Source organism: Onychomys torridus, chromosome 17 (assembly GCF_903995425.1).
Source record: "Onychomys torridus chromosome 17, mOncTor1.1, whole genome shotgun sequence".
NCBI lineage: Eukaryota > Metazoa > Chordata > Mammalia > Rodentia > Cricetidae > Onychomys > Onychomys torridus.
This window is the reverse complement of record NC_050459.1, coordinates 52,704,566-52,833,147: the sequence shown is the minus strand read 5'-3', so window position 1 is coordinate 52,833,147 and position 128,582 is coordinate 52,704,566. Positions and strand designations below refer to the sequence as shown.

Below are 128,582 nucleotides of genomic sequence, written 5' to 3'. Positions count from 1 at the left end.
TTGATGTGTTTGCAAAGGGTTTAATAGATCTAAAAATGACAGCTGTAGTTCTTTGTTTTTTTTTTTTTTAATCTTTTCTGCAACTTGAATTAGCTCTTAGGACATTTAAAATGCATAAAATGATCTTAAAACTATTTCACAAATGGTTCCACTATAGGCACAGTTCAGGGATTCTTTTGTTTTCTTTTAAAAAAGATTTGTTTGTTTTAATTATTTATATGTATGTGTATCTGCTTGAAGGCTTATGCACCAGAAAATGCTGTCAAATACTCTAGAGCAGGGAGGAGTTAATTGCAGGGGGTTGGGAGCTGCCTGGTGCAGGTACTGGTGATCTCAGGTCCTCTGCAGGAGCAGTAAGACTCCTAACTCTAACTCCTGAGTCACCTCTCTAGTGCCCTTCTTTAGGATTTTTTTTTTTTTTTTTTTTTTTTTGGTGGCTGTTACCTTCAATGTTAATGAAAATACAATTTTATATAAAAGTAATATCTTTATTATAAAATGGAACTAGAAATTAAGTATTATTCGTTGATTTTTAGGTAATTTTAGGTGATACTAAAAAAAGAAACATCTTCCAATGAGGGTCTCAAGATAGCTATTTATAGAAAGGAAAACATCCAATGAAATATTTTTAAAAAATCATCTATGTTGGACAGTTTCTTACATGTGTCTGATGAAGGTTGGTTGTTTTCACTCCTTATCACTTTCTCTCTCCCATTGAGACCCTCCTCTTGACAAGTCTCCCTAGTACCTTCATGTTATTCTTATATGTGTCACTCACTGGGTTTAATAAAGGTTGCTGCCATGAGCACAGTTGGGGGCTTATTTCAAAGAGCATGGGCTACTAATCAGTGGCTACACCACTAAAGAAAGTTGTACTTCTGCTGGGAATGTCTTTCTGTATGCTGTGCATGTGTTGCTCTGATTTGGTTGATAAATAAAACACTGATTGGCCAGTAGCCAGGCAGGAAGTATAGGAGGGACAAGCACATGAGGAAGGCTGAGTCAGGAGTTGCCAGCCAGACACAGAAGAAGCAAGATGACAAGGCAGAACTGGGAAAAGGTAACAAGCTACGTGGCTAAACATAGATAAGAGTTATGGGTTAATTTAAGTGTAAGAGCTAGCCAGTGGTAAGCGTGAGCTAATGGCTGAGCAGTTTTAATTAATATAAGCCTCTCTATGTTTACTTGGGTCCAAGCGGCTGCAGGGCTGTGGAAACCAGGTAGGACCAGGAAAACATCAGCTACACACTTCCTCCCCCATCAGCTTTGCCTGTCAGTCCCTCAAGGAGAGAGAGTGGGCCTCACAAGGCCCCCTCCTTCCAAGAAGAAATGTTGATGGGTCCAATCCCAGGCAGGTCTTGTGCAAGTGTTATGAGTTTGTGAGTACAATGGCTTGTCACATCCAGAAGACGTTATAGCACATCTCTATTCTCCAGCTCTTAGATCCTTCTGTGCTCCTTCTTCTGCTATAAGCCAGTTCTTTTTTTTTTTTTTTTTTTGTAATTAGGGATATATTTTTAAAAATAAAATAAAACAAAAACACAACATACTGGAAGCTGGGATACAAGGAAAGTAGTTTTAAGAGGGAAATTTATAGTTATAAATTCCTAATTTAAAACAATCAGAAAGCTAGGCATGGTGGCAAACACCTTTTTCCTCATGTTTTTTTTTCCTATTAAGAAATTTTTTATTCATTTTACATACCAACAACAGATTCCCCTATATTCCCTCCTCCCATCCCCCCAGCCTTTACCACCAACCCATCCCCTTTCCCTCCTATGACTAGGGAAGGTATCCCCTAGGGAGTCAGCAGAGCCTGGCACATTCAGTTGGGGCAGGTCCAAACCCCTCTCCTGCATCCGGCTGTGCAAGGTGTCCCACCATAGGCACTGGGCTCCAAAAAGCCAGCTAATGCACCAGGGATCTAAGCCAATCTTTTCGACTCTGGTCTAAGCATGATACCTGGGCCCTTCTGCCTCCCACTGTGAATGATATCACTTCATGAAAATATTTTTCAGTAGTACAAAGAATTAACATCACTGTAGAGGTTCTAACCTAAAACAAAACAAAACAAAACAAAACAGTTCATTACTAGAAGCTCCCTAGGTTAAGAGCTCAAGAAATGGAAAACAGTCCTCAAGAGTTAGCTTTTGATAAGTCTGCTTCTTCTGATGGTATATAATGTACAAAAATAGAAAAAAAATACCTTGCAGTAAAGCAGCTATGATAGATGTGTAAAAATCTGACCTTCAGCTAGGGAGCTGGCTCAGCAAGCAAGAATACTTGCTGAACATGCATGAGGACCCAAGTTCAAATCCTGGGCATGTGAGTAAAAAGCCGAGTGTAGCCAGACACCCCTGCAACTCCAGAGCTGTGGGGAATGGAGATGCCAGCTTAGCATCTGGTCCAGGAAGCCACCACCCTGTATCAACAGAATTAACGCAGAGTGATACAGCAGACCACCAGAGATTCCTCTCTAGGCCTCTGGACCCACATATTTACATGTGTACACACAACACAGATAGAATAAATTAAAATTTACATAATAATAAACCAGGGCCTTAGGATCATATTCTTTTGGTGCTACTACAGCCAACATTTCATGGTTTTCTATGATATAGGATCGAGTCGATGTAGTGTAAGGCAGAGTGTGGGACATTTTACTTAGTCATTGCCTTTGTCTTAGTTAGGGTTTCTATTGCTGTGAAGAGACACCATGACCACAGCAACTCTTATAAAGGAAAACATTTAATTGGGGTGACTCACTTATAGTTCAGAGGGTCAGTCCGTTATCATGGTGGGAAGCATGGGGGTGTGCAGGCAGGCGTGGTGCTGGAGTAGCCGAGTTCTACATCTTGCAGGCCACAGGAAGTCACCTGACACACTGGGTGGTATCTGAGTATAGGAAACTTCAAAGCCCGCCCCACAGTGATACGCTTCCTCCAACAAGGCCACACCTCCTAATAGTGCCACTTCCTGGGAGATTATGGGGGCCAATTAGATTCAAGCTACCACAGCCTTTGAGAACAAATTCTACAGTCTTCCCTCAGGTAGCTATGTGGTAAAGCAATCTGAGAAACAATGGTACCCCAGCTTATATAGCCATGCAGGAAAAAGAAAATGGCCCTGGTTTCCAAGAGTGGCTGAAGGAATCTCAGTTGTTTGCTGATATACTTGACGTATATCAGTTCCTTTTTAAAGGCAGTCCCATGTCTACTCACGTCTGTATCCCCAGGTCCCAGTACATAATAGTGCTAGCTTTGTTCAATAGTTTCTCAGTTAACAGTGTTGGGAAGAGGAGTGATTTGTTTTTGTTTGTTTGTTTTTGTTGTTGTTTTCTTCTCTGAAATAAGATTTTTTATTAAAAATATTAAAATATAAAAATTAAAATATTTTTATATAAAATAATATAAAGATATTTAAAAAATCCCTGAGGTCTCAGAATGTTTTGCCTGGTGGGAGCAAGGAGTTACACCCATGAATACCTTGAAAGGTACCTGGCAATAAATAAAGGCAATACAAATTTAATGAAGGAATTAACCAGCATGCAATGTAATCAACATCTGAGCTAAGTTCCATGGAAGCGGTATGTATGATCATCTGGGACACATGGGATCAGAGAATTTGCAAAGACCAAGAAGAGCTTCCTGTGAGGAGCAATGTGCATGAGCTGAGGAAGAGAACTAAGACAAGTATTTGTTTTGAATAGATTTCCCCCTTAGATAGCCAGTAAGACACTGGACTAGATTCTGCTCCACCTGTACATATTTAGAATTCTCAAATGGTTAGCATCCAAAAGCATTCAGAAAGGAACAACAGAAAGAAGTAAGTGGAACTGAAGGTCACCTGTGATGTTATTTCTTCCTACTTGTCTAATAAGTGTTTAGGAGGGAGGGGAAATGGTTTTCACTCACGGGTGATAAACAAGCGTAATAAACATGTATCTCCTGTCAATACCTGCTCTTAAGATGACCCTTGTGAAAGTGATTGGGAGATGTTAGAGAATGTACATACCAAGAGGAGTTATTTGCTTTCAATCCAAAAACTAGATAATGAATAGCTTTCATAGGCCCTTTTACACAGGACCTTCTCCAAAGTATTGCTACTTATAGGCAATTACTAAATGATCAGTGGTCTGGTTTTGATAGAAAGAATTATCTTAGAGAATTATGAGATGTCTCAACTTACTCTAAGCTCCCTCTCTTGCATTTTTTGAATCCAAAGGAAGTTGCAGGGCCTTTGGCTGATGCCCAGGATCTTAACACAAAGTGAGGGGATGTTTATTTGCTTCTTAGTCTCAATAGGTTTGCTCTAGCCCCTGTGGTGGTTTGAATAAGAATGGCCTCTGTAGACTCATATGGTGAATGTTTGGCTTCTAGTTGTTGGACTGTTTAGGAAGAACTAGGAAGTGTGGCCTTGTAAGAGAAAGTGTGTTACTGGGGTTGGGCATTGAGGTTTCAACAGCCCACATCAGGCCCAGTTGCTCTCTCTGCCTGGTGGTTGTTGATTCAACATGTAAGCTCTCAGCTAGTGCTCAAGCACCATGCCTGCTTGCCTGCTGCCACACTTTCTGCCATGATGGACTTGCCCTCTGAAACTGTAAGCATGCACATCATAAATGCTCTCTTGTGTAAGTTGTTTTGTTCATGATGTCTCTTCATAGCAATAAAGGGATAACTAAGATAGTTCTATCTGATGTGACTCCACAAGGTCTTGTGGCTACCAGAGACTGGTCTTTACATCAGTGTCATGATATGAAAGAATCCTTTTGTACACTGTGAAGATGTGTCTTTGCCAAGGTGCCTTCTGATTGGTTTAATAAAGAGCTAAATGACCAATACCTAGGCAGGAGGTATAGGTGGGACTTCCTGGCACAGAGAGGACTCTGGGAAGAAGAGAGGCAGAGAAGCCAGCTGGATGAGGATGAGTCAGATACATAGAATGTGATAGAGATAAAAGGCACATGGTAGAATGAAGATAAAAAAAATGAGTTAATTTAAGTTATAAGAGATAGTTAGGAACAAGCCTAAGCTATAGACTGAGCTTTCATAATTAATAATAAGTCTCTATGTTGTTATTTGTGAGTGGGCGGCCCAAAGAAAATTTGACTACAGTGGCATCTCCATCAAACTCTTTGGGTACTCCTCAGGAGGTTATATCCCCCCTGATTGTAACAGCTCCCAGGTCACACCCTCCCCTCTCAATTGCATTGGCCTTCTCTATCCAAAGGCAGGAAAGACACTTCTCTGTCTTCATAGGAGCTGAAGGTATCTGGGCTAGATGACCCAGGCTCTGTCTGTCTAAATACGCAACATTTCCTCTTGCACTCAGCCACAGGGCCAGTGTTATCTGGAGCCAGGCTGCAGGAGAGCCCTCCCATCATAGTTCCCCTTCGACTTTTGCCTCTCTCTGCCTTTTTACGTGATATGATCCCTCTTCAGGACATTAGCCTGGAAAGGAGTCGTCATTCTAAATGTGTCTGACCCTTGTCTCCTGATGAGTTCAGAAAGCATTGCCCCCAAGAGTGGCACATTAAAAGCAGAAAAACCAGGAAAAGCAGAAGGGCCACTGTGTTTCCCCTGGACCTTCTTCTCGGAAGCAGGGCATAGAACCCAGGAAAGTTGACTCTGAGCTCCCTTCTCCCCTGAACATCTATGCATTAAGTGAGCAATCCCACCGCAATGCAAAGACCAACACAAATCTAAATGAACAGGTCTTGCTGCACACCTTACCTTGAAAGACCCCCGGAGAGATCTCCCTTCAGGAGAGACCCCCAGCTCAATGAGCACACAGCGACCACCGATCAGATGCAACAGCATGAGGTTTATTAAAACACAGGTACCTGGGGCAACCAAGTCTCTCGGAAGACCAGCGCGCCTCTGGGTTGGTAAGATGGGTTTTTATAGCAAGAAGTGCGGGAAAGCATTAGTCAAAGGGTTCTGATTGGATAATTTAAACAAGGCGCGAATGGTTACAAAGCTCTGATTAGACAATTCAAGTGAGGCGCGAATAGTCAAAGGGTTCTAATTGGACAAAGCTCTGTCAAAGTGAGGCGCGAATAGTCAAAGGGTTCTAATTGGACAAAGCTCTGATTGGACAATTCAAAGTGAGGTGCGAATAGTCAAAGGGTTCTAATTGGACAAAGCTCTGTCAAAGTGAGGCGCGAATAGTCAAAGGGTTCTAATTGGACAAAGCTCTGATTGGACAATTCAAAGTGAGGCGCGAATAGTCAAAGGGTTCTGATTGGATAGTTTAAACAAGGCGCGAATGGTTCTGATTGGACAATTCAAGTGAGGCGCGAATATATAAGCATAAATCAAATGGGGCGTAGATTCAGGCTCAGGGCGGTTTGTGGGTTTCCTTGGTAACCAGATATGTGTGTCGACTCAACCCCTATCTAGAATTCCAGCTGCTCTGGTTGCCTTCTAGCTGAATTCCTTTGTTCCCCTACGTGCCTCACAAGCTAGGGGGTTTGCACAACAGGGCAATGCTTATCAGCTATCTGGGCTGCGGTGGGGCCATTCTATTTCCTGGAACTGTCTTTTGTTCCCTTATAAGCTTTGCAAACATAGCATTCCTATAGGGGTGCCGGGGGGTCTTTCAACCTGTTTATCACCATTGAGAACCACTCTCCTGTCCTCCAGTCAAATGGCTGTGCTACTGTCCACAGATTTCCATGCCTCTTTGGATCTTAATTTTTAAAAGACCTTGTGTCACATAAAACTGCTATTAAACACGTGTATGCTTCCCTCTCCTTAATTTGGTTTTCATTCCAGAAGTTCTGCAATGAACTAGTGAATGGTGAATCAAGTGTATTTCCCCTCCTGTTCAGTCTCTACCTTTTGAACTGCACTGTGTGCAGATAGAAGGTGTGGGCCTGGTACTTTCATTGCCCTGGTGGTTACTTTTCCTACTCTATTTCTTTCTTCCAGCCTCCCTTCCTGAGTCCCAACAGTTCTGAAGCAAAGAGAGAAACCAGGGGAAGACGCAAATTTCCTCTTTGTGTACAATCGCCCTCAGCATCTGGGGAACATTGGTTCCAGACCCTCAGCACTCCCCAGGCGCTAAAATCCTTGGAGGTGCAAACGTTTTAGATAATGTGTCTCCCATGGGCTCATGTACTTGACCACATGGTCCTTGATTTGGGAAAGTTATACGACTTTTAGGGTGAGAAGCCTTGCTGGGAGGAGCACCTGACAGGGAGTGAGCCTTGAGAATTTGTAGCCTCATTTCACTTCTTATTCACTATCTTTGCTCCCTATGTGTGTTTTGTGGTTGGGACATGATTCCTCAGCTTTCTGTTCTGGCCACCTGCTGCCATGCCTCTGCTGCTGTTAAGGAGTCTCTCTCTGTCTGGAACCAGAGGGCAAAATGAACCCTTAATTCCCTAAGTTGCCTTTGGTTTACGGTATTTTATCACAGCCATAAAAAAAGTATCTAATATAATTTTCCGTGGTATTGGTTTAATCCTAAATTCAAAACCTAAAGATATTAGAAGCCAACTACACTGATATTTTAATATTTAAGAATTTTCAAGTTAATTTTTCTAAGGCAGTGGTTCTCAACTTGTGGGTCTCAACCCCCAAGGGGTTGCATATCAGATATTTACATTATCATTCCTATCAGTAAAATTACAGTTATGAAGTTGCAACATGGGGAACTGTATTAAAGGGCCGCCAAAATGGGAAGGTTGAGAGCCCCGGACTCTGAGGACATTTCTGCTTCTAATTCTAGCAAATAAGCACCCTTTAAGTTATTCAAGAAGAAATGAAGTCTTCCAGAGCAAGCCAGCTATATGGAGAAAGTGGGACAATTACCCTCTTGTGGAAAAACAATCCTGCTCTTCACGCCTCCTGGTTACTGTCTTTGATCCCTCTGCTTGACTTGAGGAGGAATAAATAGCTAAGAGCTCTGAACTTAGAATTGTAAATGAGGAGCTTTTCTCTTTGCCCAAGAGTGGGCAGGCAACTTGACCTTCACTCTGCACCCAAAGCCAAAACAAATCCCAGACACTTCAAGCGTTAAGCAAAAAAATAAATTAAACAACAAAACAAGAACCCCAGAAAAACTGTTCAGAGATAGTTATCAAATATCTTCATGGACAAAGACCAAGAAACAGTAGGAGTCATGAGCAAAGTCATGGGCGGCTGTGACTGAGTGAAATTAATTTTTAAATGAATTTGCTTTATTCTAATTAGATGTAGTGAGAGAAAAAAAAAGGTCTTAGGCAAATTGGCTTTTAAGTGAATTTGTATGGGAGGAATTGTCCAGCTCCTTCACGGGGGAATGGTGATGGGAACAGAGCCAAGAAGGGGGATCAGAGAATGAGATACCACTGTTGGGGTCAGACCCTGAATGCAGGTAGGAAGGAGGAGTTGAGACTAAGTGGCAAGTGGGGAGTGGGGGAGGGGACGATAGTGGAACTAACCAAACTGGGAGCCAAGAGGGAAGAGCAGCTGACCTTGGAGTTCCTGTCACTCACTGTTTCTCACATTACAGCTGGCAGGGGGATGGGCTGCAGGCTTTATTAATGCTCCCAGTGCTGGGCCTGGGGCCCAGAGTTGCTGAGCTAGTAAGTCTGGGTTAGGGCTGGAGAATTAGATTTCTAAAGGGTTCTGGGATGGTGCTGATGCTGCGAAAACAGTGGCCTCACTTTGAGAACTACCCTGTAGTTTGGGGATGGAGGGGAAGGGAAACACTCAGCAGAATAGTGTGACTACAAGCCCTGGAAAAAGTTCAGGACCAGATTAAAGGATAATAACTGATCTCTCCATGATGGGAGGACGTGCAGAGATGACGGGCCACACTAGTGGAAGCCCATGAACTGTGACTGGTGGCTGTGGAGCCCCCAAGGGACTGGACTAGGCCCTCTGGATACAGAAGATGGTTGTTTGGCTCGAACTGTTTGACACCCAGGCAGGGGATTTGGGATCTGTCTCTGGTCTATGGGCAGGCTTCTGGAATCTGGTGCCTGTGGTGTGACACCTTGCACAGCCTTGGTGCAGTGGGAAGGGGCTTGGACCTGCCTAGACTCAGTGTGCTGGGCTCTGCTGACTTCCCATGGGAGACCTTGACTTGGGGGATGTGGGGATGCAGGGTGGCTTGGAAAAGAGGGCTGGGGGATGGGAGGAGGGAGGAGGGGGTTCTGTGGATATAGTATGTGTAGTGAGTAGAAAATTTCTTAATAAAGAAAAATGAAAAAGAAGAAAAAATAACTAATCTTTCTCTTTCTCTCTCTCTCTGGTGTGTGTGTGTGTGTGTGTGTGTGTGTGTGTGTGTGTGTGTGTGTTACATAAAGCCTACCAAAGGTGTGCCAGTAAGGGATAATGGACTTAAATATTGGATGGTGACTTGTCAAAAGCCAAAGCAGCCGGAGCACTCAGGACAATTGTCTTTTGATGGGAATGGCCTCTTAGACTTATTTCAGAGGATATGTAAGCATTAGTATCAAATTTCATACATATGCAACTCCTCAAAAAGCAAAAATGTGGAAACCAAGTGTTTATTAGGTGTTGGGTCGGAGTGAGAGACACTTCTACGAAAAAGAGCGTATTGTTATCCAGATTTGTAGGGGGTGGAAATGGAGGTTTACAGAGGTCAACCCACTTTCTCAGTGTCACATGTCTGGAAACCTACAGATCAGGATTAGAATCCTTGTCTGGCCCACATCCAGTCCTTGAACTCATAAGCACGATGTCTACCTTTTAAAGGACTTTCCCATTATTGAAATAGAGGTGAGATTTAAAACCATGGCCCTGAAAGAGATTGCTTAGGAGCCAAATACCGAAGGAGCTGATTCCCAGGGCATGGTGCAGAAAGGAAGGAAGCAAGAGAGGACTTCACTGGTGTTGTGTGCCTTCGAGCTGTCGAGAAAGAAAAATACAAAGAGAAAATCAGACGAGGCTATAGAAAGAAGGTCAATGAGAAACTATCTCTGTGTCAAAAGACAAAATTAAAATCGATTTCGTTTGAGGTCCCTCACTGGCTTTTCCTTGTGGCTCTGAAATTTGGCAACAGCTCACCATTAGACAAAACCGCCATGTACTTGGTGAGGTGCTGTGGATATCGCTCTGTATAAATAACATGCTGATTGGCCAGTAGCCAGGCAGGAAGTATGGGAGGGACAAACAGAGAAGAGAATTCTGGGGACAGGAAGGCTGAGTCAGAGAGACGCTGCCAGCCGCCATCATGAGAAGGTGTTAAGATACCGGTAAGCCACAAGCCATGTGGAAACTTATAGATTAATAGAAATAGGTTGATTTAAGACATACGAACAGTTAGCAAGAAGCCTGCCATGGCCATACAGTTTATAAGAAATATAAGTCTCTGTGTGTTTACTTGGTTGGGTCTGAGCAGGTGTGGGACTGGCGGATGAGAGAGATTTGTCCTGACCGTGGGCCAGGCAGGACTGGAGAAAACTCCAGCTACAGTGAGGTGAACAGGTGTGGCTGGATTTAAAGACAGGAAGGGGCTGAGAACAGAGGCAGGTAGGCGACTGGACATTTCAAAGTTATTTTTCTTTTACAGGTCAAAGAAGGGGATTTCCTAAGGATGGCAGCTGAAACAGATTTATTTGGGAGATTTTACTGTTATCTCCCACTCTCCTGATGTCCCTGTAGATCAGATGAACAACTTAGCTTTGGTTGACTTGAAACTTTATTTAGCATGAGTAACTCCATTTTGGTTTGATTTGTTGGACCCAAAGCAGAAACTCAGTCAAAAAAATCAATGGCCTCCTATAAATTGATTATATATTCAATATCAGAAGAGGCTAGAGATGAAAATTGTTGTTGAGTGTTCTAGACTTCTGTGTAAAAAAATAACTCCAGACTTATCACCTTATAGAAACAGCATCTCTGGTCAGGGGAGACAGCTCAGTGGGTTAAATATTTGCTATGTACACGAGGACCCGAGTTCCACCCTCAGAAACCATGTGAAAGAGCTGGGTATGGTGGCACATGCTTTAATTAGAATACCAGGGAGGCAGAGGCAGGAGATGCTTGGGACTTGCTGGCTACCCAGCCTACTCTACCTAGTGAGCCCCAGGATAATGGCAGACTCTGTCTCAAAAACAAATAGAGAGTTGCTGAGAAGTGGCACTCCAGATTGATCTCTGACCTCCCCATGTACCCATACACTCACTCACATGCACCAGCACACACATGAGCACATTTGTGAACACACATACACATGGAATAATAGCATCATTTACTTTTCTCACACTCATGGATGTTTACTGAGTTCACATAGGCGATTCTTCAGCTCCCAGTGGTGTGGGCTAGGGCATAGGAAGGCTGTCTCTGTAGGTTTTATTGGGTAGAAACGGTGAGATGTGTGTGACACCTGATAGCAGTCAGTTACAGCCAACTGAGAACTGAACATGGGGAAGAGGACACTGGTTATCCTCATGCAGTTATAATGCATAGTGTTTGGTTCACAGCATGGTGCTTCCAAGGAGCTATGTTTCAAGTCTTCCTGGGGCTGTGTGACGATGGACTGTGGTATTGATGGATGGAGGCAAGGGGCCATGTTCCCATTTCTTCCTGGGGCCTTCCCAATATGATCACTTGCTTGCCCTCAGCCATTGGATGGGAAGAGTGTTCTACAAGACAAGCATGTGTATCTACATACAGAATCATATGCATCTTGTCACCTTTGTTTTATTCTAATTAATCAAAGTGACTCACGGGTCATTCGAGAGAAGGGAATACGCAAGATTGTTAGTCCTAGGAAAGAGTTTGTAGTGTCCTTCTTTGAATCAATCTGCTTCAAAAGACTTAAATTTGACCACAAACCAGAAAACAGTGGCCTCACTAGGAAGAAAATCTACCTTAGGAGATGGGTTAGTGACAATTGCTGGATAAGAGCCAAATGTAAGAGAATTCGATTTGGAAAAGAGATTTTTGTTTATTTGTTTTGTTTTACTTTTAACGCATAGAAACAGGGAATGAGTGGGAGAAGCTCTGAAGTGTGTAGGAGGAAAGTCTGCATGAAAGGATCACCCATCATCCTCCATCTCCCTGGTGAAGTAGGAGACGGATCTCTTTGCTGAGTTTGGCAGTGGAAGCAGGATTTGCGGGTTGAAGAAAATGGAAAACAGCGAAGTCACGGACTATGGGTGCCTTATATGGTAGATGTTAATTAGAAGTGAAAATAGGGAGATTGCTAGATATGTGCAGTGTGAATGGTGCCTAGAGAAGATGAACAGTCCTAAACAAAGAGCCCAAACTCGGCCTTTGGCTGCCAATCAGATCCTGGCTGCTCTGAGTTCGACCTAGCGACTTACGGTGCCCTATTTCAACAATCACAACCTAACTCCCATTGACCCCTGGCACTTCACTCCAGCTGGAAGGACAGATGACGCTGTGAATTTTACTACCTGACAAAACAGTGAACTGCCCATATCGAGGCCCCACACAGACAACTCACAAGGTGAGAGCAAGTAACTTCTCTTAATTGTTATTAAAGGACCCTATTCTTTCTCAGGCATACAATATTCTCTCTCTCTCTCTCTCCATCCACACATACCTCTTCCTCTCAATTAATCTGCAGTGTTCCTGTCCACAGTATGTATTCTCTATTAAAAACTTTAGTAGAAACTTTAGTCTAGCAAAAACTTTGACTTCTGTGCCTTGGGCTCATTGTTCCCAGCAAGACATGAAGGTTCCTCTTGGCATTTAGCAGGGCTGGCTCAGACTCCTGCTCAGCACACACATGGCAGAGCAAATGAACAGAATTCCCTGAACTGTCACCAAGAGCTCTGAGTAGAGACAAATCAATCTGCTAACACAGTGGAGAAAACTTGGTGTGTATATATATCCTTATGTCACTTACCGGGTGAGCATGCAACACCGATCTATGTATAGTGAGTGAAAGCTGGAAAGGAAAAGGAAAGCTAACCTTTCTTGGCTTACTCCAACTGCAGACACATAGTGCTTAACAATTAAAGAAAAGGTTTGTAAGCCTCTGCCAGTTAACGGGTGTGCATAACCCAGGGGAGAATCTGCTGAACCCCTTACAGTCTGGCCACCCGCTGGCTGCAGACGCCAGAGTTCAGCTCTTGGTCTTTTTCTGTGATGGCTCAACAAGAATTGTTTCAAGGAAATTTTATGCTCAGGCACGAGTTAAGTGGCAGGGAAGGAAGGAAAGCTCTAAGATGGTTTAAACTGAGATGACAAGGTGGGATGATACACAGGTCTTGGTGAGGTAGGGGTATCAGGAGGATTGCAGTGGGGTGTGTAGACCCTAACAGGTGTTTGGATGCAGATTTGCAATGTTTTCCATCAATTGTGTGTAGTTTTGAGCAATCTTAGAATTAGAATCACTGGACAAAACTGCCTGGTGATTGGTCTAGAGCAATGGCTCAGTGGTTAAGAGTATATCTGATATTGCAGAGGACCCAAGTTCAGGTCCACACACCCAGGACAAGTGGCTCACAATCACTTATAACTCCAGCTTCAGGGGATCCAATTACCTTCGGCTTCTATGAGCACACACCCCAGTCACCCACCCCCATAATTAAAAATAAAATAAAAATGTTCTGCTGTTTATAAATGATAATTATACTATAACTTAATATAACATATTCAATTATTTGATGCAACACCACAAATACTTTGTTCCACAGACATATCATGTATCTGGCCTGTGTCAGGCACCATGTTTGGAACTTCACATGTAAAGATGAAGAGCAGGGGCTGGAGAGATGGCTCAGTGGTTAAGAGCACTGGCTGTTCTTCCAGAGGACCCGTGTTCAATTCCCAGCATCCACATGGCAGCTCACAACTGTCTGTCATTCCAGTTCCAGAGGATCTGACACCCTTACACAGGCATGTAGGTAGGCAAAACACCAACATATATGAAATAAAAACAAATACGTTATTTTAAAAATTAAAAAGAAGAAAACTATTTAAAAAAAAAGAGAGAGAGAGAGAGAGAGAGAGCAGAGAGCTCCTTGGGGAGCTCATCCAGGAGGTGTGACCAGGAGACATTACTGTTCTGCAATGTGGATAAAGTCTATGATATCGGTAGTCACAGAGTATTTAGAATCACAGAAATTTGTTCTGGTTGCTTTCACTGTGTAATGGCTTAGTCCCAGTCTTACATATGTCTTGGCATAGAGCAAACATTTCATTATTCTCACAGATTTGTGGGTTAGGGATTCGGAGAGGGCACAGAGGAAAGAGAAAAGAGCCAACTTGACTGTTCGGCAAGGCCTAGGGCCCTGCAAGGGAGATGCGTCAGGATTGCCAAGGGGAGTGTGAACATACGGCTTTTGTGAGCAGCCAAGCTGTCCCTCAGCAAGACTGATTCAGGCTCCATGCAGGTGTGTTCCAGCCACTGCAGCCTGATAACCCAGTCACACTGGTGGCCAAGTATGACTGCCACCACTCCTTACTGGGTTAAGCAGCCTCAGATCTACTCTAGCGCTCAATGTGGGAAATGCCAAAGCAATCTGTGGACATTAAGAAACTGCTATGAAAAATATGGTCCTACATCTGTCTAGCATTTGGAAGAGGATAGGATGCCTAGGTGACATCCTGGAAAAGGGGAATATGTTTGCCAGGAGAAGGGGATAAGATTCTTCATACGGAACGATGCCTTGTAGGCTCACACTTGCTTAGAGGACACAGAACTACATTTGAACAGGTAACACACTGACTGCATATCAGTTCTAGACTGTATATAGGCATTCCCGTATGATGTTTCTGTCAATGATGGCCCATATCTGTGACGGGGACCATTCACAATGTAATGTAGTTCAAAGGTTTCCATCACTTGGTGATGTCATAGTTTTTGTGCCTTACTGCAGTGCATTAAACATGTGCTTAAAGCAGTACAAGCACACCGACTGTAGCACCAGCCAGTTAAAAGCAAAACAAATGCAGTTATGCGTGATGTGGTGAGCTTGATTGTAGGTGACAATGTCACTCGGTTCAGTATTGCGTTGTCTGGGCTACAACATTTGTTGTTTGCAATGCTGGAGACTGAGCCTAAAGCCTCACACTTTTACTCGGTATTTTAGAGTATTTTCTTTCCACTTAGACTCTTAAAGTAAACTGTAAAATAGCCTTTGGCAGGTCCTCTAAGAACTGTTCAGGAGAGGAGGATTCTGTCATACGTGCTGACAGCTCCAAGGGTGTTACAGCTCTTCTCTTGAGACATAAAGTATGCATGAATAAAACTGACTTGGGCAGGCTGAAGTGAGTGTCTTAGTTTTTATCAAAAAGTTTAAAAAGTCAAACTCAAAAATTTTAATAAAAAAGCCTAGAGAGTATTAGCATATAGAAATAATATATTCTGTACAACTGGACCAATATGGTTGTGTTGTGAGCTAAGTATTATCAAGTTTCGAAAACATTTTTAAAGATTTATTTACTGGTGTGTGTGCGTGTACATGTGCATGTGTGCAAATGTGCCCATGGAGGCCAGAAGAGTGTGTCGGATCCTTGGAAACTGAAATTATAGGTGGTTATGAGCCTGAACTTAGGATTTGGAATTGGGTCCTCTGGAAGAGCAGTAAGTGCTCTCAACCACTTAGCTGTCTTTCCAGCTCCCTAAAAAGTTCTTGAAAAAAAAAATCTAAAAGTTGGTAAAATGTAAAAGTTGCAGTAAGCTTAGTGTGATGGTTAAGATTACCCAAGATCGTCAGTTTGATGAGCATGAGACGTCCCTAGGAGCCTGCTGAAGCACAGTCTCCGTATGTCTGTGAGGGTGTCCCCAGAGATGCCTAGATCATGAAAGCTCTGACTTAATGACTACATGAAGTGGATTCATAATGTGGGCAGTTAAAAAAATCTCCAGTATGGGAGGTTGTGCCCATTTGGTGGAAATAGACCTTTGAGAACGTGTCCTAGGGGGTAGTTAACAACTTGTCTAGGCTCTTTATCTCTTCTGTCTACTATAAGGTGAGAACTCCTCAACTTTCCACTTTGACTGCCATGACGTTCTCTGCCCAAGTTCATGAGGCTAAGTGGCCACAGACTGAGCCCTTTGAAAATGTGAGTCAAAACGACTCTGTGGGAGCCTGTTTTCGGGTCCCTTGTGGCTTTACCCAGCAGGTCCACATAGAGGATGATTAGGGCTCCGGGCCTGAGTGCAGATGTCTGAGATGGTCTGCACTTGGCTGTGCTGGGAGAAGGTCTTTTACTCCACCCCTTGGTGTCTCTATAAATACCCTGGGGCAGAGACAGTCGGGGCCCATTGGAAAAGGTTCCAGGTCCTCTCGAGGCTATCTTTTATTTTCTATTTGTTTATCTCCACAATCTAAATCCTTCTACCTAATATTTCCTGCTGCTCACACTCAAGAAAACTATGGGGAACTGTGGGGTTGGTGGGTAAATGCCCCACAAACTCTTTCATACTTTAAGTTGTTTCCATCAGGTGTTTAGTTACAGCTATGAAAAATGAACTAATACACTGAATTTACTTTATTCACAAAGAAATGAGTACTTTTTTTGTAATTTTAATGTAGCCGATCTGAATGGTATTGTCAAATTTTCCACCAGTATTTAATACAGTAACACATTGTAATGGGTTGATTATAGCATAGCTGTGTGATAAGCTACATCACCTAGGTTTGGATATGCATATACCGTGTACCCCATGATGTTTGTGCAGTGATAAAGTTACCTAATGATGAATATCTCAGAAGGTGTTACTATCCACTTCAATATGTGGCTGTGTCTCCTTGGGAAAGCACTGTGAAGCTGCTCGGTGTGAAGTTAGGCTTTGAAGCACAGCAGGTCCTAGTATCTTTTGAAAATATGTAATACTCTTTGTCCATCACTAAGCACATGACAAATTCGAGTTACTCACCATCGTCCCTACAAGCTAGCTATTCTTATTGATCAATCAAAGATTAAGAAATTGAGTCCCAGAGAGATTGAGCAATGTTTCCAAGGTCACACAGCTGTCAGGTGGCAGATTCAAGCACTGATTATCTGACTTCAGTCTGAGCATTGAACCAATATAATAAGGCACCCAGATGATCGGAGCAGACCAGTGATTCAAGTTGAAGGTAACACCGGGAGCTTCAGTTTGCTTTGTGTGCCAAACTAGAGTCACTTAGTACATGATAAATGTCAGTGAGTGTGGTATACATGGAGTTCACATAGCTGTTGGCTGGGTGAGACATGAAAACCCATCTGTAGGTTCTTAACATTCTTTACTATTCCTAACTCTCTTGTGCCTATAGATAGAATTTCTGTTTTTTTGTCTTCTTTCTGGTCCTGTATCACTTCTGAATCACGTCCCTTCATTCCTCCCTCCTCCTCCTCCTCCTCCTCCTCCTCCTCCTCCTTCTTTCTCTCTCTCTCTGTTTGTGTACATATTTTTGTCTGTGAATACGTATGTGTGGGTGTGTGTGTCCACAGATGTCAGTGCCTGATGTTGGATATCTTGTTCAAGTGCTCTCCATTTTGGTTTGGGGGAAAGGGTTACTCACTAAACTTGATGCTTGTGATTCAGCCTGACTGGCTGGCTGGCAAGGATCCCCTGTCTCTGCTTCCCTAGTTCTGGGGTCACAGGTGTAGAGCACCTGGGCCAAGCTTTTCACGTAAGTCTTAGGGATCCAAACATAGGTCTTGTGCTTGCTTGGCCATATCTGAGCCATATCTTCAGGTCCTTGAATCTCTCATGAAGTAATAACTGAAGGACTGGCTTCTTGAAGAAGCAAACAATGGAGTAACTCGTGCCCTGTGTAGACTTGATCTGCAGGGTGTTTGAACTGACCTAAAGCTAGATTTTGAATCTCATCTAGAGCCATGAACTACATTCTTCTGCCCTTTGACTCTCAAAGATAAAATCCAGTGTCATCAGAGTTAATTTCTCCATCAGCTCAGCCTATTCTTTTACTGGCAGGAACTATAGCTGACTTAATATTTTGCTGCCCATTGGAGTGCCATTTTAACATGTGTAATAATGGCAAGCAGTCAAGAGGCCACAGTAGTGAAAGGAACATATGAGAATGAAAGCAGGATTACACTATCAAAATGCGCCATGGCTGTATCTGTGAACTGAGGTTTGGGTACAGAGGCTGAAGAAGAGAATGCTTCCCTTGCAATCAATGCTAGTCTCAGATCTCACACTCTCTGTATACTTATTGTAGAATCTAATATACACTGTGATTAAAACAAGTTGGGGGCCACTGCTGTGTCATGCAGGTCTGGGTCCTAGAGAGCTGACCAGGTCTACTGGGGAATGAGCAAACGGTAGAGTCTGAGGAATGACTGACAGACATTCAGAAAGGCTGGGATTGCGTTGGATGTGCACCCTCCGTGTCACTCAGAAACTCAGCCAGTGTATTATGTACAATAGTAGGAGGAGGGCTGGCTGGTATTGTGGGAGGTCTATGTAGGAACAGTTTCAGGCTGTACACATTATAGTGGATGCTTTCTGCACAAACTGCCAACATTTGCACATGGACCAGGAGAAGGCTTTACCATTGCTTTGAGTCCGACCTGGGGGAAGGCTTTGCTGTTTCCATGACACTGAGGTGTTGAGGTCCTGACATGGGTATGTTCATATCAACAACATACATTCACTCAAGACTTCATCTTCTCCTTACATCTTGACTCAGAGCTTCCTCCACTATTATAACAACTGTGTCAGAAAATGGAAGAAACCATTGGCAGCTTAATTTCAGGTATTTAGGAAGTTGCATGGGCTTTTGCTAACCATTTTACACACACACACACACACACACACACACACACACACACACACACACACACACCATCATCACCACCACCACCAATAACAACAACAAAAGACAAGAAAACAAAACCACATACCTTAAATGTGGTGCTTTGGAATGACTTCCCATTTTCACTAAGGTACATTAGAAACTGGTGGAAATGGTAGAAACGGTGTAAACCATTGAGTGAAACCCTTGTCCCAGAAATGTCTACTGAATACACTTGATCCACTTGTGTGAAAAGACCGGAGTGATCTAATTCACTTTTGAAATTGGAGGTGGTTTAATGGAGCCAAGCAACGCTTCCAGATTTGTATCAGCAGTAGTTAAAGCAATGATGCAGAGGTAACTGTTTGGCAAGAGGTGCGCAAACACCTGTGCTGGAACAAGCTTGTGTGTCCTTTATCTTACAGAACATCTCTAGTGAATTAAATTATACATGCAATCTATGCAAATATACGACTATGTCACACACGCATCCATATACAGTCCTATGCTAGAAGCAGCAGGTTAGGACACAGCACATGGGTGTGGAGTAAGCTATGCCTTCTAGACCCATGCCAGTCTACTCTTTGATGTGATTGATGAAATACCTTCTAGACCCATGCCAGTCTACTCTTTGATGTGATTGGTGAAATACCTTCTAGACCCATGCCAATGCCAGTCTACTCTTTGATGTGATTGATGATGAAATAAATCAGAGTGATGAATTCATCAGGGTGTGTTTCTATCACCAAGGAAGGTAAGCTCGCGCTCTCTCTCTCTCTGTGTGTGTGTGTGTGTGTGTGTGTGTGTGTATAAACTTTCTGAAAAGCCTAGGCTGGCAAGATAGGGCAGTGGTGACATGAGTAAAGGTGTTTTTTGACCAAACCAATGATCTGAGTTTGATTCCTGAGACCCAATGGTTGAAGGAATGAATGAACTGTTGTTCCTCCATATCCCTATGCATGCAATCACACACACACACACACACACACACCTATTACTACCACCTCTTCTTCTTCTTCTACTACTACTAAATAGAATAAAAAGAAATTAAAAAAATTAAGCTTCTTGTATGTATGGCTATTGGAATACATGTGTACTTTATACATAAACTTCTTTTTCTCCGGTGAAATTACCTGCTTGCCCCATTGACTTCCTATTCCCCATACCCAGCAGGAATGGAGATGAGAATGTCCAGCAGTGATTTGTGAATGAAGCAATGGACAGCACCAGGGTCGACTTTTTCCTTCTTGAGCCCAAAGTGCATCTGCATGTATGTCTGAAGTATAAAAGAGAGCTAAGAATTTCCATTTGTATGCCACCAGCATTCTTTACTGTCTGTTGTGATATTAAAAGAGATAGTTGCACATGCTGTATTCATTTTCTGGTTAAAGTAATGAGATTGTTCACTGATGAGCTGTCATTTCAGACACAATGGTGGGAGAAATTGATGTGTAAGTATTAAAGCATTTTTGGTTCTGTGGCATTAAGGGGATGTGAAAAGCTAACATTCCCCTCCAGACTAGAATTTATTCATTTATTTACTTATGGGAGTATATTATCAACACTCATTTCTCTCTAGAAAATCTTTCTGGTTGGCAAAGCTAGGTGTCACTAGCAGTGGAAAACAAACATCTCCTATCCACTTGGGTCCACAGAATATGTAATGGAATTCTGAGAACTTCCTCTTGATTTGTAAGTTGTGCGGGTAGCCAAGGGGTTGCCGAAGGGTGTGCCCCATGGTCTGGGATTTCAGATTATCATTGCCTTGCAGTGCATCCTCTCCATGTATTCCCGGTTGGCCTTTAGTAAGCCTGGGTTGCTGGTGTGGTCCTTCAACGCTAATACCATACATGGAGCGTTTGGAAAGACGTCTAGTAAACCGAGATTTGGGAAGGAGTTTGTTTTTCCTTGCAGAGTGAGTTGCCTACAAGGAAGGAAAAAAAGGGGGCTATTTTGGGATCCTTTTTTATATTCTGTTAATGTCAGCTCTGTTGACACTCCTTGGTTCTTCTACCCTGTTGCTTAGAAACATTTTATTAAATGTTGTCGGAGCCTCAATCTGATCTGATTTAAAAATGTTATTTCTGGCACTGTAAATTGAGTCCTTTGATTTGCCATTTCCCAGTCACCGTGTTCTAAGTTATTTATAGCTATTAATGATGTGTTATTGACAGGGCATGATGGATCGGGGAGCCAATGTCTCGTGCTTATCTATTTTAGGGGACATACATTTAAGGTTGGTCTGGCAGAAACTGTCACAGGCAAAACGGGAGTGACGGGATTTTTTTTAAAAAAAATCTTTGACCTTTGACCTGTAAAACTCAAACTTAGGCAGAATGGGAATGCTAAGAGTTCAGACTCTTTCCTGTAATTTCCTTCAGCTCTCCTCAGGGCGCAACTGCCTATCATTATCTACATGAAATTCTATCACCAATGATAAGACTTGGATCTTAATAAGTGGTTAGACTCCAGCTTCCTTAAAGATCTGTTGGATTCATTGACTAGCTGAATGAGCATGAGTCTCAGGAGAAGTCGGACACAAGACAGGAAGCTGGTGTAAACAAGACAGGAAGCTGGTGTAAAAAAAAAAACACATCAGGAATGAGGGGGGAATTGACGGAAATATGGGAAAGAGACAAAACCAAGATAACATATTGAACTTCCTCTCTTCTCCACCAATGCCTACAGGCCTGGTCCTCAGGCCATGGAGACTTGCTTCAGGAGAGGGAGAAAATCAAGACGGCCTTCTGCTTGCAAGAACACAGTTCTCTGTGGTTAAGTTCAGAAAGTAGAAATTAAAATAAGTAGATCTGTGTTTTCTTCACGTAGCCAAAGAATAAGTCCTTAATAATGCTCATGGCATCCTTGAGATTTGACTGACTGTGTCATTTTCACACACACACACACACACACACACACACATTCATATTTAACTAGTGATTCCTGTAGCTCATACTTCCTTTTGGATAGACGGCTTCTTCTGGCCATTTCTATGGACTTCAATGATCTGATTCTAGTACATCATATAACATGTAATTCTCACCATTTCTGAGTCCCTCATCCTGATGGGTAAGACATAAAGTGGTACAGTGGTTACGGCCAATACAATTTTTTTTTGTTTTTTGTTTTTTGAGACAGGGTTTCTCTGTGTAGCTTTGTGCCTTTCCTGGAACTCACTTTGTAGACTAGGCTGCCCTCGAACTCACAGAGATCCGCCTGGCTCTGCCTCCCAAGTGCTAGGATTAAAGGCATGTGCCACCACCGCCCGGCATATTACCATAACATCGTACATCAGCCCACTTAATGTGTAAACTGATTAGGCTCAAAATAAAATTTCATTTGTGAGTGGATTTCCAATGAGGAAGCCATGAAAACTGAAAGGGAATATTCAAATGAAACATAATTTAATTATGTCAATACCTTTTCTAAAAACAAACAGACTTTACATAATCCCAGTAGGAAAGTTAACAATATGGTGTGGAATTACTGTTTTGCCCATGCACATCTGAATACTTGCAGCAATCAGATTGTATGATTAGGCATAAGTCCAATCTATGACAAATGCTATGGCCTGAAATAGTTACATGGGAAAGCTCTGGAAATATATTTCAGCTTCTAAAAGATTTCAACCTGGTGAATCAGTGTATTCCTGTATTCCAATGTAGCCAATGTTTATGCTTCACGGACTCCCTTCCAGCCTTTTGGATTTGTTCTGTTTTGTGTCAGGCTTTTGCTACGTATCCTACATTGTTCTCTAATTTCTTATCCCCAGAGTGCTGGGATTATAGGTGTGTGCCATCATACTCTGGTTGTGATATCTTAAGAAAATGGTCCCTAGCTGGAGGAAGTGGGCCACTGGGGATCAGGCTTTCTGGATTATAACCTGGTTCCAGTGGGAGGTCTCTCACTGACCCCTTCCTGCTCAGTGATACCTTACAAGTAGCCACATGCTCTAGTTACAAAGCTGCCCACCCCTATGCTTTCTCATGAGGTACTGTGTCACTTCAAACCACAAGGCCAGATAAATTCTTCCTCTCTTAAGTTGTTTCTGAGGGTATATTTGAGGCAATGGTAACTAATATATAACCATATTCAGAGATGCATCTATCTCAATAAACACACAAAGAAGCAAAACCTAATGTGTGTTTCCAAGCATCACACCTTAATGGCCACAATCATGATTGAAATGTTTTATACCTCTGAGTTTTGGGGGAACTTAGATGGTTTAATGGTTGCATAGCTCATGGATCCCTAAGCCAGAAATTCTTAAGAAATCTGAAGTAGTGGCAGGAGGCAATTACTAGTCAAAGCACAGGCCATTTAAGTGGGAGAACTGTTCATAAATAATAAATCTGTGGATAGGTGAGTTTGAAAAACCCGAGCCTCTCTGTAAAATGTTTCTCTTTAGATGGATAGCCCTTGAGTTGTGGATTTCATGAATAGTTAAGATGTGTAGTTAAGATGAACTGTTGAGTTACATTATCTTTTTTTGTTATTTCAGCCCAGCATTGGTTTCTGTATCCCTTGACCTATTAGTCTGAAAAATAGTTGTCCTTGGACAATTCTAGTGAAGGGTCCTGTTTATGTAATCTGACCTATTGAAGAGAGATGGAGCTTTCAAATCTGGCTGGGGCTCTAAGAAATTCCTTTTCTCTTGCAGCAACAGAGGCTGAGAAAATGCTAGCTGAGAGAAGAGGGAACAGACATATAACCTTAATAGCCACAAAGGGAAAATACACATATAATTTAATAGACACAAAGCTCTAGAGCTACAGAATCAAGCTGATTTCAAGGATGATGAGAATAAAAATACTTTGGATTGAGCACCCCCCCTGCATATGTGTTTGTAAATGGAGGGCAGACGTAAACGTAAATACCAGGTGCCTTCCACCATTTCATCACATAAATGTTATTGTTTGAGACAGGATCTCTAATTGAACATGGAGCTCATCAGCTGGCTAGGCAGGCTGGCCAGTGAGCTTTGGGAATCTGCCTGTCTCCATCCTTCCCCACTGCTGAGGTTATAGACACTGCCAGGGTACCCAGCTTTAACATGGAGCTAGGGATCTAAACTTGGGTCTTCATGCTTTCAAAGCAAGTACTTTATCAGAGGAGCCATCTATCTGCCCCTCCAAATTGTTCCAAGAATATAATGGAGGTCAGTGAAATGTTCTGAATATGCCAAGCATGCTGCAGAGGTGCTCCTATGTAAGGAAGGTACCATTGTTTACAAAATCTGTCTCTTGCATTATTGATTAGGCTCTATCTCTCCACACATAAAAAACAAAAACAAAACTAAGTGCATTGGACTTTGGGGATTTCAGTGTGTTCTGTCTCTTTAATCATAAAGGAACCTGAGATAGCTGAGCATAAATTCAATCAGACACAGAATATACTGCCTGTTTATTTCACTTGCTTACCTAAAATTCATTTACCATGAGCTGATATGAACTCTGACCTGAAGATGTATCACCTGTGATCCTTCTCTCTCATCTTCATAGAATTCTAGTGATGAAGGGCAGATAGGCTCATGGATGGTTACATTATACCAGCTGTAGTTCAAAGGTGCTTACAGTGAGAAGGCCATCTCAGACTAGAGAAGAAGGAAAGGCTTCCATTCTCACCTTCGAGAGTGACAGGTGGGTTCTGGCTGATGGGTCGGGGTTTGTCAAACACAGGAAAAAGGCTTCATTTGTTATATTTGTGTGTTTGTGGGAATTGAACCCAGGACCCAACCAGCATGGGCTTCAAAGTTGATATCCAAGGGACACCTGAACGAAGGCAGAATCATCACCCAACATCGTTTTATTTTCATTTTGGGGCTTTATTACTTAAGAAACTTCCCCACTTACAGGTTTCCTAGATGAAGCCTCACAGATGACCAAAACCCTCCAAAGGAGCCCCATCTCAAATCAATGTAATAATTCTTATCATTGCTGACAAGTCCTTACAATATCTGCCTCACCCCCATCACTGCCTTATCACCAAGTGTTCTTTCAGCTGGCTCACACTGGATTCCACTCCAGCATGTTTATATGTATTTCTACTATTGGGGCCACAGATGAAACAGAAACTGGTCTCCCTACTTTCTTTCTCTCTTTATCCTGCATCATCATCTGCCTTAGCACTTACCACATCCCATGTAAATATTTATCTTCTTGTCTATTGTCTGTCTGTCTGTCTCCTAAAATGTTACCTACTTGAGGAAAGGAATTTGTTTTGTCAGGTACTAGATCTCTAGTGACTGGAACCATGCCTGCTCGGGACAGCTGGTGTTCAGCAAGCGCTTGCTGGATGCACTGAAGACTCATTAGATTTGATTCCTTTGTTTTGATGCAACTTGTTATCATTGTAAAATGAAGTCCCTGATCCAGAGGGGATTTCTGTGTGGATGCATGCTCATCTATACGTTTTTAGTTAAAAAAAAAAAAATCTGCACAAGTTTACATTCAGCAAGGTGTGTGTGTGTGTGTGTGTGTGTGTGTGTGTGTGTGTGTGTGTAGAAGAAATAAACATATATAATAGGTTGTCATTGCTATACTTACTACACCACTACACTGACTTAGTTTTTCACAGCACTTACCCACTTTGTGAAATTATATTATTTAAAAATTGACTGTGTGCTTACTGCCTGTGCTGACTAGATCATACACTCCAGAAAAGTAGGAGATTTGACTTAATAACTGCCACATTTCTAGTAGCCAGGAAAGTACTTACCATATGCATTTGCAAGCAACCAACAATGCGTATTGAATAAATTCAAATATTAATCATTATTATCATCTTTTGTTATGATAGCATATTTTTATTTTGGTAGACACACATCCACACATACTTCATACTGATTTGCCAGAACAGACATAGAAAATAATGGACAATAATACAAGCAATAAATAGGCTGTTTGTTTGTGGCCTAGTGAATTGAGACTCCAAAATGGAGTACCCTGTCAGCTTGCTAGGTAAAAGTAGGTGGATGGCCAATTTGGTTTCAGTATTTTAACATGATTTTGTCAAGATGCTTATGTGGCCTGGGGTAAATCCATCATATTGGCACATTAGAAATAGCATATGCTTTCACTTGAAGATATCAAGAGTTCAGCTGTATATGTATTAATTACAGAACTTAGACATGCATCACCATTCTTTGTATGGAAAGATAAGTCTTGGTGGTAAGACAAACGGAAAGTGAAAATTGGATCCACAGGTGTATTCAAGGCACAGTAAAGAAAGCTTTGAAATGGCCGTTCCACGGATAGTGGGGAGGTTTTTATTGTGGATAAGAGAAAAAACATCTAGAGGCATTTGGAGGAGTCCAGGGCAGAGAGAAAAAGAGCAGACTGGATGTGGCCAGGGTTATCTGTGAGAAAAAGGAGACTAGTGGGTAAGAATAGTGGAGATGGAGGAGAAGCCAGGCAGGGAAAACCTTGCAGGGGTGGAATCTGGAACAGCCTAGGGGTGAGCACAGTGCAGGAGGAGTTGGGAAAGGAAGAAGGTCCAAGAGGCTACTATGGAGGCTTCAAAATGCTTAACAGATACTCGTGAATAGGGACTTAGGGAGCCTGGAGGAAATGTGGCCTTGGATATGCAACCATAGGTACATGTCATTGTCTCTTCTGCTAGATGCAAGGTGAAGGACTCTTTTTGGTGGGTAGGAACTGGTTCACAAGTTCCCGAGGAATACTGGCTTACTTTCTTAGTGCCATAAATTCTTCTATAGTCCCGACTGTCATCTCAGAATTTACAATGCCCGGCAAAAGGAAAATCCTTCCTGAGTCAGATGGAAAGTTTTGAGCCAGGTGGAGACACTCACCCTAAGGACTGTTGGGAGACAGTGACTCACCTGGGGTCAAGCTTTTTCATTTGGCTTAGAGATGAACTATGAGGGAAGTCTGCTGACTGTACTTAAAGAAGCCCCTTCTTTAAAACAAGACAAGACACACAAGCAAGCAGAATGAGAAGAGAAGGCTCTTCTGTGTTTCTAAATGGCAGAGTGAAGTGATGATAGGGGCAGTTGCTTCTACCATCTGGAGGTCATGAGGAATACTGTTGAGGAACCAGGGTGCTCACAGAACCATTGAAGACTGCAGAAAACCTTGGCACTTAATTCTACTGGCAATTTAACCAGTCTGGGAACTTTTCTATCTCCAAGATTCTTACACGTGCTTAGAAACATTTAAGTCATATAGGGTCAGATTTTCTCCTCTTGACCTCCAAGGTTTTTTACAAGCCATTTCTTTCCTACTCGGTTGCTCCATGTGACTCTGGAATTGTAGTTGAAGTGTTTCCTGTGTCCTGACTGGCCCGTGGTTGGGACAAATCTCTCCACCCACAGTCCTGCAGCCTTTTATAAAAGAATCACTCAGAAGCTTATATTAAGTATAACTGCTTGGCCATTAGCTCAGGATTATTACTGACTAGCTCTTACACTTAAATTAACCCATAATTCTTATCTATGTTTAGCTACGTGGCTTGGTGCCTTTTCTCAGTTCTGCCTTGTTATCTTGCTTCTTCTGTGTCTGGCTGGTGAGTCCTGACTCAGCCTTCCTCTTCCCAGAATTCTCCTTGTCTGCCTATCCTGCCTATACTTCTTGCCTGGCTACTGGCCAATCAGCATTTTATTTATCAACCAATCAGAGCAATATATTCACAGCACAGAATTCCCCTCTCTTTATTGGCTAAGTGTGGGATGTTTACCCACCAACCCCACAGTCCCCCAGAGTTTTCCTGAGTGTGAGCAGCAGGAAATATTACATAGAAAGATTTCGATTGTGGAGATAAACATATAGAAAATACAGGATAGCCCCGAGAGGGCCTGGAATCTATTTCAATGGACCCTGACAATCTCTGCCCTAGGGTATTTATAGAAATGCCAAGGGGGTGGAACAAAAGACCTCCTCCCAGCACAACCAAGTGCAGACCATCTCAGACATCTGCACTCAGGCCGGTGGTCCAATCATCCTCTCCATGCAGACCTGCTGGGTAAAGCCACTAGGAACCTGAAAAATGGGTTCCCACAGCTAGGGATTTCTGAACAACCAGCCTTTCTGGTAATGATTATATCATGAGAAAAGACAAGTGTTTCCAACAGAAGACCAATTGTTGATTCTGTTTTGGTGTTTTAATTTTAATGTACAAAATGTTATTGAATGTTTTAATCTCCCAGTGGGCTCTTAATGTCCTGAGAGAAAATACTTCATAATTGCAAATGTGTCAAGAGGAAAAAAAGCATGTCTGTCACGTACACATTCGTGTGCACATAAATAGCAGTTGTAAGGATCGAGAATAGATTTCTCAGGACTGCATTAAGACCTTAAATTTATTCCAAATGTTCTGTCTTTGTGCTAATTTTGCTAATTATAACCAATATTCTACTAGTCACAGAGGATTAAAATTTCCACTTTCATGTTGATCCTTCCCCATGTTGCTCATCTGTTGTCAGGCCCCTGATGACACCATCTGAGAAATGTCTCCTCCATCCCTTCTCTATGATCTACCCTCAGGGACACTGATCTAGTTCAGCACCCCAGCAAGACCCCGCTCTTGCAGTCTGGTCTTTGAAAAAGCTTGCCCATGAGTGTTCTCTGGGCCTCTACTGTTTGTTCAGTTATTTGTCTCTAGCAGGTACCTATGTGTCTGCCCCCCTGTAAGGGAGGCCATGCTGCCCCAAGGTCAAGTTCTTCCCTGAGTTCCAGGTCTCCTGAGCTGGCTACAGAGGGTTTCTGGTCTGGCCTCTAACCTTATGTTACATTCTAGCCTTCCAATGACCATTGCCTTCTCTCCCTTTATTTAGATCTGTTCGACCCAAAAGCATGCCAAGTTTGTCCCAACCAAAGAGCGATTTTCCCCTGGAATTTCAGGAAGATTTTCTCCTTTTACCAAGGAAGGCATTTATTATTACCAACATTTTTATCAGCATCACCAGCTACCCTTCTTACAAACTCTGCAGGAAGGTAGAGACTCTGAAAACAGCAGCCATTTTTGATGGTTTCTCTGGTCTCTTTGGTGTCTGTTATATCCATGGCTGTAGCAGACACCAAGCAAATAAAGCTGAATTACTGAAGAGAAAAAAGCCTTTCTGCTAAATCTTCCATATATCCAAACCGTATCGCCATCTGATCATAATTAAATGTATTCAACTATTTCTTTTCTTTTCTTTTTAAAAATTTTCAAGACAAGGTTTCTCTGTGTAGCCCTGGCTGTCCTAGAACTCAATCTGCAGACTAGGCTGACCTTGAACTCAGAGATCTGCCTGCCTCTGCCTCCTGAGTACAGAGATTAAAAGCATATGCTACCATATATGGCTCAAATATTGCTTAACAGGAAAATCATTTATTAGGAGGTGATGGACTCATAATCAATCTTAACTGCATACCCAGGCCTTTTCTGTTCTAGGACATTTTTCAATATGAAAGAGTTTGAAAATCAAACAAATGCTTCAGGAATATTTTCTAAATTTATATACATATTTTTCTGAGCCTCCATTTAAACATTGTTACTTGATCTTTACCAAATAAATGCACACAGACCACCACTTCCTTTTGAACCAAGAGCTCGTCAGCATGAAGACAATAGATATTTATATGAATGAATTCTTGTTCCCCTCTGGCAGATATTACTTATCAAAGTTAGTGCCTGGCTGTTCATTGAAAGTGTTCTGGTGTGGATACCTAATTAACCTGGTACAATCAGGTCAAGGGGAACCCTATTTACTCTCAGGAATCCCAAATCAACTGAAAGCCAGTAGAAAAAAACACCCATGTGTGCAGGGATTCTGACAAATACCTACAAACATGCTCCACATTTTATATTTACATTTTAAAACTGTTTATATTAAAATTAATTTGGAGTATAAAACACAAGTAGATGCATAGGCTATTAGATCAGAAAAGCTACATAGTAAATACACTCATTCATTTTTTTCCTCATGGAACAAGAAGATCGACTGTGTAGCTCAGGAGGATTTGCTCTTATTCAATTAGTGCAAGGACAGATTACAAGATAAGCTCCTTTATAATTGGCAAAATTAAGTTCCTGAGTGTTTAGCAAAAACAAGTCAGGCTTTATTTGTCTAATCTTCTCATAAAAGTAAGAACACAACAGGGCTGACCTTCTGCCCACATGTTTATCAATAGTTTCTTTATCAAGTGGTGATCTCAGAAGCCATGAGGTGCTCAGAGATAAGACCAGTAAGGCAGGAAATATGGATGGATGAAGGGTTGAAAAGGATTTCTGTTGTGTTGTTAAACAACACCAAGAATCCAGCTGTTCACCATTCTGCAAATGCTGGAAACGAGGTTTTCACAGGGAGGTGTAGCAGGGTGTTATTCTAGAAGTATTCAAGCTGCTGAGTCCCTCCTCAGTTACCAGGCTGTGGAGAACTATGAGACGCAAGATCCTTCTCAGGTTAAGGACATAATGCTTGTCGAATTCAGACATTCAGCACAGTGGGACAGAGGCCCCAAACTTAAGCAAAAAGTTTAGAATCTGGCTTTCAATTCTAACCTTATCCTTATCACTGTCTGTGGAATGGTTTGGAGCTCTAGGATGGTAGCACAAAGAATAAACTGCTTCGAATGCACTAGTGTTTGTACAAAGTTCTGGACAATGTGGGAGGGATGAATAGGCTTCATTCTTGACATCACAAGACCTCTATGTGCCATATGCTGGGATGGTTCTGCTAACAGAAACTCGGCATTCTTGATTTTTCCACAGTTACTATTTTTTCAAGTGTATCAGGACATGTTTCTTCTCTCCTGTCTCCGGTTGTCAGTGGTGTGCTAGGCTGTGTATAATGTATGTAGGAAGTGTAGGATGTAGGCTGTGTAGATGTGTAAGCAGTTTGCCACATAGGGAGACAGTTCAGAGTCAAATAGCTTGAGGCTTCTCAATAGGATGAGTTTGATGATGGTGACAGTGGCAGGGTGCATGCCCATAGAGAGGAGCCTCAGGAGAAAATGAGATGTACTTGTGAGAGCTTAAGGGCATGGCAGTAAGGAGGTTGGTAGAGATAAATCACGCCCTGTCACTCTTAAGTTTGAAAAGTGTGGAGGAATTAAGGAGGTATCCAGCTCTAAAAAGTTTTGCCTGTGTACATATGTTTGGTATTTGTGTATATGTGTGTTCTTACATGTGTGGATGCACATGCATTTGGAGGCCCGAAGTTGAGGGCGGATGTGTTCCTCAATTCTTCTCCACTGTGTTTGAGTCAGGGTCTTCCTTTGAACCGGGAGCTTGCCAATTCTAGCTTGTCTAGCTGGCCAGCTTGCCATAGTGATCCCTTCTCAGCCTTTGTAGTGTTGGGAACACTGATGACTATCAAGCCTGCCTGCCTTTTACGTTGGTTAAACTCTGGTCTTCATATTTGCATGACAAGCCCTTTTGCCACTGAGCATTCTTCACAGCCCATGGAAGACCCAACCTCAACTTGCAGAGGCTCTTGTAAAATAAGGGGGAGGGAGATTTTAAAATAATACCTGGGCATTTTATGAATGTCAGTGGGTGTGCATGGTGACCAAGAATGTCAGGGGTTGACTAGGAGTATTTTTGAGGGCCATGGCCAATCTGAGATGTCAACTTGCCTTGATTAAGAGATGCCTAAAACATTTGTGACACACACTTCTAGGTATATCTGTGGGTGTGTCTCTAGAGACAGTTATTCAGTGGGGTAAACCCACCCTGAACGTTGGCATCACTGACCACCCTGCTGACCACAGATCTGAATAGAACAAAGAGTAAAAGCAGTGAAGAGCTCCTGGGCATGTGGGCTCCAGTTTTCTGGAGTGGATGTACTTTTTCTTTTCTTCTTTTTCTACTGCTATTGGCCACAGATGTCACACTTCAGATTCTTCAGCCTGGGAACTCAAACTTGCACCAGACTCCAGGAAGCTTCTGGATCTTCAGTCTCAACACTGTGCTTGTATCACTGGTGTCTGTTCTGCTGCATGCAGATTCCTGGCCTGAGCAGCTAGTGACTTTCCCTGGTTTTCTAGCTTGCAGACAGCTGTAGTGAGACTGTTCAGCCTCTGACTATGTAAGCCAGCACTAGAAACTCCCTCTAATAATTATATGCACGTTCTATTGGCAAAAGATGAGAATAAGGAAGGGCTAGTGTCCTCCCAGTTAAGAAGCTGTCTGTGTAAATTCAAATACTAGCCCACCTACAAGCACTGGGCTAACTTTCAGATGGGAAGAAGGCAGAAATGTTTATTTCCAGGAAGACGAATAACTGGCCCAGTATGTCCCATAATAGATCAAGAGGGAGGGGTACAGAAGGTCAAGGGGAGACCTGACTCCCCTAAGGAGAGGAAATGGTGAGTTCTTGGAAAAAGGAAGTGGAGGCAAGCTGTGGAAGCACTCCTCCCTCCATGGATGCTGGGTATGGTGGCCCTCCTCAATCATGGACTCTGCCTGGGCAAAACGTGAATGTGAGTGAGCAACACCAGAACACAGGCTCAGGACTTTGGACTCAGTGTGGCTTTCAATCAGCTCATTGTGTCTGTGTTTCTTCCCTCCTCAGTCTTGAACCAATCCTCAAGAGTTCTTTTTCTTCTCTTGCAGCAAAGACTGGCAGGGGCCGAGAAGCAAGCCAGAGCAGATAAAGCTGCTTCTTGATGAGGAAAGGAACATTTAAACCCCTCACTGCTGCCTAGTTACTTTTTGCAAGAGAGGAAGTCTATAGTGAAGATGATGGAGAAGGTAGAATGGGCTTCAGGGAGTGGAGTCTCAAATTTTGTTTCTCACTAGAATTTTGTTGCTATTATTTCCTTTGCTAGAAAAGAAACACAGGATTAAGCTAGGACTTTCTGAACAGTAAAGTGTTTTAATCTGCAGCTGGGCGCTCATACTGTCCCCCAAATAGCTACACTGTGGAAAGGAGGTGGTTTTAATTTGCCTAATCTTGGAGCAATTATAAAGTGTTGACCCAGGAGATGACACACAATGGCAGAAATAATTTCAACGTCCCAGTTTATCTGTATGGAATCCAGTACAGATTTCTAATTGTAAAAAATTTAATTTTATTCTGACAGAAATGAGTGGCATAAGCCTTTTTTAAAAATTAGGCTAAAGGGAAAACTAGGAAAAAGGGAAAATTTAAAAGTTGTCTTGTTTGCTTGCTTGAGATTTGATCCGCGGCTTTTCACACTCTAACCCAGGTCGACACAGAACTCAGTGTGTAGAGCTGGCTGACAGCAATCCTCCCATTATGCCTTCTCAGTGCCTGGGTCACAAGCATGAGCCAACACGGCTATTTTTCTTGCAAAGAGGAAGCACACTGAGAAAAAGCATTGTCTCAGTCTATTTGCTGCTGTAACAGCAATGCCATAGACTGGGTGGTATACAAACAACAGAAGGTCACCTCTCACAGTTGTGGAGCCTGGGGTAAGGGGACAGCAGAGGAGGGTTCGGTAAGGGCCAACTTTCTCAAGCGTGGCACCTCCTCCTTGGGACCCCTCTTGGTAGAAGGGGCAAAAGATTCCCCCTTAGGTCCCTTTTGTTGGGCCTTGATCCTGTTCTTGAGGGCTCCATCTTCATGAACTAATTACTTCGTGAAGGTCCCATCTTCTAATACTGTGACACTGCGGATTAGGTTTCGACCTACAAATGTTAGGTGTACAGAAACATCTGGGTTATGGAAGCTATCCTGGATATGGAGGTCTATATAAGTGAAGTTTAAGATGTAAAGAGATTCTTCAAAATGTACTTTTGGGGCTAGGCGCATACCTCAGTTGCAGAGGGCTTTTAGGAAGACTGGGGTATGAGCCTCTGGGTTTGATCCCAGCCCTGTCCTTCATTGGGGTTACCTGTTTAATACAATTCCAATAAATCCTAATTAATTGGAAGTGATGCTATTATCCTTTAATCATTTAATCAACATGTAGTAAAGCTAGTAGTCTCCAGGATTTCTTGGGGGATGGGGGAACATGTGCAGGTGTGGACATGGTCTGGTCTTTCCCCTTATACCAGTTGCTACAGAATCTGTATGGACTTGCTATTTGTAGCCTTGGGGAAATTTGTTTTATTTCTTTTGTGCACGTGTATGTGTGTGTGTGTGTGTGTGTGTGTGTGTGTGTGTGTGTGTGTATGTGTGTGTGTGTGTGTGTGTGTACATATGAGGGCCAGAGGTCAAGTTTGACTATTATTTCTCAGGATGGCCATTCATCTGGTTTTTTTGGGACAAGGCTTCCCATTGGGACCTGGGGTTCTGCAGGGATCTTCTGCTCTGCCTCCCATGCACCAACAAGCCTGGCCTTTTACATTGGTGCTGGAGCTCAAGCTTAGGTGCTCTGCCAGCACTTGGTGGGTGAGCAATCTCCCCAGCTCTAGTTACCTTCCTCTTGTAGACAGGGAGAAAGAAAGATGAATATATCACAGAGACAAACTAAAAAAAAGACTTACAGGTTTACCTCGCTGTAGCAAAATATTCTGATACCAAGAAAGGGACAGGACAGTCAAACCCTGCTATTGATAAATCGGCGTAAACAAATTTTTAAAAGGGGGAAATATATCATTTGCAGAAAAAAAAATCAGAGTACAATTTAGAACAAGTCTGAACCTCATAGTTGGAGCATGGTGTACAGAATTTCATTCATAACCCTGAGTTTTGATCACAAACCACTGAATAGCAGTATTACTGATGAGGCAATTACAGGGAACATTTTTGAGGCTGATGAACTAAAGCATTCTAATTAATTCTTCATACTCTGAATAAATGAGCATTTGAAAGATGCCTTAATATTGCTACTTGGACTGAAAATCTACCGACCTACCCACTGTTGTGGGGAATAATTTCTTGAAGAAGAGCTGACAATTTGATTTTTAATACAGTACACCAATTAACTTTGAACCAAATGCTTTAAGCACTGCAATTCAGTCTGTTGAAGAAATAACAATAGCTAACATTGAAGAAATTTCTTAGCTGAAAATTAGGTAGTGAATGTAATTTTCTTATGATTTTTACTGATTAATTTACACATGCAAATACGGATATGATATGCTGTATGTTACAAATTGATTAGTATCTAGGCATGGCTATCCATGGTTGACAGTATGAAGAAGATGCTTTTTGATATTCTCAGTCTTCTTAGGCAGCTCCTGTCTTCACTTTCCAAGAGGCCGAATTCAGGATGCTCGCCTGTGCTGAGCAACGCCATCTCTACCGACCCTTTCGAGGTCTCTGTGGAGTCAAAGTTGCTCTTGTTCATCTCATTCCTACCTCCTGAGATGCTCAGGTTTCAGTGGGTTAGGTGGATGAATAAAATCGCCCCTCCCTCCACACAACTGAGTACTTGTGAAATGGGGCAACTGAGTAAGACTGGTGTCATGGTTTGGGTGTGAAATATCTCTCACCATCTCATGTGTTTGAACACTCGGTCCCCAGGGAAAGAAGATAAATGGCGCTGGTTACTGTGTGGAAAGGCCATGGTCACGGTCACGACAAGACCCAGTATCAGTACACAACCCAGTATCAGTATTCAGAGCTTTATTTGGAGAAAGCGCGCGCGGGGGGGGGGGGGGGGGGGGGCTAGTGCGGGAGGGGAGGGAGAGAGAGCAGAGAGCAGAGCGAGCATAGGGTCTGCATCCACCTTTTAAGGGCCCCCGGTACGGAGCTACACCACGCATGTGCTGATTATGTGACCACACTATGCGCACATAGTCGCTAGCGCACACTAATGATGTAAGATGCAAGACCCTGAACTGTGCATGTGCAGCTGGAGTAAGGGCAGAATTCTAACACCCAGACGCTTCTTTGGGAGGTTTTGAAGCCTTTCAGACGTGGGGCCTTGTGGGCAGCCACGGAAACTGGCAGGGTTAAAGGGTTTTATAGGCTAACCATGCTTTCTGGCCCAACCCTTTGCTTTTTCACTGAGGAAATGACATAACCACCCTCTTCCTCTGCTCCTGCTGCCACAGCCATGGGCCACTCCACTGCCATGCCTTTCCTGCCATGATGGACTGTGCTTCCACACCATGAGCCAAGTCAACCCTTCCTGCCTTTGGTTATTTATGACCTTTGGCCCTGGCAATGAGAAAAGTAACAGACAGTGGAAGAAGTGTAAGGTCAATGTACCGGCAGTAATGCAATATAACAAGATCTCGCCATTAGAGAAACTGGGTAAAGAACTCACTAGACTCAAGAAAGAGTCAATGTGAACCTACATTTTGTTATACCAACATAAAACATTTTGATGAAATACATGCTCTGTGTCCCAGCTTTGGAGTATTCAGAAAGATAATCTTCACCCACATAACATATAAGCAAAACCCAGGCTCACAACAGTAGTCAAGATTTAGATGACCATGATGAGCACGTATACATTTTTGCTATTAAATTCACATTTTGGCAATAGAGGCAATGTGTCATAAAGACAGCTATCCTCTTGATTATTTTAAAAGATACTTCACTATTGCCACAGGAGTCCCCCAGTCAACAGGAAACAGTAGAAATGTTTGTCCTGTGATCAAACAGGACTTCTTGAGAAGTTGGGTTCTATGAGGCAGCTGGTCTTCACAGCTGTTCCTAGGACTAGAGTTGTGAGAAGTTGTCCATTCATTTCTCTCTACTTAAATGTTGAAAGGCAAGTACAGGCAAAAGGAACTTCTCTATTGAAGATCCTAATGCTCTCAAGTAACAATGCCTGTGGGGATCGTTTAAAGCCTTTATATTCTTCTGTGTCCTCAGACCCTTGTGTCTGTCTGATGTCTCTGCCTTCGTCAATGGTTCACCCTAATATTCAATAAGCGACTTCTGCTTCTAGTCATCAATATTGCTGCTACCTATGCTTCTGCTGTACATACTTAATCTATACACATCCCTAGACAACCTCATCTACATCTTCCATATTAATTGGCGGTTCTGGATTAGGTTACTATGCTGAGCTTTAGTCCCCATTTCAACTATGTGGATAACCATAATGTTCTGCTAAACAATATATCATTTTCATAACCACTCAGTCCTCACTCTGAGACCCTCTAAAAACAATCTCTTCCTGCCTCATGAATGGCACTATTGTCTAGTAACCAACTCAGGTCAAAACCAAGAGTAGTATTCCCCTCAAGTGTTGAGATTACAGGTGTGAACCACCAACATTATCTGGCTTGTATAATGATGTAAAGTGGAGTTATGTTGAACTGTTCAATGAAATAGAATTAAATAATCCGGGGTAGGCTTATGTTTGAATGTATTCTGCTCTCATAGAACAGCTAACTAGCTATTTTGCATGTTTAGGACCATCTTCTGCAGTCAGAAGGGAGTGGGAAAGCATTATATTTTACTGATTAGGCTTTGAAGAGCAGCATAAATCATAGGATTCTCTAAGCAGTAATGATCACAGGGCCAACTAGTAACTAGAGAAAAATGGCAAATGTATTTAATAACAGACAAGAGACACCCAGTGGCTACACCCCTTCCTTCTCATTGGTCTCCCCAACTCTCAGGTCCTCTCTACTGTTGTTAAGTTTGAATTGTTATAGCTAGTTTGGTCAAAAACTGACCTTAGGAAGCATGACTTAAAGATGTTGACTATAATTCCCAAAGAGGCACAAACTCAGGACATTTTTATTTATAAACAAACAAACAATAAACAAAACAAAAAGACTAGCAAAGAATTTAATTTAAAACAACAAAAACCTCCAAACAGTCACATAGCTGCCTAAGGAGATCTTGATCCACAGATCTCTTATCCATAGAAGGATGTTTGGGTGATGACTATGCATGGATTCTCTGTCTGTGACCTGGGGACTTACAGGGGATCTGTATCACCTGTCTCAGGACCTGCTTCAGTGGCACTCTGGACTCTCACTCCTATGCTTTTCTTGGAGGGGGTGTCCTAGTTTTCTTTCTACTACTGAGATAAAGACCATGACCCAAAGCACCTGGGGAGGAATGGGTTTATTTAGCTTCCATGTTCCAATCACAGTCTATCATCGAGGGACACTAAGGCAGGAACTCATGGAAGGCAGGAAGCTAGAGGCAGGAACTTCAGCAGAGAGAGCAGGGGAAACTGCTTATTGCTGCTTTTCATGGATTGTTCAGTTGCTTTCTTCTGAGAACCACCTGCCCAGGGATGGTACCTCCCACATCAGTCATTAACAAGATGAATGGGCTTGCCCATAGGCAACCTGATGGCTGCAATCCCTCAGTTGAGACTTTCTCTTCCCCAAATGACTCTGGCTTCTGCCAGCACAGTGAGGAAGGGCTTCTTTTGGGTGCTGGATTCTACCTCCAGCTCCTCTAGTAGCAGAGAGATGCGTTCTCCAGAGTGGAGAGGGGCCCCGAGGGTGGTGTTTTAGCTTGTCTGGCAGAGCTCAAACATTTATGATTGGGTGTAGGGTGAGTTCTCTTTCTCCTAAGAGTTGGTTTGGGTTATTGTAGGGGATTAGATAATCCAGACAAAGCAAAGGAAGCTGATTGGTTCCTGACACAGGAGTCTTGCTGGTGGGAGATTTAAAAGTCCAAGGGGTGGGGGCACCAAATTTTTATCGGGGGGGGGGCAGGAAGTTGGTTATTTTAAGCATTATTCTACCTAGGACTTCTTTTCCCTGTGCATCTGCCTGCTGTGATCTGCCTGACTCCTAGTCTTTTGAGTGGTCTAGAAGTCTTTTAAAAAATTAAGAAGGAACATCTAAATCCATACACAAGGACTCGGAGGAAATGTGGGACATTTCCTGGCCTGTGTTTTGTGTGTTATCTCACTGGTGAGGCTGTGTGATCCTTGTGTCTCTTGGTGCCTCCCCTGTTAGCTGCAGCTGCTCTGCTTTCCCGGTCATGCTGCAAATTCCTCATTGATCCAGCACGTCTGGTGTGGGCTGTCTGATTAGTGTAGTTTGGCTATTGAGAGCCTGCGTATGCTTGTCTGAAACGCAGCAATTAGCAATTTCAAAGGATTCCTAGAAGTAAATACTTAATTCCTTCAAATTCAGTAGGGAATGAGAGAAGGTATCATAAAATACTCAGCAGATTACAAAAATACACATACTTTTCATTTACATTCTTTTCAGGACCTGGCAGCATTCACAGACATCGCTAATGCATCCCAATTATTGTGAAGACAGAAATTAAGATGAGCTGATACATGGAAAGCTACACTTTTCACATTGTAAAAATCTGATGATCACTAAATTCCCCTTTCCATTTTCCTTACAAAAGAATGTAGAACATGAAATTACATTGTCTGAGGCCTCAACACTTTCAAATTTTTGCATCAGCTGACAATCTCTGTAACAATGCAATTCCAAACAAGGAGGGCAGTGTGTAGAGCTGTGACATACTTCTTCAGACAGACTTTCTGTTTCTGTGTGTAGTGGTTTGAAAGAAAGTGGCCCCCAAAGGGAGTGGCACTATTAGGAGTGTGGCCTTATTGGAGGAAGTGTGTCACTGTGGAAGCAGGCTTTGAGGTCTCATATATGCTCAAGCCCCGCCCAGTGAGACAGTTGACTTCCTGTTGCCTGCATGATGTAGGATTCTCAGCTCCAGCACTACGTCTGCCTGCGTGTTGTCATGCTACCTGCCATGATGATAATGGCCTGAACCTCTGAAACTATAAGCTGCCATCTGAATGAAATGTTTTCTTTATGAATTGTGGTGGTCATGTTGTCTCTTCACAGCAATAAAACTCTAAGACACTGTGTCATGTGAGAACACTGGTGGTTAGGATTCTGAAGCCTCTTGAAGCTTCAGGACTTTGTTCCTTCACTTGTCCAAGTTAGATGTCAGCAGCACCAACAGGCAGTCCAGCCAGGTTTAAATATAGAGACACTGATTACTTTAAATTTCTCCAGTGTGGAAGAGCTTTGTATCAATCATGAGCAGTTCTAAGATCATGCTGTGCAGGTGTTAAACCTGAGATTCGAGAGAGCAAAAGCAGTCCCACAATTTGAGCCAAATTTGAAGCAAGCTTTAATTAAATACTGACCAAGATGGACTCTGGTCAGGTCCACTTTGAGACCCCCAGGAGTGGTTCACATTTTGCAGAGACTTAAAAAGGTAAAACTTAGAATTCATTGCATTTCCCATCAGGTCCAAAAGGGGCAAGAATACATCCTGATATATTTCCTGCCTAAGTACCCCCTGCCTACATGCAATCAAGCACATCTGTTGTAGTTGGGTCCAACAACTTGTTTAGGGAAGTGAAAACGTGTGGGTAATAAATTTGTTATTTCCCAAGAACTATGACTCCTAGCATTCCAGGAAGTTACCTTGTTCTAGGAGAAGTAGGGCTTACAGGATGACTAACTTTTACACAGGATTTACAAGGAACAAGAAAAAGGCTCCCAATTTTTGCAAGAGGTGGTTTGCACAGGTGATTTGTTCGGTTCTCTGCGTTTCCTATTCCACTGTGAATTTTAAAACCCCAGTCAACCATAAGAAAAACCATTCTACTTAGTGAATGAAATGAGGACATGACCTCTCCTAGGTATGGTTGAGGAGGAGGTTTTTATTGTAGATATGAGGGAGAGAACAGCCAGAGGCATCTGGCAGGGTCCAGAGAGAACATGGTCAGCAGAATAGACCAGGCCTTGAGAGGAGAGAGAAGGGAAAAGGCAAGAGAGGATCCAAGGACCAGGAGAGCACGTGGCCAAAATGGCCGAGTTATACAGGAAAGAGGAGCAGGGTGAAGGGCCGTGAAGTGCTGGGGCTGGAGAGGTTTAGGGGAGGGGGTGGCTGTGGGTGAGAAGTACTGAGAGGAGCCAGGCCTCTGTAATAGACACTTGAGATGCTGGGAGAACCTGATGACCAGTGTCTGCCATCATATGTTAATAGGCGCCTCAGTTAGCCTCTGGTCCCAGGTTTTGTCCGGACCTAACATTTAGTTAGTTGCAGGTACTCACCAAAGTAACTCAGCTTTGCAGTAAATATTGGGCAAGAAGTAGAAAATACATGGATAATGATCAATTTAGTTAGATGTACTGTTTGGAGAAAGTCATATTACCATATTACACCTCATTTTAATTTTTATTGTATTTCATATTGTCATTATCTTAGGAACATTGTTTTAACTTTGGTGATTTACCTAACATTATAAAGGCAATTAGTGCTGGCCATTTAAGAAAGTATCTTGAGATAACATATAATACATACTTCTTTCAAGTCGATTCTAATAATTCCTTGAAAACATAGTGATCTACTTGGTAATAAATCTGTTGAACAGAATTTAAGGATAGACTCAAACAAAGTCTGAGAACAATTTTATTATTGAAAAACAAACAAACAACAAAAACCCCTCCTGTCAGGCAAGCTGTAAATCTTAGCAGCTGCCCAGAAATGATTAATGGAGGAGAGAAGGAAAAATGTCATGCCATTTAAGCCAGCATGGAGGGCAGACTTAAGACTGACAAGCAGCCACATGGCAGTGTTAGTGAGGCTTTAGGAGAAAATAAGGAAAAGCCCAAAGTATCAGGGAAAGTATACTTAAGTTCTAAAAGGATACTTAGGTTCTAAAAGGATACTTACGTTCTGGCCAACATCCAAAAAAAGAGATGGAAAAAGAGGAAAGGTTATGTTGTTATTCTGACTCAGACCCCAGAAAGGCAGGAAGAACCAGCTGAACCTCCTGGTGGCTTCTCTGGGGGGGGGGGGGGGGGGCAGGGGGAATTCCTGGGAAGGAAAAGCACAGTATCTCATTAAAGGAATCTATCTCTAGCCAGGCTTATGGCGAGTGCCCGTTCTGAGGGGTGGTCCCATGGCCAGGTGATTGACTTGACTTAACTAGAATGTTAGGTCTCCACCCTGGCTAGAGATCCCATTCCCTTGGCCAGTTGTTTTAATGCCACTCTGAGACTATGGTTTGACTGTAGCTGTGTCCCCTAGCATTTCAGTGAGGTGGTAATGGGACTTTAAGGAAGCAGAGTCCAGTGGGAGGTCCTTGGGTCACATTCTCAGAAGGGCTAGGCCTCCTTGTCTTTCTGTTCAGAGATACAATATTTTCATCTACAATCCTGCTGTTGCTTATCTGTGCTGCGGGGAACAGCCCAGTTGGGTCCTGCATAGGGTACTGTGCTCTCTTCAGCAGCTAAATTTGTGAGCTAACGAAACCTCTTCTTTGTAGTTAGCCTGTGCCATCATAGTACGAGAAATGCCAATGATGTCCCTTTTGACAAAAGCCCTTCCCTCACTCCACATGGCACAGCTAATACAATAGTGTCAGAAATGCCCAATCATTTGTTATAATCTTCCGTGATAGGTGCATTAAATTGGGTTTGTGTTGACAGTATAGAAGATACTTTATCATGGAAGGACCAAGTCATACTTCCCATTCAAAGGACCACCCGGAGACAAGCAGTTAAGACTTTTGACTCAGCGCCTAAAACCAATCCACAGCTGAATATTTTACTTCCTAGGGTAAAGAGATCTCCCCCTTGTAATTCCAAGAAGAGTGGAACTGCTTGACAGTGACGCCATAGGGAAGAACCTCACACTTGCTTTCCAAGTCTACAACTATATGATCCTCAGAAAGTCACTCCCACACACTGCATGTGACCTATCCGCTTGAAGACCACAGCATTCCAGAACCTGAAAAAAAATATTTTTGGTCCTGGTTTGGGTCTTTAAGATACAAATCAGCTTAAATTTACCAGGACAAACTTATTCTTTCCTGTTATGATGCAGCTGACAATCTGCCCCTTAACACCAATATAAATCTCTTTAATGTTTTTGTTGTTCAAGCAATAATTTTTTAGTCTCCTTTCTTACCCTACATTTCATCTAAAAGGATTTGAGTTTCTGCATGTTACTAGATCACTGAAGACACTCAGTGTGTCTCTGGAGACAGCCCGGGTCTCCAGTTGTCCAGGTGACTTGAAGAATTTCTACTATGATACATCCTTTCTGTGCAATGTGTGAGTTTCCTAGTCCAAAAGTAATTTCAGAAGGATCTGCTGCTTGATGTTATGGCTAAAACTGAAACAGTATAGATAAACTGCTTTATGAAGTTTGTCAAGGAAGCGCTAAGGGCTCTGAACTAGGATCAAAATGACTTTTCCACCTTTCCCAAGAAATGCTGCAGCTAAAAAAAAAAAAAGTGGGGAAATGATTTTGGGCACAGATGAATTGGGCACAGACTTTATATCACTTGCAAGGAGTCCTTCAAGCCACAATTACGTTCCCTTCAGATGGGACATGACACATGAGCCACATACCTGTGTAAACCCTTTATTGAAGCAACAATCAGACTACAAGATGGATCACACATCATGTTTTCTTTTTACTACAGTGATATCAACGTATGCCTTAGTCATTGTTTATAGCTTTAAATTACTTTGTATTTCTTCCTGACACATTTCCCACCTCATTTCCGGTCTCACGAAGGATGTTCAGAACTGGTGAAGCACAGAAAACCAAACATAGATGCAAACACATTCTCTGAAACAAACTCACTGTTTGTGGTTCTGCAATATCACAAAGACACATCTTGAGGCTTTTATAATTAGTTAAATAATAAAATTAATTTATTCCATAATGTTCTTAGAATAACTTCCTTTCTACTTTTATTCTATCTTTAATGATCGAAGCATTCTCAAAGTCAGCCCCTTTACATTAATATTTGAGAAAAAAAAGTCATTTAAAGAGCATCCTTCTCACATGAGATTTTTCTTGTATAATAGTCAAATACCTAGTCTTTTGGAAAAGACAAGTAATTCTGTTCTATTTGATGATTTTACCAATAAATGATTTGTTTCATCAAAACCTGTTAATCTCTGAAGAAATCATAAAGAGGTTATTAAGAAAATGAACTTTGTTAATAGTTTGAAGGCTTTATCGGTGAAATGTAAAATCAATATCTTAATGTTAACAGATGTTCAAAGCTATGTGTGTGAATATATAATGAAGTTTGGTTGATAGTTAAGAGTTTCAGTAAGTATTTAAGGAGTAACAATAGAAATGGGGATGACTTAATGGGAGGGTGGAGAGAGGATGCATGAAGACGTGAAGGATAGCAATCGAATGCGCTGAAAAAATAGTGTTTGAAATAGACTTAAATGCTCCATTTCTTACCAAATGAAAACACGGAAATCCCCAGTTAAGCTAACCATTGGGACTGCCATTTAAAGGCTCTCACACAGAATAAACATCCTCCTTCAAACCATGTAAGAAAAGATGATTGACTTGTTTTTCTAAAACATTTCTTCCAGTGCCAGATGGGTGTCCCCATTGTCCCCAAGAGCAGCCGCACTACGTATCCACTGTGCCTATTCAAAACATGCAAGCATTCTTCATGCTCTACACTTTGGTGCAACAGAGCTAAGGAGATGCTCTGTCACCAGTGAATGACAGCCCAGGCATAGGATTTAACGCATGTTCTCAGTCTGTTAATGTGGCTCATAACTAGATTCATTCATGTTCCTTTCTCATCATCTCCCATTTGCCCTTCAGAAGGACGTGTCCAGCTAAGAAAGAAACAAACAAGATAAAGAAGGAAAAGAGATTCCAAAATCCATTGAGTGGGCTATCAGGCCTTTTAGTCTTCCCTGTGAAAAAGTAATGTTCGTGAGCACCCCAGACGTTCTGGCCGTAATGGCACGACACAACAATGCTTGGCATGGGTGAGAACATTCAGGTATTTCCAGAGCAATTTATATACAGTATGTATCACATAGATCACATTTGGTTCCTAGAGATTTTAGTCAAGTATTAGCATTTCTTTTTGCCAACTGTGATATACAAAAAAGATGAGAACAACAGATGTGCCCTAAAGATATGAAAATATAAATATATAAAACAAAACATTATAAATTACATAGATTTTTTTACCATATAAAATTTTGGGTATTTTTCCCATTTAGAATAAATACCATCCAAGTATATAGACCATCTAAGAGAATTAAATATGCATATGTATGTGAATCATTTTCAGAATTTCAGGAAAAAAATTGCTAGAGGTATGACCAGGATGACTCAGAAACCAGAAACTGTTTGATTTTTTTTTTTTTAAGAATGACTATAGAAGACCCAAAGGACATACATAGGTTGGGATTGAGTGTTGAGCTTTTAAAAGTGCTCCAAATGAGTCCATTGTGCACAAGCATGTGTGCATCTGTGTTCAATGGAACTCCATGAATGATTCTAAGAACCTGCATGGTTCCCTGTTATGGGGAAACTATCAGCTAAGTGTTTTGAGGTCTTCCATATTTCATATTCTAGTACGAGGCTGTTCTCATTTGGGAAGGTCCTGTGGAGGGGCAGCAAGAGCATAGAATTTCTAGATGGACAAATTCCATAACAAGCCAAATTCCCTTTAATGTTGTATATTGTTATACTGAGAACATTTGATACCTTAAAGAAGGAGATTTGAAAATCATCCACTTATTCTCTATCCCACTTCAGTCTAAAGAATCCAATGAATCTGCATACATTCTTTGGTCATATATTTTAGCTCTTGCTAAATCTGCCTACTTTAGCTTATTATCCTTAATCAGTGTCTGTATGGCATGGATACCTTGCCCTCCACTTTCCTTGGGGAAGTCTGCACATGGGCTTGGATGGACTGAGAACTGACTAGGACAGAGTTCACATATCATCACAGAAGATTCACTAGTCAGTTCCTGTTGTTACTCTGGGTATCTATGTCAAAAGTAAGCATTTGTCAATTCCATGACAGTCATGGAATCTGTTTATTCCAAGAGCTGGGACTAAAATTTTTCTTCAATGTGACTGTATAAACCCCCATGCAGAGAGCTCCACAAGAAGTCTTGGCTCCTTATGGATGCAGGCTACAAATTTCTTCAGGTGACCCATAAGACTTTTCAACTAGGTGCCAATAAGGAATTCCTCTTAAAGGGGAATTGGTCAAATTCCAGATCCTGTCAGATGGCTTTGCACATGAATTGTCTATAACCCTGTCATGATCATTAGTATTGTCAATCCTGCTACCCTCAGTAGCAGATGCACCCACAGTAAAGTATGTACCACACAAGCTGTTCCTATTGACTTTAGGGTTATTACAATTTGAAAACTTTCCACAAAATTCCACTAAATGAGCTACGAGGGGTCATCTAGGCTACTGAACATTACTTGCATATTCTATTCACACTCAAATGAAATGATCAAAGCCTCAGTAAGAAAGGATGCCCAAGGTCATTTCCTCTGATTTGGGGGGGGGGGGTGATTACTAAACATCTGGGGTTGTTGTGACAACCCATGCAACCTCTGATGTAACAAGCCCATCACACTTATCACCCTTGAGATGGCCTCGACTCTGCTACATTCTTTTAGGTTTCAGTCTCCCTTGTTTGTGTCTGAAAATAAAATCACAGCACTCATCATTCTTACCATTAAATATAAATTGTAGAAGTGGGACACACAATTTATTTTTTTGGAGGGGAGAAGCTCCAGAATTTGTTGAAGATGCTACGATCTCTTTCATTTGAGTAAGTAACAGGGCATCAAAAGGGCATGGGAACCCAGAGATGAAAACAAAAATCTTAAAAACAATTGTGAAAAAAGTAAAAAAAAAAAAAAAAAAAGAATAAATAAAAAGTTTTACTATTGGGTTCTTTCTCTGAATGTGATGCCATGGAAAACGAGCAGCACTCAGAGCTCATGCCAGCTTGCCCTCTCTTACAGAGAGGAGTTTTAAAACCAAGGCCCAGATTTGCTAAAAGCCTGGCAGCTCGTTGGTTATTGGCACAATTGAGAATTAAATCTATGGATGGCTGGATTGTCTTTATTCTCTAATATCAAGCTGCCTTACACACTGCATTTTGGCCAAAGAATCCAATCATTTCAGGATAAAATCCTCTATGTCATTACCCTAATTTTGCAAGCTGCTTTTCGACAATCAACAAGTTAAGTGTGCAGTCTAAAGGGGACCTGGTTATACTCGTCACAGAGCTGCTGGTTGCTGCCCTAAATCTAGTGCTGAGCTGAGCAGCACACTAAGAGCCCTGCAAGGCCTTCTGGGAAGCAGACATGCTGTATCTACAGGAATTCACCAAATGCCTCTGTCTTTGGAAGCAATAAATCTTCCAGATAAAGAACCTGTCTTCATTTGGAGAGTGAGGGCACTTCCATGGAAACCATTTCCTTGAGTGCTGTGGGTATATCTAAGCATTTATAATCTTGCTCCTCACCTCAAGCTGTGCACCTAAATGCTCTCAGAACTGTACAGGTATTTGACTATTAAAGTGCTATTTGGGGGCAAAGTTTTTCTCAGTTTCACAATAGCAGCTTCATTGGAAACAAAAAGTGTATGAACATAGGTGTGAGGGTTTTTGTTTTTGTTTTTGTTTTTGTTTTTGTTTTTTTTTAAGAGAAAATTAGAAGAAAAGAAGTGTAGTAACTACTCTGGGGCATTACAAATGACATAGATATCAGCCATGCCAGTGACTGACACCCAAGACTCTGAGGTAAATACACTAAGAAAAAATGAGGACAAAGGTGATATGAAAGGCTCCATCAGAAAGAGCAATTCATATCAATAAAATAACAACCACTCTACTATAAAAGAACAGTGAAGATGATTAAAACTGAGAAGAAAGTGCAACAAACCCATGTATGAGCATTTGCTACTGTAGCAGACTTATAATTTTCCAAAGAAAAGCAATGCAGTGTGCATTAGACAGGGCTCCTGAACTCAGAATGTCTTACAAGAGTGTACTCTTGGCCAAAAGGGCATCAGCAATGAAGAGATTTGGCAGAGAACGGCCTCTACAATTCAGATCACATGGACAGACCTCTGCCCCATATTATCAGTTCTGTACCCCAGCACTTCTCACGTCTTTTCCTACTGGGGTGAGTCTCGTCACGTGAACTCCATGCAGGTGTCTTCCCTCTCACGGGGCATCACTCCTACCTAAGGGATGAGAGTCTCCTGGTAAGGCTTAGCGGCAAGTGCATACTACATTTGTATTACAAGGAGCAGCCCCTGATTTTTCTTGATATGCATAGCTTTTCGGAGTTAAGATTAGACATGGCTTTCATAAATAATGCAGGTGTTTTTGTCACATGTCACTGCTGCCTCTGTCATTTCCAGGTGTGCTGGTGGCAGGCCTCGCTCTGGTGCCTCTACAGGTGACGCCTCTTCAGATGTCAGCTCCGTGGTCGTGATGTCTGTCGAAGGCTCTCCAGTCTCTGGGGAGTGTTCCTCTGATGGTTCTGTCTCCTCTTCGTCTCTGACCTCAAACTGTCCACCCTCCTGGTCATCCACATGATCCTTTTTGGACTGCGGGTGAACTGAAACCTTGATGGCAATCTGCTGGGGCTGTTCATGCAAGGAAGAGGCGTCTGAGTCGGCGGTGGGGGAGTCACTTCGCTTCAGAGAGTTGGGGATTGTGTAGACCTCATCCCTATCTGTGGCTTCCTGGCCTTCTGGGGTATGCCTCACAAAATTCTGCCCCTGTTCCTCCAGGCCGACCACTTCCATGATCTCCTCCATGATCGTCCTGCAGTTCATGATGAGGGGAGGCAGGGGCACACTTCTGGCAAGCTCTTCGATGTACCGGGCAAATTCCATGGTTTTGAACTGGGTCACTTTGGCAAGCTCTAGAGTTTTGGCTGAGGTGATAATGGGGATGCGCTTAGCGATCTCAAATGCCTTCTGCAGCTTCTCGGCCCCTTCTGTCCTAAAGAAGTCATTGATGGCTTTCTCTGTCTTCTTCAGGTGGCTGCTCATCATACACAGGCGGGTAATGTTGAGGATCATGACAATGGTGAAGGCCACGAGGCAGACAACCATATAGTACACACCCATGTCTCCAGAGGTAAAAATGACTCGCAGGGTCACCGTGTTGTTTACAGTGCCATGGGTGTTTGACGCCACACATGTGTATTTACCTCTGTCTGAGAAAGACACCTTGGTGATGTTCAGGAGGCCACCATGCATTTGCCATTTTCCTGTCAGAAGGGAAGGAAGAGAATTCAACCGAGAGTATATGATTTCCATGGCCACACAATCTTATGCCTGCTTAAAAACATGCACAGCGACTAACGATGGCATGGAGCACATGACAGATGTACTTGTGTGCCTGTGACACACACCCACTCATCCCCTCTGCAACACTGTAAGGAAGCACTAATATTGGTCGTATATTACGGGCAAGAAAACTGAGGCCCACTTGAGCAATTTTACCAAGGTTACCTATTTAGAAGCAGTATATGTAACTAGTGCATGGGTTGGTACTTGAAAAGGTGTATTCTCTCCCCCCGCCTTCTTTTCATGGCGAGAGGGCTCAAACACATGCTAGACAAGGGCTCTCCCAGTGAGCTGCATTCCGAGGCTCTAGTGTCCCACTGCCTCATATCCCTCCCTGCCAACTTCATGCCCTCCTTCTCTAGGTTGTTATTAATAATCCCCTCCATCCAATCAGTGGGGTCTGTGCACTTATGGGTGTGGGGACATTCACTGGAGTTTGGGCAGCCTACCAGAGGGAAGGTCCCCAAAGGAGTGTGACTTCCTCAGTAGACAAGGTTATGTTGTTAACTACACACTATAGTGTGGAATTCCAATTCCTGGTGGAAGATAAGATAAATAATCTGGAAAATGCAGTGTTTTTAAGAAAGAGTTCCTTAAAGTACCTTGTGCTTTCCTAGCTTGCCTGTGAGCAGAACTCCACTGAACATACCTCATGGGGAGCAAGAGATCTTAGAATGGAAAGCATTTTGGGTTCATCATAAAACCTGGAGAAAATCAATTAAGTCATAATTGTTTGCTTGGGTGACCCATATTTAGGACTTGATATTATCCTTCTATGACTTCGGCTAATTAAACATAATTTATGTCATTAATTTTGAGAATTCACAGTGAAGTATCTATACTGTTTATAGTTATAAGCCGACAGTAAGGATTCAGAGGCCAAATATAAATTAATATCAACTAGCTTTAGCCTTGAAATGAATAAAACCCACCAGGATGATGATAAGCCTGGCAAGAGGAAGGCACTTTGAACAATACGACCTTACACTAGCGAACCTGGGAATGACATTCTAAATCCAGTGGGATGGGATGAATCCCAAGCAGATCTCTGTGAAGTGGGATGTCAGGTTTGGTTTACAAGTATTAGATCAGAGTCAAAAATGAAATCTTAATACCACCTCATGTTGTCTCCCAGAGAGCAATGAAGCTCCAAGCTAAGTCTCTCAGGAGTTTTAAGGAATGGGCAGATAGTTTTTCAGAAAAGGCATCTTGTCCTCTGAACCAACCAACCAGAGGAACCTCCTGAGAGGTCGGATGATTTAAGTGTCTGCCATCGCCATGTATCCAACTTGCCTCTCCCCACCACGGTAGTGACTTATTTGCAATTAAAAGTCTGGTGAGGCTGAGACCAGCGCACCTACTCCTGATGGCAGAGCCCTGGCCTCACATTCACAAGGCCTCAGTTCAAACCCTGGCACTGGTAAGTTCCAGAGCTCATAAACGGTCAGGGTCTCAAAGAACTGCTGTATGAGGTGTGAGAAGGCCTGGTGTCGTCTAAGCCAACGGACATGCCTACAGAGGCTATATTCGCCAATGTGGTCCTTTCCTGGGTTCCAGCACCTCCCTGTTGCAGTGACTGGGTGGGCAGGAGGCCTCCCCTTCGAGGCTGTCACATTTCTTTGCCTTCTGAAAGAAGACATGTGAAGAGTGATCCCTGGTGTCCTCAACTAACCCTCCTCTCTGACAACCCAGCCAGCATCCTTCCTCCTTCCTCTAAGAGTAGAAAGTTCTGGCTTAGAGTCTAGCGATGCCAGTTTCTAGTGACTGTGTGGGAACAGACAAACCCAGCGTGTGGCCTGTGGGAGTCTCCATTCCGAGGCAGTTCAGGCAAGCTTTCATTCCCTGGGCATGAATTTTAATCTTTCTGCCGCAGATGTAGCTGCCTAGACAGTGACTCGAGGCCAGGGAAGCTGCTTTATCAGTTGATTTCGTGCGGACTACAGCAGGCATGGGGTGGGGGTGGGGAATACCCCCATTGATGGACAGTTTATTCTACACGGAAGGTGCTGGGTTTCAGAACAGCCTTGAAAAGTGTTCTCATGTCTGCCTTCCTTCTGTTGGAAATAAGCTGGGATGGAGGAGAGCGAGAGACGACAAGGGTCAACTTAGTTCTCTCCACACCAGTTTCTCCACCCATTACCCCGAGAAATTATTATAATCACAAAGCTGGAGCAGGATGCACCTGGGACGGGAGAAAGCAGGAGAACAGTAAATACAAACAGAAGCTTTCTCTCCATGCTTGAACAGGAACCACTTTCATAGAAAAAGAAAATGCAAAAACACACAGCAGCTACAAAGAATGGGTGCTTTCCTCTAGTGAGCATTTTTTGATGTTCTGAATTTGACCTTTATATTTTTTCCAGACATGCTTTAAATTTTCTATTGACTCCCGTTTATCTGATTTGAGGCCAAGCAGTTAAATTCAGACATGCAGATACTTTGAAAGTGTCTTATTGTGTTGTTAAAAGGAGCATGGTATCAAACACAAGCCGGTTTGTTGGTAACTACGGTTCATTCTGGGAAGCTGATCGTCTAGCACGCAGCTGATTACTTACAAATATGGTCCACAGCTCAAAACTGATTCCTCGAGCTGACATCTCTTCAGTGCTTTCTCTAGCACAAAAGTCTGACTTTTTCTTACAAAAGCTTTTTATTCACGGGTAAGTGTGTAAACCTGCATACGTTTATATGCACAGTGTACGCTGCGGAGCCCAAGGAAGCCAGAAATGGGAGTCAGGACCATGGAACCGGAGTTATAGGTGGTTGCGAGCCATCCTGTGGGTACTCGGAACCAGACCTGGGTTGCAAGAGCAGTCAGTGCCCTTAACCACTGAGCAATCTCTCCAGGCCCTTTTTGCTTTTGAAGTTTGGAGCCCAAACACATATATGTAAAGTGAGTGCTGTGACTTAACAGTAAGGCAAAACAAATATAAATACATATGTTGTGATCCCCAAGCAGTTTTGTCGTAAACCATCCTTTTAGTTAAACAACAGACTACCACCCTCTACCCGCAATTTCCCAGTCCATCCCAGGAAGACACGACACACCGAGTTAGTCCTTGAAACCAACAACATGTTTGCTTTATGGATTCAGCTAATATCAGAGGCACTCAGGGTCCTGCCCATATGTCCTACAGTAAAGTGAACACGTGATCTAGGTTAACATTCCGCCACCAGATCACAAAGCAAGCCCAAATAGAGGAAGCCTGTAAACGCACCCTGCCCCCCAAGCACACCCACACTCCCCCACATATGTACAAACGTACAAACACATATACCAACACACACACACACACACACCAATACACACACACATACACATACCCACACTCAGACACACATACAATACACACACACATACACATACCCACACATATACACACACACACCAACACACACACACACATACAAACATACATACACTCACCCATACACACACACCAACACACATACACACACATACACACACATACACACACATACACACACATACACACACACACACATACACCCATACACCAACCCCCCCCCCCCACACACACCCCTTCCAATGCTTCTGTCAGATGAACTGAGGTTCTGATTATCTCAAAGAGTAGGTATATCTGTATCTGTTTCTTTCTCCTGGCTGCTAAAATTCTTTTCTGGACACTAAGACTCCAAATTCTACTTAACCTTAGCTTCCCCTCTGATTAGTGAAAAATATATGTCTACGTGATCATTGAACACATAGAGACCTGAAAACCATGAAGATGTCATGAATTATGTCTGGTGGTTTTCCTCCATCAGGTTGGACCAGGCTCAAGAAACATCTCCGCAGGGCAGCCCCCAGCTGGCAACATGGGGTGCATCCTTTCGGTGCTATACAGGCCTGTCCATCCACCCCCGCCTGGGAAGATACCCTTCCTATGCTGGAAGAGGCCCAACTTTGGCTGCCAGAATGTGAAAGGCATACGAACACCCACAGTGACTGTCACAGGAAATCTTCAGTGCCGTGAATACGAAGCAGGGCACACGCCATGCTGCTGCCGAGCGGTTTAAACGGTAGCCGGTGGGAATGTCAGAGCTATGCGCTGAATTTTCATGAAGCCGTACCACTTCAGTGCAAATAAAAACCTGAAGTGTCAGCAGCTGAAGCCAAGATGGCTCCTCAAGCAATGCTCTGGGAGGCAATAAAAAGGGCAGACTGTTAATGATTACTCTACCTTCCGAAAATAACACAAGACCAAATGGCGAGCCTTTTCCCAGCATTCATGTGCACTCTTACTCACTTCCTGTGTCTAGCTCAGGTTGTGGCCCCTACCCTCAAATTCCAAATTCTTTCTCTCCACCCTCATTCTTCCTGGGGGTGCTGCTTTGCAAAGTGACAGTCCCTCGGAGGAGGCTTCAGGGTAAAACACAGACACATTCGTTATTGTAGGTTAGTGGTCACCTAGCAATCTGTCACTGTCTTCCCCTAGGAACTCCAGACATGTGAGCATCCCTCACGTGTGAATGAGCATGCTGGGACAACCTCTCCTTTGCAGAGAGAAGAGCTCACAGATGTGGGTTTGGAGCTGTGCCCCAGGACGTGTGCTGTGCTTCACAACAAAGCTGACATTTTCAGAAGGGCAGCTGATCTCTTTTATCTTGCCCACTCATTCCAGTCAACAGATACCATTGAATAAATTGCCTGTGTACCAGGCTCCACACTAGACGGTGAGCATACAAAGATGAGAAAGCCACGATTCCTAACTACAGAAACCATACAGACCCCACGGGGAGAAGATGCCGACAGACAGCTAGCTTCAGGACTGTGTGCCAAACGCAATGGCATGTGGAACAGGGGCGGGCAGCAGGTGGGAAAGGCAATGAAGGAACAGAGAGGAGACTCTTAGGGCCAGTCGGGGGTGGGTGGAGGGAGCAAGAGAGAACACAGCGTGAGCTGCTGAGCTGACAAACTGCATCTAAAACTGAAGCAGGGCTCGGATGGAGACAGGCTTGAAAGGAATCCAGGCCAGTGTCCTGGGGGCCCTCATCACACATAGCAGAGCTGGAGCACTGGGGTCCCTCTACATCTGCAGCGTCTCACTTTAACGGACTGTTACAGACACAGTATGCACATTTCTTCTAATAGACAGGGCCCCAGGATCTTCCTGCCACTTCCTCTCTGCCGAGACCACTCATCTCCTCCCTCTGAGCCCCCGGCCTGACTTCACCCTCATAGCCCATCTCATGCTTTGAATGGGTCAGATTAGGTCAGAGAAGGAAATCTGAAAGTCCAGATTAGAAGCAACTAAAAGTTTTAAGAGTAAGAAGGCATGTCAAATCACCGGAGAAAGACCTTTGGGCTGACTGGACATTGGAAAGAAGGCATGTAAATCTCTGCTTTATGTAATAAATAAAAATCCATTCAAGCACTGTTAAGATATAAAATTAAAACCATGAAATTAATTGAAGGCATAAAACTTTTAGAAACCTGGGGCATAGCGGCCTTTTCTAGGATTTTAAAAGAGTTTCAGAAATGATAAAGGAAAACATTGATGAATCACATTTTCTACCAAATGAACATATTTTGAGTCATAAGAACTTACCACGGAAAAGTTAGAAGGAAGTTACAGACTGGGAGAAAATTCTAGAATATGTGACAGACAAATGCTTAATGACTTTGAAACATAAAACAACACAATAAAAACCCCAAATAGACAACAACAACAACAACAAACCTTATGAGTTAAGAAGAATCGGGAAATATATATAAACAGGCAATTTAAAAGAAACAAGGACCAGAAATAGTATTGGAGGTTTCTGGCCAGGACTGATGAAATCAACCATCATTAAACTTAAAGGGTTCAAAGCTCTGTTTTTAAAAGATTAACTTTCACTTTTCATGTTGCCAAAATAAAGAGGAGGGTAATGATTGCAAATTGCATTGCTTAGAAGGTGGGGAAGGACATTCCTCCCATGGCAGGTAGGTTAAACTGGCTGGATGAGCTTTTGGAAACATGATCGGAGGCCTCTATAACCTTCCTGTAGACCTCTTGCCATTTATCAAATCAGGTAAGCCCCTTGATTAATGGGCAAACACTAAGAAACACGACAAAAAAAAATCATGGTAATGAAAAAAAAATTCATTTTCAGACTAATAATAATGCATCTTGCTCAAATTATATCTCCTCCTAGAATTCCCCTCCTCTGGGGGTGGGTATAGTTCTAGAACATTCCTTCCCTTCCAGCTGTCTCTAGGAGAAGCTGCACCTTGGTTTCAAGGCAGGAAGGCGATGAGCCTGGGACTGTGATCCTGGCATGTAGGCCTGTGCGTGAATTTACATCACAATGTCACACCAATTGGACAGTAGACCTATGAGACCAACAGAACTACATGTTAGGATTCTGCCACTCCTTGAGCTGCATGACCACACATGCGCAGTTCAGTAGCTAAGTAAGGCATCTTATATATCTGTGCATTGTGTGATTATGTAATGTGCGCCGCGTGGTCACGCAATCTGTGCATGCGTGGCATAGTTCTGTAAGCCCACCTGTGCATGTGTAGGAGAATCCTTAAAAGCCAGACACAGACTCCTCTCCTTTCTTCTGCTCTCTGCCCTCTCTTATGCTCTCCCCCGACTCACGTGTCCCTTCCCAGGCCTGGCCACGCTCTCTTCTGTCTCTCCCTTCCTCCTAACAAAGCTCTGATACTGGGTTTTGTCATGCTTGGCTCGCCACCTCTCTCTAACAGTGACCAGTGCCACATACTTTTAAAACCAATACTACACAATTAGAGTTAAACCTGTAAGCAACAAGGAACCAAGGCAGGCACTATCGTGACTCAACATGAGACCAGCACATGACACCATCACAACTATCTGGCACCTCTGTGGACAACCTTTGCTCAGACCACCAATGTGTGGAAATGAACATCACCCACCAGTTAAGGAGCTCAAGAACCACAAGGAAAGTGAAGACATCAACCTACAAAGATCCGGTGGTCACAGCTAGCGTCTCCAAACACCAGTCCTGCAGCTTTCCTGGTTTTTTCCCAAGGCTGAGCATTAAAGAGAAACACTAGGCTCTCAGGCCGTCCACAGGTTATTTATTTGAAGGAAGAAGTTTCTCCCTTAGCAGCATGACTCGGAATGTATGCATGGGCCAGCTGATATGTGGTTTCTCTTCATCCCCTGGGAGTCGGGCAAACAGATTAAAACTCTGCTCTCAATCCGTGGGTACGAGGACTCTTCAGCTCCACACACCCCCGCCTTGCAAGGAGGAGGGTTCAATCTGACAAAATTAGTATGCTATTTTTGAAACTAATTTACATAAAAATGATCAGGTGGTGAGCACTCAAATGTACGTTTATGCAAATACAAAAAGACAGTCTCTTGAATGAGTATTCCATTACACTGACACTCTCCAAATAGGCATACAACACATGTGTTTGTGCCTATAAATGGGGTGCATATTTTCTGCTATGTGAACTCCAGACTGCTGAGGAGAAAGGATCTCATGCCTCTCTATAAAATATAATTGAAAACAAATTTAGAACTCCACGGCTGCACCTGTTCCCCCGGCTTCTACGACAGATGACAGACCCTTGAAGCCACCGTGTGAGTCGGGTTACAAACACTACAAGCCCTCTGGAGGTCTTATCCCCACCCCTCAATCCTTCCTAAGAGTCCTCTTCAGAGAGAGTGCTGGGGCCATTCTAATAAGCTTATCACCTGTGTCATATGAGCAAAAGTAGCTTGGGATAATAGCTCAGCTTTCAGAGCAGGAAGGCTGGGGTGGAAGGATTTTGCTGTTCAAATCAGCACTTCTGTCCTGCTTAGAGCAGTTAATATCTGAAAAGAGCCTGCGGCCTTTATATCCTGGCAAATGAAAAAGAACTGATCCTCTTACTAATTTGATATGATAATCTTAATTTTTAACAAAAGTACCAAGCATGTCGTTCTATGCATGCTAGCTATAAGCTTTTTCTGAGAGTAGCTCCACATGGTTTACCAATACAGGAGCATAATCCACTTGCTTCATAAAAGTGGCTTCCATTTGGGGGAATCTCAGCTGTCATTCGTATGTTAGATGGATCTGAAAGAGTCTTTTCATGGCTAAGACTAGTTGCCTGGGCTTACATTCCTGAATTGAGCACAATTCACTAAAGAAACACGCAAATGGTGGTGGTTAATGGTAACATGGACCAATGTTGAAAATGAACCCAAACACCATTAACTGACCCCCTTTTTGGGAAAATACACTAAGAGTTTAAAGACCTGACTCAAAGGTCTACTTCAGAAGGTTTCTTTAGTGAGTTGGGAGTGTCTCTTTGGGTAAGAGCAAGGCTTCTCAATAGTGGCACAGTGGCCCATGGAGCTGGGTAATTCTGTTTCGTCATAGGACCTGTTCTGTCCATTGAAGGGTTTTGAGCAGCATCCTTGAATATTGTCCCTTAGACAATGACAGTGGGCTCCCCTATAGATTCCCTTTATGAGAAGCAAACTTGTCTCAGAATTGGCCACATAGACTCTTGGGGGAAGTAGGAGCTGAATACCCATACACATGCAATCAAAGTGGAAAGTCTTCCCTGCACAGAATATACTTCGTAATTTCCATGTAGTTTGCTTGCAGGAGAAGGAGGGTATCAGCCATCATTGGTACTTTGTACGCAAAAGTGAATGACCGCTAAACTGTCAAAAGGTTATGTTGAAATAATTTAGAATTTCAAATAGCATTTAAGGGAATCTTCGTCTTTTGTACTTATTGAAAAAATACGGCTATTATTAGTGTGTGTGTTACAATACATGCGTGGAGGTCAGAGGGGACATCCTTGAGCTGGGTCTCACCTTCCACTGTAGGTTCCAGAGGCTCAAACTCAAGTTGTCAGGCTTGCAAGGTAAGTGCTTCTTATCGACTGCCTTGTCTTGCCAGCCAAAGATAAATTTTAAAGAAGTTCATTTATTTTGGCTTATGTATACGAGTGTTTTGCCTGCATGTATGTATGTGTATCTTGTGAATGCCTGGTGCATGCAGACGCCAGCAGAGGGCATTGGATCCTCTGGAAATGGAGCTATGTATGGATGGTTGTGAGCCACCATGTATGTGGGTGCTCAGAATCAAATCTAGTCTCTTGTCAGAGCAGCCAATGCACTTAACTGCTGAGCCATTTCTCCAGCCCCCCAAAAGCAATTTTTTTTGAGGTTGAAAAACAAGACAAAAAAAAGATAAATTGTCCAAACATTCTTTGTGTTACAAAAGACTCTATATTAGGAAATGGAGATTTTAGCACTTAAAATATATTATTGTGAGGACAGAAAAGAATAGTAACAGAAATAGCAGCTGTCATTTACTATGAGCTTGGTAAGTTCTAGGTACCATGCCAAGCGTTTAACAGACAAGTATTTACTCAAGACTTACACGTCTGGCTTGGTAGTAAAGGACCAGTTCTCTCTGGTTTACTGAAGAGAAAACTGGGGCTTAGAAATGCTCGCCACTGCAATTGCATAAACGTGGTTTGATGCCTTTGGGAGTGTTCATAAATTCTCAGGCATTTAATGTACTAAATGGAGACTTTGTGGAGGTTTGTATAGATTGAGTTCCTACTTTCCACTGAAGGTAAAGGACAATTTGTATTTGATGCTTTGAGAACTGGTCCCCTGTATGTTACATGCACATTGTACATTATATGTAGTATAGGTGTGCATGCAAGTGTGTGCATTTGTGCATGCATGTGTGTGCATACCTATGTGTTTGTGTGCACATGCACATGTGCATGCACATGTGTGTCTGATAAAGCAGAGAGGAGAGAAATGGCACTTTTGACCGCCACTGGCTGACTTCACTTTGCAGAACTGGCATTTCCAGTCTACTAGAAGAATCTGTGAAATAGCAGAACAATGCAAAGGCAGCTCTGGTGAGTTTTCTCCTGCATGCTTTAGGCAAGAAAATTCTTAATTGTGTTTGGAGACAGGGTAGTATGCAAAACACATCCACCCAAAAAGTAGATTTTAAGGAAGGGGATTTAAAGGGAGAATTTGTCATCTCTAACAGCTAGGCATATTTCCAGGGTCTTGTACAGGTCAACTTTCTTGACATGCTTATTACTTCTCTGGTGGAGGTGTTAACGTGAATTGAAATGCTTTAACATTGCAATAAGAAAGCACAGTGAAATAATTAGATAATTGGTGCATCTGTAATAACTGGGGACTTTTATAACACTTCCCAGATGAGTAGAAATGTCTACTCATCTCCAGCAAAAGGAGAAACTAAAAACCGTGCATTTCCGGCTGCTTGAGCTCATGCATGTTTGAATTCAGAGTGAGTTCTTATACACAGTTGGTGGACCATCCGCTATCCACCCTCTGAAACACCCTTTTAGTGAACTTCAAAAATCATATGGATTACACATGATGACTTCCTGATCCTCTGGAAATGAGGTGAGAAGAACCAGGAAAGCCGGACAAACCAGCTGCTGCAATACCAGGATGGGAAATTTGCTTTAGAGCAGGGGGCCACCATGCATGACAGCTAGCTCACTTTTTCAGCCTCAACAAGAGAGGAAGTTGTTTCTTTCCAGGCTAATCACGAAGTCAGTGGTAATCAGCTCCTGTGAGCAAACTGACTATGACTTTGAACACATTTTTTTGTGTGCACTTGCAGCCTAAGGCAGAAAGATCCTGACTCTAACTAGGATGAGTGGAAAGGTCTCTTCCATGCAGAAATTCTTCCCACATTCATTCTAGCTGTGTCAGATGCTCCACAGTATTTCTTATCGGTTGAGACCTCGAGGCTAAGCGGACCCTGGTCTGACACAGAGAAAGCAATACCAACTGCCTTTGCACTATACAACATTTATATAACGTCTTCTCCAGCCCTCTGACTTCCCATCCGCACCCATGAAGACTGACAGCACCTCACATGCTTACCGTGAGGATTGCAAGTTATACCTAGATCTTGGTGCCCAGGCTTATGTGCAATAGCTGTTAAGGAAGATTATCTGAATTCCATTCATTTGGCCTAAACCGTCCCCATGTATCTATGTGAAGTCCCAGTCATGGGATACTGGGATGATTCTCACCCTGTGTTCACTCACCTCTTTGCTCAGTTGCAAATGAAATACTGCTCAGTTTACACTTCTAGTGTTCTGGCTAGAAAACACAAGTCTACATCTGTGTTATAAAACGGGCATTTACACCAGCAGCAATGAGAAATTAGAGACTGTGCTCTCCCAGGCGCCCCAGGACACAGCAATGCTAATATTTGCTGAGGCATTCTCTCCTTTCTGAGGCTTCTGTGTTCTGCCTGCTTTGCTAGGTGTAATGCTTGCCCCATTTCCCCATGTGGCTTGTGCGCTGAAATGACTCTTATTACGCATTGTAATTACAAGAGCTGAGCCGGGACATCAAGTACTGGTATCATGAGTTCTTTTAAAAATTGAAAAGACATCTTCTTTGATGAGCTCTAAAATAGTTAACTGATTTATCAGCAAGTCTTCAGGGAAGATGTGAGCACTGCATTCTGATGCTGCAATTCTCAAGCTGCTGATAGAGTCGAGTCTACAGACATGGTATTCTAATGGGCCGTTTGAGCTTCCACAAGCAAAAATAAAATTAAAGCAAATATAACCACCATCTAGTATAGCTCAACCACCTTTACATACTGATGAAGAAGGCCAGCCAGCCTGTGTCTGCTTGCTGAGACTGACTCCATGGTCCCAAAGACCTTTGCAATGAAGGCATTGTGTATTTCTCCAAAGCAGTAGGGTACAACTTTGGAACAACATTCAAAATGATGTGACTGAAATTTAGGCTCCAGCATTACATTATGACCACAGTTTTCTTCCTCTTTAGGACTCAGCAGCTTAGTGCACAGACCCCTCTTCAAATACCCAGGAGCAACCTTTGCTTCAAGGTCCCTGTGGAAGGTAGATTGAGGTCTGGAGTTCTTGAATCCTCTCAAATCTATCATCCTGATGTCCCCAGGAGTCGCCCAGCCCTGCAGAGAGACCTGCTGAGATCTGCCTGTGTTACCATGTTTCTGGTCCCCCCCCCCCCCCCCCCCCCCCGCCATCGCTGGTGTGGTGTTATCCTTCTGACTCACGGTTGTGGAGGAAAGGGTGGTGTTTCTCATCTCTCCACTGTCATGACCATTTCATTGACAGCAGGACCTCAGGCAGATTCCAGGGAAGGAAATTCAGACTGTTATGTATGCAAAGCCCCCTCTACCTTAGAATTCCTATGACAGCACAATGTGAGTTGGTGGGGAATGGCTATCCTTTGCCTAGGTTAAACATCCATATGACTTATTGTATATAATATATTGATTGAAGGGAAGCAGCTATCCTGTACGATGTAGCCGTGATTGGCTAAGCAAAACAATGTCGGCAGTAGCATAACAGCCAGGAGGCACGTCCCAGGCAGTGAGACTTCTAGCAGCCTTCCCCACTGGGAACGTAACTGTGAAACAGAAGCGTGCAACCATAAGAACCTCCTAAGGAGAGGCAAAGCATTTGACTTCCTCCATTTGCAGAGCAATTAAGATAATATGAGAGGAAGAGATTAAATATGTAGGTTTTTTTTTTTTTTCTGGAGCAGAAACTCATTTGGGGATTGTTCATTGGTTAGAGGGTTAAGGAGTAGGGAGGGTAACACAAGGGAAGGAGGGGAAGAGGGGCTGCTGCTGAGCAACGGTCTTTGTATTCTCCCACCTCCAATGCCCTACTTCATCCCAGTAAAAAGCAGAACCAAGCAGATTAACTCCTTCTCATCAATCAGAACCTATTTTGGTTTTCACACAATCACCTCACGCGTCTTAAATAAGAAGAGGAGATTCCAGGTGCCTCCAAGCCTGCCTCTGGTGAAGGAAGTGCAGAGCTTGGGAAGAGGAGTCACACCTTTCAGTCAAAAACTCCTTCACTATCGGCCAAGTGTCTCATCTGCGGCCCCAGGTTTCCAGGCCCCTTCCCCTCGCTGACCTCAGCCAGGTCTCTAGGAGCATGGAATGGACTCAGCAGGTAGCTGAGAGTTTGCACAGACACTTCTTGAAGAAGTTGCTCATTAATCCACAGGAGACAGGTTAAACTGACATTTAATGATAAGCAGCTGTTCTGCTGCTTATTGGAACCAATCCCAGGACTGGAAACACGAGTCTTAGAAATGGAACATATACTCAGGGAGTACACTCTTATGCTCTATAATGTCTTGAGTGCATTATAGCATATCATCCAAAGAGGTCTTTCCAAAGACATCCATGTTTGCTCTTTGTCTTCTGAGTCAAAGAGCAGAAAAATGAACTGATTACAACTTGAACCCTTAAGAGGACATGGTCTCTCTCATGCCTTTGCACAACAAGAACTTTTAAGTGGCCTGTAGGACGACAACCAACATTAGGGTATGGGCTCTTAAGTCCCGCTTTAAGGGGACAACAGGCAGAACTTTGAAACCTACCTCCTCCTCTCTCCTTGTCCTCCTCTCCTTCTTTCAGCAGCTTGCCAACAGAATTATACCACTTAAATGCTAGGTCAGGGCCGCCATGAACACTGCAGTTAATCAAGGCACTGCTCCCCTCCTTGACGATGATATGGTCAGTTTTGGCAATGATGACAGGCACAGAACCAAAGACCACGTCCGTGCCATTTAAAGTGCCGTTGGCTACACTCTTAGCGGTTGCTAGAGTGGAGACTAGGATTAGAAAGAGCACAGAAGGTGGTAAGCACACAGTCAGATGGCTCCTCAGTAGGTCCATCTTCTTTGCTTGTTCCGTAAGGCAAGAGATGGTTTTGCCGATGGAATCTTCTCTCAGACTGTACGCTGTTCAGGGCAGGCCATGGGATGAACCTGGCCTGGATCCATGGAGTAAGTACTTGATCAAGAATCTGCTAAAAAAGAAAAACCATATACACACAGATATTAACATTGATACCTTAAATAAAATTTATAAAGTAATAGTAATCTGCTAAGGTATATGGTGTTAGCCTATATCATTCTTAAATAAAACCCATATTCTGATGCTCCAATATTAATTTATATGACAGAAATCTTAACAGTATACATTTATATTTCTGTATTAAAACAGTAAGAGCAAATATATTTCTTATGCTAGGTTAATATCATCTTAATTTTTTGTTTGTTTTTGTCTTTTGGTTGTTGTTGAGACAAAATCTCATATAGCCTAGTCTGGCTGCAAATTTGCTATGTAGCTGAAGATAGTCACGAACTCCCAATTCTCCTGCCTCTACTTCCTAAGTGCTGGGATCATAGACATGCACCACCATACCTGAGTATTACATTACTTCTTAATTTACATTACTTTTTAATTTTACATTACTTCTCGATTTACACTTTCTTTTTTACACTTAGTATTCTAAGATTCCTTCTACCCCACCTCCTATCTTCACGATAACCTAAGGGTTCCTTCTTCCTTTACAAAGCACAAAGGTCCTTTCCAGGGACCTTTCACTGGTCCCAGCTCAGACTCCACAAGCGTTAGGAAGGACTCCCCCAGAAGCCGCCTGGTGTTCTCACAACTCCTCATTATAGCTTCCATACCTCAGCCAACTCCCCCATCCCTATGCTCTGCACGTATTTCCCCCTCTTATCTGTGCTACTGTGAACATACTCACTAACGGCCACTCACGGAATTCCCTGGTTTGGATCTGCATTTGCCTTCTGGAGGCCGAGTAACACCGTCATCAGGATGCGCAGGGGGACATGATGGGTTCTTCTGCGTCTAAGATCTAAGTTTTCCTCATTCCTTTAGCCTCCATTTCATCTGCTACTCTTCCAGCTACACCCATCGTCCACACTCTAAATTCTGAAGTTCCAAGTAATTCTCAGGTTCTAAACAAACCACCTTTCACGGCAGTCTCCCATCCTTCAGGTTCCTTTCTGATTCTCACTGGGCTTTCTGGCCCTTGTTTTCTTTTCTTTTTTTTTTTTTCCTCAGTCTCTTCCCACACAGGACTTGCATGTTTTATTTATGTTTCATTCAGACCCAACCATAGAGACCCACAGTCTACAGTGTTTTCTCTCCTCGTCCTCATGACACATTTATTCAGCTCGTAGGTGACCTTGATCAAGCCAACTGTTTGGCATCTCTACTTCAGCACCCAGGGGGAAGACTGCTGGCAAGATCTGCTCAACCATATAATTACTATGATAATGAAGGAATGATCTCTAGCTCTTGCCAGGCACTGGTGGCATCTGGCAGTCTGTTTACCTGCATTCCCTCCGTTCAGTATTGTCTTTCCATAGTGCTTATGACATCATCAGCTTGAGAATCAAGTGTCTCAACCCAGTGGCATTCTAATCTTAAAACAGCAGAGACCAGGCTCCTTCTACCCCCCTAAATCCTCGCTACGCATTGCTCTGCCTTTTGGAAAGCATCTTTTAGCTTTTGCCCAGCTCCTTACATGCCCTATCCTCTCCATACCGTCCTTTTCTATATTTTATTTGCTCTTTCTTGAACTTCCTCTTGTTAAGACCACTGATCACCCCTTGTTGCCAAGTGGTTATCTCCCTCTACCCAAAATATTGTGGCAATTGGTATTATTAATTATCCTTTCTCAAGAGTTTCTTTCCATGATTTGCACATCTGACCCTCATCTAAAGGTTTTTTAAGATGGAGTCTCACTCTATAACCTGGAGTGGCTCTGGACTCTCGGTCTTCCTACTTCTGCACCCCCAGTGCTTGAACTACAGACCTGAACCACCGTCCACTACCATCATGCTCTGCTCACTTCTTACAATTCAGTGAATTCCTGGGGTTCAGCATCAGTTCATCATTACAGGTGAAAATACAAATGTCCACGTGTGACACGTGTGTAGACCAACGCACTGTGATGGACCTGGTCCTGAGTCAGGTAGTCGGGGAGGACTTCACAGAGAGAGTGACCCCTGAGCCGGGACCATCTATGCCAAGACCCAGGGAAGAGAACGCTGGTTAAAAAGGAACAGCAAAGGCACGATCCTGGTTGAGGAAGAGCGCCCCTGGAGTGGGTGCTGCAGGATGGGAGAGAGTAAGACAGGCTCTGACCACCACTGATGGACTTCACAGGTCGGGATAAGGAGCCTGCATCTTAGCCAACCACTGAGAACACTATGGAAGGGAACTGGAAAAAACTCAACTCACTGTAGTATAATTCACATACATTGATCCTTGCCCGTTTTAGGTCTCTACTTTAACCCATGCAGCTGTCACAATAAATAAGATTAAAAGGCTTTTCTCACCTCAAGGTCCCTGTTACCCCTTCCCAGTCTTAGCATTTTATGATCCAGTCTAACGTTTTTGAACATAGCTCCAATGGGCTAAGGGTCATCTCCCCATACGCTATCCAGTTGTCTTAGCTCCAATCTGTAGAAAAGGCTGTCTTTTCTCCAATGGATTACCTTGTCTTCCTGTCAAAGGCCATCATAATACAGGTGGGTCTATTTCCAAACTTCTTACTCTGTTCCACTGATGTTGAGATCTTATTCTTTTGCCTATACTGTACCGTACCGACAAGGCCATCTGCCTCACTCCCCTGCAATGTCTGCTATGCCTCTGACACACAGGATGCTAAGCACATTTGTCTGCTGAATGAATGGAGACCTCTCCAAGGGCAGGGATGATGGCATCAGTTTCAAACACAGTCGACCCAAAGAGGTAACTACTGACGATAATATCAGCAGACCACTCTTGTTTTTTTTTTTCCCCAGAAGAAGGAAAAGCATTTTCTCCATAGTTTCCTGGAGAGTCTAATGCCTTGCTTTTCTCAGCGTCAACAGCTTACAAACCTCACGGCGGAGGCAGATAGCTCAAGCTGTGAGGCATGATAGGCCCTGCCATGACTCTTCACTTGGCTGAACTTGTGGTTTCCTTTCATCAGGGTGGTTGTAAGTTGACATGGTCAGCCTAGAACAGCGGCTGGAAGCAGGGCTTCAGATAGCAGCAGGGCTTTAGACAGCCTAGGCCAGGGAGCTGGTTCTCTAAGTGCTGTGATTGGCTGTGTACTTTTCGGGGCAAGAACTCACTCAGCACAGGTGAACTCTAAGTACACAGAGCACTTACATATGTCCAGACTTGATAAGCAAGAATGACCGGCTCCATACAGAGCTCTCTTGACTGCAGCCAGGCTCCTTAAGTTTCCTTTTAAGTGATGCTATTTAGAGAATGTAACTTGGTAGCTTAATGCCATATTGATTGACAACCCTGTCACCAGAAGCCATCGCAGTAGGTTCCAGTCCTAGGTCCTTTGGAGGCACTCCAGTCTGAGATGCCGAAGGCTATGTCTTTGAGTGTCACACTCACTGGGGGGGAGCATGCTGAGGGCAAAGGATGGATTCTCTCATTTTTTCTTTTTACTTCCTGATGACTAGTCCAGAGCAAATGCCCTTAGACTAAGGGCAAGATGATACAGGAAAAGGACTTAAAAATATATATATATATATATAAGAAGTGAACAAACCCTGGTGTTTTCACATCTAGCAAACCTAATTTCACAATTAGGAAGAATACAACAAATATGCATTCAATAAATGACTGCGCAAGCCAAGAGCTGTTGTGCTAGGGCACCTCGGTGCTATTTTAATCATTTCAGTAGGTACCTGGGCTAAATCCATGGTGACTTCTGCACCTGGGTCCTCAGTCTCTGAGATGACCTGACACAGAGACTTGCATTTGAATATGGGAGTTTTAGTCAGCAAGCTGCCAGACTTCCCTTATTACACCCATCCTATCTCATTGTGAAGTAACTAAGAGGCATATAATATAATTCAAAGAACACATGAAAGATTTTTTCACTCAAAAAAAAAAATCATGAACATTTAGTTTGGCCAAAACAAACAAACAAAACCCCCCAAAACCCGAAAAACAAAACAAAACACCAGCTCGATGGACAGTAACTAATTGTAGTTATTTTAGTAACCCAGTCTATTGCATGCCACACTCTTTCCCTTACAGGTTTTTACACCGCATTTGTTAAGTGGTGAATATACTGCCAGGGACATAGGGGATGAACAGAACTATAAGCTAAATCAATCCTAGGCCATAGATGCTCACAGTCTAGCTGGAGAGCGAGAGCATGAGAGCGAGCTGCTGCTAGGTGACATGGGTTCATGATCGACTGGATAGAGGGGGCACTGGCTTGCTGGAGAGATACACATAGGTCATGCTTGTTGAACGCTACCCAGAGCTCTGCTATCTTTCATCTTGCCCTTGTGGCACGTCCCAGGGCTCTCAGCGTCTGCATGGCACCCAGTGTGTGCCTGGAATGTCAGGCACTCTTCCTGTCCTACCCTCTTGTTCTTTTTTTCTTCATGTTGAAGAAGGAAACATCACACACAGACCTACAGCAGTTCCTTATGGAAAGGCACCCAGGAAGCACATGCACACACTTGCTACACGTTAGTGGCATCCCGGTGGCAGTTGTTAATGAGTAAATTACAATGCACAGCCCAAAGCGCAGAAGCTATCACACGACTGGACGTAAAGGGAGTCATCTCTGAGTGAAGGTTTAGAACCAGGGCCTGTCAGACGGGGATCTGGCAGCAACATCAAAAGTTTAGTTAATAGCACTCTGACTTTGTAAAAGACAATTCGGGCAGCCAAGCGTAAACGTCACTACTCTAATCCCGTAGCCTAAAATGCAGTCCTTCAAAATGCAAGAACGGAGAACACACATTTCAAAGACAGGGTTTAGCACAAGCAACAGTGGGCCAGTTGTTAAGCTCCATGCGTTTGCTCGTGGCCTTTGGGAACACTTTCCTAGGACACTTTATTTTCTATAAGTAGGAAAGGGAGACAAATGTGCAGCAAACACCCAATGCTCTTTCTTTAGTTTGCCCTTTCCCTATTTCTCACCTTTGCATTTTACCTACAAATCTTTAATAAGTTGTTCTATTGAATCCTGTGTCTTCCTTCTCCACCTACAGCCTGCAGGACTATAGTTAATGTATTATGGAGTTAGCAGAAAAAGGGCCTCTTGTGAAGAGTGATTTTAACTAAATGAATATACATTATTGTTCTGTTTTGTTTCTTGGCTGTATTTTTGCTGGCACCTTTCCACCAATGGGGACAAGTCACTTGTTTAGTTACACAATGGGGTTTTGTCACAACATCTACTGTGTTCACTAGCACCCAGGTGATGCCCTGAGCAGAAGAGATGCCTTCTAGGGAAAGCCACATTCCTGACAAGCTTGCACGGGTCCACAAAGGAGGGGAATGGGAAGGCAGGCTTGTCCAGACGGTGAGGGCGTGAGGGCGTGAGGGCGGTGGTATGCAATGCTGAAGACAGAAGCACTCTCCTTGTTTACAAAGGTCACCCCTCCCCACCACCCCCATCAGTGATGGAGCAGTGGCTAGGAGAGAAGAAATAGTCAGAGCCTGAACAGAAAGCCACAGGGAAAGAAAGGAGTGCATGGTGATATTTCATTTGTGATCTAACTGATAAAACTTATCTGGGGATCAGAGGACAGAGCTAGCCACTAGATTAGACATAGAGGCCAGACAGTGGTGGGCACACACCTTTAATCCTATCACTTGGGAGGCAGAGATCCATCTGGATCTCTGTGAGTTCAAGGTCACCCTGGAAGCAGAGCCAGACAGTGGTGGCACACACCCTTAATCCCAGCACTTGAGATCTCATGTCTTTGCTTGGGAAGGATACACACCTTTAATCCCAGGAAGTGATGGCAGGAAGCAGAAAGGTATATAAGGCCTGAGGACCAAGAACTAGAGTCCTGAGACTCTCTTGAGCTGAGGATTTCCTAGCGGTAAGAACATGTGGCTTGGCTTGTTCCATTCCTCTGATCTCTCAGTTTTTAACCCAATATCTGGCTCTGTTTTTTTTTTTTTTTAAATTAAGACCATTTAAGATTCTTGTTACAGGAGCTGGCAAGTTGAAAAGGGCACAAGGATTAGAACGCACAGGATCTAAAGACTAACCCATACTAGGTTGAAGTAATATCTGAGCAGTGTTGTCTACAAGTAAACTCCCTTAAGAAATATCCCATTTGCCAAAAACCAGTGCTGTTGGTAGAACACACGTGTACACACATTACAGATTTCAACTAACACTCCCTTGGGCGTACTATCCACCATCTGTGAGAAATGGCTCAGGAGAGTCTGTGGTAGTTCTTGCCTGGTTCCCTCATTTCTCCTTTGGGCTCCGCTGGTCTCCTGTCTCGGACAGATGTTTTGAGGACAAACAATAGTGATGCCATCCAAAGAGACAAACTGTCATAAAGCAGGATGCACTCAGTGTATCTTCAGAAGGGCTGAGGAGGCTGTGCTTGGCCCTACAAAGAGAAAGACTAGGGGGGACTTGGGATACTGTGTGTACACCTCTGACTTAGTGCAGTGCTAGGACTATTTTTAGCTACTCACTGGACAGAACCAAATACATATCCTGACTTACTGGACTGCTGTAGACAACCACTGGACACAACTGAGAGCACATACTTCATAAATCCCCATCGCTACTCCATCCACCACACTGTAGGAAGTCCTCCAAAGAACTTTATGCTTTGTTAATTTTTTGACATAAAAAGTGTACATTTTTCAAAAATGATCCATTTCAAATCATGGCTTTTCCAACTTAAAAATGAACTATAGAACCCTATATGCCACATGTATACTGTAATTTTTGATGGTATATAATGCTAAGAAACTATTCACACTTTTTTTTAAAATCACATTTTCCCCACATAGTCTGGTGTTCTGATTACAAATAAGTATGTTATAGGGGCTGGAGATACAGCTCAAATGGTAGGGTGTTTGCTTGGCATGCCTGGAGTCCTTAGCATGCATGGTTTGATCCCAAGCACCAAATAAACTGAGCTCAGCGGTACATGCCTATAGTACCAGAACTCAGAAGGTAGAGGCAGGAGGATCAGAAGTTCAGCCATCATCCTCAACCTCATTGTGAGTTTGAGACCAGCCTGGGTTATATGACACTTTGTCTCAAGAGAGGATTGTGGCTTAAAAACATGTTTATATTGCCTTGCCTGGGGTCATGAAATCATTTAAAAAATCCAAAAGTTTAATGCACAGGTGAGATACTGTTGACAACCTGTTAATTATAAATGCTTGCTAATCTTGATCATTGGAAACAGTGTATTCTAGGGATTTGTTACTACAGTCTTTTAAAGAGGAAAAACAAAACAAAACAAAAACCCAAAAACTGTATAGAGGAAGACAATTACTATTAAAGGTTTTCCTTCCTCTTGAGATGTAACTATTAGACAAGTTGAAAACAGGTCTATCATATGTATTTGTTCACAGAACTTAAACATCAGTCCTGGAAAACCATAGACATTGTTCAGAAGGTTTTTCTTTACACAAGATAAGAAAGAGAATCCAAGAGAATGGGACACTTGCCCAGGATTAGTGGCTTAGAACCAACCAATCTAAAGAGCCTGTGGCTGCCCCTGCCTAGATGGGGCCTGTTAGGATCTCTTGTCACTAGAAAGGCAGTGTTAAAGTTGTTCCAGGGCAACGAAGACTGTGACAATTGGTGTGTCCTTCAGAACAGCTGACCATTGTTTTGTTTTGTTTTTTGGTTTTGCGAGACAAGGTTTCTCTGTGTAGCTTTGGAGCCTGTCCTGGAACTCACTCTATAACCCAGTCTGGCCTCGAACTCACAGAGATCCACCTGCCTCTGCCTCCAGAGTGCTGGGATTAAAGGCGTGCGCCACCACTGCCCAGCGAAGCTGACCATTGTTATAACACATATTTAACTTTCTCTAGTCCTCATTCTAAAGCAATGAGCCAATATAGTCCTGGTCTCAATGAATGTAAACCTTTAACTGCACACAGGGAAGCCTCCTCACATATATGATGGCAGAGAAAAAACCTGGGAACAGGATACAAAGGGGAACGAACGTCTGTAATGCTTTTGCACGCCCAGGCTGGCCATGGTCCCAAACAGGTTACACTGCAGGGTTTTTAAGTTCTCATGCAGATAGCTAGGTGTGGTTGCATACACTTGTAATACTACCACTCTGGAGGCTAGGCAGAAGATTGCTGTGACTCTGAGGATAGCCTGGGCTACATGGTCAGACACTCTGTCTCAAAAAAAGTAAAAACAAAAAAGGAAAGACAGATGGTTATGGTTGGCTAGGAGGCTTGTTTTGGCATTCTTCTCTCAGCTCTTGAGTCATCCCTGCAAGAATCCACATCCACCTAAGGTGGGGTCACAGCCACCCCTAGCCAATTTCTGCTTTTCGTGCTTCTCACACTAGAATATATTTCCCCAGCATTTTACCCTTAGTGAAGACGAAAACAAAACATCTTCCCTACTCATTTGAAGTATACATATCGGAAGATTCAAACTTCCTAGTCCCAGTACCTTTTCTATGTGTGTAGTGTATACCTATACGTACATACGCCTATGCAGGTGTGCACACCCCTCTTGCTCCTGTGGAGGCCCTATGTTGACACCGGGTATCTCTGCTTTAACTTTTGAGACAGTCTTTCGGTGAACCTGAGCCTCACCAGTTAGCTGGAGTGGCTGACTGACATCTTCCGGCCTCTGTCTTCCAGTGCTGAGATTACATCCAGGCTCACTCCAGTGTACCCAGCTTTCTACATCCATGCTGTGGCTCTAAATTCTGGTGTTCATGATTGCACAGTGAGCCCTTCAAGCCTGCACATCCCCCTAGCTCCTCCCAGTCATTTCTTATGTTAACTTGATAATCTCCGCCAATCTTTCTGCCAGCTTTCAACTCTTGCTTGTCACTTATCTCAAGCCCATTTCCCAACAAGTTCTTGGTACATATGATTTAGGGTCTTCTCCAGACAGAGTGAAGCCAGCAGGAACAGCCAGGATCTACAATCCTGGATGCATCAATGGGTCCAAATTCTTTCTGGGGCCTGGGAAAAATGCTCTGAGGATCCCATAGGACAGGGAGAGTTTGATTGGGAGTGTTAACTCCTAGCTAACCGTCTACAAGCTGAGTGACCAGCACTATGCTAGTGTGCCTGCGCATCCCACGAGGTCTCTAAACCAGGGAATGAGATGATATTCTTTAAAAAACAGGATTGAATTACTTTTACTTTATATACATGCACAAGTACCTGCGTGGATATAAATGTGCCGTGTGTATGCTGGTGTCCACCGAGGCCACAAGGGGCCTCAGATCTTCTGGAACTGGAGTTCCAGGCAGTTGTGTTCCATCTGATGTGGGTGCTGGAACCAAACCTGGTTTCCTCGGTCCCTCTGCAAGAGCAGAGGGTACTTTTAATTGTTGAACCATCTTGCCAGCTCCATCTTTTAAACAATTATTATTATTATTATTATTATTATTATTATTTGTGTGTGTGTGTGTGTGTGTGTGTGTGTGTGTGTGTGTGTGTGTGTACATGAGCACCATGGAATGCATATGGAGGTAAGAGATGTAGATGTCTGAATATAACCTTTGGGAGCTGGTTCTGTCTTTCTACTGTTGGGATCCAGAGATCCACACCAGGCTGGGGACTGAACTCAAGTCATTTAGTATGCTAGGGCAATGCTTTTACCTGTGAGCTGTCTCTCCAGCCCAGGGAATAATATTCTCAACACACTTTCTTAGCTATGAAACAGTTTTGAGTTCACATTTTCTTGCTGGTTCCGGATACTTTGTAAATGCTCAAGGCCTACACCGTGAATGAGGCTTTGTGCACACACAGCCTCCCAACTGGCCAAATGCAATTAACTCGCTGTTCTGGAGTTGAGGGAGCAGTTTCCCAGGCACTCTTACAAAGGGTGCCTGATTATTTTCCAAGGGCACAGCCTATAATAAAACTATCAAACTCATTATGAGCCTCAGGATATTAGTAGCTCCCAATAAAGGAAAGAATAACTTCCACCAGGGACATGTACTGTATTCCAGCCTACAGCCAGAATTAAGAACATGCTGAGGATCTTCCTGGAGCCAAGAAGCTGAGACTGGAGAAAGACAAAGGGCAGACAGGGTTTCTGGGAGGAGAAGCAGAGTGAAATCTGAAGGTGGAGGGCAGAAATCTCAAGGAGATGTGAAGAGAAAACCACTTTAGAATTTCAGGATTAAGGCCCTTGAGCTGGGATGGTGATATTGGCTCAGTTCTTTACTTGCATAATTCACTAGAGAACACGTGGAAGTCACCCAGCACCCTGCAGACCTAAGTCCTCCCCAAATCTACAATTCTCTAAGCACAGTAACCAGGGCCGGGGCAGGGAAGTACTGGTACAAGAGACAGAACAAGGGTTAGCGCATGGGTTAAGAAAAAATTCTATCCCCTGGTTAATCTTCAGTGTCAGCTTGATTTGATTTGGAATCACCATAGAAACACACATCCTGATGTTAACAGGGTATTTCTAGAAAGGTTTATTGGAGAAAGGAAGATCTATTGCAGATGTGGGTTGTGCCATCCCGTGGGCTGGGGACTGAATACAGACGAGAAAGGTAGCTGAGCACACCAGTGTTCATCTCTCTGCCGCCTGACTGCTTCCTCACACTCCTGCTACTACGCTTTTGCTGTCCCCTTAACCTATAGGCCCAAATAAACCCTTCTTCCTTCCTTAAAAGATCCCATCCCAGTATCAGCAGGTCAGACTGTGACCACAAGCCTTTCCAGACTTGAAGGGTGGCTCACAGGAACCACTGGTGTGCCCTAAGGCATGTGATCACCTTGCTCCTCTGGGAACAGAACTTCCTGTGTACACAGGAGACATGGACTCCAATTCTTAAGGCGTGAGGACCATCCACTCAGACCCTCTTTGTGAAGCAACCCTGATCCTGACAGGGACTAGCCACAAGTCGGCAGGGACCATCCTAGGTACAGCCAAGGCCGCCAATCTCTCTTCTGAAACAGTTAAGAGTAAGGACTGTACCTCACTGACTAAGGGAGCGCCTTTCTGTGCCTGAAGTTCATATTCTTAATTTGTATTCCCAATTATCCAAGCACCTTTCATTCCCTGTGCCTCTGAGTATTTGATTAAAGCCATTCAAATGCACAGCCAGGGACACGGACCAACTAAGGTTCTGCTTTTCATTGGAGTAAGAGTTTATCCATTTGAAAAACATGCATTTAATAACTGGAGATGGTAGTTAACTGGCTTTTCCTCCTTCCTGGCTTACCAGCCCATTATCACAAAGTGGTGTTGCATAACCAACATTCCACATGTGGAGTGGTCCAGCCACTCTTGCTAACAACTAGACCTCCATGACACAGAACAGAAGGGATTCTGTAACTCAAACTCCACGTGACTTAATTCTTATTAAGACCGTGACAATAACTTCCTTTATAATCACCTAACACTTACGGCTTCTAAGACATTCACCCTCAGATGTTATCCCTTCAGAATCCTGCTATGCTCTGGGGTGGGGGCAGGCCTGTGGGATTCTGCCCATGTGACCCTGGATGAAGCAATGTCAGGCTGCAAGCCTGAGCCCAGGAAGCTTCTCGCTGTACTCCCTCCCTTGGATTCCCAGTACATGGCTCTTGCAACTGGTACACAGGGATCAGTGAGGACACACCTCAGCTTAGGAAAGCTATCCAAATGCCAAACACATCTTAATTGAATTTTAATACATTTGCATACATTTCTAAGTAATCATTATCTCAAAGATTTGGGGCAAATGAATAATACTTTACGGAAGTTGGGCTAGATCTGAATTGTTTTCTAGCTCACTTTATTCTGTGAGAGTAAGATCATTTGCCCACCAAACCTACATGTCTTTCAGTGTTGACAATGCAGCAGATTGTTAGAAGCAAACAGAATCAATTCACAGTTGAGATGGCCCAGTGGTTTAGAGCACTGGCTGCTCTTCCAAAGGCCCCAGGTGTGATTTTCAGCACCCAAATGGTAGCTCACAATCATCTGTAACTTTACTTACAGAGGATATGATGCCCTCTTCTGGCTGCTGTGAACACCGGGCACACAGTAGACACATAGGCAAACATGTAGGTAAAACACCAATACACATAAAATAAAATCAATGTTTAAAAAAAAAAAACAACGAGCAGTTGGAAATAAGAATTCCCTGGTTTCCACAGAGTTTCCTCCTGCCATGATGAGCAAAGGACCCGGAGACCCCGACCATGTTTGCAGTGATTTCTCATCTGGAAAGTTGGGTCTATAGCGAAGAGATAAAAGCAGTGAAGAGCTGACCCTATCAACTCACTGAACAAAGTAGTTATAAAGCTGTTCATGTTGTTTTAACACCAGTTGCTCTGGGAGTAGAAATGGTTCAAGACCTGGTCTTTACCTAACAGGTGCTTAGCATATAAGGCAATACAAGGCACAGAAATACACAGGGATCAAACCGGAAAGATCACAGAATATTCTCTGGGCTTGGCCAAGACCTGGAGGGTGAATAAAGTTTTCTCAGCAGGAATAATGGCTTCACTGTAAAAAGTGAAGGCAGAACTCAATTGTCATGGCAATGAATATAAGCTTGTGTTATGGGATGTTTTCACAAAGCTCATCTACTGCATCTGTCTTGAGTGTCATCCTGAGAACACTGGGATGCTGGGGTATACTCCAGAAATTCAGTTTAATAAATAAAAGGGTAGCTGGAGCTTCTAGAGAGAAATAATAGTGAAGATTTTGGGATATATGGTCCATGACTGAGGAAGCAGAACCTGACATTCTTATAAAAGAGAGGTGACTGATCACAGCCTGGAAGGAAGAATGAGGTGCCCGTCGAAGGCAAGAGGAAACTAAAAGTCTAAAGCAGCTTAGTGTACAAACATCCATGGGGAAAGGATGAGCCACCATGAAGGCAAAAGATGGGCATAAGGTCCATGCTTTCTGGAAATGAGTCTCAAGATTCTGGGAAGTATACTGAAATAGAGAAAAACTGGTCCTTTCAGAGAAGTCTAGAGACAGTTCCACTCAGAGATGAGGTCATCTAGGGTTGTCCAAAGCTTGAAGTTAAAAATTAAAAAGAAAGAAAAATTAACACGGGGTGGGAGGAGGGAGGGCGGGAGAGACAGGGACAGAGACAAAGAGACACAGAGACAGAAATTGACAGAACAAAGAGGAGTAACAAGGCCTTCTTTCCAAACTGGGCAACTTGCGGAAGGGGCAGGAAGACAGACAGAATAAGGCCAAGAGCCACCCTGGCCTGGGGCAGGACTGCCCATTCCTGAGCTTGATTGTAATAACACAGAAATATACAACACGAGGTGAGTTGCCACAGGCAACAAGCAGGAACCTGGAAGGGTTTCTAGGAATGTAAACTGTCCACGGCCATCCTATGTGCATGCCACAGGTAAAGCCTGGAGCTAGCCACCTGCCTCTGCTAAGGACAAGAGAAGATGGGCTCTGTGTCTGTCCATGGTGACTGTGTCTCTCTCCATGGTGACTGTGTGTCTCTCTCTCCATAGTGACTGTGTGCCTCTCTCCATGGTGACTGTGTGTCTCTCTCCATGGTGACTGTGTGTGTCTCTCTCCATGGTGTCTGTGTGTGTCTCTCTCCATGGTGTCTCTGTGTGTCTCTCTCCATGGTGGCTGTTTGTGTCTCTCACATGGTGACTGTGTCTCTCTCCATGGTGACTGTGTGTGTCTCTCTCCATGGTGGCTGTTTGTGTCTCTCACATGGTGACTGTGTCTCTCTCCATGGTGACTGTGTGTGTCTCTCGCCCACGGTGACTGTGTGTGCCTTTCTCTCCTATGGTTACTGTGTCTCTCTCCCATGGTGACTGTGTCTCTCTCCATAGTGGTTGTGTGTGTCTCTCTCCATGGTGACTGTGTGTGTGTGTCTCTCTCTCTCTCATGGTGACTGTGTGTGCCTCTCTCCATGGTGACTGTGTGTGTGTGTGTGTCTCTCTCTCTCATGGTGACTGTGTGTGTCTCTCTCCATGGTGGCTGTGTGTGCCTCTCTCCATGGTGACTGTGTGTCTCTCTCCATGGTGACTGTGTGTGCCTCTCTCCATGGTGACTGTGTGTGCCTCTCTCCATGGTGACTGTGTGTGTCTCTCTCCATGGTGACTGTGTGTGCCTCTATCCATGGTGATTGTGTGTGTCTCTCTCCATGGTGGCTGTGTGTGTGTCTCTTTCCATGGTGACTGTGTGTGTGTCTCTCCATGGTGGCTGTGTGTCTACCTTCTTACAGAGGAACTGGATCTTTAGGGAAGAAGGCATCAGCTAGACTCCTTAGCACAGTACTTACAGCCACAAGTAATGTCCATGCTAGTTTCAAGCAAGTGCAGAAGGGACAGTTTTTTTTCTTTCGTGTGTGTGTGTGTGTGTGTGTGTGTGTGTGTGTGTGTGTGTGTGTGTGTGTGTTCTTGCACATCTTGGAGAGATACTCCTTTAATGAACCCAGGAGAACCATCTGAATTAGCCTAGACTCCACACTCTGACTCTGTGTGGACTGGGTGGGCCCCATCAATGGATAATTCTGGAGCTCACTGCTCCAACCCATTTATTTCTTCAAGAACCTTGCTTTTCCTTTCATCGTTAACAATCCTAGTCCTCAATGAAGGAAAGGGCTAGGGTTACACTCAAGTATGTGCTCAGGAAGGTGTTCCACTCTCCACTGATTACAGAGGCCATTGCAGTGGCCCATCCTCTAAAGATGCCCTCTCAATGCAAAATTAGGGAAGTCCACCCACGGCAAACTTCTCTCAGCCCCATCCACAGGCCCCGATCACTCCCATCTAGAGGTGGTGAAGTGCTAGGGAATGAACTCCTTTCGTCTATATCTTCCTTACAGAGTCTGTGCCCTGCGATGGTAGGTAAGGTTCATATACATGGTCCTGGGGGTAGGCATTACCTCCCCCTCCTGCTTTAAGTACACACAGTGGAAATGAAGTCTCTCTGGGGCTGCCAAGTCCTGCCCTGGAATAGAGCCTGGGAGAGTTGCACCAAGCAGGTGTGCCTCCATATATACGCAATGCCTGACACAGACAATCCAATTAATTGCATGGGAGTTGTTTTAAATGCCTCCCTTCATTTCCTGCCCAGATGTAAAGATCAATCACCGAGTCCTAGCAAGTCTTACTCCTAGGGAGCTGGCCACCATCCCGTTTCTGCCCTGGTGATCATCACCTCCAACAGGCACCACCCTGACAGACTCCTTCCTCCTTGGATTCCTTCTAGTCCCACGTGCCTTCAACTTGTGTGTCTTGCTGCTGTGATCAGCCGACTCTCCAAAATCTGATTGAAAATGTATTCCAGGGGTGGAGGATACAATTCAGTTCATAGAGTGTTTGCCTGGTGCATATTTGGGCCTGGGATCAAATCCCTAGTGTGGCAAGCAAGCAAAACACTAAACAAATAATATATCGTTTTGTACAGAGTGAATCTGAACTCTTGAAGAGAACAAACGTGGCTTTTCATGATGCTCCCACTTTACCATCAATTCAGAGTTTCTTCCCTCCCTCCCTCCCTCCCTCCCTCCCTCCCTCCCTCCCTCCCTCTGCTATCTCCCACATATGCCCTCGCTGACTTCTTATAGTTCTCACAGAACCTCTGTGACTCCCACAGCTGTCTTCCTCCCCCTGCCTAACTAGAAATACTTTCCTTATCTAAGAAATCTTGGCTAAAAGGCTCCAGACACTCCAGTCTCACCAACTTCACCCAAAATGTCATAATTTCACATGATTGCCTTTTGTGCACACCCATCCCTCCATTAGATGATGAAATTTCAGGCTTTCAACTTTTGTTGAATGAATCCATGAATTAATGCATGGATAGAAGATAAACTTGAGAGCGGTTGGTTTGAAGCACAGGTGTGGAAACAGTGGGGTATGGTGGCTGACTGAGGCGGTCACAGGAAAACCCGTGTACTCAGAAAGAATACAGCAGCTTACAAATCAGGAGTCCAAGGCTGAAATCCCATGAAAGTGTCAGACAAACCCTCTGAGAAAGAGCAAGATCAAAGTAGAGGTATAGAGACTGGAGGCTCAGTGGGTAATAGCACTTGCTATAGAGAACCTGGGTTTGGTTCCCAGCAACCACATGGCGGCTAACAACCATCTGTAATATCAGTTCCAGAAGATCTGACACCCTCTTCTGGTCTCCTTAGGCACAGTATGCATGTGAAACAGACATGCATGGAAGCAAAACCCTCATACGCATGAAATAAAAATAAATACATCCTAAAAGAAGAAAGGCATAACTAACAGCATGATGTACCGAAGGCTAATTATTTCAGAGAAGGTTCTGAAAGGAGCGCCTGGTCTGGGAAAGAAACATAAAATTCTTCAGAATCAAAATGGAGTTGCTTGATCACTCCTAATGAAATGAACACAGCCAGGAAGTCATAAAGGGCAGGTTCTTAACACATGGTTACCTGAGAACTGTCATCACACAAACTTCTAAAACTGTATACAAAGTACTTCTGTAAGGACATTTGCCCAGCAACTCTGTGGAACCTCAGACTGCAGCCACTCTTGTCAGCTCAAGGATGATGTCTCCAAATACCTGCTGTAATCCTCCTCATCCTGGTTTTAACTGCCCCCCACCCCCGCTTCTGGAGATGCTACAAAGATGCCTATCGTTTGCTTTGCCACAAATATTCCCAGTGAAATACTGTTAGTCCCCAATAAACACCATTTTTTTCTTTGTAGAATCTCTCCCTGATTGCTTTTTCTTTTGATTGACAAGTTTATTCTGAGCTAGTATACCACAGTGGAAAAGAAGAATCATGAAGAACCATTTGAGTAACAACAACAAACAACCATATGAAGTTATATAAATGGAACCTATACAATAAACATACATACATACATACATACATACATGCATATGTGCCATTCTTTTTATTAAGATAAATTTTAATAAAGCTCCACTGCTGTTTCTTATAATAACAGAGTTTGATAAGCCTACAGCATCCTTTCTACACTGTCTGAAAACAGTTTTTCTTGAAATTTTCCTGCAATATAGTTTATTTTCAGTTCTGAGTCATTCTTCTAACAATACAGTAGCTTTCCCCAGTTTATATTTTTCTAGGCACAGAGAGATACCAACTCAACCAGACTGTAGGTTTTTACAGGGCAAGAATTGAGGCCTTGTCCAGAAAAGAGACTAGATGCATTTGAAAAGAATACCTAGATTTCTTATATTTGAACACGAGGTTCTGTGATATTATTAGCAGTTGTCACCGATCTCCCCACAAATAGGAAGCCCATGGCAAACATGGCTGACTGACTATGATAGTCTTCTGGATGAGTCAGCACAAGCCCATGATATTGCCAGCAGCTACCAACCAGGCAGAGTCGGCCCATGCAAAATCTCATCATTTTCATCTAGTGATCCCAAATTTGTGTTTTCAAAACTCCCTGCTCAAATGTGCATGGTGTGGAGACAGCAGAATAATGGTTGCTGCTAAGAAGGCAATGAGCAGAAATAAAGTACAGATGGTCCTACTTTAACAATGAGGTTGTGTGCCCATAAGCCACTATAAAATCAGAATATACTAAGTTGGACCACCCTGAATCAGGAGTTGTGCTTTGAATGTAAGACACACACACACACACACACACACACACACACACACACACACACAGGTTTATGTGTTTAAATATTTTGTCCCCAGCTGATGATACTGGACAGTTGTGGGACCTTTAAGACATCTATCTGGAGGAAATGGGTCACTTGTGGGGAGAAAGGACAGGTATTGGGGGCTGTAGCCAGGCCCTGCTTCTGAGCCAACTCCTCTATTTCCTACTTGGCTGAGATGTGAGCATGCAGCCTCATGATGCTGTTGCCTATGCCTTAAGGACTATACCTTCCCTAACCATGAGCCAAAAGGAGGGTTGTTTTTGCCAGATGTTTGGTTTCAAGCCATGGGAAGTGTAATTAACACTGGAGCCATCTCAAGGCTATAATTAACATGGAACTTGGTCTATCTGCTTCCATTCCTATAGCTTGCTATAATGAATTGGGAAAAAAACATTTTCTTAAAACTACTGATTACACAAATACATAGGAATGACGTTATTTTCAGAGATCTCAACTGATCAGCCACCGAAGACTTCTGGGTAGATTGCCTTTACCAAACTGACCTGTGAAATTTGGTTTAGCTAGTGTGGTGGTTTTAACCATGGGCTCAGGTACGTGGACTCTTGGTTTCAAGCTGGATGTGCTGTGTGGGAAGGTAGATCCTTGCTGGAGGATATATACCAGTGGGAAAGTCTTTGAGAATCTGTAGTCCTGCCCTGTTTACGGTTCACTCTCTGTTTCCGGTGTGTGGATAGAGACGTAATGAGCAAGCTTCTTGCTCTAGCTGCCTGCTACCATGTGTCCTCTGTCATTATGGATTCTCGCTCTGGAACCTAAACTCTTTCTTTTGTAAGTCACATTTGGTCATGGTGTTTCCTCACAGCGAGGAAAGGTAACTAGTATACTGACATCTGGCTTTTTTTTTTTTTTTAAAGAAAATAAACCTGGCCGAAACATTTCTGTTTCAGTTTTATTTCTGTTGCCGTGACAGCTAGCCAGACAAAAAGTAGCACAGACTAAGGAAAGGGTTTTTGTGTGCTTACAATCTCAAGTTACAACCTATCATTTCAGGGAGGTCAAGGCAGAGACTCCAGCCGTTCATCACATCACTCCCAGAGTCAGAGCAAAGGGAGATTAACACTTGTTCTCAGCTAGCTCTCTCCTTCCTTATACTCTACCTAGGGAAGGGTGCCACTCACAGTGGGCGATGTCTTCCTACTAACAATCTAGACAATTCTTCACAGACACGTGCAGAACTAACATGATCTAGATGGTTCCTCATGAAGTCTCTCTTCCCAGGTTACTCCAGATTGTGTCAAACTGGCAGTTAAGACCAGCTAACAAACTGTTCATTTCATATTGTTATTTTAAAACCCCAAGCTCGTTTCCCACTGTTTACCTCTAATGGGATATAGTCCAACCTCCTTTGTGGGTAGTGGATTTCATCACTGTGAAGAGAATACTTGATGCCCCTTACCGTCTCTGCCTGCTATCTCATCACGCCAAATGTTCCTTTGGGTAGGGAGGCATGAGCTTTCTGTGGCTTCCACAACAGATTACCACGGTTTTAGAGACTTTACACAACACTCCTCTTATTGTTCTGTGGCTTGGAAATTCACCTCACGTTCTAGTCTCCTCTCTGTTGTAAAACATTCTGACCGAAAGCAACATGGGGAGGAAAGGGTTTATTTGGCTCTGACTTCCAGGTCACAGTCTGTCATGGAACAGGGCAGGAACTCAATTGGAAGCTTGGAGCAGGAACCATGGGGGAACATGCTTGCTGGCTTACACTCTGACTCATGCTAACTAGCTTTTCATAGAGCTCAGGCCCTCCTGGCTGAGGAACCTCCCACCATGGACTGAGCCTTCCTATTAATTAGTCATCAAGAAAATGTCCACATTAACCAGACCAAAGTTTATCCTTTCTGTACATTTAGAACTGGCATTTGGAAGAGAAGCTGTGAAGCTCCCCATTACGTTTTACACTTGAGTATAGAATATATTTTGTACTTATGGTTAATTTGGGTGTTTGACTTTTTTTATTTGCAAGGTTTTCTTAATAACAGAATTCATAAAATAAAAAAAAAAGGACAATGCCCCATAGATATGCCCACAGGCTAATCTGATCTGGGCAATTCTTTACATTGCTCTTCCCTCTTAGGTTGTGTAAGCTGACAATAAAAACTACCCAGCACCCGTGTATCTTAATGGGCTGGATTCAAGGCTCAGGTAGAGGAAGAATCCATGCCCTTGCTTTTGCAGCTGCGCACATTGTCTCTCATCTTCAAAGCCAGCAGCAGCCAGTGGAAGTTTTCTCAAGACACCACTACACTCTTCCTTAGCCTCAAAGAGCCCCGTGACGACACAGCCCACGTGGACAATACAGACTTATCGTCCCATCTCGAGACTCCTTCTTCATCACATCCAGAAAGTCACATTGCCATCATGCATGGGAGGCATTTTTTTCTGCCCATCCCAATAGGTTCCTTTTGTAGAGTGGACCCACTTCTCTGCTTTAAAGGCTCTGAGCCCGTTCTCCGTATTCCCGAGAGGCCATGCAAAGTCACCATTTCCTCCTCCAGACCCAAGGAGGTCAGTTTTCTCTGCCTCCTCGGGCCCACACACATACATGGACTGCAACACTTGTTTTGTACTCTAATTGATTCAGGCACATCACTCCAAGTAGACGGTGAGTCACGATGTCTTACTCATCTTTGAGCTTCAGAAGCCTAACCATAAAAGTTTGTGGGGAAGAAAATTTAATGTGATATTTTAAGGCATGAAGAGACCTCAGGTAGGGAGGCAGAGGCAAGACCAATAAATCTACAGAGCCTCTGTTTGGGGCATAACTGTTCAATGACTCTGACAGCCTTAATTAGTTATGATCACGTAACCAATCAACCCCTGTTCTTTTAACTATTCCAGGGAGGTATCATAGCAGACTTAAAACCAACCATTCCCACCTTAATGCTGATGTTGATTTTAACTGTAAATGTGATTGGCCATGGAAAATGCCAAAATTCTAAGTGTTCCCCTGGGTTTGGCTGGAAAAGACAACTTGTAGCCCAAGTGCTAGGATGGATTCTAAGTTAGGAAGTGCTACTATGTACATGTTTCCTGAGTTCCTACAAACACACTTGCCTAACAACACTAACTGGATTTGTTAGAGATTGAAAGCAGTTGGTTACAATAGCAGTCACTTGGCATTTAAGTGTTTGGAAGTTCTTGAGAAAAAAATTATTGAAAGTACAAATTAAGCAATGGCTGTATTGCTTAAATAGCCTTAAACATTTTAATTGTAAGCCGGGGGGGGGGGGGGGGGTGAATAAATGAAGGCCACATGAATGTGGGGAGATCTATTTTTAAAGTAAATGGTCTATTACATATATCTAGTGTCACTAGCAAAATAATTGGGCTTAGAAATACAAACACAGAAACACTCCTAAAACTTAAGTGCTCTGAAGCCAAGCTTTAAGGACCCAGTGGTTAAGCAGGAAGGAGAGATTATCATCTCTTTTGTCACTTGAATACACAGTCCCCTTTCTTGCTTTTCTTCATTAGTAATAATAAAACACTCTCCATCCTAACTCCTTTGGTTTTGTTAATGTAAGGTTGTGAGACAAGAGGAGTTTGTGATGTTCAGGGCACTGGGTAAACCAGCCTTTGGTTAGATTTCATTGTGTTTCCTAGCACTGAGAACACTAGGTAATTGTAGAACCAGATGGAGGCCCATTAATCTATATGCAACTCCAGAGTCATATAAGGTAAGCAGAGGCTCAGCCTCCAGCTATGGGCCAGGAAAGCATGGTGAAGGAAAGATTCTACCTATTTCTATCTAAACAGCCCGAGGTGTATGTAGCTCTGTAGATGTTAAACGTGATGCATTGTCCAGAACCAGGAAGTGTAACCACTCATATGCTGGGTTCCTCAAACTTGTCAGTATTTTAATGGATGTATATGGGTAGCTGTAGGGGAAAACAGTATTGTGTATTAGCCCAATGTCTGCAAACTACCTGGCTCTAATTTGGTCTCTCCTGAAAATAACTCTTTCTCCGTCTTGCATATTTCATCCTGAACATTTTACTATGTTGAGTATAGTAGCAACAACAAAAAAAAAAGTGTTTCATCTAGAAAAAAGTGAGAAAACTTAAAAATCCACTGCGTTTCTGCAGTGCTGTTCCCAAGTTTTTTAATATAAAGCCAAAGGAAAATAAAGCTGCAGTAACCAAACTTCTAACAAGTGTCGTTCAAAACAATCCCAACGGAACCATAATGTTTTCTACAATATCAGCACCTAAGAGCACCTGCAAACATTTTCCTTTCTTTTCTCTTCTTTCTCTCTTTCTCTTTTCTTTCTTTCTTTCTTTCTTTCTTTCTTTCTTTCTTTCTTTCTTTCTTTCTTTCTTTCTTTCTCTTTCTTTCTTTCTTCCTTCCTTCCTTCCTTCCTTCCTTCCTTCCTTCCTTCCTTCCTTCCTTCCTTCCTTTCTTTCTTTCTTTTTTTTTCTAGTTTGCTTTATAAACGTTGGGATTTGCAGTCTCAGGCCATTTTAGAGAGGAAGACCAGCAACAATTCAGGTTTTAAATGAATTGGCTCTACATTTGCTCTTTTAGCCTAAGAAGCACGTTTCCCCATTCCAGCCACGAGGCAATTCCGTGTCAACTTGCTCTGGTATCAACTGCGACAAACTCCAGGAGCTCCAGTGACAAGGAGGCGGCTCTAAGCACCCGCTGCTTCCCATACTCCTGCAGCATCAGGACGCGGCGCCCTCGGGGCTCCCCACGCCGCCTTCCGGGCAAAGGCCAGTACACCCCCTTCTCCGACTGGGGAAACTGAGGCACCATGACGCGAACGATCCACAGCCCGGCGAGGGGCCGGGTCTCTGCCTGGGAGGAGATCCTAAAGGCTCTGGGTCAGTGCGCTGTAGACAGCTCGCTCCTGGCCCTCAGAAGGTTGTGGCATGAGCCTGGAACTCGGCTGTCCCCAACCCAGCAGTCTCCGCCCTGCACGTATTTCCAGCATCCTACCACCGGCCACGAGCTAGGACCGAAGGGCACCTCCAGGCTCCTCGCCTCCGCCAGCCCAGGCGTCCGAAAGTTGCGCAGCTCGGGTGGTCGCTGACCACAAACCCGGCGCAGGGCTCGCTCCTACCGTACCCCACCTCCCAGGCTCGCCCGCCCGGTGCCCTCACTGACCTGACACCGCTGCGCCACTCCGGTGGTCGCCGTGCGCCGTTCGCCATGGCCACCGGGAGAGGTCTGCAGCACCCAACGCGTACCGACCTCCTCCGCCCGCGCTTCTTCTGGATGCGGGCTACCAGCCCTGCCTCCGGGAGCCGGAGCTTTCCACCTACGGGCGCCGGAGCCGGCAAGAGCCGAGCATGCCCAGTGCGGCTCCCGGCGGTGCCGAGGCCCGGTGCGCGCTGCAGAACCGGGTTTTCGCGGCAGCCGAGGGCGGAGGCGGGTCGCTGCGGGCGGCGGGCTCCACCCACCCGGGACGGGCCACGCTCCGCGAGCTCCGCCCCTGGGCGGGGCCGGGCGGCCACCGGGCGGTGCTCCTGCGCGCCGCGGTGACTTACCCCAGCTCTTGCACCAGACCTGGTGGTGCTGGGGCGGCGTGACTGGTAATAGTCTGGGGGGCAGGGCGCTGCAGGCGCTGTCACTGCAACTTTGCTTAGCATTGCGCCGCAGTGGCGTCCAAGGACACGCAGGAACAGGCGTCTTCGAGCGCCATCCTGGAGGCCACCGACCACCAGCCCACCCACCAATTAACCTCCCCAGTCTCTAAGGTTGTATCACACCACCTTGTGAGCCCAGGCATCTGGGGCCTTCCCGGAGGCTGCCCTATCACCACTAAAACACAGCTGACTCCTCCAAGCGACAGGGATAAGACACAGCAGGGTGTTTGCGGGTAGCAGGGTTCTGAGGGGCGGGTAGGGGATTTATAAAATGCCCCTTAAAATTATTTGCAGTTTCGACGTTCTCTCTAACGAGGAGTTCCGTTGTTTTCTTGGTGGGGAAAAAATGAGTACTCTAAAAATATTTTTAACACCTACATAAGTTTTCTATGCATAATCCTGCAGTCTTATTTTCTATGCACAATCCTGTAGTATTAGTGGGTCCTGCCCCCCCCCCCCCCGAGACACACACACACACACACACACACACACACACACACCATTTCTCTTAGAGAGCTTGTCAGTTTCTGGGGCAGTGACCAGACTCCCCCCCACCCCTCCCCTCTTCTTTACTGGCCCCCTCCGGCCACGCCCCACACCAGCTTTTTTTTTTTTTTTTTTTTTGTAACTCTAGTCGTCGCCCCCACCCCACCCCCAACGTTGGTCATAGGCTGCCGTGAAAACACGGAGAGGCGGATTGCACAAATTAACACGCCTAAGTGGCTCCAGCTGCCAGACCCGGTGTGTTTCACCCTGAGTCAGGGACAGCTGTCAATAAGACAGGCGGCTGTATAAGCGATCGCAGTCCACCGCCTTCTCTGTGACTGGCAAACCCAGAGGCGAAGCATTGCCCGAGACCCGCAAGCTCCGAGCTGGGACCCGCAGAAGTGGCTCCGGACCCCACTGAGCATGCTCCGGACAGTGCCAGACAGCCACACGTGGCTGCCTCTGGCATCTGGTTGCCCAAGGTTGAGGAGCATCACGACATCAGGGCTCAGGACACCCGAGGGAGATGGACTTACAGTCAGCAATAGTATGGACACGTGGGCAGAGGCGCCGGTGCTGAGGATCTTGTGGGCTGATGGACGCGTGCGTGGGCTCTGGTTTCTAAGCCTATCAAAACCCAGTCCTCGCCTAAAAGTCGGAGAATAGAAATCAGACTTTAACATTAGTTTCCGTAGCGCTTCGAATAACAGCACACCTTAGCTCAAAGAACCTTTCTGCCTCTTTCAAAAAGCCTAATCTTTTCAAGTTATTCAATAAGCATTCCCTGCGATCGCAGTTGAGAACTCCACTGTCTCTCTTTGTTCAGATAAATCCTAGCATGTTCTTGTAAAGTAGTTTTGTGTTCACTTCGGCTCTGATCTTTTCCTCCCCACTCCTTTTTAATAACACCGAACGTACAGGATACTCCCATTCTGTCTGGGAAACGCTTGCTGCAGTGTGCTTGTGTGTGTGAGGGGGGTTGCTGAAGTGGGGAAAGCATTCAGGGAAAGCGGTACAGATTTGAGATGAGTAAACTCAAGGAAAAGGAGAGAGAAGGAAGGGACAAGGAGGAAGACAGGGAGAGAGTGGGAGGGGCTGCCTCTCACTGAGTTTTGAAAGACAAGTCCTCTCTGTGTCCCTCAACACATCTGCTGCGCCTCCTTAGAGTTTTTCTTTTTCAGCACATTTGCCTCTGATGTGAGTTTCCAGCCTGGGTTCTGTAACATCCAGGATCCTAGCCCATCCAAATCACCTGTTGTGCAAACCGACACTTCCACACGCTTGTCAGTTCTTTTGGTCTTCTGTCACCCTAACTTACCTGTCAAATATTGAGCGTTCAAGAGTGAGTTCAGACTGGGGACAGGCTGGCTTTCCTGCGGTGACCTACTCTTGGACACTTCGCTTGAGCCTTGTATCTTGTCTCCATTTTGATATGTTTTAGTTTGGGATTCTATCACTGCTTTTTTTTTTTCCTTCGAGACAGGGTTTCTCTGTGTAGCTTTGCGCCTTTCCTGGATCTCACTCTGTAGACCAGGCTGGCCTCGAACTCACAGAGATCCACTTGCCTCTGCCTCCTGAGGGCTGGGATTAAAGGCGTGCACCACCCCCGCCCGGCTTCTATCACTGCTCTTATGAAGGAAAGCATTTCACTGGGGCTGGCTTACAGGTTCAGAGGTTTAGCTCATTATCATCACAGCGGGAAGCATGGCAGCATGCAGGCAGATGTGGTGGTGGTGGAGAAGGAGCTGAGAGCTCCACATCTGGATCTGAGGGCAGCAGGAAGAGAGTGTGAGCCACTTGACCTAGCTCGAGTTTCTGAGACCTTGAAGCCCACCCCCAGTGACACACTTCCTCCAACAAGGCCAAATCCTCTAATAGTACCACTCCCTATGAGCCTGGGGGTGGGGGGACATTTTCTTTCAAACCACCACAACAACTGACCTTGAAGTGTTTTCGTTAATTGTCTTCACTGCACTGTAGGGAACTTGATTGCCAGGGCTGCATCTCAACCACCTTTGTTTCCAGTATCAGCAGAAGTTTGCCTGACAGCTAAAAAATAGGCATATGTATCAATATAAAATTGAACATTTATTCCTTAAGGAAGTTCTTGAAGTGTTCACTCAGACGGCAAATCTTATGAAGTCAGAACAAAGTCTCACCCATTGCAATCTGAGTGGTACAAGCGAGGCCTCAGGTCTGACCTCTTTGCAGCCAGTGTGCCTTCACCACCATCAGAAGTCAGGAATGTTTTGTGAGCCATCTGGTGTCCTGGTTTCATTGGCCATGCCCTAGCACAGCATTACTAATTAATCCACAAATTCCATTGTTTTCCATTACCTTGCTTTCTCCTGGCAGTGTAGTTACAACCTTCTAATTGTCTGAACGTCTTTATTCTACTCCTTAGAATAGATTCTTTTCTTCCTGTTTCAGCATGGTGCCCCCGAAAGGCACACTAACCATTTGGGGATTAATATGATTTTGATACCTTTCTCAATTCTCCTTGTCCACTGATACCTAGAACTAAACGCTGGGGTGGGGGCAGCCACCTGCTTCTGAATCACCTGGGAATGATGACTGTGTTTCTCACTTGATATGGACTAGAGTGACCTGGAAGAGGGACCCTTGACTGAAGAACAGCCACCATCAGATTGGCCTGTAGGTGTATCTGTGGGGTGTTTTCTTGATGTGGGAGGGCCTAGCCCACTATAGGCAGTGTTACCCCCTCAACCACGAAGGTGGTCCTGGGTTGTGCAAGAAAGCAAGCTCGAACCATGGAAAGCAAGCCAGGAAACGGTGTTCCTCTGTGGTCTCTGCTTCAGTAACTGCCTTCATATTTCTGCCTTGAGATCCCCTTGCCTCCACTTCCCTCAATGATATGCAGCAGCTCGTAAGCCAAACCAACCCTCTCCTCCGTCCGCTTGAAGGGACCTGTGTACTGCAGGATGCTCCCCTCTGGACCGCTGATTAGGCATAGACCACACCTGAATCCCAGTTTCCAAGCACAAACAAAATTGATCAGAAGTGGAGCAGGCAAAGGGTGGCTTGTCATGGTTTGCAAAATCAGAGCAGGACTGAATAGGGATGTTAACAGATGCAGACAGAAAGTATTGCCAATAACCTGGGCAGTTTTTGTGATTTGTGAGGATTTCCCTGACCTGGAACTGCCAGCCATACTGGCCTTGAAGTGGGTGAAGAAAAAGCAGGAGTGGGAAGAAGGGGAGTGAGATTTATCTTGTTCAAGGATAGGTGCCAGTAGAGAGTGGGTAATCTTGTTGAGAGATAGTGTTTCTCTGTGTAACCCTGGCTGTCCCGGAGCTCACCAGGCTGGCCTCAGACTCAGAGACCCACCTGCCTCTGCTTCCTGATTGCTGGGATTCAAGGTGTGTGTCCCCTCCCCCTCCCCCACCCAGACAGAACGGAGCAGGGACTGGAGGGTGTGGACGAAAATGTATAGCTGGGGCTAGAAGGAGAAAGAAAAGGACAAGATGAGATAGATGAACCCAGTGTGGAATCTGATGTAGTCGGATGTGAGTTCCATGGTATAGGGCCCTTGCCACTCGGGCTGGAGAGGCGGGGTTGGTTGCTTGGGAGGTGCTAGGAGAACATGATCTCCCAGCTGTATGGGACAAGTTGGAGGATTTATGAGGGCTTGGGAAGAAGCCATTAGGAATGTGTCCAGATGAGCGATCGGGTGGCCTGTAAAGAGTGTGTGTGTGTGTGTGTGTGTGTGTGTGTGTGTGTGTGTGTGTGTGTGTTGGGGGTGGAGGGGCAGGAGTTCATCAGGGATGAGGGGGAGGTGAGGGAGTAGTCCTGGTGATAGAAGGGATCTCCCACATATTAATTCAAAGGGAGGAAGATGGCTAGACCAGTGCAGAGATGTAGAACAGAGGCAGAGAAAAGCTAGAGAGAGGGATTTAATCCAGCTGAGGTTCCAGAGTGGATTGCGTTAGTATTTCCTTTAGGGTTCTATTGGTGCACTGTACCATGCCAGAGGACTGTGGTAGACAGGAATATAAACGTGCCAGGGTATTTAGAGCTTCAAATAAGCCCTGGGTGACCTGAGAGGTGAATTTCCCGCTGTTATGTAACTGGAGGGAAGTAGATAGTCCAAAGTGAGAGATTATGTCAGAGAGTGGAAAAGCAGTGAAGGCTGATGCATTTTGTTTGTGACTGGATAGGCCTCAGTCAGAGAATGTGTCAACAAAAGCTAAAGCTATTTAAAGCATTTTACAGTGGGCATATGGGTAAAGTCAGTCTGCCAGTTGTAGCCAGGAAGCAATCCTGTGGCCTGGTGAGTATAGTGGAGGTGGTGTTAGGTTTCTGACATGCATTGTGTTCGGTTCTGTAGAAATGTCTTATCTGCTGGAATGTGAATCAGGTGGGTTGAGAGAAAGGATAGAAACGATTCAGTGTTAGAAATATTTGATGTAAGCAGCAGATAATGCCATCCCTGTGTTGGAGGAGGCTTAGGTGTGTTGTTATCTGGATTATGTAGTAGGGTAGCCTGGAGGGAAGTCGGGTGAGTCACAAGGGATGAAAGGGCAGCTTGACTGGCCACCATGTTGGTGCAATGATTGCCTTTATGACAATGGAGGGTCAATGTGAGGCGATGAACCAAGCCAATCTGAGAGGGTAAACAAGAGGCCTTGAGGAGGTTATGGATGTATGAAGAGTTAGTAATTGGGTTGCCCTTTGTGTTTAAAAATCTTCATTCTTCCAGATGGCCAAGTGTGCTAGCAAAATATGGAAAGCCTATTTGGAGTCTTTATACACCGTTAATGAGGTGCTTTCAGCAATTTGTAAGGCTCTGGTGAGGGCTATTAATTCTGCCTGTTGATTGGGAATATGTGGGCCTAAAGAGGCCACCACCTCAACAATGGCATCATCTGAGGCCACTGCATATCCTGCAATATGGTGGCCATCTGACAGAAGGAGCTGCCACCTGTATAAAAAGTATATCTTGTATAATCTTGTATATGAGAGGGATGGTGAAGGGGGGTCTTTGAGAGTCTCTGGACAGGAGTGAAGAGGGTCAGGGGAATGTTGGGGCAAAGGGGTAACTGTGGAGATAGGCAAGAAATGTGAGTGATGAATTTTCTGTAAGAGAAGTTTGGAGGAATAGAATCCTAGGCGGTGTAAGAGATTGAAGTCCTTTGTAGGAAGAGGGGGAGGGGAATAGATTGTTAGGGAGGACCCTAGAGTTAATTTCTTAGATTCAGAGATGAGTGAGGCACTAGGCTCTTGTAGAGTAACTAGTATGTATTTAGTCAGGTCTATAGTAGAGACTGCACCTGGTCAGTTCTTGGCTTCCAGGTCCAGTAGGTCCAGGGGAGGTGCCAGGAGGCTGGATGACCCTGGGGAAACTGTGCCCTGGGAGCAGTCTGCTGCCCAGTGGCCCTCCTGGTGACATTTAGAGCATGGTCAGGTAGGTCTTCGAGGATTTAGGCAGGCACGGGCACAGTGACTTCCTTGCCACACTTGAAGCAATGGTCTAGTGGCTTCTTCTGACCTGACATCCCTTTCTTTGGGGGTGCCCAAGCACCATAAGTCTCTTGAAAGGACTTAGCCAAGGGCTGGCAACCTGTGTTTTGGTTGTGCGCATGATGATATGACAGACCCTGAATACCAGGGCAAACCTTAGCCTGGGCTGTAAGTGGGCCTTGATATAGACAATTGCATTTGATCCTTATGTCTGGGTAGGATTGTGTAAAAAAGTAGGTCATGAGGAGTTCTTGGCCATCTGGAGTTTCTGGGAGCAGGGTCCATGTAAGGAGTTGGAGGAACTGAGGGGGATTTTCAGATTGTCCTGAACTACTGCTAGGATTTTTTTTTGAAAGTTAATTGGTTTAAGGGCCATTCCCCTCAGCCACAGAGGAGACAAATGATAAGTGGTCTCTGGCCCAACAATCATGTCTGTCATTGTAGTTCCGGTCAAGAACTATGTTGGGGGCTGTTGCAGCTCTGTTGATAATGTTTGGTGTATCTGATCACACATGTTCACAGGTTTTCTTGCAGACACATCTGCGTTCCTCGGGAGGAGGTGCTAAGAAAGGATCATATAGAGATCATGGAAGGTGAGGTCATAGAACTAGGCTAGGGATTAGAATTGTTTGATGAAGGGGGTCGGGTCTGTGGTAAAGGAACCTAGACATTTTTTTTCAACCTGGGCAAATTCACTGAGAGAGAAGGGATGATAAACATGAGGAGGGGCCATTCACACCCGCTCCTTCCCTAAGGGGCAGGACAGCACAGGGGCTGAGGGCAATTTATCACGAGAGTGAGTGTGGGGAGGACCGAAAGGAGAGGGCTGGCATCAGATTCCGAGGGACAACCAGATTGTGGAGAGGTAGAAGAAGGGGAGAGGGGAGGGTTGGGGGATTCAGAGGCCAACCTTTCCGGTCCAGGTGAAGACCAGGCAGATGGAGGAGAGTAAAGAGAAGACAGCTGGTAAGAGAGAGGATGCTAAAGATGGAGATAGAGAGGAGGTTCATCAGTAGACTCAAAGGATGGGCTTTCGGCTTCAGGAACAGGAGAATCAGGAAGTGAGGCGGGAGACTTAAAGGCAAGGAGGACATGGGAAGGTGAACAAGAGGCACATAAAGAAGGCTTGGGGTGAAGAGCAGAGAAAGCAGAAACATAAGGGACCTCTTTCCCCTTTCCTGTATGTACAAAAAAGTTGTAAAGATCATGAACAATGCTAGGACCACGGGAGCCTTGGGTGGCCATTCTGACTGGTTATCTGGGGGTTACTGAGGCCAAACTTGAGTACTGCAGTGGATGAGCTGAGGTTTGGGGTCTGGAGTTAGTTGCAGCCTTCTGAGGCTTTGGAGAGTACATCCCAAAGGCGAATCAGATGGGATGGAGGGAGCACATCCCATCAAAACTGGTGTGGTGGGCCAGAACCAAGAGCCAGGGGCATCCCCGAGAGCCTTGAGTGACCCATAGAGAGGCTGCTGGGAGAGATCGAGTCATTACCCAAGCTCAGTCACCAGGAGGGAGAAGCAGTGATCCATGGAGAGATCTGGCACCCGTTGACAGGAGTTTCGAATGAACACCAAATTCCAGCAGAGTGGCCATCAAAAGTGAAAGGAAAGCCGCCAACCAAGCCAAACAGAATATGCCAATTGGCCATCTAAGGGAGTCAGTCCACTGTAACCAATGATCTCCCTGATCCCAGGGGACAGAGCAGGGATGCTAGACACTTAACAATTGTCACCTGTTGATGACTGCTGTTCTCAGTGATAGGTTCTCAATGATGGGGACTATTTAGGATAGCAAGGATGGGGACTCACTGATTAGCCACTGTTGGATGAGGAGATCAAGTATCAGGAGGACTGGGAAGGTGGAAAAAGGGTTTGGGGGCAGAGTTACTGGCCAATTGGAATCAGAATCCCAGAACCAAAATGAAGAGACCTGCCTACTATGGGGTATTCCCCTCTGATCTCCAGATTAGGCCCAAACTACAGCCAAACACCAATTTCCAAACACAGAGAGATCCTTTATTAAGCAAGGCAAAAAAGACAATGTGGCTGAATCTGAATCGTGTAGAAAGAGCAGCAAATAGCTTTGCAAGTGTCTATTTTAAGAGGGGAAAAGGGGAAGGTCTGTGTTAGAATGAGCTAGGGTGTGTTGGTAAATCCTGATTTGGTACTTTAAGTAGGTTAGTCAAAATAATGAACTTAGATTGTTGTACTTCATTGTATTGATAGTTGGACCTTTGTGATCTATCAGTCTGAGGAATGAGTCAGGCCAAATAAGGGACTAGACCTTGGAGGCTAGCTTTAGAAATACAATCTAATGGTTTAGCAAGAGAGAGAAGAGTAAAGGCCAAAACCTGTAGGCACCAATTTTGCCAAGCTCAAGCCTGATAGGGCCCTTCACCTCTAAATTAATATTGCAGCAGAGAAGCAAACTGCAACAGTGACCTTTCTGGAAAAGGTGTTTATAGAAGGAATGACTAACAATCATTCTAGAAAATCCTGCACTCTCTATTTGAGAATGTCAAGTTTCAAACCCGGGACAAAGGGCATATCAAGCTGGACCTGGCCACAAGGTTTTCCCAGCATCCCTCAGTTCCTACCCGTTTCAGGACATGACTGGCATACCTCACCCTCTACCCTGAACTGTCCAGCCCAGGGGTTGAGCTGCCTTTCTCCAGAGGCTCTTTCCTACATAATTCAGACATTTTGGTTACCTGTCTCTTTTTGGACCTTTGGCCTCCTGGCTGCTGTACCTGGTTCCCCTCTCCTCTCTCCCCTCTCCTCTCTCCCTTCTCCTCTCTTCCCTTTTCCCCTTCTTCCCTCCTCTCCCCTCACTTCTTTCTCCTCTCTCCTCTCTCCCCTCCCCCTCCATCCCACATGGCCCAACTCAACCTGGTCATGTCCACTCTAGACTTTCCCAAATATCCCTGCCTCTGGCTATGCTCTCTCACATATCCACAATAAACTTTCTCCTCCACCATACCTAGGAGCAGTCATGTCCTTTCCTTTCCTTTTTATTTCTTTTCTTTTCTTTTTTTCGTTCAGAGAAACAGTTCTCACACATGTGGACATGAGGAAAAAAGTAACAGGCATGTGGTTTTTCATGCTTTGCAGGATAGTAAATAAGCTTGTTTTCCTTAAACATAAAAATGTCCAAATAAAAACAGGAAAAAACAAAACAAGATAAAAAAAATTAAAAAGCTATTAGTATGAAACTTTAAGTGGCTTCTATTTGGGTTTTCTTTTGTATGCTTCTATGTATGAAAAGACTATAAGTTAATTTTTAAAAAGTGTTATGCCCATTTCTATTCATTCAACAGTACACTGTATCAGAGAGTTTGGAGAATGGAGGAGAGCAACCTTCATAAGGACTAACTTGTCTTAGTTGAGACATACAGGGATTTTTCTTGGTGACTGATGAAGGGCAGATGTTATTATGCTCCAACACCGCCTTTCTTAAATCCTGCCTCCTTCAGTGGAGAGTGATGTTTTGACTTTATGGTCTTCCTGGAAGAGAGCAATAAGAAGCTATAATTCTACATTAGGCTTTTCTTTGTTCCTGTGAGTTTGAAACAGCACACTTGGGACAATGGGGTGTGTGTGGAGGGAGTGGAAGGAAACAAAGGCTTCTCTCTCAGCAGTCTTGGTAGCTGAGGCTAACAAAGCCACCTGAAAAGTCTGTGTTAGTATTAGGAAAATATTCTCTTCCTCTTACAGGTTGAGCCTGTGCGTAGAGGTTGGTCCTTTGGAGGTGTTGGAGCATGTGTGTGGTCTAACCAGTTATCCAGCTGGAAAAAAATCCAGATATCAGATGGCACGTCTGAGACTCATAGGAGGCAGAGGGCCCAGCTGAAGCTACGCCCTTCCGGACCTCCTTCCATACTACACTAAAGGCTTTCCCTCCTGGAAAGTGTGCCAGCCTATGACACCAATGACCATCCCAACTGATCACTCCTCATCTATCTTAGCATGGCTTTGTTCACTTGTGGTAAAACTATTGGCAGAAAAAAGGATGCACTCAGGATTCTGCCTCCTCTCTAGGGCACGTTTTCAGAAAGCTGTGTGCATGTTTGCATGGGATCGTTAGAAGCCAGGAGAAAGATGGCTGAGCTCTCTGTGGAGCCCATTGGAAAAGATTTTTGACTTTGTAGGTGCTTCGTGCTTGAATTCTGGACAAGTCTTGCCTTGTATACAGTTAGGAGTTTTGCTGTAATTTCTTCTGGAAGGAGGGAAAGGCAAATACCCCTATACAGGGAAGTGGAAACTGAAGCCGGGTTACCCACATAATCAAACAAAATGATCCAAACAAGACGGTACATTGTCCAGGACTGTGGCCCACTAGGTGAATTCTTGGTCCTCAGACTGGACAGGGAGGCCGCATCATTCACATCGGAATACTGCTCAGAACAGAGGGGCTTTCATGCCCAGAGGTCTGGCCTCTTTATGGAGACCTCTGCAGGAGCAACTATGACTGTGCCTTCAAAAGAAGAAACCCAAAGGTAAACTTGGCAGGTCGCACCATTATTTTCTTTGGAGGGTAGGGATTTTCATGCCTTTTTGAGTTGTTTGTTAAAAGTAAGAGGAAAGAAAAGAGAACCCTATATTTTATCATTTGAGTAGATATGACATCAAATTTTTGGTGTGGACACAGAGCTCCCATGGGGCAAAAGCTAAGCAGCCCCTGAGCTACCACAAAGAGAGGAAAAGCAGGGTGGGGGTAAGGGCCTTTGGGAATCCCAGCGACTTGCAGAGGTAAAAATCAGGAGATGCCCACAGAGCTGGGGAGATCTAGCTCCCATTTGGTGGGATTTGAAGAACACAAGGTGAGTGAGTGGACATCTGGCTTCTTTTCTAGGGAGCTAGTCTCCTGCTAGGTGAGATATGAACAGAGCGAGAAGTCAGTTGGCCAACACCAAGATCCTACTTTGGGGCCACCATAGGAGAGTTCTAAGGCCCAGGGCATCCATTGGGTGTCAGAATGGGAAAGAGGGTTTGACACATAGATTTACTTCAGATAGTGTCACCATTCTAACCCAACACTAGAAATGAAGTTTCACAACAAACACAAACATCTGTTCTATCTCCCAGCAAAGGCCAGAGCCCAAATGTGGTAATCTTCAGTGGGGCCCAGTTTCTCTCCCACTTGTAGTTACAGGAGGAGTTGGCTTCACTGGTTGTCTGTCAAAGACATGTCTGCTTGTGAATAGCGGGGGTTTTTGTTTCTGTTTTCATCCAGGGATCACGTGGGGGTTGTGTTATCACTGCAATTGTTGGGCTGAGGCCCACACATGATTTTTCAGACAATATCAAGTGCAGTTTCTCTGTAGACCTCTTTTTTATTTCATCTCACACAGTTTCTGGCACAAAGGTAGATTCCAGTAAGTTACAATGAATTGGAAATCTGTTGGGGCTTATTAACTGAAGCTCCCAGGAAAAAGCTATACCTGTATTAACCATTCTGTAAGTCTGGTTAACTGGTCAGAAGGCCAATGATTGTGGGGATTAGAAAATGTTGCAGATCTAGAGGCAAATTATCTTGAGTTATCTTAGCCCCCTAGACAGTAATTTATTAACTACACTTGTGTGTGATGTAACACCCTTGTGACAATTAGGTAGAACCTTTTGGAATGTATGAAGAAACACCAACCCAAAAGCTAATACTGCTATCAGATAGCATCTGAAGCCTGTAGCAAAGGCTTCCCCCTTCCTTTTCTATAACTTCCCTGGATATGATGTTTCCACTTACATATTTGAAAAGTGTCTTGATTTATGACTTTCTTTGTCTTGTTACCATAAAAACTACTGTTACAATGTTAGAACATAGTATTTCAGATAAACCTAAATCTGAGTTCTTGGGCCATGGTCACTCTTATTTGGTCCCAGGATAAACTACCTCTTATATCCTTTGAGATGAGAGCTGTGTTTTTGTGTTGTTAAGCCACATTCTTGGAGTATCTTAGAGCAGAGAACCTCTGCTCACTTGGTGGGTCTGAGATGCCATCCAGACTTTAGTCTCACTGCCTCTGAGATCCTGATTCTGCTTTCTCTTTGTTGACAATGTCTCAGGTCTGTTATCCACATGATTCTCCTTGTCCTCGGTCAGCAGCCAAAAGATTAGGGTACTCATAAGCTGGGCTTGAGTGTATACACAGATACACAAATAATGGCTAATGCAGCCAAGGCATAGTCAGTGAGTTTTTCTTTCAGTATTATAATCCACAGGCTTCTTGTTGTAATAGGTTAGCATTTCTGTTATTTTTTTTGTTATTATTACAGTGCTAGGGATTGAACCCAGGACCTGATGCATCCCAGGCAAGTGCTCTGTCACTGACTTATGCATCACCAGCCTCTGTTATTAATTTTAATGAGCCTTCCTAATTGCTTTAATTTTAAAGACATTTTAAAATTAACCACTTCCAAAACTCAAGGAACGTTGTGCTCGTATTTAATGAATGAAAGATGAGGCAATTTTCTTAAACTGCATGGAAATTACCTCTCACATGTTTAGCGTGTAGGGTAAGAGATGCCACTAAGAATTACCAGTATGCACAATGACATGGGTTGGCACTGTCAGGTAGAAAAGAGAGTGAAGGACCCTTGGAGGAACTCTGCAGGTCTCTCTCGATGTGATTGATGGCAGTGATTTATGACACCATGTGTGCACTTGGGTCTAGAATTCTCATTACTGAAAGAGGACCAGCCATCCTCAAGACTCTCTGACAGTTACATGGATCTCACATTTAATTACATTAAAAGCCCACAGTTGTTCATTGCCTGTGGAAGACATAATCAGGAATGAGTTCGCACTGAGTCAAACTGCCTATCATCTCCTAGCCATTTACCTACTCACACGTAATTCATCAGGAGTTGGACCTCCTTCCAGAGAACCCCAGAACATCTGGAGAGCCGAAGATAGCTCTAGGGTGTCAGTATTACAGAACAATATCAAAATAAGCACCTGCAGGAAAAGCCACAGTCCTCTGCGTGCCCTGTACTTGCTGGGCAGCTTGGCTTGGTTTGCATTTTGTCTTTGCTGTTCTTGGTGCTGCATTATCGGGTTCTAACGGTCTCGGGCTGGTTTTCCGTGCCAGTCTCCTGCTGAGTTTCCTCTTAGGCTCTTTATTTTCCTTGACGGTGTCATTTGCTTTCCTTTCATAACGTTATGGGTAGACATGGGAGATTATGGACTGAGAAATGAGGAATTGCACTCCTGGAAGAGCAATGGTTATATCTCAGATCCTAACAAGGCCTCAGCTCTGCCCACGATAGCTTTCCTGATGCCTTGACCCAGGATGCTGTTTAGAGTCCATGCTCTGAAGTGGCTAGCTGTGTTTTCTAAGATACTGGTTTAGGTGGAGGGGTCCTTTAAATAGTTATCTAATTTAAGATCAAAACTATGATGAACAAGGCGAGAGCACAGAAATTGAAGAATTTAGGGGTCTCTAGATTCCTGTTTTTCCTTCCTTCCTTCCTTCCTTCCTTCCTTCCTTCCTTCCTTCCTTCCTTCCTTCCTTCCTTCCTTCATCTCTGTGTACTATATGTCTCTCTTTCTATATATGTTCATGTGTACACTTGTGTTGGTGTATAGGCATGCGTGTGTGTGTGTGTGTGTGTGTGTGTGTGTGTGTGTGTGTGTGTGTAGGAGATAGGTTGATGTTGTCTTTCTTGACTGCTTTTCCACCTTTTTAAAAAAATACTGTCTGTACATGGAGTCCCAAAGAACCCCCATTCCTTTGTGTGAACCGTGTTATAGGATGCACTGGACTATGAGGAAATCATTTTAAGGAGGCAGCATTGCCAGCTTCAAAGAGGTTATCTCCTTATTCTGCCTTCTGGATTCCCCTTTCAATGTTCTGCCTCAGCTTCAGCAGGGGTTCATTTCCTCTAGGAAAAGGCCATATTTAACTGTCCCTGTCTGAAGACCACATGCCTGGTGGAGAGGAAGGGGACTGGACACTTAAAGCATGGAAACTTCCAGATGTTCAAGACTGCTTCTGGGTATGAGTTTCCTGTCCTAAACACTCCAGCTGATTCTTGGCCCCATCCTCTGTCATCAGGGTTGAAGGGAATTGAAGAACTCAGTGGTTGTTTCCCACTATCTACAGCCTCCCAGATCCTCCTAATGGCTTCAGAGGGCGAAGCCTAGGGTTAGAGCTGAATGGACTGTCCCTACTGCTCTCTTAATGTCCCGCTTTCCTGAGCTTGTTCAGATGGTCTGCTACTTTTCTGAGCTGAGGTGCTCTTACACCTGCCACCAACTTGTTCCTTGGATAACCTCTGAAGATTTCCCGAGGGTCCTTCATCATTTACCCATCCTCTCATGGTTATGGCTCTTTCTGGAATTGCTCATTCTATTAAGCAATACATTGGAGAGTGTCCCGGAAGTGGGGCTATGGAATAACAGCAAACGTGAACTTGAGAAAGCAATGTCTGCCCATGGGAGATGTGGGACTCTTGAAATGACACCAGCATCTTCACCATATAGAAACACATAATGATTGTGGAGAGAATATTTTTTGTCATGTTACACATATTGTTAGAGTGGCATTAAGATGACCATTGTTCACTGCCAAATTAGTCATAACAGGCAAGCTTCTACATGGTTTTCTCTTAATGTCATTACATAAAATTAGCCATAGAATTCATGAGACTTCAGAACGGACGTCATATTTTGATAAGTGAAACCAGTACTGAGCGAAAGTAGGGATCAAGTTCGATGCATACATTTTGACTTATTAAAAACGTATGTCATGTTTGTCTAACAATTTAGGTACACTGAATAATTTATAGTGACAGTTCATTTACATAAAGCTAGTTAGAGAGTCAATCTTATCCTATGATTTAATTATGGCAGGAGAATTAGAGGATTAATAAAAATCTTAAGCATGATAAATGCAATTTCAATGACTGGATTACAATAAGAAGAAAATAACAACAGCCATTAAAAACAAAATAAATTTTACATTTTTAAAATTAGCCTGCAGAATTTTGTTAAACATAAAATTAAGTAATTTTATTTTCTCTTGTACAACATTGAAATTATTTTATTGTACAAACCACATTTAATGTGTATTGTTCGTCTTCACCGATTAGGGGTAAAACCCCTTGAAACAGAGGTAACATCTGTTTTTACAGCCTTGGCAACCAGGTTGGATCTTGTATTTAGGGGTTCTTGTTACGTGTCTGTTGATGAGACTATTAGTTTGTTATTGATTTATGCAGATTTGTAATAAAATGGTTTATGTTAGGGAATTTAACATATGAAAGAAAGCCAATGACTTCATTTTGAATAATTACTAATTTGAGAAAAAGAAAAGACAATGATTATTTGGTTATCGGCAATCCAATGTTTGGGGAGTGGTTTCTCAGGTAGAAATAGGTTCCGAAGTTAATAGATAGTAAAAATGATTGTGGAGGATTCCTTAAGTTGATCACAAAATTTAACATCCTGTTTAATAAGTTCCTAATAGTAGTTCTTTTTTTTTTTCTTTGTTTTGTTCCATTTTCTTTGGAGACAATGTCTTGCTAGCCCATGCTGGTCATAAACTCTTCATCCTTGTTAGTCAGCTCCCAAGTGAGGTAGAGGTGTATATACCACACCCTGCTTCATATACCAATTCTTATGCTCAAAATGTTCCAAAAGACGAGAATGAAGGGAAATTCTTTGTAGCTGTCTGGGTGGCACTCAGATCCATCTGTTGTAAGTTTTGTTGTTGTTTTTAATTTGAGACAGTTCAAGTTGGTCTCCAACTCACTATGTAGCCAAAGGTCACTTTGAACTTCTGATCTTCCTGCCTCTACCTACCTGAGTGGAGGGATTATAAGGATGTGCCACCATGCCTGTTTTTTTTTCTTTTTCTTTTTCTCTTTTTTTTCTGTAGGGCTGGAACTGAACTCAGCCCTTGTGTTAGCATTCCACCAACTGAGCTGCATCCTCAATCCCAACCCATTCTGTTTTGAAAGTGCCTATCAAATTCTCAGGCGAATGGAAACTGGGAAGGGATTCCATATTGTTCCCACTTTCTTAGAATATACTCCCTTGTGCCTCAATAACCGGTTCTTATCATTTTAATGTACTGCTCTGCAGTGGTTTGAAAGAAAATGGCCCCCATATTCCCATAAGGAATGGCACTATTAGGAGGTGTGGTCTTGTTGAAGTAGGTGTGGCATTGTTGGAGGAAGTATGTCTCAGTTTACTTCCTGCTGCTTGAGTATCAAGATATAGGACTCTCAGCTCCTCTCCAGCACCATGTCTGCCTGCGCACCACCATGCTTTCCCACTATACTGATAATGGACTAAACCTCTGAAACTGTAAGCCAGCCCCAATGAACTGTTTTCCTTTATAAGAGTTGCCCTGGTCATAGTGTTTCTTCACAGCAATAGAAACCCTAAGACACTCTCTCTGGGGGTAAGCATATCTTGTGTAGGGAAAGGTCAGGTGCTTAAGTAATGGAATGCACTGTCCCTTAGATGGTGCCCTCTGATGTGAAAGGAAACTGGCAGATCTTTTCTAATTGAATGGAATTGTTTCAGGGTTGCCTGGCTCTCTATGTTCTTGTCATCCTGCAGTGATCGTGCTCAGGGAGATTTTGATGGGCTGGGACTGTTGCTCAGTGGTAGAGTGTTTGCCTCTCATGCACAAAGTGCACAATTCCTTCCAGCGTGGAAGAAAACAAACCCTAAGTATTGCTTCTGGAAGTCTTGCTCTACTGGTTATTGTCCTTGGATCATAAAGAGCTATAGTGCGACGGTAACATGTGTTTAAACCCAGTTTTGCTTCACTCTAGGTCTCAGGAGGACTGTTCAGCCACCCTAAGGTTGTCAAAAGAGAGATTGATAAGGTATAATACACTAGCACACTGTCTCACCATTGTAAGCAAAAACATGCAAAGCCTGATGAGCTGTCTAAGGTTGATTATGTGTCTCAAGTTTATCATTAACCATGTTTTTGGGAGCTGGGGAGATGGCATAACTTGTAAAGTTTCTGACCTGGAAGTGTGAAGATCTGAGTTCAGATTTCCTGCACTTGTGTAACGCTGGGCCTAACAGCGCATGCCTATAACTCTAGCACTGGCCGGGGGGGGGGGGGGGGGGGGGGGATGGAGTGCACATTATACATCTGGAAGTGGGGTATGTGTGGAGGCAGGTGGACATCTGAGCTCATTGGTCATTAGCCTAGCTGAATCAATGAAATTTGATTCAGAAAGACAGTTGCCATCATCTCTGGCTTCCATATGCACACACACATCTTGTGTACATGCACACATAATTTTGCACAGAGGCACAGTGTTTTTATTCTATGGGTGCACAGTACTTTCCCTAGTCTTTCTTTCAATAACATCTTTATTGGTTTAAGTGCTGCCCAGGATCTCATTGGTAACATCCATAAGGAACCTGAATGCCGAAGTCTGTGCCAAATTCTTCATGACGAAACTTGAATCTTTTTCTGCCAGGAAGGAAGAACTGAGTTTAGTGTCCAATTCTCAGCAACTTTGAAGGCTTAACTTAGCAACGGGATTCATTCTTGACCCTGCTTCAAAGGTTTCAACATCAAATTGAGTTTTTGGAGGTCACAGAGACACTTAAACTTACCATTCCATTGAACACAGACTGAATGACAGACAGGTTGGGTACTGTGGACAGGGTGGATTGCTAAACTCTTCTCATAGGGTTATCATGTGGCCAGTTTTTCTTTGATTATTTATTCCATGGGAAGAGTGAAATGGCTGACCAGACATTATTTTAGGCTTTGAAAGCCTGTCCTTCAACAGCCTGGATAAAACACACATTGCCATTTAGTATCTGAGTAGATTTAATAATGCTATAAAGACGATCCGACTGTTTCAGAGCACACATTTCACAATGAACATATTGGGCAAGGGTTTTTATGCCTGGCGCTTACCCCAATCATTTGATGAAATGTTAATTAAATAAGTGAAAGAAATGTGTGTGGAGATGGGGACACCCCTTCTTTAGTTTCCATGTTTAGAATCAGCACAGTCCTCACACCAAAGAAGGAAAGTCCAAGTTTGAGGGCCAAGGTTAGGAACATTCTGGAACATCTTTTTGGGTTGGTGCCCAGAACTGAAAGCTCTGCTCCCTGTCACAGAAAGGGTATGCATGACAGGTGATGGGCTTCTCTCTCTCTCTCTCTCTCTCTCTCTCTCTCTCTCTCTCTCTCTCTCTGTCTATATGTGTGTGTGTGTGTGTGTATAAATAAATAAATAAATAAATAAATAAATAAATAAATATATATATATATATATATATATATTTACATCCCAACTGCAGCTTACCTTTCCTCCTCTCCTCCCAGTCTCCCCCCATCCAATTCCATTCTACCCCCTACCCCCTCCTCCTCTGCTTCTCTTCAAAAAAGGGGAGACTTCTCATGGATATCAACCAGCCATGGTATATCAAGTCACAGTGAGACTAGGCATCTCCACTCTTGTTAAGACCGGCACTCAGGAGGCAGAGCCAGGCAGATGTGAGTTCAAGGCCAGCCTGGTCTACAGAATGAGATCCAGGACAGGCACCAAAGCTACACATAGAAACCCTGTCTCAAAAAAACAAAAACAAAAACAAAACAAAACAAAAGACTGGATGAGGCAACCTGGTAAAAGGAAAGGGTCCCAGAAGCAGGTAAGAGAGTCAGAGACACCCCTGCTCCCTGTCTTAGGAGTCCCACAAGAAGACCAAGCTATACAACCATGACATATGTGCAGAGGGCCTAGGTCAGTCCCATGCAGACACCCTGGTTGTTGGTTTAGTCTGTGTGGGACTGTACAAGCCCTGCTTAATTGATTCTGTGGGTTTTCTTGTGGTGTCCTTGACACCACTGGGTCCTACAATCCTTCCTTTCCCTCCTTCACAGGATTCTCTGAACTCCACCTAGTGTTTGGCTGTGGGTCTCTGCATCTGTTTCCATCAGTTGCTGGGTGCAGCCTCTCTGACGACCATTGGGCTAGGCACCATTCTATGAGTATAGCAGAGTACCATTAGGAATCATTTCACTGTTTTTGCCCCCTGGTCATAGTTTGTTCTAATCTAGGTCTCTAGGCTCTTCTGCCTGTGGTTTCTGGCCCTCCAGGCAGTGTTAGGAGTGAGCCCCCTCTCATGGTCAGGGTCTCAAGCTGGACCAGCACTCTTGGACCAAGAAAGATAAGAGACTAAAATGAGGTGATGAAACAACCAGCCCATGATTTATGAATGAGCTGTTATTGCAATAATTCCCTGTGCTGAAGAATTCAGATGGGAACATCCCCAGACCCCTTTGGCTGTGTTTTCATTGATCTCCACTGCCAGTTACACTTTCTTTTAAATTGCAAAAGAGGATTTGCCCAGGATTTTTCAATTTATCTAACTTTCTCATAAAATAGTTTTCTTCTTCATGCTGTAAATTTCTAATCTGTCTTCATACTGATGACAAATTTCACTGCATTTATGAATGTGTGTAAGATATTGATTAAAATAAAGGCAGTGCATCTAACTGATGCATCCTGTTAGTTGGCCAGAATTGTAAGAAAGTACCACAAATTTGAGTATGATGTCATCTTGATTTCCAAATAAGATCAGATTCTGAAATATTGGGGATTAGGACTTTGTTATAGGAACTGTGGGGGATACAGTTCACCTCCTAAAAGTGTGGTTGCCTTCAAGATGACTTATAAAGGACTAGCATGGGCAAGATGCTGCAGTTCACTGGGTATAACTGTTATTTTTATGTAAGATCACTGGCCCATGAGTGTAGAGTCTGCCAAATGCCCCACACTAAGGCTCCTCCATGTTTATATACAGCTGTCTCCCAATCCCACAGTCCCTTTGTCCTCTCTTTTTTGACTCTCTTCCATCACACCATTTCCAGCACCAACAGGGATCCTTCTTTATTTAATTTTTTGAGAAATGGTCTTGATGCTATTTTTATTCCAAGTTATCTTTGAAATCTCCATTTTCTAGTCTCAGCCTTCCAGGTGTTGAGATTACAGATGTGTCTTTATACCCATCTAGGAAACTTTGACTGTTATCATTGGGAGAGACCCTGCCTAGTTCCTTGCCACCACTCTCTAATATTTGGTCCATTCTGTTTATCTTTGTTTGTCTTTTAGCTAACTGATATTTTAAATATATATGCTGCCTCTTCTCTTATGTTATGTACTGTCTAGGTTTCTGACATCTATAAAATTTGGACTCTCTCTCTCTCTCTCTCAACAGGGTTTCTTCAACACATAGCCATTGCTGTCCTGGAAATTTCTCTATAGACCAGTCTGACTTTGAACTCACAGAGATCCACCTACCTCTGCCTCCTGAGTGCTAGACTAATGATGTGTGGCACCACCACCCACCCAACTGTAGGCTCTCTTGTTAGAAGAAACTCAGCTATGAGAGCACAGGAGATTTGTGAGATACAAACTTCAGTGGCCTTAATCTTGAAGAGAATGTATAAAGGATCGGGTTATGGGGTGATATAGCCATGACTAGTTTAAGTAACGACAACCCAGGAGAACACTATGTGAAGGTCAGACCAGCTATTTTCTGCTTTGATGATGCGAGTATTTTATTGTGACTGTAGATGCTGTCATGTATTTACTTTGAAATGCTTCTAATTTTTATCCCAGTTTGTTCCTATTTTTAGGGATATAAGACCATCTTGAGCTTATCTCTGTAACATGCTAGTCTATTTCTTACAATCAAAGACCCATTCTTTGACCTCTTAGTACCCAACAGAGGCACCAGATTAACCCATTACTTGGGGAAGCCAAGATCTCCTTATTACAAATAAAGTCATTGAAGAAAAATGGCTTGGGTGGAAGCCGAGGGGGCCTAGCTTGTGGCTGATCAACTCAGCTACCATCTGGGCCCAGATCCCAGCACTTTGAGTTGGTCCACCCCAACGTCTACTCCATCTGTGAGCTGTTGGAGTGGGTGAAGAAGCTGGTCCTGCAGAACCAAAGCTGCAGGACCACCGTGACTCTGGCAACAGCAGAATCTCTATCCAGGAGGAGTCTCAGCGATGATCCAGTTAAAGGGGTGTCAGAAACCAGAAATGACTCAGTTTGCTGAGGGGAAAAATCGTGAAGAGATCGCTCCGCAGTGTCTCAGATGTGAAGAAATCAAGGACAAAGTGGAGAAGACAGCTTTGTAGTTGAAACTCAAGCCGCCAGAGTGGGCCGTGTAAAACAGGAGAAAGACACTTTCTGGGAACGTGTTGCTAAGGTAACTGTTGAAGACTCAGATAGGGTTGGCTTTACAGTTGGTTTCAATGCCACCACGACAGACAGATATTTGATGGAGAGGTGGGAAAGAGAGAGGAATGGAGCAGTGAGTGAGCGGTGGCGAGAGAGATGGAACTGAGAAATGACTGTGGTGATAGGTGTGAGAGAAGCCTGCGGTGGATCGGGGGACATCTCATTGCAGAGCAGGACCGACAGGGAGGTTTGCAGCAGCCTGGAGCTTGCACTCCAACTCAGCCCCCAATCATGCTGTCCACCAGAATGATCACTCCAGTTCTGAGCAACGATAGAATGTCCAAGAGGAAGAATGATTCATTTTCTGGGTTATACCACCTTGAAAGACCTCTACGGTGGGTGCCACCCCTAGAGGCTACCTTGGTACCTGTGATACGCTGACCCAAGTTGTGTTGAAGCCTGAGCTTCAAGCGGATTTCTGTGGTCCTACAGCTTGAGTTGATATTTCTGGCTTGAGTTACCACCAAAGGCCATACAGATATCCTTGGTCGAGCCTCCTAAAGCCATGCTGATATCTGTGGGCCATGCTGGCTGCCAGGGATCATGTTGATATGAGTGACCTGTGCACCCATCTTGATGTCCATGGTCATGCAGCCACAGAAGGCCATGTCTGGGTCCATGGGTCTACTGAAGTTGGGGTTTGTGTTGATGTCCTTGGCCTGTATAACCACTGATGGCTATGTGAATGTCTATGGTCTGTGCTACTACCTGAGGCCATGTTGATATCATTGGCCTGTGTTGCTGCCAAGGGCTGTGATGGTGTTCATAGCCTGTGCTGCAGCAAATAGTTGTGTAGATGTCTGTGGTATGCACTTCCACCAGAGACCGCGCTGAGGTCCATGGCACATGATGACACCAGAGACTATGTGGATGTCTGTGGTCTGTGCTGTCTGCAGAAACCACATGGAAGTCCATGATCCGTGCTCCCACTGACTGTAAAAGGCAAGGAAGCCATTTTTCTCATGGTATTGATGATTATAGACTCACAGCTGAGAAAGAGGGACATAGAGGGTTTCAGTGACAACCTTTTACTCACCCCCCCCCCCACACACAAAGTAACAGCCTAGACAGAAAGCCACTGATGAGAACTCTTTTCTTTTTCTTTGTCTTTCTTTTGGAGCTGAGGATCGAACCCAGGGCCTTGTGCTTGCTAGGCAAGCACTCTACTACTGAGCTAAATCCCCAACCCCTGAGGGGAACTCTTAAAAATTGTGATAAGGATGCTGAAGTGTAGCTCTCCACAACTGAGCACTTCCGGTGGAGGTACAAGTAGTGGGGGTGGACTCAGTTTTCTTTAAGGGACTGGCCACTGGGAGTTCGGTTATGCTCCAGTGAGTACATGGGTAACACAAATTGGGCTTTTTTTTTTCTTTTTCTTCATTTTTTTTCGGGGGGGGTGGAGGTCAGAAGGGTGGAGGGGCAGACTTGGGAGGATGGACAATAAGTGTGCTCAGGGTTCATGATTTGAACTTCCCATATAATCAATAAAAATATTGTTGGAAAAGAAAGAAATGAAAAATGACTTGGTTTCCTGTAAGAGATCCAGTAAATATTTTGAGAGTAAATGCTCAGTTGTGACTGCTAAGTAGAGTTTGCCATTTTAACTCTGAGTAGTTTGCCAAATGCACTTAGAGGTATTATAAAAAGTGTAATCATATGTTGACCTTTCTAAGAAGTTAAAAAGTTTTTAAAAAATATTTCTCTGGGATTAAAAAAATGAAGTCTTAAAGAACATAAAACTTCATGAGCATGTACTATTTCTCTGGTATCACATAGGAAGGCTGATTATATTGTTTCTTACTTATAAAATTAATATTTAAACTGATTCGGTTTCCCATTGTTTCTTAGAATGGTCTCAACATTTGTATCTTTATTTAGTATGTAGCAAATACACCCTATTGATGGAATCATTTAATGCCTGCATAGAGTATCTTGTATTTTTGTAGTAAAATGAATAAACAGGTTTAGTTAGCATTGGCCATAAAACTTCATGCTATTGTATGACTCAATAATATTGATGCATAATTCTTTCTAAAACTGAGTTATCCTTGGACTTTTGTAATAGCAGAATCCTTTATCTTTTCTGCAAGGCTGCCACCTGCTGGTAAAGATTTGCTACTTCCCTTTACATTGGAATCTTTTACTCAATGCACACAGGTGTATTTTACTTTTTGCCTTGCTTACTCAACACACAGAGGTGCATTCCAATTGTAAGCAATCATACACACATGCTTTGAGGTTTCCCAGGTTGTCATAAATGACTGAAGTTTAGAAAGCCCAACAGTCATCATCTCTACAAGGCTTCTTGTGTATTCTTCCCTGTTGACTGTCAATAACAAACCATTGTAGTTGGAGAGCTTCTCTCCAGCCACCGCCAAGCCCTGTTAGTCCAACAACCCACTTATAAAATAAACACACAGACATTCATATCATTTAAACTGCTTGGCCATTAGCTCAAGCCTATCATTGTCTAGCTCTTATTCTTATATTTAGCCCATTTCTATTAATCTATACTTTGCCACATGGCTTGTGGCTTACCATTACCTTATCTCTTTCTTGTCATGGCGGCGGCTGGCAATCTCTCTCCCCCAGCCTTCATTTTCCAGCCTTCTCCTTGTTCCACCTACCCTATCCTTCCTGCCTGGCAACTGGCCAATCAGCACTTTATTTATTTTAACCAATCAGATCAACACATTTGACATACAGAACATCCCACAGCACTAACCCTTTTCTTTTTTTCAAAAAGCAAGGTTTTAACTTTTATATAGTAAAATTTCAGATAACAAAACAATTATCAAGCAAGAATTACAGTTGAAGATATCCTATCTATCTTATATTTGTGAGTCTAAAGTTTTATATCTAACTTATCTTTTTTTTTTTTTTTTTTTTTGCTTACAAACTGTATGGCCATGGCAGGCTTCTTGTTATCTACTTCTTCTATCTTAAATTAACCCATTTCTGTTAGTCTATACTTTGCCACATGGCTTGTAGCTTACCGATGTCTTTACATGTTGCTTCTCATGGCAGCGGCTGGCAGTGTCTCTCCCCAAGCCTTCCACTTCCCAGAATTCTCTTCTCTTTTGTCCCGCCTATATTTCCTGCCTGGTCACTGGCCAACCAGCATTTTATTTGTACAGAGAAATATCCACAGCACTTCCCCTTTTCTTTTTTTTTTTTTTTAAAGGAAGGTTTTAACTTTTACATAATAAAATTTCATATAGCAAAACAATTATCAAGCAAGAATTATAGTTACAATATCTAGTCTATTTGTTTTGGCAAAATTAAAATGTTTTATCTATCCTATATTTGTGAGTCTAAGGTTTTTATATCTAACTTATCTTTTATAATAACTGAGGAAATTATAACTATCGAGTCTTCAACCACATCAAAGACCTCAGAAGGATATAATATTACCTGAGAACTGGGAGAAGGATGCAAGCAACTTTCGGGAGTCTTGTAGGGTAGACAGAGACAGCTGGCAGTCTGGACAGTCACCTAATGTTCCTTTGTAAAGTTGGGGAATTTGTCTTCAGCCCACAAGGCTAGAGACTCTCAGTCACTTTTCTCAGTGTCCTGTAGAATGTCTGGCAGTTTCCTCTGCAAAGCAGGAACCTGAAGGACCATTTTGTCAAGCAAAGTTTAGTGGTCACCTTTCTATGGGTCCTACATGTCCAGTTGATCAAGCAGTCCAGGCAAGAACAGTTTCTTGCCCAAATGGCTCTTTTTGCCAAGGTGAAGATAAGATATGAAGTGTCTTCAATGCCCATCCTCCTCTCTGAAGTAAATCAGTGTTGCCAGGAGCAGACATGTCTCATTGTCCAGAAAGTTTAAATTTTAAAAATATTTTAAATGCCATATTCTGTAGGTCTTTGAAGTATTTGAAGATTACCTATCTATCTGAAATGTCTCTATGTATACCTAGAAGACTTAACTAACATGGCTACGAGTATGATTATCATAGATGATTAATTATTAATCTATTTTTAATTATTCATTACAATTTTAAATGAGCTGTACAAACATAATATCTTAAACAAGAGTAGAAATATACACACAGTATAACAAAATTAACTTTAAGTTTGTATCAATAGACTAAAATCTATACCAATGTAAAACATTTAAAACAAGTTGTTGCTCTTTATGAGTTCATTAATCTACCCTTTCATCCTATCATATCTATATCATATCCCCTTTTTATCTTTAGAAAGAGATTGTATTTATAATCAACCTGTTTTAAATAAAATAGTGGTTTTTCTCTGTCCCACACCAGAGGGCTCTTCTGATTTGGGACATAAGAAGCTCTTCACCTTTTCTTTTAACAATGTGTTTGGGTTTAGAGAAGGAGTGAGCCAATTCCATCTCCAAAGACAGCTGGGAATTTGGGCCTAGTTTCTCCTACTACTTCCTGCTGGAGAGGGGTGCTGTATCTTATGGGGACACAAAGAAAATTTTAGGATTATGGAGTAGTCCATGAGGGTAAACCTCTGAGCCAGTTGCCTTGAAACCATTCTGGATGTCGCATCATTTAGGCCATGGTGTCATTGGAGACCTTTCAGGTGGTCTTGGCTGATCAAACCTGATGTATCTTAATCTGGAACAAATCCATAGACTCTGGCTTTCTGTGGAAACAAACGCAGAGCCTCTTTCCCAAAGCAACATATCCTTATATCCAAATTTTGAAGTCAAGGTACCTTTAAAATTTACATATTTATTTAACTCAACAGCTTTTATGATCAAATCTTTTTTTGCAGTTAATAATCCCAAAGACAAGGCAAACCAGATTCTCTGTGTAAAATCCATCTTTGTAAGACTGAAACACCACTGTGGCTGCTGGCTCCACCCACCTCAGCTTCCCAAAGTGGTGGTGGTACAGTTTATCGCCAGCTCTAGGTCTGGAGCCATGTGTACCATCAACTATCAGAAGCAGTTCTATCAAAGCAGCACATAGCCCAGAACCTTTTTTTTTTTTTTTTTTTTTTTAACTAGCAAAGACTAAATCCACCATGCAGCAGAGTAAAGTGACACTTGTAGATGCCTCATTTTCGCCACACTGCAGGTCAGATGCACACGCCAGGAACCCACCATAGTAGCTCAAACCCGCAGGCTGCCGCTAACTTGAGAGAGACAACTAGGAAGCTGTTTTTAGCTCCGTTTTAGAATCTTTTTTTCAGGTTTTAGGTGGAAACTCTTGTCAACACATTGGGCGCCATTTGTAGTTAGAGTTTTCCTGCCTGGCCCAGTCAGGACAAATCTCTCTTACCTGCCAGTCCCACAGTCGCTCAGACCCAACCAAGTAAACACACAAAAACTTATATTGCTTATAAACTGTATGGCCATGGCAGGCTTCTTGTTATCTACTTCTATCTTAAATTAACCCATTTCTGTTAGTCTATACTTTGCCACATGGCTTGTGGCTTACCGGTGTCTTTACATGTTGCTTCTCATGGCAGCGGCTGGCAGTGTCTCTCCTTATATCTAACTTATCTTTTATCATAACTGAGAAAATTGCAACTATCTAGTCTTCAACCACATCAAAGACCTCAGAAGGATATAATATTACCTGAGAACCAGGAGTAGGATGCAAGCAACTTTCAGGAGTCAGACAGAGGGTAGGGTAGACAGAGACAGCTGGCAGTCTGGACAGTCACCTAATGTTCCTTTGTAAAGTTGGGGAATTTGTCTTCAGCCCACAAGGCTAGAGACTCTCAGTCACTTTTCTCAGTGTCCTGTAGAATGTCTGGCAGTTTCCTCTGCAAAGCAGGAACCTGAAGGACCATTTTGTCAAGCAAAGTTTAGTGGTCACCTTTCTATGGGTCCTACATGTCCAGTTGATCAAGCAGTCCAGGCAAGAACAGTTTCTTGCCCAAATGGCTCTTTTTGCCAAGGTGAAGATAAGATATGAAGTGTCTTCAATGCCCATCCTCCTCTCTGAAGTAAATCAGTGTTGCCAGGAGCAGACATGTCTCATTGTCCAGAAAGTTTAAATTTTAAAAATATTTTAAATGCCATATTCTGTAGGTCTTTGAAGTATTTGAAGATTACCTATCTATCTGAAATATCTCTATGTATACCTAGAAGACTTAACTAACATGGCTACGAGTATGATTATCATAGATGATTAATTATTAATCTATTTTTAATTATTCATTACAATTTTAAATGAGCTATACAAACATAATACCTTAAACAAGAGTAGAAATATACACACAGTATAACAAAATTAATTTTAAGTTTGTATCAATAGACTAAAATCTATATCAATGTAAAACATTTAAAACAAGTTGTTGCTCTTTAGAAGTTCCTTAATCTACCCTTTTTTCCTATTATATCTATATCATATACCCTTTTATTATTTAGAAAGAGATTGCATTTATAATCAACCTGCTTTAAATAAAAATACTTTTTTTTTCTGTCCCACACCAGAGTGCTCTTCTGATTTGGGACACAAAAATCTCTTAACCTTTTGTTGTAGCAATATGTCTGGGTTTAGAGAAGGAATGAGCCAATTCCATCTCCAAAGCCAGCTTGATAATTTTGGGAAATTGGGCATAGTTTCTCTTACTACTTCCTGCTGGAGGGGGGTGCTGTATCTTATGGGGACACAAAGAAAATTTTAGGATTATGGAGTAGTCCATGAGGGTAAACCTCTGAGCCAGTTGCCTTGAAACTATTCTGGATGTTGGATCATCTGGGCCATGGTGTCATCGGAGACCTTTCAGGTGGTCTTGGCTGATCAAACCTGATGTATCTTAATCTGGAACAAATCCACAGCCTCTGGCTTTCTGTGGAAACAAAAGCAGAGCCTCTTTTCCAAAGCAACATATCCTTATATCCAAATTTTGAAGTCAAGATACCTTTAAAATTTACATATTTGTTTACCTCAACAGCTTTTATGATCAAATCTTTTTCTGTAGTTAAAAATCCCAAAGACAACACAACACAAACCAGATTATCTGTGTAATATCCATCTTTGTAAGACTGAAACAGCTGTGGCTGCTGGCTCCGCCCACCTCAGCTTCCCAACATGGCAGTGGTACAGTTCACCACCAGCAGTGGGTCCAGAGCCATGTGCACCATCAACTATCAGAAGCAGCTCCACCAAAGCAGCACATAGCCCAGAAACTTTCTCTTTCTCAACCAGCAAAGGCTAAATTTACCACGCAGCAGAGCAAAGCGCTGCCTGTAGACTCCTCATTCCCACCATACTGCAGGTCAGATGCACACGCCAGGAACCCATCATAGTAGCTCAAACCGGCAGGCTGCCGCTAACTTGAGAGAGACAACTAGGAAGCTGTTTTTAGCTCCAATTTAGAATCTTTTTTCTCAGGTTTTATGTGGAAACTCTTGCCCCATGTTGAGCGCCATTTGTAGTTGGAGAGCTTCTCTCCAGCCCCCGCCAAGCCCTGTTAGTCCAACATCCCACTTATAAAATAAACACACAGACAGTCACATTATTTAAACTGCTTGGCCATTAGCTCAGGCCTACCATTGTCTAGATCTTACTCTTGTATTTAGCCCTTTTCTATTAATCTATACTTTGCCACATGGCTCGTGGCTTACCATTACCTTATCTCTTTCTTGTCATGGCTGCGGCTTGTGGTCTCTCTCCCCAGCCTTCACTTTCCCGCCTTCTCCTCCTCCTTGTTCCACCTACCCTATCCTTCCTGCCTGACTACTGGCCAATCAGCACTTTATTTATTTTAACCAATCAGATCAACACATTTGACATACAGAACATCCCACAGCAAACCATAACTACATACTTTTAAGTCTTTGAGAGTCAGGCCAGTCATGACTCAGGTTCACTTCTCTTGAATGATTGTGAGACACATATACGTCTGTAGGTGAGAGATCTCTAAGCATTGTTGAACCTTCAGAATCTTTGAGGTTATTTTCTAACCACAATTTTCCCACCCTCCTGGGAATGCTGGTTTGTGCTCTGCCAAGACTGCCACCAGAGGCTGCACCCTACTCCCTTGCTGACTGTGGCAGTCCTGGTATCACCCCTGACCGAGGATCTTCTCAGGACCTTCCTAAAGTGCTACCATTTTGCATTGTGACTACAGGGACTGTTTACATGTAAGTTTGAAAGTCTGCTTTGCAGCAATCCCCTATTTCCTTGTCTGTGTAATGGGAATAACAACTCTGTTTCCAGTTGCCTTGAGATTTCAACTAGGGCATTATGAAAATGGTTGGCTTTGTTATTGTTCTCTGAGGGTCGTATGTGGTACCCACAACTTTGTCACCAATAATTAGAAGATGGACCAAGATATGACAATGACCTTATCTACAGTGACAAATTCATGTTTTATATGTATTCTTCCCTCTCCCTTACTTGAAAGTATTCCTTCATTGGTAGAGAGAATTTGCAGTTTCTTGAACCCATATGTCACTAAGATCATGATAGCTGCCTGGAGAGATGCCTCCAGGGTCCTCTGTACATTTAAAGTGCCTTTAGGTTTGCTTATGGTGTGTTTCTTATTGTCAGTTCATTAAGCCTAAGTATGTATTTGTTAGAAAGAGATGATAATCATGAAGACTGTTCATCATTGAGACACCATGAAGACAGTGAACAAGAATAAGTGAGGTATTTAGTTCAATGATGTGATTTTTTTAATTTAAGAATTTTTTTTATTCATCCTACATACCAACCCCAGATCCCCCTCTCAACCCTCCTCCCACTTCCTCCAGCCTTTCTCCCCCAACCCCCTCCTTCGAAAGGGTAAGGCCTCACATAGGAGGGTCAGCAAAGCCTGGTACATTCAGTTGAGGCAGGTCCAAACACCCCCACCCCCACCCCTGTCCCCACATCAAGGCTGTGCAAGGTGTCCCACCATAGGTAGTGGGCTCCAAAAAGCCAGCACATGCACCAGGGACAGATTCTGATCCCACTGCCAGGGGTCCCCCAAACAGACCAAGTTACACAACTGTCTCCTGTATGCAGAGGGCCTAGTCCAGTCCCATGCAGGTGATTTAAGGGCTAGCTCTACCCATCTTCCATGAGAGGTGCTAGGCATACCTCTCAGGAAAAGAGCCCCCACCTAGGAAGACAAAGATATTTTTTTCTAATTCCCCAAAATGAGGTAACCTTTTAAGTATTATATCATGTCACATCTGGATTTTCCAGGTTTTGGTTTTTGCTTTGTTTTCTATTATTGGTCTTCTGAGCTCCAAGGGCCTGAGGCTTCTCTTATTTGCCTATATCCCTAAGAATTTGGACAAACACAGCTGCTCGATGGGTCTCCTGGTCACACAGAACAAACAGTACCTGTGTTGTGAATTAAGTGTTTAGTAAGTTTCAGTCATTGGCAAAAATTTCCAAGTTGTCAGGGTGACATTTAACTTCAGCACTCACAGTGTTTACATTTGGAAGCACTCAGACAGGGTACACACAATGCAGTGCTCCAGGACGATAGAACACCACATTAGAATTGAGGCTGGAACTCCAGAACTCCCATCTGCTCTGCCTGTTTCCAAGACCTTTACCCATGGAACTCCAGCATCAACCTTGGGTCAGGTCAGGTAGGGGATGAAGTATTCAGGAAGGAGTGTTAATAATAATTTTGAGTTGTGTTTGCCATAGGACTATGTGTTCATTTCAGTTAATTGGTAAAAAGATACAGAGGATAAAAGCTGATGGTATCCATGACTCAAAGATACTGCTTGTTGACACACTCATGGATATCGCCAGGCTTTTTGCTTCTAATATGATCGTGTGCAGTTCTTTTCTTTTCATTCTCTGCTAAACCCACTCTAGTCAGCTTCTCAATTCCCCTCTGCCTATAGACTGCCTTTATGGGCACCATAGAGTCCTTACTGTATGATCCAGAGGGTCAATGTTCAATTTGTAGCACCTGACATAGTAGGACATTCTGTTTGTTTTACATTCTCCTACTGTTTTCTGCCCAGATTTTCCAAGCTATTCCTGCTGACCTAGATCTGAAGCTAAAAAGGATGTTGTAGTTGTAATTGGTGTAATTGAAATCAGCTTTTCAACCCCATGATCAAATATCTGAGCTGATGACCTGAGGAAGGAAGGATTTCTTTTGGCCCATAGTTCATTGGTTTCAGTCTACAGTCCTCAGTTCTGGTGATTCTGGGCCTGGGGAGAGCTAGACCATCATGGTGGTGGGAACATGTGGAAGAGGCTATTCACCTCATGGAGGAGGGGAGTCAACTGGGGACTATGTACAACTTTAGCAGTGTTATCCCAAAGAGACTTACTTTGGGTATGTTCTGCTGTGGAATAATCTTTGTGTACACTGTGAAGATGTGTCACTCTGATTGGCTAAATAAAAACCTGAATGGCCATAGCTAGGCAGGATTTTGGGGGCAGAGAGAATGCTGGGAAGAAGGGCGGGATTGAGAGGAGATGCCAGGAATGCAGAGCAAGCGGCATGATATTACAAAGTAAAGGTAACTAAGCCATGTAAATGAACATAGATTAACAGATAGGGGTTAATTTAAGTTATAAGAGCTAGTTAGAAACAAGTCTAAGTTATTGGCCAAGCTTTCATAATTAATAATGTCTCCATGTTGTGATTCGGGAGCTGTCAGGAGGGACAGAAAAATCCACCTACCGTGTTCCACCTACACAACTTGCCTCTGTCCCCAAAGTACTACCACCAGCGAGGGCCAACCGCTCAACATCGGCACCCGTGGCGACATTTCATACTCAAACTATTCGTTAAAGCAGGGGTCTAAGGATACATGGCACATCCTGAATGCAGTGTGGCTGGTGTCCACGGAGAAGAGAAGTGTGGATACAGACATGTTCCTGGGTGGGAGTCCCTGTAAAGACTGGTGTTTTATGCCACGAGACAAAGGACAGTCACCAGTCAGGAGAGAGGCCTGAAACACCCCTCTCTGGGCCCGTGTCAGAGAGAGCATGAGCTGAAGACACCTTGATCTTGGCCTTGTAGTTTCCAGACCCTTAAGACTATACATTTATTTTGCTTGGAGCACTCCGTTTGTGGTACTCTGTTACAGAACCACAAAGGATGCATATGCTTTTGTTTACCCTTGCGCTATCCTGGACTCTCCGTCATCCCCCGAGCAGAGTAAGTGTGGTGCTCCTCAAGCTTCACACTGAGTGTTGACTCCTCCTATAGGTCTTTGCACAGGTACCTTGCTTGTCCTGCTTCTGTACCATATTCTCATCTCTGCTCAGGTGCCACTTGTTCTGGAACTTTCTCTGAGTCAAGAATGACATGCTGCCCCACCATTCTGCTCTCGGTTTGTGTTATTTTGTTTGCAGCACTTACAGTGTAAATGATTTCTTGTCTCTCTCCCTTTCTACCCTGTTCCAAATGTAACTCCATGAACTCCAGAACTTCTACTTTGGGAGTGGTGACGGCCATGAACACACAGTGGGCCCTTGTTGAAGAAATGGATAAAATGACTCAGTGGAATTTTAAACCCCAGAGCTTGGAGTTAGAATAAGTCTGAGAGGATGCCTCATTACTGTTTCAGACTGAGAGTTACTATTCTTGGCCATGTGGAAATTAACATCAATAGATAAAATCAAGTATTTAGTCAATGCTTGATTTTCATTAGGACTTTAGGTACTCTTCAAAAGTTTAAATGGAGTCCTTAAAAAATAAGACAATATTTACCACCCACAAATACCTAATTAGTCAGTACTAATTAGGTTTACCATGCTGTACAAGCATTAAAAGACTTTCTTTCACGAGAGAAGAAAATTCCTAAAGTGGAAAAAAGAAATATTCAGGACCACAGAATGGGAGAAAATCTTTACTACTTATGCTTTAGACAAGGGGCTAATAGCTTGAATAACGAAGAGCGGAAATTAAATAACAAGACAAGAAAATTGCCAATCAACAGATAGACTAATGAATTGAACTGAAAATTTTCAAAAGAAGAAACACAAATGGTTCATAACCATTAAAAAAGAGTTCAACATCCTTAGTCATCATGGAAATGCAAATTAAAACTACTTTGAGCCTATTGGGTCATCCTAGTCTGAACAGCTGTCATCAACAACTATGACAACAGATGTTGGAGAGGATGTAGGGAGATAGGAATCTTTGTTCATTAGTGGTAGAATTCATTATAGAAATCATATTAGGGATTCCTGAAAGAATTAAAAATAGAATTACCATATGCATCAACTATTCCACTTCCAGGAATATCGGCAGAGGACTCCACACCCTGCCATAGACATACTTACACAGGTTAGCCCTGCTCTGTTCACAATAGCAAGGAACTAAAGCAACCTCTAAGTTCATCAACAGATTAATGGATAATACAAATTTGGTATACATACTGTCTTAGTTAGGGTTTCTATTGCTATGAAAAGACACCATGACCACAGAAACTCTTACAAGGAATTGTATATTCTATGAATTGTGGGTACAGTATAACTTTTAAGAAGACCAAGAAAGAGTAATATTATTTGATGAGGCAGGACAGAATTTAGCCAAAGGACACATGAGTTGAGGAAGAGGGTATAAAGGTAATTTTTAGAATCTGGTTTAAATTCTGTCATGCCCCCCACCACACACACATAAGTACATAAAAGTGTAGTTGGTAGTGAAAGCATAAAACACGAAGTGAAGCTTTATAGCTTCAGAATGGCTCGCCTAACTGTATATACATTCGTTGAGGCATATAAAGTTCAGGACTAAGTAATGTTTGTCTGAGTAACTACCTTAATCTAGCTAGCTTCATGATGTTTTGTGAGTTCATCATAATACAACGACTTTTATTTAAAACTATTAAAAGAAATTACCTAGCAGAACTGACAACTCCCTTTTAGACCAACATGAAATTTCCACACTGAATGCCACAATTCACTAAATTTGATATTAGCTGTCCCAAGAGCCGCCTCCAGACACTTCAGTTCATTGTGGGCCATGAATAGAGTGAGAGGCCACAGCTTCCACACCAAAGCCACGTAGGCCAGCTCAGGCAATCAATCTATGAATTTTAAGTTTTATCCACACCCACACTGACCCTGGTATGACTTCCAATTTGATTTTCTATTTCATGATGGTTTTCCCACCGCTGCCCCTGGTCCCTTTGGGGACCCCTGTTTACCTAGATCAACAACAGCAGCACAAAAACTCCTGACATTAGTTTGCTTCTGTTATTAAAAATCAATGTATTATAAAATTGTAGAATCAAAGAGCCATATTACAGACTATTTAAAAAACCAAAGGCTGGGGTGGTAGTGTCTTGGAAGCTTGGACTTCCTGATTTTGTTCAGAATCAGATCATGTGGCTGGGGAGTTCAGGTGCTGAGTCTGTACAAGCTCCAGGTTGCTGCACACCACCCTGTTAGCCCTAAAGGGCAACAACATGGTCCCTTGTCTACCACAGCCTTCTCTCACACCTGTCACCATGGTTCCTCTCTAGTTCCACCACTCTCCATGGAGCGCTCACCGCTCCATTCCTCCATCTTTCCCATGTCTCCACGGCAAATTTGTTCATAAGTAGTGGAATTAGAAACTGCAGTGTGACCCACAATATCTTTTTTTTTTTTTTTTTTGCCCAAACAGCTTTACATGCAACGTGTTGGTCAGGTTCAAGGTTTCTGGTTTCTGAAGCACCATAAATGCTAGACCATTATCTTAGATGTCCTGCTGTTGTCCAGAGTCAGGGTGATGTTGCAGCAAGTTGTCTCTATTTTACATGGGAAGGGTTAAAAGTGTGAGGCTATAAAGTCTCAAATAGGTCATTCTGAAATTTGGTTTACGTGACCCCAATAGTCACTGAAGCTTGAAGGCTTCAATGACTTTTCTCAATGTGGAGGATGCAATTAAACAGACCACCACCCTGCATGCCAGTGTTTTTCATGCTCCCCTCATGCCAGCTTGAAAGCTGCACAGATGAGCCTGTGGATGAGCAATGGATAAGATTGCTAATGCTGTTTCCTGTAGCTCCAAAACCCTAATGTCTTGTTTTCTGATAGGTACACGGATGCAAAACTGAACACACAAATGGAACCACAATGCTTCTGAAAGTAACTAGCTAATCAATCACCCCGTGGTACCCACAGCCTGTGCAGTGGCCACAAACACAGCCAGTTCTAGGACAAAGGCTTTCCGGGGGGGAAAAGGAGACACAAAGACATGGATGTCTGATCATCAGACACCCACAAATAGAATGGGCTTATGTCAGTCAACTCCTGGCTCATCCTTGTTCCCGGCAGATAACCAAATGGATTAACTGTTAGGCAGCAACCAGAGCAGGCTGTAGCTCAGAGCTCAGGAAAGCAACCAGTCTCCTAAATCTGCAGGCTGACTGTCCCTTTTCATTGCTTCTTGCTCTACCTGCAACTGTCCAGGAAGAAGATGTATGAAGTAAAGAAATGTAATTATTTGAGCACATATGCACACATGTACATGCACGTGCAGAGATAGATAGAGACATGCAAAAAGTAAAATCAGAACAACATTGGAGGTAAGCCGAGATGTCCTGCATTGTCTCTGTAACTCTTAGAGTGGCGTGACCTTGAAGAAAAACTTCGAGTCAACACTTCTACAGAACAGTTCCTACACTGTATCTGAAAGCAGAATGACAGCCCTTGTCAGAACAAAGATTTCTTTGTCTTTTTTGTTGGTGTTTATAGTTGAAAAGTAAGTCCATGACTGCAAAAATATCTAGCAAAATATAAAATAAAATTTCACAAAAACTGAAACCTCTAAGATCCCTCTCCAATGCTCAGCATCAAATTTGGACCATGAAGTAGCAGTAGTGATAATGAAAACAGCTTGTAAAAGGTATGTAGGTTGCAGGTTAAACCCAGAGGCATTCAATAGAAAGGGTGGAAGCAGTTACCAGAGGATTTGGAAGCCATAATGAGAAGTCAGGCTGTGACAAAGTCAAATATCTACTTAATATAATTAAATTAATTCTTGCTTTCATTCATGTGTGTGCCTGGTGCAAGTGTGCGTGCTTGCATGCATGTGTGTGCATGCTTGCATGCGTGCATGCGGTTCTATGTGGAAGCCCAGGGTTGATGTTAAATGTCTTCCTGGATCACTCTCCACATTAGAGGCAGGTCTCTTACCGAACCCAGGGCTTTCCTTTCCCTGTACTCTAGGTCACCAGCTTGCTTTGCCCTGGGGACTCAGTGTCTTGGCCTCTGTGCCCTGGGATTACAGGCAGGCTGCTGGAATCACATGCCTTTGCATGGATTCTGGGCATCTGAACTGGGTACTTACACATGAGTGGAAAGCGATTTTACCTACTGAACCACGAATATTTATTATGTAAACCAGCTTTCTCCGAATACCAGTATCTAGATCACAACGTGGGATTTAGTTTTGAAAACTTAAATGATGTAGTAATATAATTTGCTGTTCGTATTACTTCTCTTAGGAAGTGAAGGCTTTGATCTGACTGGGGAAGTAGGTAGGCTAACTGTGCACCTTCACCTTTCCTTCTCCTCGGGATCAGATCCCCCAGCCTCATCCTCAACTCTGCAGTGGTATACCTGCAGTGCCTTCTCCCTCATCTTATCTCTAGTGGATCCCACAGATATTCCCCTCCTAACCTCTCACCCCCACTCCATGTATAACCCTCCTCCCCCAACTCAACTCTCGAAGGCGTTGCCTGGGAAACCACTGGCCACACAGGGAAGGGAAGGCCAGAGAGGCAAGTAGGCTAACTGTGGATCTTCCCCTCTCCTTCTGCCCCTCCAAGTCCGGTGTCCCAGTCTCATGCCCAGCACAGCAGCAGATCACCGGCTGCAGCCTCCCTCCCTCTCCTGCACCCCATCGCCAGTGGCTCACATAGATCTTCCCTCTAAACTTCGTTCCCCTCCCCCTTTGCTTTTGTTCTAGCCCCCAAATCCAGCAAGCATTCCCTGGGAACCCACAGGCCACTGTGAGAAGGGAAGCAAGTAGACTAACTGCAGATCTTCACCTCTCCCTCCATCCCTCTGGTACAATCCCCCAGTCTCATTCCCAGCTCTGTAGCAGACCTTCTGCCTCTCCTCATTCCCAGGGGATTAACTAAGCAGATCCTGGCTGGTGGAATAAGCTACCACCCCCACTGTCCCCAGCCCTGCTCTATTCTTAAGTACTGGGGCCCAATACCTATAACATTTTATCTGGAACACCCAGTGGTCACACATATCAGGGCTGCAAAAGGTTTTTCTTCCAAGTAACACACAGCTGCTTCACCCTCCTTAGAAAAAGAGAGGAAACAGAGACCAAGAAACAAAATGTTCATCCAACAAAGACAAGACCAGATATCAGCACCTAGAATTATAATCTTCCTAGTCCCAGATGCCCAGAAACCAGCATAAAAACACAATGAATAACAGCCAGGAAAGTATGTCTCCACTAGAGTCCAGCAACTCTACCGCAGCAGGCCCTGAATATTCCAACATGGCCTAAGCACAAGAAAAAGACCTTAAAACTACCTTATGAATATGGTAGAGGTCTTTGAAGGGGAAATGAATAAATCACTTAAAGAAATCAATGAAAACACAGAAAGTGGAAGGAAATGAATAAAACAGATCAAGACCTGAAAGTAGAAATAGAATCAATAAAACCCAAACCAAGGGAAATCTGTGGAATTTAGCAACCAGAAAAGTCAAAAGAAGGGAAGCACACACACACACACACACACACACCACCACCACCACCACCACCACCACCACCACCACCATCACCACCACCACCACCACCACCACCACCACCACCACCATCACCACCAAATAACAGGAATCAACAATCATTGGCCACTGATAATCTCTCAACATCAATGGTATCAATTTCCCCACTAAAAAGACACAAACTAACAGAATAGATGAGAAAACAGGAGCTATCCTTCTGCTACATACAAGAAAAACATCCTAACATCAAAGATAGACACCACCTCAGGGTAAAGGGTTTGAACAAAATATTCCAAGCAAATGGGACTAAGAAAGAAGCTCGCGTAGCCATTTTAATATCCGTCAAAATAGATTTCAAACCAAAACAAATCAGAAGAGATGGGGAAATAGCCTTGAATTCATTGGTACAGGAAAAGCCTTTCTGAGCATAACACCATTAGCATAGGAATTAAGATCCACAATTAAAGTGGGACCTTATGAAACCAAGAAGCAGCTTCTGCATGGCAAAGGGCACCATCATTAAGACAGTGCAACAGCCTAAAGAATGGGAATTTTAAAATCAATTCCACATTTAGTAGAGGGTTAATATCCAAAATATATAAAGAACTCAAGAAACTAGATATCAAGGAAAAAATAAACTACTTAAAAGTGGGGGACTTTTCAATGGGGAATTCTTAGTAGAGGAATCTCAAATGGCTGAGAATCTACAATCACTAATTTATTAAACTAGTATAATCCCTGACAACAATCTATAAACATGTGTCCCAATATTCATAGAGAAGTGTACCCTTCGCTCCTTATCAAGGAAACTTTGCAACAGATGGAGACCACTACAGAAACCCACCACCAATCAATATGCAAGCTTGTGGAGCTCATCCCAATGGATACATCTACAAAATACTTCTATCTCAAAGGCTCAGGGAACATTATGGAAGAGGAGGAGAAAAGATTATATGAGCCAGAGCATCAGAGATTTGCTGTGAGATTGTGTCTCCTAGTAACACCAGAAGCTGTACCTGTAAAGTCTCATCAAAATGACCACCCAAAGATAAGATGAACAAGGATGACAGTAATAAACATGACCAGCTGGGCAGGAGCTCACAAGGCCTCCAACCTACATAAAAAACTACTGGTAACTGAATAAAGCAAGAAGTGGGATAGGTAGTTCTGCCCAGGGGAAAGCACATCAATTGGGTTTCCAGTGCCAAATGGTCAGCCATGAAAACATATATACAAATAACAACATATGACTCAGCAGGTTATATTTAGAATATGTATGTATATACAAATAAATATATGCATATAATAACAATTGATGAAAAAAGAGACTATGAGTTTGAAGGAGGGCAGAAAAAGATATATGGGAGGTTCTGGAGGGAGGAAAAGGAAGGAAGAAATGTTGGAATTAAAATACAATCTCAGAACAAATAAATAAAAGAGAAGCGAAGGCTTATCTGTACCAGATATATAGGCATAAAACAGCAACCAATAATGAAAAGAAAAAATAAGCAAACAAAGAAAGATATATAAGGTCAAGACAGTAGATAATATACTGTTATAGACTTTTGCCCAGTCTTTATTAATTTTTCTTTTGAGAAAGAGTCATAGTTGTTTGCTTGCATTTGGTAAAGTCAATGCTGTATCTGCACTACAGCACCTCCAGGGTCCACTGGAGGTCTGTCTGGCTTACTGTTTCCAGACGTTGGCCAGGACTTAATGCCCTCACAGTCTCTTTGCAGTTCTACACTCATTCAATCTATAGATAATCTGGCATTATTCCCACAATTCTATACTCCTTCAATCCATAGCATTACTCCCTTGCACTTGTGACTGCCATGAGATGGACTTAATGTTTAGCAGTGTTTCAGCAATTTGTACATAAAGGTCACAGACTTCAATGGAAAAAGTTCAGTCTTTAAGGAAAATGTTTCACTAGTTAGAGCATGACCTGACTGCTGAGATGAGGGGCGTTTACCCACAAACCCCACAGTTCCCCAGAGTTTTCTTGAGTGAGAGCAGCAGGAAATATTAAATAGAAGGATTTATATTGTGGAGATAAACAGATAGAAATACAGGATAGCCTCGAGAGGGCCTGGAACCTATTCCAATGGGCCCTGCCTGACTCTCTCTGCCCTAAGGCATTTATAGAAATGCCAAGGGGTGGAACAAAAGACCTCCTCCCAGCCGAGCCAAGTGCAGACCATCTCAGACACCTGCACTCAGGCCTGTGGTCTAATCATCTTCTCTATGCAGACCTGCTGGGTAAAGCCACCAGGAACCTGAAAACAGGCTCCCACAGGTCCCCCTTATTTAGATATAAAAATAACTCAAGATTAAGATCAATCTCCATAGCTGTTACACCTCCCAGTATGGGATTAGAGGATGATATAGATGGCATTTCTTTTCTTTCTTTTTTTTTTTTTTATTGGGACCAAGGTGACTACAACAGTCTTTAGCTGCTTCGAGCCCTTTCTAAACCAAAAACTCTTAAGGCAACTACAAACTTAGAGAATCCCTTAGCTTCATCATTACCATTAACAGGTTAATATTGCTACATAATTACAATTCTCTCAATCTTACAACTTAAAGGAAACTCTTAACAGAAACATTTGAATTCACACACACACACACACACACACACACACACACACACGAACACACATATGTTACAAATTTTTCAGTATTACAATTTTAACTCTTAATAGGACCATTTGAATTTATTGCTAACAGAACATAGGAAAAACGTTTGATGTTTTCACATCAAACTTAAGTATTTCCTTAACTTCAAACCAGGGCCACATTGATATCAATAGGTTAACATAATTTCTGCAAACATACATTCAACCTTAATTCGCTCATAACTCCTTTTTTCTTTATGTTTTTAAACAAATCTCAAACCTAGCTAGAAAAAACCCAAACTTACACAATTCCTACAAACCCATATTGAAAAGCAATATTCTCAATCTAACCATTAACACTTTGAAAACTTTTAACAAAACATCCAAAAGCAGTTTCTTAATAAAACTCTTTACACTTTAAAGTAATCTCTTAGTATACCCATTTGCTTTTCTTAAGTAACATGGCGTTAATCCACTCAAATAACAATATTTTTTAAATTAAATAGAAAAAGAATATTACTTCTCCCTTTTCTTTATAATTTTTAAACAAAATGTTAAGCCTAGTTAGAAAACCCAAACTTTTTCATTTAAACAGTTCCATTTGTAACACAAAACCAGTTCCATAAGTAATTCCATTTTTTATATAAACAGTCCCAGAAAACAATTCCATTTTTAACAACAAACAATTCATGAATCAGTTAATAAAGCATATGTGCATACACAAAACTGCATCTTGAGTCTAGGTAGAAAAAAATAAAATTTTCAATTTAAACAGTTCCATTTTTAGAAAATTGAAGAGTTTTTCCATCTAGTTTCCTAACTTTTCTTAATTTTTTTCTACACAACTTTACACTTCTAAGTTTTCCTATAGTATATCAATACAATATACCTTATATTTATTTTTTCATCGATAGAAATTAAGAAAGAGATAGAAGACAGAAATCTTGAGAGAGGAGATTTTTGCGCTGCAGCATCAGACATCCTTCCAGTCTGTTTTTTTTTTCCTTTTCTCTTGATGATAAAACCCCCTGCCCTTATTAATATATATATTCCATTACAACACTGGACATGCCCCCTTTTCCACTGGCAGAGACTAACTCGACACTTTTGCCAAAAACTCTGTGTAAAACTATTATTAATTTTCTTTGTCTTTAGTTCCTTTTTTTTTTTTTTGTCTTTAGTCCCTATTCATTTTTCTTTAGTCCCTGTTCATGGTGCCATTCTGTGGGGGTGTTTACCAACCACCCCACAGATCCCCAGAGTTTTCTTGAGTGAGAGCAGCAGGAAATATTAAATAGAAGGATTTATATTGTGGAGATAAACAGATAGAAATACAGGATAGCACCAAGCTATTTTTATTATGGTAGCTCTATAGTAGAGCTTGAGGTTGGGGATCGTGATGCCTCCAGAGGTTGGTTTATTGTACAGGATTCTTTTGGCTATCCTTGGTTTTTTGTTTTTCCATATGAAGTTGAGTATTATTCTTTCCAGATCTGTGAAGAATTGTGTTGGTAATTTGATGAGGATTGCATTGAATCTGTAGATTGCTTTTGGTAAAATTGCCATTTTTACTATGTTAATTCTGCCTATCCATGAGCATGGGAGGTCTTTCCATTTTCTGATATCTTCTTCGATTTCTTTTTTCAGGGACTTAAAGTTCTTGTCATATAGGTCCTTCACATGCTTAGTTAGAGTAACCCCAAAGTATCGTAATAAAAACAGCTTGGTACTGGCATAAAAACCGACATGTGGACCAATGGAATGAAATTGAAGACTCTGACATTAACCAGCACACCTATGAACATATAATTTTTGACAAAGAAGCCAAAAAGGTACAATGGAAAAAAGAAAGCATCTTCAACAAATGGTGCTGGCATAACTGGATGTCAATGTGTAGAAGGCTGAAAATAGATCCATATCTGTCACCATGCACAAAACTTAAGTCCAAGTGGATCAAAGACCTCAACATAAATCCAGTTACCCTGAACTTGATAGAAGAGAAAGTAGGAAGTACTCTTGAATGCATTGGCACTGGAGATCACTTTCTAAATATAACACCAGTAGCACAGACACTGAGAGAAACAATCAATCAATGGGACCTGTTGAAACTGAGAAGCTTTTGTAGAGCAAAGGACACGGTCAACAAGACAAAGAGACAGCCTACAGAATGGGAAAAGGTCTTCACCAACCCCACATCTGACAGAGGGCTGATATCCAGAATATATAAAGAACTTAAGAAATTAGACATCAAAATGCCCAATAGTCCAATTAAGTTCTATGGGCTATAGAAATAAACAGAGAATTCTCAATAGAGGAAGCTCAAATGGCTGAAAGACATTTAAGGAATTGCTCAACATCCCTAATTATCCAGGAAATGCAAATCAAAACGACTCTGAGATACCACCTTATACCTGTCAGAATGGCTAAGATCAAAAACACAGAAGACAGCTTATGCTGGAGAGTATGTGGAGCAAGGGGAACTCTCCTCCACTGCTGGTGGGAATGCAAAGTTGTACAGCCACTTTGGAAATCAATATGGTACTT

The 128,582-nt window shown here is 43.3% G+C and overlaps 1 protein-coding gene across 2 annotated transcripts; it reads right to left on the bottom strand.

The window, feature by feature from the left end:
• Positions 1-46,146: 46,146 nt before the first annotated feature.
• Positions 46,147-85,386, bottom strand: Mfap3l (microfibril associated protein 3 like). 2 transcript variants are annotated; one of them, XM_036166587.1, is made up of 3 exons: positions 85,139-85,386; positions 62,001-62,431; positions 46,147-48,512 (listed from the first exon to the last, which is right to left on the bottom strand). In XM_036166587.1, the coding sequence occupies exons 2-3, from the start codon at positions 62,296-62,298 to the stop codon at positions 47,584-47,586; spliced, it is 1,227 nt and encodes a 408-aa protein (XP_036022480.1). In that variant the 5' UTR covers positions 62,299-62,431; positions 85,139-85,386; the 3' UTR covers positions 46,147-47,583. The 2 variants fall into 2 exon arrangements, with proteins under 2 accessions (XP_036022480.1, XP_036022482.1); XM_036166589.1 differs by having other exon boundaries at positions 62,001-62,428.
• Between the last annotated feature and the right edge of the window lie 43,196 nt (positions 85,387-128,582).

Excerpts from the sequence above, each read along its gene's own strand:
- Mfap3l (XM_036166587.1), bottom strand. The coding sequence starts at position 62,298 with ATGGACCTACTGAGGAGCCATCTGACTGTGTGCTTACCACCTTCTGTG. Across the intron at positions 48,513-62,000 it reads GGACAAGGAGAGAGGAGGAG|GAAAATGGCAAATGCATGGT; the intron begins GTAGGTTTCAAA and ends CCCTTCTGACAG.